The following is a 144,179-nucleotide window of genomic DNA, read 5'->3' as shown; positions in this document are numbered from 1 at the left end:
AGAGTGAAAATATATGTATGTAAAAGGAGAATGTATGTATGTAAGAATGAAAATATATGTATGTAAAAGGAGAATGTATGTATGTAAGAGTGAAAATGTATGTATGTAAAAGGAGAATGTATGTATGTAAGAGTGAAAATATATGTATGTAAAAGGAGAATATATGTGCGTGAGAGGACCAGTATGAATTACGGCCTGTACGGCCCCTCATAGTATTCAGAGAGTTGAACGTATTGCTTTGATAAAGTAATTCTAATTCACTAATTGATCCTAAGCGAATGAGAAAGACTAAGTTAACAGACGTCACGTTCACCCTCTCTACTCTCGAGGTTGTAAAAGGCCCAACAAAGGCTGAAACCACAGAGCGAACTCTCCTGGCGAGTAATTGCGACACATTATCTGATCAGTGGGATGCAGAATATATTTTGTCGGTTCTGCCTCATCACTCTCATCTCTCTCATTGTTGTGGCTGCAGAACCAGATTAGATTGTCCTCTGATGAATTCTTAGGAGATACCACCTCACCTGGTAGTGCTTTACACAGAATTACAAATATGGCGAGGCAGCTTGTGACAGGGCACCAGTGTGGCTAGCGATGTGCACCCAAGTGATACAAAATACAGTGAGATAGTAAATCACTGGCCCTGGCTGCAGGGCTGAGAGCACCGGTGGCAGTCACACCGTCGGGATGAGGCACTGTATTGGCAGTGAGCTGGGGATATGTTTGAAGTGATGAATAGTGGAAGCCTAACACACAACATATCTGGGCACATTCTGTCTCGCTTACTATACAGCCAGGGTTTGTTTTGCTGCATACAATTGATTCATCTTCTCAGCGCAGACACAAAGCCCTTGTGTTTTCTTCCCGTCCCGTGTTTCTGCTCACAGTCTGCACCTTTTCAGATTCGAAAATATTGCGTATAGAAATTGCAGTCCTTTTTAGATGTGACACTTGGAATGATTCTTAAGTGATGCCTTGAACACATATTGGCATACCTTACCATTCGTGGCACAATCCATGTTTGTAATGTACCATTTACTAAAACATAAAACAATCAAGAGGCACAACAAGAAGGTGCTTATAGTCGTACGCTGCCAAACCATGTTTCACTGTAACATTGCAGAAGAATCACCTAACTTTTGTGATTGAATTATGCCAAAACAAGTAAGGAAGTTTACTGTAGGTAACTATGTTTTTGTTGGGGTAGAGCTGAGACAGTAACAGCGTGCATGCCTGAAGCCACAAAGTGAAAGTTATACAGGCTTTTTAAAGTTATCCACTTATTCCTGTCTTTTTTACAAAGGTAAAGGAGCCAAATTGTTAAAGTTGCCCAACACAGTCCAGAACTAAAGACAACAACTTTCCCGAAGCTTTCCCTAAAATAAGAAAACCATCCTCAAAGTTTGTTTTGAGTTTTTTAGTATCGTGGCTTCACCACAGGGAGAGGAATATCGAAGCTATACATGAAAAAAGCCCACATCTAATATCAATATGTGAGAGTCAGCGTTTGTCTTCCTTGCTCTCTCTGTGTGCGTCTTTGAAGAAATAAGAGGGAATATAAAAAAGTACATTTTGCACACCTTGTCACAAGGGATTAAAGAGTATTGGAACATGATACACAAATATGACAAACTTGCGATAACAGTGACAGAATGGAATTGGAAATGTTGTACTGAGTTTAGAAAATTCCTTTTAATATCACATCCAATATCCACGCTGCTGTCAATGTGATATGTTCAGTTGTTGGCTCTGCTCGGGAATATTAGAACAGACCTAATTCCTTTTTGGAAATGAGGTATTGTTGTAATTTCCTGCTTTCCATTCGTATACCTCTGTCTCCATCTCATCACCACGCCATATCTGATGACATGCAGCTAGTATCAGGTCATCTTCTGTATATCAGACACAATCACACAAAACAATGAGGATGTGTTTTGTTCTTTCTTCATCCCCGACTTTCATTACATTTATATTTGATCTGATTCAGTGAATTATTATTTTAATTAATATTATTGTTCAGTTTATTCTTAATGATGGTAAAAGTGTATCATATGCATAAGGAAAGAAAACATGCTGACCTAGTTATTTACTAAATAGGGTTTCATGAAATAAATCCACGGTGATTAACATAATATAAAATATATATATATAAATATTCTGCTTATTTTTAATGGGATGATGGATTGTTTTCCTGGTTATTATTTTACCTGCCATATGGCTGTCACTTAGGAATTAATTAAGTTCATTTATATCTAAGGTAAGATCAAATTTAAATTGACATCAATCCTCCCGCTGTTCTCATTTCACTACGCTTTACCATACTTCCTGGTCTACCCTAGGTTCTGTCTGTGTAAACACATTTACATTTTTTGTTTTGTTAAGGTTACACACACAAGCAGCATTCCATTCTTAGTGATGGTTTCATTCACTCTGCTGCACAATGCCCTGGGGGTGATGGAGAAAACATGTTTTCCACATATTCATCCTTTTTACTCAACTATGTGGAGATGTGCAAGTGCATTAGTGTATGATCTGATCTATTTCAGGGATATGAATGTCAGCAATCAGATACTACAAATATTAAATGCGGTTTCTCTCTTTATTCCTTTCTGATTTGAAAAATAACACTGCCCACATAGGGCATGTGTGAAGGGTGCACATTATCTTTCGACTCTGCAGTCTGCTCTCTTGGCTGCCTCATCAAACAATGCCATTATCCCAGATCAGCATGTGCTACATGGGTAGATAAGAACTTGTAAATTATACAGCAGTTATAGTTCTGCAAGAGGCAGACAGTCAATTCTCCCCAGCAGCTACATTAAATCAGCCCCTCTCAACAGAAAGGTGTCTCCTTTGGTTTGAACTCATCTGTGCAGTGTGGTGCCTCATCTCCCTTTTAAAATACCTCTCACTTGTCCTCTGTGGAGGTTTGCGATGTCCTGCAGCACACATTACTAAACAGTGGAGTGCATGGATGGACTCCTTTGGAGATCCAAATTATAATTATGTAAATGAACTCAACTTTATTTTAAGATTGAATGCTGATAGTGAACTTTCAATTTTTTGGTAAAACTTGATTCAGCTCGCCTCGAAGGTCAGCCTCTTTTTTCATTAAATGTCCAGCCTTGAGGTATTGCCGACAAAGTATAATCACTGTTCTGCATTAATATTCTGATCAAATCCTGGGTTCCAGGCACAGACGCGGCTTTTCATCCTTGCCATCCTGCCCCCACATTTCCCATCAAATATTCAACATCAAATATGCACGAGCATCATCATCAATGCAGTTTGGGCACACTGTACCTGCTACAGGGTTACTTCCCGACATCACACGGAGGATCGTGCATCCTGTCTGCCCATTTAAGCATGAAGGGACGGCTCTCGTGGCTACGCCTGACTGCAGACATCATCTACAATCTGTTTGTTATGCATTCTAAATGCAAGGAAACACATCCCCCTTTTTTGCTGAAAATTCCGTATAATGTCCTTCTATTTGAAATAAGGAAGCGAAAAGCTCTCTGCAGCTGGAACTACCGGCATTTAGGATAGTATAGCTGTAGTTAATGACATAATTGCCCTGGTATAGTGGTAACCAGATCAGGCATGTATTTAAACCTAAAGTAATTTGTGTACATCCGACCTCCAGTATCCATTAGCAAGTATTCTAAGTAATTGTGATCCAGGTTAAGTAAAGAGTGACAAAGTTGCATAGTGCAGGAGTTCAGGGTGGATTGGTTGACACCGAAATGACTGGATTTTTACCAAGGAGGGTGCTGCTCTCATCCTGTGTGGAACCAGATTTTATTTTTTGTTACGTAACTCCTAAAGTAATGCCACTAGTAATTTCATCCAAACATTAGTTACTGTGGTGCATCAATTTCAACCCAAACCACAATCTTTTCCTATATTTTAGTTCTTAAACTGACTCTTTCCTGTTAAGCCAAAGAACAATTGTCTAAATGGGACAAGCGGAAATTGACATGTGAGAGCGCACACAATTAGGAGTCTTTTTTTGTAAGATATCAAACAAACATTGACCTGTAAGGTTTCTGTTGTCCTAAAAACGTTGCAACTTGTAACAATGCATTGCATTAAGTTTGCATGAAAACTCTCTGTGGACATCCTGCAGTGATGCTGATGCAGACAGAACGAGTGCATCACACCTCGCAGCATCACTGTCAGTCCCATAATCACAGTAAAGAATGTCCTCTCTGCTATCATTGCTTGGAAAAACTGTGTGAAGACACGTCAACACAAAGAGCACTTACTGGTCATCTGCTTGAACATTTGAAAAACATATTTTACATGCAGCAAAAAAACATGTATTTTTCCCTTTTTTTAAATGGGCAAAATGTGAATAGTATGATAAATAAAGCCCTCAGATGATGCCCTTTTCATATTATAATATTTATATTATAATATTTAGCCAAATCACCAGTTTGAAGTTGAATAATGCTGGACACAGTTATAGGCTTCAGTAAACCCTGAGATCCGTCCTTCACAAACTCAGAGCAGTGATAACTGTCATTTTGAAGGTCAAGATTCTCAATAGCCTGTCTTCAGAATGTGAGATAGCCAAGGTGGAGATGGAAGAGATGGAGATAGAATGAGAAAGAATGATTATAGTGGAATCTGGCATTTTCTGGATAAATGCACTTTGGCACTCAGAGACTGATTGTGAGTGACACTCTATGACCAGTCTGATCCTTTCTGAGCATCTGTGCCGTCAGAGGCAGCGAGGGGATGTGGTTGATCTCGGTGTGTTATCATGTGGATGTTATTCTGTTGCTGAATAACTTACAGCTAGAAGATTATATTCGACAACATTGTACAGAGAGAATAAGTGATGTTGGCGTTTCCTCCTTTTGCAGCGGAGGTCTGTCAGGTGATTTCACGCACCCATGGAAGCCATATTTGAGGTTCTTAGCTCTCAGCTTCAGTGGTTTTTAACAGCTGATTGTGTACCCAAACAAAGCAACTGTTGTCTAAATGAAATTAATCCATTAGACATGGGGAAATTGATTTGCCACTAATACAATTGATTGATTTTATGTTAGTTGATGACTGCTTGTTTGCTTGCCAGTCATATTGCAAAATCCATGACTCAGTCTTAACCCATCTGACTTTTACATCAGATTATAAAGGCTGCTAACACTCCAGGTAAGGTCAAAGCCTTTGCTGTGGAAGGAAAAGTAACAATATAGAGATCAATTTTCTTTTTTTTTCAAAATTGTCAAGAAATTGGTTGTCTCAAGAATCATAGTCGGTGTGAAAGGAGCACATTTCAATGTTGATATTTTGTAATGTCATGTCATTGGTCAAGTGTGCTGTTGACCCCTTTGGCAATGAAGAAGTGAAAACTCCAGCAACACTGAAGTACACAGAACAGCACTTCTATATGGGACAACTTTATTTTAAAACTGACTTGTTTTGGCTTGTGGCCTTCATCGGGGTCATGACTTTTGCCGAAACAAGAACTTTTGGAAGCTCTACGGACTGATTTACTGATGGAAAACATACTGAGCATAACAAGTTTATTTTCCTCATTATTCTGTGTGTTTCTCTGTGAAAGAGAAAGAAATTGGCTCAAGGGAGGAAAACTAGTTAGCAGGGATAGTGTCTTATTTATTTTCCCTCATTTGTTGTCAAATTGAAATATCAACCTAGCGCTGGAGACTATAACACATTAAAATGGTAATGTTAGCGTGAGCATAAATGGATATATGAATGCTTACATTAGCATGTGCTAAATAGCTTGTCAGCCAGCTTGCAGAAACACATGTTTTTGAACTTCATTTGTCATGTTCTTTAATGAAAACACTCCTTTTGGGTCCTGGTTGAATAAAAGAGTATGTCCGCAAGTGGTTTAATTATTTTAGCTTAATTATAGTGGAACCACACACACACACACGCACACACACACACACACACACACACACGCACACACACACACACACACACACACACACACACACACACACACACACACACAACACACACACACACACACACACACGCTCGGATATATACATAATACTTTATAAAGTACATTTAAACTTTCTTTAAAATTCTAAAAGCATAAGTGCATAGCTTCCAGAAAAGATAATAAATGGCACTACGGTGCACATACAGGTTGAATATAAAAAACCATGTCACCATGGCACTAGCTGTCTTTCATCTTTCAGCAGCAAATAAAAAGATGACGGCACTTTTTCTCACTGTCTGTTTTCTTTTATTGGACAGTTTTCTGGTGGACCTCCATGATGTTGTCAGTTAAGGCTGCTTGGAGATTTATAATGCAGTAACGCAACCTCCATATATAAAACACACATGAGCATGGTAAACCGAGGACATCATTTAGTTTAACTATCTGCAACAGATAGTTTGAGAAATAAAAAGTAATTGTGAAATGTCTGATTAAATGACCCATCTTGCTCATCAGAGAAACATAAATGCGGCTTCATTGTGGTCTGGGGAGATGACATGTTTGATACTGTGATCTGATTGGCGTGCACATGATCTGCGAGCATTGTCTGCTGCAAGAAACAAAGGTTGTCTGTGGCTGAGGGAAGCAGTTAGGCTGCTTTTGTTCTCTGTGCGGAGCTCCTGTTGACCTAAGTCAGGATGACATGTTCACCTACAGTATATCTTCAGTACCTATTTCTGGATGACTGTAACTTACTCTGACATTGCTAGGGGCAGCACTTCCTCTATATAACTCACAATACAACGTCTCACTGATATATTTTGGCTGTTATTTATCACATTTAAGATGGGTAAAATGGGACCAAATGTGTTTTGGACCAATAGCTCAAATTTATAATAGGTTTAAACATCGTACCTGGATTTTTTAATACTTTAAACTGCTTAGAAATTAGTTCATTTTGTTCACATTCAGCTGCAGTTGAACTGTATTAAATTAAATCAGTCAGAACCTTTTTTTTTCAGGTCACATTGAGCTATAATGAATAAATAGAGCACAAATGAAAAATGAAAATAGATGTTCTCCTACTCTCTTAGCAACAATAGAATACAGCACACATTTTAGCATGAAAAGCACTTAAACAGGAACAACCTTCATATTTGTTTCACATACTCAGGGATTGTTTTGCTTTGTGAAGCCTTGTTTGTAGATATGTACAAGTGCTCTTAAAGAATATGAATAGTACAGGTCGAAGTGAAGGAGTACTAGCTCTACACATCTCAGCCTATAATGTTTTCTTATTTTGAGACTAGAAAATCATCATCATCATTCAGTCCTAGAGAAAGCTTTACTTCTGCATTTTAAGTAGGAATACATTGTCCGAAATGTTGAAACCAATCTGCAAATCAATAAACATCAAACATACCAAAAGCCGTAGTGAAGAGTGGATTGTTGGAGCTGTACATACTTCAATCATTGTGCTGTTTAGTGAATCATCTGGAAATATGAAGTGTGTCTTTGCTACTCTAAGAAGGCCTTGGGGCAATCTGTGGTCAGGCAAAGCGAGGAAACTTGAAACTCATTTTAATCAACCTTTTCTCCCCACACACAATAGGCTACATTTTGCTATCTAGTCCATCAGGATAATCACCTCTTGGTTTTCTCGTGCTGGAATCAGTTTGACTCTGTATACAAAATTGAAATCGCCTAACGCAGCACAAATAAGTCTCTCATAAGTGTGATAGAGAAGGAGGGTTCTGGCAGCAAGCCCATTTTGAATAAAATATGCTTGAAAATGAAAACCAGTTTTTGCCATTTAAAGGGGAAACAGGGGAGAATTGCAATCATCAAAGGTGCTCTTCTGAATAGCAGTGGTTAGCTTTGGATTGGAGGTTTTATTTTTTCAGCCGCTGAGGCAAATTAGAGAGATGCAGATGACATGCATCAAAGGCAGTCACTTATACTCAAGACTGTGTTGCAGTGTTGCCTGCCACACCGCCAGCAGCATCCAGAACTATTTTATTTCTTCATGTTCTCCATCTCATCACTGTGAGAAAAGCTTGAAAATATTGCCAATCAAGGTACTTCAAACATATCTCAGTCAATACACCAGCCTTTAACGGTGAGCAAAGCAAACACAATTTCAGGGTTGTGAATCTCCCAGCCTGTTGTCTAATATTGACTCAATTGTGGGAATAAAGGGATAGAAGCAAATTGTCAAATCAGGTTTCTTACCCCTGTGATGGAGACTAACAGTAAACAAAACACATTATCTCGTTAGTATTTAGCTGCGCTTCTGTGTTCAGAGTATTGGCTGTTTTTCCGAGCTCAAACCTGTAGCGACTGGCTGGATGCAGTCGGAGCCTGAGCACAGCTGAGAGCTCTGTTCTATTTATAATGCACAGGGCACTCGCCTGTCCTCATGAATAAACCTTACTGGGATGAATGCTTCCCACTGGGACTACAAAATTGAAGCGAATGGGAGGGTAATATCCGTACTTTCATCACACCGAGGCAGAATACATCAACAACCTCAGCAAATAGGAAATACATTAATAGATCCACTCACAAGTGGTGGATATTGTCAGGTTTTATACCTTAGTGATAATATATTCTTGCTTAATGTTTAGGGTGTTTTTAAAAAAAAAACAGAATAATCCAAAAGTAAAATGTAGTAGTGATAGCCAAGAAAAATACTAGCTGCTGTAAAGTGGGTTAGGAGTCATTGCTAGTTTTGTAATGCTTCTTAGCTGAACAGTGTTGTGTGTAATAATGGCTTGTCAACCAAAGATACATGGATTGTATCGTTCCGATCAATGCCTCTCAACAAATTAATAACTATTTATCTAGCCTACTTGTAGAGCTTAGAATAGTTAGCTAAAACAAATGAATACAAGTTTTTAATAGTTAGCTAAAATAATAAAATATTGGTTTGAAATAGTTTGCTAAAAACTATGGATAGCCAGTTTGAAATGGTTAACTTAATGGAGACATATCCTTATTTTCAGGTTCACACTATTATTCTTATTGATGTATTTTTTTGTTTTTAGAATATTTCAAAAACACATTGAGTGCCTGTCACTTTAAGCCCCTCCTCCAGAAAACCTGTCGGCTTTGATTGGCTCCCATGATAAAGATGGTTCACCTTTGTAAAGGTAGCTCTCAGATCAGGGGATATAGTCTATAAGCCTGCCTAAACGTTGAGCCAAAACTGAATAGTTTATTGGAGACCCAAATGTACGTGCACTGAAAAAGCTTTCTTACCGTTTTTGTATTATGCCCCCTTTAAAGTAGTTGGTTAAATAGTTGAAATGTAAAGTTTCAGAATGAAAACAAACCTGACCAACCTTAACATGGACATTCAGATATATAAAAAGACAGAAGAAAAGACAGATTCAACAGTATTCACTTTTGCATAAAAGGGTTAAAGGGCCCCTATCATACTTTCCCTTTTCTTTAATGTGTTGTAGGTTTGTGTGCCTGTGGTCTGTACAGTTCAAATACAATAATGAAACATATGCATCATTTGGCCCCCTTTTACATCTACTTCATTATTATTTTACAGAACATTTGGTGAAGAACAACTTGAACTTACCCGACAGGGCTATGAGGAACACCAGACAAAAAAGTTTGGAACCACAGATTTTAAAATATGAATAATTTAAAGCATTGCACTCAGTGTGGAGGCATTTTGTGTGTGAGAGTTCTTGGCTTTTTGACCTTAAGAGTGACTCTTTGCTGTATACTTTGTTATATACAATTGTACTCCTGAAGATTGAGTACAAGCAACAAGACACTGTTATGTGTTGTTTGTGATGAGGAACAAGCTCAGTGACCTCTAGATAGCAGCGTAGCAGAAAAGCATGCTCGCAGCATGATTCAGGAGGAAATTGTGACTTTAGCGATGGACTGAATATCCTGTTTTTGAATTGTAGGATATGTGTGTTTCTTAGACACAGAAAGTGTTCACCCTCACATGCACTCAGCATCCTGCTTAAATTACCCCTTATCTTTGAAAGATACTCTACAATAAATTACCAGGCTGGCTTCAAAATGTACTTTGAAAACAACAGAAAATTGCAGAATGATTGGTTGATACAATGCTGCTAGTTGTTTGGACAAAGGAAATGTCATATTTCAAACACACATTATCTCTTTTTCATATTTAAAACCACAACGGCAGCCCCAATTTACTTTTTAATTCCCATCTCCGGCAAAGAACAAAACAGGAGGCTGACTTTGTAAACAACTGTCTCAATTTTTTCCATCTCGGTGCTTTGATGTGACCCTAAGGTGATGCAGATAGGATTGACAACACGCTCCTGCAGGGCTTTCGGATTTGGAATAAATCACAGAGACAGGCCCTACCCTCTCGCTGAGGTGCTCCTGGACATTTATATATCTTCCATATAGCTCACTGCCCCAGTCACTCCGTTCAGATGAGAAAAACGACAAGGTGCGTTGGGGGAAATAAATTGCATGCATGCAATTTACTAATACATGGGAGAAATAACACCTCATAAATGTCGGTAGGTAAGCCGGAGAAAGTGTAGATTTGACAGTGATTAATTTATTCACAGCAACTCGCTGCTTTTAAATACAGAATGAAGGCGCGAGACATCACAAACCTAAATCAAGGTTTACCGTGTCAAAACTGTAACAAATGAGAGATACATCAAATGGAGAGAGGAGGTGTTTGATATCATAATTTTACATCAGAGAGATCACAAATTGTAAAAGCACATAATAAGGTCAATGATAGGTGAAGCTCACACTGCGTTTCTCACATTGTCTGAAAGGAAGATAACCAGCAGTTATTATTTGATATCATTTTTTAATGTGGTTCTACTGACTTAAAACAGCTGAACAAATTCAAACATAAGCACCTCAAGCTCCTAATGTGATGTGGTTCTTCAGAAATAACCCTGAAATCTGTTGTCGATTTAGTTGTCATGCATAGGGAAAATGAACCTTTAATTTTTTTGTGTGTTATGTTTGATTAGGTTTAGCCAGAAACGGTCGCAGCAGGGGATTGAATATTGGTTTACACCCACATTAATGCAAAATCGGTTGGCAGATTATCCTATGGCTGCATCGCATCTTATTTCACGGGTAAATAAAGGATCAAGAACACATTAGAGACTACTCTGGTATTTAATCAAGTTACAGCTGAACACTATTTGCCTGACATGACATAATAAAGCGTTTCATTTCAAGTCGTTGTTAAGCATTTATGCCATAAATCACATGACCTCTCAAAATATCTCTGCCTTTTACATATTTTATGCCTCCTGCCTAATTTAAAAGAAGGAATTAGAGCATAAAATTACTTAGCTGAGTATGGGGGAGGAGCAGTGGACACACACATGACGTTACCCCGTTTCCTCACCCCGAGCTGATGCCTACAACCAAGATGTTTCTTTTATTGCTGTGGAAAATGTTTCATTTAAAGCCTCCTTGACATTGTTGAAGTCCGGTTTTCTTGAGGCAGATGTGGCAGTTGCCTTTCCTGTGTTAACTTATTCAGCAGCAACAGATTCAAACGTTGGGGGACGAAGGATTACATGTTGCAGAATTACAATAACGTGATTAATTTAGATGTAATCTGTTGCCAAAAAAGGATGGATCACAGTCATTGTGGAATATAACATTCATTTGGAGATCATTTTAAATGCAGAAATTGAATTTTTAATTATACGTCTGTGAACACAAACAACGTTGTTCATGCTATACTTGTCATAAATTGTATTACGTTGTCCATCATATCTCAAATTTAAACTGACCCGGAAGTGACAGAAATCAAATGATATGCTGATTTGAGTTGTCCTCTTGGATTGAAATAGACTGCACAGCCTCAAGTCAGATTAACTGCATCTGTGAGACATTTTGAACAAAGAAATATGAAACCAACCTTTAAAAACCAGGCTGCCTTTGAAAAATAGATTTGATAAATAGATCAAATGAGTTGCACCAATGTTTCTTTGGCTGAAATAATGTGTTTACCGGCATCCACAAATCAGATTGTTACTACACAAATTTCGTGGCCAAAATCATTTGCGATAACATTTGTCAAGATATTTAGAATATTTAAAATCTAATAAAAGAGCTATACAGTATGTCAAAATAACTTAAAACTTTGTACGTGGAGAGATATTTGGTCAAATGTAGGAACCCACAAAAACAAGTCAAAATCTTTATTTAAAGGTCCCATGGCCATTTCTACTGATCATATTTCCATTGTTGAGGTCTACTAAAATAGATTTACATTGAGCAATTTTCCGCTGCTGCGAGGAGCGGACAGTGTGAGCTGGGTTCATTTCCTGCTTGCTGCGTGGGGTCTGCAAGACAGCGAGACATCGCGAATGGACACGGGAAGGGGGGGCCATCTGCGAGGCTCCACTAGCATCCGCACCCTGCGAGTATGTGGTGTGTGTGAGGAGCTCCACGGATTGGTCCATTTGGGTATGGTCACGTCACTGTACCCCGGAAGAAAAAGAGAAATCTCCAACGAGGCGTTCTGGGGCAGCATAGACAGGTATTTTCTGTGTTAGAGTTTGTAGAGTTATATTTGTATTTATTCATGTTAGCAAACTATGGATAAGCTTAAAATGGGAATAATTTGGGTAAAACTGTGAGCTGGATATGGGGCCTGTTGACATGTGTTTTTGAGGACAAAGGAAGATGGGGGAAGGTGAGAGCATGTCCTGATTTGCATTCAACTTAGAACGAGCTACAGTGGTTGTGATACTGTTCAAACAATACCTGTGTTTGTGTTTTATATTGATTTCTCTGTTTTATCCTTTCATAAATGTAAGGACTACAAATGGCTATAAACATTCTGGGCTGGTTGGAGTAAACAGGGTTTTATTGCTCTGTGGGGGAGGTGTAGGTATGCAGGCCTTGAGACCTTTTGTTGGAAAGTGAGCCTGTTTGGTTTCCTGCTGGCCAGCGTTGCGTCTCCCAATGAGATGACCTGAAGAGATGACCAGCTGACCTAACACCAAACCCCTCCTTCTTACTCTGGTATATATCCGGTGGATCCCTGGCGTTCGGCCTCTTCTTCACATGCTGCCCTCGGGTGAAAGTAGCTCTGCAGTATGCGAACCAGGGCAGGAGTAAGCCGGCATTACTCCTTAAGCATTACAATATAACTGTAATATATCATGTTGTATTGTAATGATTGTATTGCATTGTCATATTGCCATTAAAGTAGAACGGTTACTTTGTAGATATGGATTCCTTCCTGTATTAACCAGCTTCATAGGAACGCGCGGAGATTTGAAAAGCGGACCAGTTATCCCTCCAAATCTCTAACAAAATGGTGACCCGACGTCTAGATATAACGAAGCTGAGGAAGAATTCAGACGCTTTCAAACATCTCAGACAATCAGCAGGACTCTGCAACTTTGCAAATAAGGTAAGCAGACGATGAAAGTCGCCTGTCTGTAATTGGATACGCTAAAACTTTAGGATTGTCTGTAGGCGTTTCACAGTGTTTTTATAGTTTAAATGGAATATACAATGCATATTTTACTATGTTAGGAAAGTTATATACAAAACGTAAACGTTGATCGACAGGTAGACGAAAGTCCTGCGTGACGTAAAATAGAGCAGTTTGGCGTGGATCTGCAGGTGTTTATTCCTGAGTGGCGTGGAGATGGTGCAGTTTGTGTGAATGCGAGGTTTGATTCCTGCACGACAAAACCTGGAAACTCGATATATCAGATCGAGTCGCCGTTTAAAACTGGGGTTTAAATAACAGACCAATGCTAAAAGCTTAAAGCCAGAGGTCTGTTATATATTAAACCAAGGGAGAGCGTTTCCCTTTGTCTGGAAACTTCTGCTGCTGCCATCTAGTGGCTGAAAGGGGGTATCACACCCTTGAAACTTCTGCTGCTGCCATCTAGTGGCTGAAAGGGGGTATCACACCCTTGAAACTTCTGCGAGCTAAAACTGGTACAAAAACAATAAGGGATTGAACATTTTTTACAACGACAGCACCAGGAGATGAGTAAACTCAAGAATCTGTAGAGTGTAAATACATTGTGCAAAACACATTTTACACTCGAACTGTTTGCAAATTTAGACAATATAAATAAATGTTCAGAAAGAAGACATAGGCCTACACTTGATTCAAATTTCATTACTGTGATCCGATTGGTGTGCTCTGCAGGTTTACTATTGTTCGAAGTAACAGTGGGATTTAAAATGAGAGAAGATATGGAGATGTTCTTTCATAGTGTGTGGAATATGTGATGCTGGAAACATGTAAGTATTTCAGAGTTGTGTGGGGTAAATATGTAACAATGGATGAAACAATTTTTGGAGTGAGTTTTTGTAATATCATAAGTAGACATTAATTATGTTGTTTAGATGGCATTTAACAACTAAGACAGATAGTATGATTAGAAAGAGACAGAGTGGAAAGGGTTGGATTTATTTAACATCAGTGGGCTAGACTTCTTATAGGTAATGTGTACCGGGACCTGGACTCCCCCTCTGAGTTAGAAAGGCTTTGATCCCGACCCTCCAAGCAGACAAAAAGACCTAACCCAACAGGAGACTCCTCCTTCTCCATCGTACAGACAGAGAACCAGAGCTGAACCAACAACAACAACAAGACTACATCAAGACTGCAGCCAGAACTATCTCCACCTGTGGCATCCAGAACCAAACCAGCATGCTGACAAAGAGGCAAACTCTCATCGGTCCCTCAAACAGGACATGAAGTTCCAAACTGCGCCGCGAGATTTGGCACAATAGACATGAGAGCAGAATCCGCCCTCCATAAAAACAGCAGACAGACTGTAAAGGAGGAGTGCAACAACAGTGGCATGATGGGGCTGCAGATGTGACTGGGCCAATGGCTGCCTACAAAAGTTACAGTGGATGGATTCAACAGCTGATGGACTGAAGAGAAGACAGAATCAGAGGAGTTGGCATGGTCGATTAGAAGTGAGGAGGCCGGGGTCACGGCTTGAGAAAACCAGGGGAGGAGGAAAGGAGAACGGGAATGAGTGAGTTACACATAAACACACTTATTCACGAAACGCACATTTAAATAACTTGAATTAACTTCATAAATACGTAAAGACAGAAAGATGTATTAATCATTTGGTAAATTAAAAATAGCAGTAAAGAGGAAACTATTAAAGTAAAATGATAATCATCCTAAAACACACTGACAGAGTAGAACCATATTCTTCAATATTTTCATCAGGTTAACAAATCATTCTTTAAGACATTTTTATTCACGTGTGAATAAAGTAGTGATCTCATTGGTTACAATATTGATCACCATTAAAAGGATAGTTTTAGGAACCACTCTATAAGACAAATCTTTATTTGTATTAATAATGTTAAAGAGGGAGCTGGTGCCAAGCCACATATTAAATTCCAATCTAAAGTGTTGATTTCACCATTGTGGCATAGTTATTACCATAGGACTTCGGTTTTAGATCCTTGATAAAGGAGGGAGTAATTGTTGCATGTTCGGACACCCAAGGTTCCACACACTGCTAAAGAGTTTAACATTGTTTTTTAAGTAGACCAGAATTATAAATAAGTATAATGAGCTATGAAATGCAGAGCGACACAGATCCTAGTAATGTTTTGACTCAAGATAATAGTTATTGTACACAAGTTTCTGAAATAGATCATTAGACATTTTAATACTAATTAGGTGTAATTGGATTGCAGTAGTAGTGGTACTCGAAGGAAGTGAGTTTTGTACCAAGTTTCAGGAAAGGTGGGAGGCAGAAGTCCCAATGACAAGTGAGAATCATCTTGAAAATTATAGTTGAAATCGTGACATATTTTTGTAGACAAAGGATACTGGCCTATGCTGAAATGTCAAAGTCTCTGCAGAGCACGACACATGGCCAAAAAAGACGGAGACCAACTGACCTTTGACCCTGACCGACAGTGTAACTTGACCAGGCACTGTGGATGACTGACTCTGGGGTGAACCTGACCAAACTTGACATGACAACCAGACAGTGTGAGTGTGAATGAATGCCGGCATGTGATCAGTGTAACTGCATGATTCTAAAACAATAACTAACCAAGCATGTTTTTGGACTAACATATTATTTTGGAGCTCCAAGGGAAACGAGAGGTTTCCTAAAAATTCCACAAAAAGGGGAAACCGCACATGTGATATTTTCCTCTCACATGAGTTGGCGGTTTGCAAATGTCAAACTAAAAGCTGAAGATTCTGTTTCTTTTAGGCCTGAAGGACGGAGAGGAACACTTCTTTTCACTGAAGTGTTCACTGTGGAAATAATGATAATGATGTCAAATTTAAAATAATGTTCGTTATGTCCCTAACCAATTACCTGACAGTTTTTGTTCCCCTCCCATTACAGGCTTTTGTTACACATGATTTCATGTGTAAAAAGGGGGAGTGAGTATAAGGTATAAATGTCAACATGGCTGTAAAATTCACAATTTAAATTTTTCTTTTAAGGATTGAGCATTGAATGTAATTAACCTGCTCCATATCTGGGGATAAGATACTGTTTGATGAATGTTGAGATGTTTCTAAATATTGATTTGAATTATAGCAGGTAACAAAGAAGCAGTGGCCAAGGGGCTACTGTGAAACCGAAGAAGTTGACCTGTGATAATGAAACAATTTTTTAATATTTTAACAGACATTAGAGTAACTGAGGTTTGAAATGTAGAAAGAACATATTACAGTTAAAGCTAAAACATAGTAGTGTATTGAGACAGAATTTAATTTAGACAACATCATGTAACTAGCCTGGTAAAGAAGTAAAAGTCATAGACTTTATTGTTTAGGTCATTATGGGGATATACATTTCATCTACATTTAGAATAGAAAGACATTTGATGACAGTTTGTTGGAATTCTGTATTCATTTTTTCAGCGTGATAATATCTAAGCACTGACAGGTAGAAGCAGTATCACCAGGAAATCATTCACTTTGTTAGCATCGTGATTTTGGTTGTTTTTGAATCCATAACATTAGTGGGTTTCTTTACCAGAAACATTAGCAGTTCATATTATATTTGGATTTTAAATAGGATTTCATTTAAAAATAAACACGGATGCTGGTCAGAAATTCAGAGCTATTGAAATATGTTATTTAGTTTACCTAAAGATGTTGAGGTTCTTATTTAGTTGGCACAGTCCAAGTATTAAGATTCTGAAGCTGCACTGGCAGATAGGAGGTCTACAATTAATTTGGAAAACCTGTTCACAGACGTCTGTTGTTTCAAGACACCCCACCAACAGGCTCCAAGTGGGTCAAAACAGCTGAGCGTAGGCTTGAGGGAGTTGTATCAGATTTCTCCACACAGGTCGCTGGCGCCAAAAGGGGGACCCGAGAAGCACGAGGCCGACAGCAGAGTTCGTCTGGCTGAAAGTCATCAGGACAAAGTGGCTCAACCCCAGGCTCTCCGACCCCGACCGAGTGACCCAGCGGACCTCTTATGCCGTCTGCCTGGGAGAAAAGGGGGACAGCTCGTACCACGGGAGCCAGTGTGCGGCGGGGAAACCACCTACTAGGACCAGGGGACGACATCAGGACGGACGTGGCCCTGGCAGACGTGGACTACTCGGAAATAGCGGACTGGAGGAGCAGGACCCTGGAGACATCTCTACAGCATCGACCCGGAAGCCGCCATCAGCGGGCCGGAGGACGAGGAGGAGGAAGACATCTCTCTAGCAGGCAGCCCAGAAGCTGCTGTCAGCGGATTTGGGGGGACAAAGACACGGCAAGCCAGGACGGCACAGGGGACTTTTCGAGGCAGCAGAGGAGTCTACTTCGCTCTGATCAGTTCTACCCGTGAAGGGAAAGCTGCATCTCCCCCTCCCTATTAGCTGTCCTTGTGGGCTATTCCTCCGAGGGGGGGGGGGGGGCTGATGATTCTAGCACTCAGCTACCCCCTCATGGTTCCTTCACTGCCATGGAAAGTGGTGTTCTGTCTCCATGAAGGTTTCAAGTACTCTAAATACCAGCTTCGGATGGATTTACGGACACAGTAGAAAAGAATGACAGTGGGTATATTTCAAAATGCCTTGTCTAAGTTTATCTCTGGAGAAGGAGATAAAAAGGGGGATTTGTAGAGTTATATTTGTATTTATTCATGTTAGCAAACTATGGATAAGCTTAAAATGGGAATAATTTGGGTAAAACTGTGAGCTGGATATGGGGCCTGTTGACATGTGTTTTTGAGGACAAAGGAAGATGGGGGAAGGTGAGAGCATGTCCTGATTTGCATTCAACTTAGAACGAGCTACAGTGGTTGTGATACTGTTCAAACAATACCTGTGTTTGTGTTTTATATTGATTTCTCTGTTTTATCCTTTCATAAATGTAAGGACTACAAATGGCTATAAACATTCTGGGCTGGTTGGAGTAAACAGGGTTTTATTGCTCTGTGGGGGAGGTGTAGGTATGCAGGCCTTGAGACCTTTTGTTGGAAAGTGAGCCTGTTTGGTTTCCTGCTGGCCAGCGATGCGTCTCCCAATGAGATGACCTGAAGAGATGACCAGCTGACCTAACACCAAACCCCTCCTTCTTACTCTGGTATATATCCGGTGGATCCCTGGCGTTCGGCCTCTTCTTCACATGCTGCCCTCGGGTGAAAGTAGCTCTGCAGTATGCGAACCAGGGCAGGAGTAAGCCGGCATTACTCCTTAAGCATTACAATATAACTGTAATATATCATGTTGTATTGTAATGATTGTATTGCATTGTCATATTGCCATTAAAGTAGAACGGTTACTTTGTAGATATGGATTCCTTCCTGTATTAACCAGCTTCATAGGAACGCGCGGAGATTTGAAAAGCGGACCAGTTATCCCTCCAAATCTCTAACAAGTTTTACTCACTACAGGGTGTACTTTGAGGGTTTGTGACTCTGCAGACCGTTTACATGCAGAACAAGCAACATAACACACAAGGGGACGGGTAACAACCAGAAAAGCATGACATGGGACCTTTAAAGACTAACTTTTCACCAGCAGATGCATACTCCTCTGAGTCACAGTGCAGCGAACGACTCGTGTTTAATTTTGTTTATTGTGCCCTTTGTTTCATTTCAAGTAAATTAATAACACTCGTTTGTGTGTGGTGCGTGGGGGAGGATGACAAACCAAGAACAGAAATAAATATACATTATTTAAGAGAGGCTGAATAATTTACAGGACAAAATTATCAACTGTGAAATATTTTATTTCACAGTATTATTTAACATTACGGTTACTACTCTACACTGCACTAATATAACATGCTGGGTCTCAGTTGAAACTAAGAGAAAATACATATTCGGCTTGAGAGAAATTATTATCTAACGGTTGACCAAGGATGAGTAGCCTGGAGTATCCTGAGAGCATTGCTTGTATACAAATATATATCTATGATGCAGCCCACATTTAGATCAGGACTCAACTCCTGATAACAAGCAGCATTGTGTCTGTATCATTACATTCAGAGTATAAATAGCGATCTCAATGGGAGCAACATGTGTGTCGATGTGTTAAAAATACCACACAGGTGATAAAGGTAACAAAGGGAAGAGTGTTTCCCCAAGCTGTACCAGTGACAAAACAGCCAACCTAATTATTTTTGCTCTAAATAAAGGATTGTGATTTGATGTGGCTTGTCAGTTCATTGCAAATTAAATATTGTTGTGTTTTTTAACCCTTATTCAACCAGACAAGTTAAATGAGGACGCTTCCCTTTTCAGTGCAAGGCCTGCTGGGGGAAAAGCAGAAGGGAATGCATTTGCACAGAAAGACCCACCGAGAAACACATATATATTTAACCACACGCACATACAGTCTACACACAGTTTACAATAAAAGCCTCATATTCCCAATGACAGGTTACTCTTTGCTCCGTGATTTGCTGTAGCCCTGTAATCTTAATCTCTCTCCTTCAGATATATATAATGTCAGGACACGAGACGCGACTGCAGCTGTGTACACGAGGAAACCCACCTGTTTTCTACCTTTTGTAAAGAAAGCACAGGTTCAGTTCACTTCATATAGAGCTATATTTGCATCCACCGACACACACATGCTCCCAAGCAGGGTATATGTACGTTGAACCATTTATATGTTAAAAAGTAGAGCAAATGACATCGACCTCCGCAAGAGGAGTCACTTCTCAGCCTCCAGAGGTTCCAAAGACCAATCTCACAGCAGCATAACAGGATGTAAAACATGCATGAGTAGCTCGTAGCATCATGGGGAGTGCTAAGCCAGCCTTGACATCTCTTATACAATGCTTATGAAACGGTGGGATATAACCGGGCTTTTGCTGCGTCGTGGCGACTCCACCGCAGCTTTTTTCACAGGAAATATTCCATTCCCATGTTATTCCACCTCATCTGGAATTATTATTTTACTATCCTTCTTTTTTTCTCGCATAAATAAAATGAACGACCTGTGTGCCATAAATAGACTTAAATGCACTGCCTTGCTCCCAAAAGATTCATATGGTGCTCATTGCTCAGCCAGTCATTTCAAATGTGGAAAATTCATTACACACGCATCATTGATTTTAAGCTGCATTTGCATTGTGTGGAGCCTAAGGTGTTGACTGTGTTGGAGAAAAAACTGTTTCTATTAGCAAAGAAAACTCAAGCTAAAGCAGACAATGAGCAATTTGTTTTGTAGCTTTTATGATAATATCTTTCTTGAGTTAATACAAGCAGGAGGCTTTGATTTTCTCAGGCCAGCTTGTTGAAGATTGATTGGTTTAATTCCAGATCTGGAGCACGACTGGCACAACAATTATAATGTTAAGACTTTTGAAGAACCGTCACACAATGTGTCAGTTTCACTAATCAGGTTTTATTTGGTCTTTTTTCGAGCACTGCAGTGTTTGTTTTGGTGCATGCACTGCTGGATCAACACTGTCAGGTTGTGGGATTTAATGCAGTCGTTAAGAAGTCAAATATGGCACAGCCTACAGCTGCACCCCTCAACCTGTCTGGCAACAAACCTCCAAACTTAAAGTGACACACAGCTCTTTGGTGCAATGGAATGAATAAAGCCTTTACCTTGAAAAACACAATTGCATCACAACCAGATGCAACACCAAATCTGGGCTATAGTGGAGGGGCTCCCTCCCAACACAGACTATAAAACCCCTTGTTGTTAAATACCAACTATGTGCAATATGTGCAATATATATATATGTGTGTGTATATATATATATATATATGCCGTAATAACTGTGCAATATATACCTGGCTGTTATATCTTCAGAACTGTTACAGGATGTGTATTTTGTAAATTGTGTAATCTTTTTACAAATTTTTATATATTTTTTTATCTTTAATATTTTGTGTATGCATGTTTCTTAGTTAACATTAAGCTGTCATTGACTATTTTCTGCTGTAACAAATATACATTTCCCCTCTGTAGGACAAATAAAGTTATTCTGATTCTGATTCTGAACTTCGTACTACTTTCTGGGCCCTTTCTTGTATCACAACCATCTGCCGTAATTTAATCTCATCAACACATCTGTGAAGTTTCCTTCCCATGGTGTAATCTTTACCAGCGTTGTTGTCGCGGGTCCTAAAGTTTCCGTGTATTTAACAAGAAAAAAACGTTCATTACCAAGATTAAAAGTGCGTATTTGACCAGGCTTCCCACTTTTGAAACTGCCTGTTTGTAACATCACATTAATCAACGCCTGGTAGTTAGATTAAAAGTTGGTGTTTTTAAACTTTAAATCGCAATTTGCAAAAACATCTGCTCTCTGATCAGCTGCTCAATACAGAACAGGAAGGAGGCTTAAATCATGGCGGTTAAAGTGTTATTACTGTCATGATTGACCCTCTGTTAGTGCTCTCCATTCTTGCATCAATTTAAGTCTCATTTCCTGATTGCATCCACATAAGATTTATTTGCAATTTGTTTACAGCAGGCATGGACAATTTGACTCCAGTGACCATGACATGGTCATGCCTCTCTGCAGGTTGGTGTAGTAGTGAGTTGGGAGACTATCCAAAAAATTGGCTAAAGTAACCCGGCAACCTCCTAAAGTGCCCTTGAGCAAGACACTAACAGCTCCAGGCTCACTGCATGAACAACACTGTGACCTCTATGGAAAAACTATTCCTCAGTCTCTCATGCATCTAGGAAAAAAAATAAACATAAAATGATTGGAACTGAGCTCAACTCATGGGAAATAATGTTCCTTACGTAAGAGAAAGGTTTTCAGTTAAAATGAGGAAATTGCCCTTGGTGGTTGCAATGATTAGTCTAAGTGCTAATCAATGTCAGCCATAATTACTGAATGTTGCAATGTCTTTTGCTTTGTGGCTTGATAAACTGTTGTCCTATCTTGCCCCACTCCCATCACATTTTATTTTGTGTATTGCTGGAGGACATAAAAACTGGGCTGTTCCTTCCCACAGGGAGAGGCCGGTCTCCAGGGAGGGTTAGCAACAGGCAGACGTGATTATCCTCCATCTGTTCAATTAACTGTCAGCTTTCTCAGAAATGAATGAAAAGACTGCAAATATAAAGTACATTGATAAAGTCAGAAGACAAATTGAAATAGTGGCCTCATGCATTTAAAAGTGTGAAAAATGAAAATGGACAGACAAAATGCAAAAGGGGAAAGGAAAAGAAAGAAAGGATTTAGCTAATTTCCCGAGAAGAGCCTCACAAAATATGCATAATATCGATATCTCGCCTCTCTGACAAGCGATAAGGATAATGAGCTTTTCTTCCTCCTCTGAAAATCACATTCTCTATGTTACAGATGTAAGTCTCATTATCTGATCTGAGTTTCTTCACTTCAATTCCCACAGTCTTTGCTCACTAAGCGCATCAGGCTGATTAAAGAACTTTTCCAGGAGACTAAGCCCGTTTTATGCGTGGGTCCAGCGTTATCACACCACAGCCCTGTGCTCTGGCAGTCAAACAGATAGTGTATCCTAAAGCTGGCTTTAAGTCAGACAGCAGCTCATCACCTTCCTCCACTCCTCAGGTTTCCTCTTCTTCAAACAGAAATACACACACACACACACACAGATATACACCCATCAAAGCATACATGCAGTGAAATGCACAACACGTTTGCAAAGCTATACCAAACTGAATCACACAGTAGCTCTCGGATGTCTGGTTTGCTTGTATTTTCACTCATATGTTTAAATATTTTCTCAAGAGGAGCAATACATGGGTTTGTGCTGAAACCATAATACATGTATCTCCATTCTGCAGACAGATAATACATTTTCATAAGAAATTTGAATCAAATAATAACAACGCATTTGTCAAACTAAATTGCAAAATATTCGTTGGTTCAAGTTTTTCAAATATGAGCAATTTCTGCTTTTATCCCTTGAATATTAAAGAAAAAGGGAATCTTTGTACGACCATTTTAATTTGTATCCAAGCCAATGAAAATAATCATGAATTAAAAAACAATGAATACAAAGATGATTCCATTTATAATGTTTGGAACGTTTTTCCTCAGACAAACATTTTGAGGATGTTAATTTTCTTGCAGTCAAAAAATTATATGTATTAGGATATTTCTGACGCAATTATCCAATTACAAGTGATTTTCAAAAGAAAATTACTTTCAAAGGCTCTGGCATTTTGATGAAGACAACTCTCTGCACTACTGGGCTTGAACTCAATGCAACAATTACACTTTGCAGGCAGTACACAAAGGGACTGTAGTTATGTAGCTGAACGATGACACATACAAATTACTACAAAGCAAGCACCCTTAAGGAAACTTTAAATATATATTGTATGTTTGTTGTCATAGAAACATAGCCAAATAGCCAGTCACACAAGGCTGCCAGACGCTGATGGTCTGAGGCTCTTTTTGACGTTAAGCCGACCTGACAGTTTTTTCACTGTCCCCATGGAAGTAGGAAGAAGCCATCACACAGGCTCGATCAAACCGGATCTCCAACACTATTTCATCCAGGAACACTGTCCTCTTTGGAAGTCAGAGACACATTTGCATAATGACCTTTCCAACGACAGAGGCCGCTGCAAGAGGATGGGTGTGATGTTTTGGATAACGACATTAAAGTATTAACCTCACTTTGGTGTTAAAAAACATTTGTTAAAATACACATTCTTATGAAACGAAATAGTTTTGCTAAGTGTTCATAACTTCACAAGAAATCTATAGATTTTTTTAGCAAAAATACTCAAAAAAACGCTAATTTTGCACTGGTTTGTCTAAAAATGTTGTGTATAACAAACGTTAAAAGACATACATACTTAAGAGATTGATCCTCATTGTACTAGTGTGTATAAATAAAGGATGAAATTAATACATCACAGACACATAAACTACAACACTAAAAGAGGTGCCTTGGGAGTAGGTCTATTTAAGGCTTGACTATGTTTTGTATTTGATGAATAAATGCTGGAAAGATGATACATGCAGCTATTGTTCATCTTCCCCACAAGGACTTCATTCCATCAATAGACAGAGTGATGTTTGTTTTAAGCAAAATAACCAAGTGCCCTATTATCATTCCAACTAGAGCAGTGCCCATGCAAAGCAGTTCAAGACAGGCTGAATTATTGGTCTGTGTTATTGCTGCTCTTCTCGAGAACAGCTCATACAAATATCTTCATATTCGACCATGGGCTTCCTCCAGTCCTGTGCAATTCCCCTGCCATGACATAGTTGCATCACACTAGTCTTGGTTACTCACAGTCAGAAACAGAAATGAAATGCACTCTGGTTCAGGGGAAAAACACACACACGAGTCACAGTTACTTACTTTACAGTCAGAAACAGCAGTGAAACACACCCAGTGAAAGTAGTGATCAGGGCAAAACGTACACAATTTGAGTTGCATTGGCAGAGTGGTATTGTCCCTTAGGTTAACCGCTCCATGCTCGTTAATTTCAGGACGGCAAAGAAGAGTTCAGTTAGTGAATCGAACATCCATGTAGCGTTAGTGTTCCAACATCCATTTAACAAGAAGGTCCTGCATCAAGGTTAAAAGTTGATACAGGTTGAATATTGAGCTTGATGTGGGTATACCCTTTTGGCCTGACCAAGCACCGCTGTTGTTAATCACATTGACGATGGTGCCATTCGATTAAGAGTAGCAACCCATGTCAATGAGTGAGCATGCATAGTAATAGAGCCCTGGTACTGGCTAAAATAGAATGCAGCCATCGTTAATGTTATTAATTTCACTATTACACTGAACACAAATATAAACACTTTTGTTTTTGCTCCCATTTTTCATGAGATGAACTCAAAGATCTAAAACATTTTCTATATACACAAAATAACCATTTCTCTCAAATATTGTTCACAAATCTGAACAAATCTGTGATAGTGAGCACTTCTCCTTTGCCGAGATAATCCATCCCACCTCACAGGTGTGGCATATCAAGATGCTGATTAGACAGTATGATTATTGCACAGGTGTGCCTTAGGCTGGCCACAATAAAAGGCCACTCTGAAACGTGCATTTTTGCTTTATTGGGGGGGTATGGGGGGGTCCGAAAACCAGTCAGTATCTGGTGTGAGGGGTAGGGGTAGGGTTAGGGGTAGGGTTAGGGTTAGGGTAATGTTGTGAATCGAGTGGCCCATGGTGGTGGTGGGGTTATGGTATGGGCAGGCGTATGTTATGGACGACGAACACAGGCCACTCGATTCACAACATTACCCTAACCCTAACCCTAACCCTACCCCTCACACCAGATACTGACTGGTTTTCGGACCCCCCCAATAAAGCAAAAATGCACGTTTCAGAGTGGCCTTTTATTGTGGCCAGCCTAAGGCACACCTGTGCAATAATCATGCTGTCTAATCAGCATCTTGATATGCCACACCTGTGAGGTGGGATGGATTATCTCGGCAAAGGAGAAGTGCTCACTATCACAGATTCTTTCAGATTTGTGAACAATATTTGAGAGAAATGGTTATTTTGTGTATATAGAAAATGTTTTAGATCTTTGAGTTCACCTCATGAAAAATGGGAGCAAAAACAAAAGTGTTGCGTTTATATTTTTGTTCAGTGTACATTGAATTCAACAAAACGGTAACCTATACCCATAAAGTTTGTCGTGGATCTGATGAAGGTTTTCCGATATATCAAAGCACGGACGAACGAACAGACAGGCAGTTAGTAAGGTTTTTAGACACCCATCTCTGCATCTGTGTAGGCTACATTTTAAATATTGCAGTTGCATATTCTGTTTATCAGGAATATCAAAACGTCGTTTTATTTCTTGGCTGGTTGGAAGGAGACATGGTGAATTAATCATTTGTGTGCAGATTGGTGGGACAGGCTTGGCTTCAGCTGGAGCTGTCTGGGCTATGTAAGGGGAGAAGTGGACAGAAGTGTAACAACATTGGTACTTTTTGTAATGTATTATCTCTTCGATTTACACATGGCATCTATTGCACGTCTGTCCGTCCTGGGAGAGGGATCCCTCCTCTGTTGCTCTCCCTGAGGTTTCTCCCATGTTTCCCTTTAAACTGTGGGTTTTCTCCGGAAGTTTTTCCTTGTACGATGTGAGGGTCTAAGGACAGATGGTGTCGTATTGTCATACTGATATTCTGTACAAACTGTGAAGTCCACTGAGACAAATGTAACATTTGTGATATTGGGCTATATAAATAAACATTGATTGATTGATTTGTAAGGAATTCATCACAACAACGAAGTTCTAAATCGATATTGTGATAAAAGTCTAGATTTTATCTTCCTGGTTTTAAAGGCTGCAATATGGTGATATTATTTTCTGACCTTACCAGACTGCTCTAGCTGTTCTAAAAATGTTCTTTACCCACTAAAGGTTTGCTGTAGCCACCTTATTGATCATTATTCAACATAACATTATTGTTATAAATATTGTGATATTTGATTTTTTCCATATGCCAGGGTGCTAACTTTGAACTCTGATAATACAATTATACCAAATACTTCCATTAATCATTTTTAGCGCTTCTCTCTAAATGCAAATGAATGTTTACATAGAGATAAGCCATCTGAAATAGCAATTATAGCTAACTATGAATTGATCCCTGCTGTTAATTCACATTGTACATTCTGTGTGAGGTTGACTTTCCCTGTAGTTATGCTGTCTTCTAAGAGACTGACAAATGTAATGCGATGGCTGGTTATCCCATGGACAATTATGAGCACTATTGTGAGTCTGTTCAATTGTTTCAACGGTGGGATGCAAGCCCTAACCTGTAGAAGCTGTATTTGTAATGGCTGCCAGATTGAGTCAGCCTCGGGGTTGAAGACTGAGCACCAGCGTCCCGATCATCACTAGCTTGTACGCCATTTCTAGGTGGTTGGAAGCCCGGGGGAACGTGCAGGGAGCAGCAGGGGGTCTTGCCTCACTTCCCCTCTCCATACATGTCAGACACATGCAGAGAAATATGCCTCCAGTGCTGGATCAGTCAGGGGAAGCCCCAGCATTCTCCTCATCTGGCTTTGGGGATCATAGAACATGAGTTAAAACGTGTAAGCACCACTTTTTTTGCAGCCATGATAAATATTTAGAGTGAACATTGAAAGGATTGCAGTGATAGCTGAGTTTTGTCAACTGGCCCTCAGCGCCCATCACGTCCCAAAAGTGGCCCTTGAACCACACTTTTGATTATCATAGATACAGGATGTTACAAGTCAACATCCATTCCTTTCTACTGTGTTGTTCAGTAGATTTTCATTAGATCAGCAACATTCACATGCTGAGAAAAATTGGTTGTAATCAGTTTCAGAATCCTGAGGTCTTATCAGCTCTGGCAGGTCCCCTTTTTTATTTTTTACTCTAGCTATCTCCGTATTCTTAAATGGTGCTACCTCTGCTAAAAAAAACTACTTTTTCCCAACAACTTCATACTGGTTGTTACCGGGAGGTGAATGCTGATAACCCCATGGCATGCTCAGAGGGTATTATTCAAACTCACGCAGGCACACAGGCTTTAGAGATTGGCTGGCGGACTGTTGGTGTTTCAAACAGAAACCAACATGACAGGATCACGTTTTTCTGATTGAGGCTGTGGATTTATTCATCTGTGGCTGTTGACTGGGTTTTATTTTCTGTCAGATGACTTATATTCCTGCAGCACGCCTGCTCCCTTTGAATCAGATTGCACCTTATCAGAAGGAACAGACTGCGCCGTGCTATCTTAAGATACTGCGGCAGGCTGAGCTCTCGATCCAACACGCCGCTCGATAGGCACATTAGCCACATCATTATTGCAGGCCCAGTGACACTGCTGCTACTTTGAGGTAACCCCCTGTTGTCGGGCTTGCTAAATATCTAATTGAAAACCAGATGTTTCTCTCACATAAGCATTAAAGAGGATTGATCTGGAGCTGATGCCTTGCCCCCACTGTGATAATACCAACATAAACAAGTCCTCCAGATACAAACAGATTTCCATCTCTATCTCTCTCAAACAGAATGTTTCTCTTCATCTTGTACGAAACAAAATGTTACACCTACTTGTATTACATCCTTCTGAGGTTTTACAGCAGCAGAGAAATGATAATCCTATAAGTTCCATGACTTATTTTACTAATGCTTCAGCCATGATTAAATATTATATTGAAAATTGCTGCTGCCCACAGCTAGAATGTATTCAGACAGAGTGATTTTATCCTGTGTGCACCTTCAAAATGGTCCCTTGTGATGAGCCCTGTGTCACTGCCCACCCATTTGCTGATAGCCCACTGGTCACTCACCAACTCTCTCATTTTCTCTCTGCAGGCTTTTGAAGCCCAAGACTGAAATTAAAGATCTCCAGATATACTCCTTTCTTGCAGCTCTGGGTTCTTCTTTCCTCTTCTTGCTCAGCAATTTAGCTCCTCAGTGACTTTTTTTGAAAAGGTAGGTAACTTAAATGCTATTATTTAATCTATGAATATATGAATAATACATTCATTTATTTTAGTCTTTCACAAGACAATAAAAGCAGATAAATTAAGCTAAAGTAGAAACAAAAAGAACATCAAACAACATATCAATCACAGTAAAATGGTAAAGTGATGAGAACAAATGTATACACACAAATGTGTATAAGCATACTGTAGCATACACATAATACATGAATGTACTGATACATCACCACACAAACCGTGTATAAATCAACATATAGAAAGATGGATAACCTTGGGAACATGTACAAATGCTATCGAAAAGCTTTTGTAAAATAATCTGCATTACTTGATGCTAGTTTTTGTTTGTTTTTTGCTTGAATTCCCATTCAGTAAACCTTTTCTCCCTATTTTCAATAAAAAGAACGCAATTGCAATCATATTTATTTTGCTCTTTATAACAAATAACTATATAATGTGGCAATGTGTAATTAAGTGCAGTTTATATTGCATTTCAATGGTTTAAATGGTGATATGTTCTTTTTGGTCAAATATCCATTTTTTAAATATAATAATTATAAGGCAGGCAAAACTTCATTTCAAAATTAAGTTAATATGATAATGTTCAGGTTTCATATTTATATTGCTTAGCTGGCCGGCTCTGTTGTGATTGATCAGGTACAATGTAGTCCAATCGAGGCGTTTCCCGCATGGGGGGTTTGTGTTGGAGAGAATTGTTGCTTTTGCAGACCATTTACATGCACACAAAGCTATAAAACAAACTACTGGAAAGGGAAAACCCCCAAAAGCATAACATAGCCTCTTTAACTTATCATAGCTAAAACTAGGAGATCATTAACAGAAGCTAACAAGTCCAGGAAGGAGCAGTCAGGGTCAGAGCGGGCGAATCAGATAAACAGACCAACACATTAATGAATGACTAAAAATGTGTCGAGCTGACAGTAACACACAAGAGGATCTGGCAGGGACTAAGTGAAAGTGAACTGCTGAGGGGCTAATGAGAAAAAATATGAGTAGCAGGTGAGGGGTATGAGCAGATTGCAAGTGTCGAAAGGAAGCCTGATCTTAAATGACCGGATAGTAAAGATAAGGCAAACGCAGATGATAGCCAACTAAAGTGGGTAGAATCCATGACAAGCAGAGAGAAAAAAAGTCACATATATTCCTAAAACTTTTTTCATGTGGTGAGATTGTAGCCGCCAACTACAGATAATAATCCCACTCAAATGACAGAATAAAAATATATCTCCTGCCTGCAGTGCATTTCCTGAGAGCTTAACATAACAGCTATTGATTGCATTGGGTGCACAATCTGATGGCTTTTTATAATTGTTAATATTGATGGCACTGCAGAATAATACAATGAAATGTGCAAGAACACAAGCAGGGAAATTACTTTCTGTCTGCAGCCATGCTGTTAAAAGCATTAAAGTGTATCCATGGAGTGCAGACATATTACGAGAATAAATCAGCAGACCATAAAACAGTCAAATCATGTCTTTCCCTTACATCCAGCACCGATTGATTCACCTTTTCCTACTCTGATAATATTATCTTAGTAAAATGAGACAAATGAAAGGAAATTGTATTTTTGCTTTGATGAGCAGTTATGGGAAATGCATCTTATGTAAAGTGCAATCCGTAACAGTCAGGAAGAGTCCTCTCATGTAATTCATTTATAAATTGGAAGCTTTTAAATGACTGCACATCTCTTCATCTCGTTTAAATCGGTAAATACATTACACAATCCTGCACCAAAGTATGGTATTCCATTCAACTTGAAGATTCGTAATAACTATTTGTAATTCCTTATTTATTTTGTAGTTGTGTTTCTGTTTTGATGATTGTGTTCTTGTGCATGTGTCTTGCTCTTTAAAATCGTTACACTGGTTTACTGCTGCTGAACACATTTGATGTTCTTCTTCATTATGGACCCTCCAGAACCTTCAGGTGTTCTGGGTCAGGCCTGCTTTCTGTCCTTAGTCAGAACTAAAGAAGTAGCCATCAGCTCAATATACAGTATCTGGAACAAAGTACCGGAAAACTGCTGGTCCTTTTATAATGTGTTTTTGCTGCACTATATCTGAATGCTCTTAACGTTTTTCATTTTTTGTTTTGCACTTTGAAAAATGCCTTGTGTTGAAAGATTATTTTTAAATAAAAATATGCCTTGCCTCTGAGGTCTTTACGAAAAACAGATCTTAATCTGAAATAGAATGCCTGAATAAATAATCATCAAATAAAATAAATCATATGAGCAGACTTTGAACACATAGTTAGTGCGCAATGTGTTATCTGATCTCTACTACATTTTGGAGCATTGTGTTTGTTGACCAGCTTACAAATAAAGTCTCATACTTTGTTCTTACTTTGAACCGCCAGCCTATTTAATACTTTGTGTTTGTTTGTTTTTGCAGTCTGGCCTTTTGTGTCACCCCTTCCACATAAATATATGCTAATAAGCCGTGTGGTAAATAAATCATGAAATAAGCAAAAAGCATGTGTCTCTCTGAAAACACTTTTAATGATGTATTCCTTTGAAATAAAGAAATAAAATCACCCGCCTCGGGCCATAGTCTGGAGTAGCCTGAGCATGATTGCAGAAAGCTTTTCAAAATGTCCAATCTAGGTTTTTGTACATTTACTTTGCATTAATTTACATTGTCCAAAGAGGAACAAGATTTTCTTTTAATCCATTTATTTTTCTGTCATCACCCAATTTCTGTTTGTTTGTCTGTTTGGATTATTTGCAGTCAAAAGCACATACATGGCAATCTGTAATAGGTATGGAGTAAACAAACCCCCTTATTGCAATAACTGATATGTGTTGCTTACAAACAGCACATTGGGGGTGCAGCAATCTGGAAACATTCACTCAACAAGGGGTTTGATTGAATGATTGTGTCGTAGTTGACACAGCAGATGATAGACAATATTATTATAAACAAGCAATTTGGTTAATGCTGAGTCATCAAGCATCCCAACTGAAGGATTGAGACTTGTACAGTACCACAGTGGCAGAGCAGCTGTGTCACCTTCAGGTGTCCTACCCAGTCCGACAGAAGGATATTTTCTTCCCCGTTATTACTCTATGAAATCGCTGAATTATGTTAACAACATTGAGGAAGTTCTTTCCACATTGCTTTTTGACCTTGTAGATATTTGCATCAACTCTACCCACTAGAGGTATGGTTTGTGGGCGTAGTTGATTTTAAATATTCCTGTGGTGTCTGAAGCCAAGGTAATGGACAGTCTTTACTTTCTACAAGGCGTCCCTGGGTTGTTTTCCAGCATGCTGAATCCTTGTCTAGTCCTATATATGTCAATTATATTAGGCATTTTATCAGACTTTACAGGCTTGCCACATTTTCTGAAAAATGTGTGAAGCACATGTGCTTAAACCCTGACTTTGAATGCTGACACAAAGCTGGATTCAATCCATTCTCCATTCAGCAATCAATTCAGCAAAATGGATATTCTTTCAAATTCAAAACAGTGAAAAGCTTTTGGCATGACAACTATTATATGGAACCAGGAGATATCTGAGAGAGTACTGAACCATGAGCAAATGAGGCAGTTTCTATTTACAATTGAATTGATTGGATTGAAAGCAAATCAACCCCGGCTGGCACATGTGGACATCAGTGACAGTAACCTGCCTTCCACAGCTTAAGAAGGAACAGCTATTCTAAACTACGTCTATATTTAGCCCTGATGAGTGAAATAAATATGGCTTAATGCCATCACGAAGGTACTGTGATTATGAAACCTTGAGTGATTTAGGGGTGGCTGACAGGACCCTCTGAATAATAATTCATTTTTCATGTGGGGATATTTAGTTTAGTATGACAGTGGAGACATCCACATTTTTAACAAGGCAGCCAGTCAAAGTGGAGACTGCCTTGGTAGGCTATAGGATGTCAAAGTGGCTTGAAAATGAGCCCGTTGATAGATAGTTAAAACCATGTAACTTAGCAAGTGCTGCCATGCATGTAATCCATGTCATTATCCTCAGAGCAGAGATGTTATCCTGCTGTCGCTGCAAAAGCGCCTCCTTGCTGAGATGTAGCTGTTGGATTCACAGTTTGCAAAGATAGCAATCATAACACTTCGGGACACATTTAAACTAGAGCTGAGAGTCGCAAAAAGCCAAGGGTGAATGGATGAGTGTAGCTTTGAATATTGGAAAATATAGCAATCTGAAAAGAGTAAATGTGTGTCTAGAAATTGACACATTTTAATTAGGATTTTGATACTAGATGAAGCTCTAAATTCAGAAAATCATATAATAATAATAATACATTTTAATAAGGAGCATTTACAAGTATACAAGAAAAATAACAACATATACATGGAGACAAAAAATAAAACAAAAAGTGTGTGTGTGTGGCCTAGCATTACTATACTTGTGGGGAACTAAATCTGTGTACACAGTCACGTGTGGGGACTCGCCTCCCTTATGGGGACAAATTGGAGGTCCCCATAAGGGGAATCATTCATTCTAGGGTGAAGACTTGGTTAGGTTTAGGGTTAGGGTAAGGGTTAGGGTTTGGCAGGTGTTGGTTATGGTTAAAGTTAGGATAAGTCTCCAGGAAATGCATGTAAGTCACTGTAATGTCCCCTGTAGTGATGTATACATGGTATGTGTGTGTGTGTGTATGTGTACGTGTATGTGTATGTGTGTGTGTGTGTGTGTGTGTGTGTGTGTGTGTGTGTGTGTGTGTGTGTGTGTGTGTGTGTGTGTGTGTGTGTGTGTGTGTGTGTGGACAATAAGAGAGTAATAAATGACAAAAACAATTATAATAGTCATATATCATAGGAAGGGGGGGCATATAAATAGTAGCATGACCTTAAAGAAATAGAAAGGGGTGGTGGGTGAAATCGGACCGAGGATTATTAATTACATTTTTCAATAAATGGGTTCCAGATTGCATCAATATCATTGGTTTGTTTTTTTATGCCGGCAGATCATTTTTCCATTGAAATGTATTCTATAAGCAGGTTTTTCCAAATTGTGACATTGCTTTTGTGTAGTGATTTCCAATTCATGAGGATGTTTTTTTTGCAATGATTAGGGCTATGGACAGAATTCTACTTGATGTAATGTTGATGTTCACATTGGAAATGTCTCCTAGTAAACAAAGGGATGGAAGAAGAGGGATGTGGCAGTCCAGCAAAAGAGAGAGGTTGTCGGTGATGTTATGCCAGAATTGCTTAACTGGTGTGCATTCCCACGTGGCATGCATGTAGGTGGCTGTGGTGTTAAGTGAGCAATGAGGACAGATGTCAGAATCTACAAAACCCATTTTAAACATCCTTTCCCCTGTGTAGTGCACTATGTGAATAATCTTATATTGTATGAGGTGCATGTTGGTGTTGGTTGATATGGAGAAGATGTTTCTGCAGATTTGAGACCAGAAGTCGGCGTTCGGGGTGATATGTAGATATCTTTCCCATTTATTTGAGGGGATGGACATTGTTAAAGGGATAGTGGAAATCCGCGAATTTTGAGTTTAACTTATGTATTTTTATTAAAAATAAGCATAATAAACAATTTTTTTTTATTTCATGCGCCTAGTTTCATTTTATTTTCAATTTTACTGCGCCCTCTCAATGAAACGAAATACTTCGGGAATCGTCGGGAATCTTCGGGTGATGACGAGAGCATAGGAAGACGGGCACAAACAATGGCGGACATTCAATAGCATTTGCATGTGAATAGCCGAGTATATTGCCATAAATATGATGATTGATTATCAGTAAAAAAATCTACGTGACACAACGACATTGGATTAACCTTGAGATGCGTTTTTATTCCGTTGAACACAACTTTTGATCACAAATCAAAAAAGGTAAGACGTAATTATTGTAATATTTTTGGAACCGGATGTTGTTTACTTTCTCTTTTCTGGCTGATAGCTCCAGGAATTCGAGGTCTTACAGTGATGACATTAAATGTGTGGAATCTGTGGAGTCTCAGCTTTAAATCGTATATCTTGTTTGTGCAGTTAAGATAGTAATAAGGGCATTTCTACCGTGTGTTGTGTGTAAAAAAGCGTTAGCATTAGTTAGCATTGTTTCGCTCAATGCTAATTCAAAGGCTTGGTATTACGCTTGTGTTTTTTCTAGCTAACAATTGTTCTTATTGTCAGTTAGCGGAGTTTCTTACCTTTAAAAGGGTATGAAACATTAATAGTTTCATAAATGTTAAGAAGCCCTGAGACATGTGAGAGAAAAAAACCTGTGGGAGGGGTCCACTGGGGGGACCTTCGGGATTAACTGGTTAACAATGATTAATATTTGTAAAGGCTACAGATGATCTTAAAATGTGTGAGCTATGCTTAGGGACCTACCAGTCAAGATTATTTGTGCGTAGGGGTGCATCATCTGGCGCCTGGTCCTGGTCATCCTCGCCATTGCCCATGCCGTGAACCATCACCTCGGGCTCGGGCTCGAACAAATAAGGACGTAATGGTCCATCGTCTGGCTCAATATTGTCACCATCGTCGCTTACTGAACCGGATTCAGATTCAGTTCCTAAAACGACATTTTCGTAGGAAAGCCGAGAGGATGTTTCTGACTCGCTATCATCACTGGATACCTCGTACAATCCTTCTTCTTTGTCTGGTATATTTGCCCTTCCACGTTCATTCTGCATAGACGCCATGGTTTGTTATCGTATCGTCTTCCTAAGTTTTCGTCACTTCCGGTTTGGCTGAGTCGAACATTTTGTTTCTAAAAAACTTCGGGGAAGCTGCAATAAAGTGCTTCTAACATGCGTAAGGCATTTATTATATATATTTTTTAATCAGGTGTGATTGTTTTGGTACGTAATTATGCTTGTATATAAGTTAAAACGAAACTATTTGAGGTTCCATTTCCACTATCCCTTTAAGTCTGCAGAATAAATGAATTAATATATTTTTGAAAGCAGTTTTTTTCTTGATTTCATTTGGAATATTTCTGAGGGGGGATAAGAGTTCAAAGTATTGCTGTTGACTTTGGTTTGAATGGATGATTTTAAATTGTAAATATTCTAAATATTGATGTTCCCTGATGCCGTACTTCTGGACCAAATCAGAAAATTGTCCTCATGAAATATATGTTGAAGGTGTGTGATGCCTTTGGCGATCCATGATTTGAAATGTAAAAGTTTTCTATTTATTAGAAAGTCAGGATTGTTCCAGATGGGAGTGTGTTCGGTGGGTGAAATTGTGTTGTTAGTTAATTTGTTAAATGTCCTCCAGGCTGTCAGAGTTGTGGCTATTGCAGGGTTTTTGAAGCATGGATGACGTATGATGGAGCGGCTTGTGAACGGTAAGTCTGTAATATGAATATCTTTGCATAATGTTTGTTCAATGTTTAACCAGGAGGTGTCGGAATTATTAGGATTAGACCATTTGTAAATGTATTGTAGTTGCTGGGCAATGAAGTAATGCCGAACGTTTGGTGCTTCTAAGCAACCTTGACTCTTGCGTTTTTGAATAGTAGATCGTTTGATTCTAGGTGTTTTGTTTTTCCAGTAACATTTTGAGATGGCAGAATCTATATATTTGAACCAAGTGGGTGGGGGTTTAATAGGGATAATTGAGAATAGGTAATTTATCATTGGGAGTATGGTCATTTTGACTGTTGCACTTCTGCCTATAAGGGATATTGGGAAATTCATCCAACATTGAAGGTTGTCTTCTATTGTTTTGAGAAGTGGGGTGAAGTTCAGATTTACTAATTCTGTCAGCCTGGGGGAAATGTTGATTCCTAAATAAGTAAAATTACCAGTACGCCGAAAAGAAGGCGGTGTTTGGACCGCCATCACACAGCTATTAAATGAGAGTGGAAGAAGGGTTGATTTAGACCAGTTAATAGTATAATCGGATAATTCAGAAAAGGTGTTTATGAGGCGGATGGTTTCAGGTAGTGAGGTAGAGGGATTTTGTAAATATAGTATAATGTCATCTGCATAAAGGCTAATCTTGTGGTGTATATTATTTGTTTGTATTCCTGTGATGTTAATGTGTTGACGGATATGAGCAAGTGGTTCAATGAATATAGCAAATAGTGATGGAGAGAGTGGACAACCTTGCCTAGTACCCCTGTGTAAAGTGAAGCATTGTGATATCAGTCATTGGTGGTGATTGTGGCCATCGGTGAAGTGTACAAGATCTTGACCCATTGAATAAAAGACTCACCGAATCCGAATTGTGTTAGTGCTGCAAATAAAAATAAAACAGTTTACCTTGTCAAAGGCTTTTTCTGCATCTAATGATAAAATGGTGAGTTCGTATTAGATGTGTAATGGATTATGTTAAAAAGTCTACGTAGGTTATTGGAAGAGTGTCTTCCTTTAATAAAGCCTGTTTGGTCTGTGTAGTGTCCCGTCAATTATGTTAAGTTTTGTCATGTTTGTGTTCGTCATGTTCATGTTAGTTTAGTTTAGTTTATGTTCCACTTCCTGTTTTATTTTGTACTCACCTTGTCTCATTCCAGGTCCCTTTACTTCCTGCTGGTTCCTTTTCCCGCCATCGTCAGTTTATGCCCCGCCCCTGATTGTTTCCACCTGTGCCCACTTACCTCATGTATATATTGTCCTGTCTCCCCTTGTTAGTTGTCGGTTTGTCTTGTTCATTGTCCCAAGAAGCCAGATCCAAGCCATTGCTTAAAGAGATTCAGTGTTTTGCCTTTTTCCCTCCATGAGAGCGCTTTACTTTTGTCAGTTTGTTATTTCCTCTTAAAGAGTGATTTTGTTTTTTGAAAGTAAAGATTATTTTTCTTCAAACCTTTTTTGTCTCCGGGTTGTGCATTTGAGTCCTCCTCCAAGCTATTGAGTCAAGGTTCCTAACAGAACGAACCGACCAGTATGGACTCAGCCAACCCCAAGACGCTCCAGACTGCTCTGTCTGCACAGGGAAACATCATCTATCAGCACCAGGAGCAGCTAAAAACCATTAGCCATGGAGTGAAAGACCTTTCAGATCGCCAGGAGGATTTCCAAACCTCTGTCATGTCACAGGTGAACCATCTGGCAGAACAGCTCCACAGAGTCCTCACTCATCTAGAGGCAACTTCTACAGCTCCGATTTCTGCTACGCCACCTGATGCCAATCCTGCTGCTAATCAGGCCGAGGTCAGTTTCTCTCCTGTCCCACTGCGGTTGGCATCGCCATAGAAATATTCAGGTGAATCTGGCAACTGCAGAACCTTCCTAGTCCAGTGTGACCTGCATTACAAACTTAACCCAGCCGCGTTTGTGTCAGATGAGGCTAAAATAGCATTTATGGTCTCCCATTTAACTGGCAGAGCTGCCGCATGGGCCACTGCGGAGTGGTCAAGAGACTCCAGTATATGTGGATCTTTCACAGCATTCAAAGACACTATGAGCAGGATTTTTCATCTTACCTCACCTGCCGGTGAAGCCACCTGTGTACTCATGCAGCTCAAACAGCACCCACGGCCAGTATTAGATTATGCCATAGAGTTCCGTGCCATAGCCATAGACAGTGGCTGGAACACCCCAGCATTAATAGACGCCTTCCGGAATGGACTCTCTGAAACCATCAAAGACCACCTGGCTCCATTAGAACTACCACAAGACCTTGAATCTCTGATTTCCATGTCTATCCGAGTTGATAACCGCCTCAGAGAAAGAGAGAGAACGGCTCCGAACTGCAACAAGACATCCCAGCCACCAGGGGCGCTCTCTGGATAAGCAGCCTTCATGGGATCCCTTGTTTCACTCTTCATCAGACCCGGCAGGAACAGCATCATCACAGGCACCGGAGGAGCCAATGCAGCTCGGGAGAGCAAGGATTTCTCCAGAGGAAAGACGGCGCCGCCTGCAGGAGGGATGCTGCTTTTACTGTGGCCAATCGGGTCACCAGCAGGCGACATGCCCAGGAAAAGGGCATGCTCACCAACCATGAGGAGGGTGCTGGTGAGCAAGATTTCCTCTGACTATCCTCCTCGCACACTCACCCAGGTTAAAGTCACAGCTAACAGTCAGACACATACTCTGGGGGCACTAATTGACTCTGGGGCTGATGAAAGCCTCATAGACTGGGGTTTAGCTAAACGCCTTAATATTAAGACTGTCCCTCTCAAGCATCCCGTCAATGCCAGCGCCCTAGATGGCAGACTAATGTGTCAAGTAACTGATATTACGGAACCCATTCAAGTGACAATTGATAATAATCATGTAGAAATAATGCAGTTTCATCTATTCAATTCAGCACAACATCTGCTGATTTTGGGGTTTCCTTGATTAAAAACAGATAACCCACATATTTGATTGGTGTTCAGGACAAATTAAGGGATGGGGAGGGAATTGTGAACAGACCTGTAAGTCTGGCTATTTTCTCCACCATGCTGTCACCAAAGCCCCAGTAACCCAACTCAGCTCAGAGACCATGTCCTGTAGAGTCCCACAAACTGTTGCAGTTTCTGATGGAAGCTCAGATTTTCCTGACCTTTCCAAGGTTGCTATGCTACCATGACCTTAAAGAGGTTTTTAATAACCAAAGCTCTGTCACTGCCCCCTCATCGTCCTTTTGACTGTGCCATCGACCTGCTGCCTGGCGCACCCATCCCTAGGGGGCGCTTATACTCCATCTCGGGACCGGAGCGGGCGGCCATGGACGATTACATCTCCTCCTCGTTGAAAGCGGGAATAATCCGTCCCTCTTCGTCACCTGCTGGTGCAGGATTCTTCTTTGTGGGTAAGAAGGATGGGTCGCTCAGCCCATGCATTGACTACAGCCCATTGAACGAAATAACTGTTAAGAACCGCCACCCACTCCCGATGTCTTCAGCATTTGAACTGCTTCAAACAGCTAAAGTTTTTACCAAACTCGATCTTAGGAATGCTTACCACCTCGTCAGGATTAGAGAGGGAGACGAGTGGAAAATGGGGTTCAACACCCCAAGCGGACGTTATGAATATCGGGTCATGCCTTTTGGACTATGTAATGCTCCTGCTGTATTTCAGGCCATGGTAAATGACATTTTGAGAGAGTATTTGAATGTTTCTGTTTTCGTGTATCTGGACGATATTTAGATTTTCTCCCAAGATAGTCAGTCTCATGTCATGCATGTCCGCCAAGTTCTCCAGAAGCTTCTTGAGAATCAGTTGTATGTGAAAGCTGAAAAGTGCGACTTCCATGCAACCACTGTCTCCTTCCTGGGCTACATTGTCACCGCCAATCAGGTGCAGATGGATCCATCCAAGGTCAGTGCGGTGGCCAACTGGCCCACTCCTGATAGCAGCAAAAGAGTTCAGCAATTCCTAGGGTTTGCCAACTTTTACCGGAAGTTTATACGCAACTTCAGTTCTGTAGCCGTACCTTTGCATGCTCTCACCTCCTCTAAAGTCTCCTTTCAGTGGACCTCCCAGGCTGAGTCCGCCTTCCAATGCCTCAAGAAAAGATTCACCACGGCACCTGTACTCACTGTTCCGGATCCCCAGAGACAGTTTGTGGTTGAGGTTGACGCATCCAACGAGGGCATAGGGGCTGTGTTGTCCCAGAGATCCTCCGAGGATAACAGGATGCACCCCTGTGCCTATCTATCGCGTAAGTTGACCTCAGCTGAAAGAAATTATGATGTGGGGAACAAGGACTTACTAGTTGTCATTATCTCATTAAATATGCACATATTTTAACACATTTCAGGAATCGAAATCTGAACTTTGGATATAGCCAGATTCAAAATTCTTGTTTCATTTTGTAGTCATATTAGTATCTAAGGCTTTTACAGAAGCCTTACAGAAGCCTCTTTTTATCACTCCATAAATCAGAAAATACTGTCAACAGCCCTAAAATATCCATTTTCGCCATGTTTTTAGGTATACAATGTTGTATAATTCATGCTATGAATTATATATGAACAAACCCTTCTGTAAAAGCCTTCATAATATTGATAGGAATATAACTGGAAGGTTTGGTGTATGTACGTGCTACTGAAGTTGAAATTTCGAACTCAGAGTAGGAGAAAAAACTCATTTTGAGAAAAGGACCTTTAAAGATTGCAGTGAGGCGCTAGCTAAACCCTCCTGTTCTTTGGATGACAGCTTGCGCATCGACGCACTCCGTGAAGGTATTTCATGTTCAGGGTCATTTTTTTTTTTAGAACCTTGCTTCGTGCAAGTGACAATTGTTGTCGTCTTCTCTGTGAACGTTTTTTTCGCCGTTCTTTTGGCATTTTGAGATTTCAATTTCTAGCAGAAAGCTAACCAGGAAGTGTTTTAGCCATCACGGTGAGACGTGAACATGTGACGCTTTACCATTGCTGGGAGACATGAAGATGTCACGGTTTCGTCTTTTCAAAACGTGAAAAGCGTGACAGCTACACGGTATTGTTAACCCATGTTAACCAGTGGAGAAATAACCGGAAATACCAAGCAAATGCTACCCGACGTAATGATTTATTTTTTAATAGTCACACTCGATTACAGCAATTTTCTTGTTGCCCCAGCTGGTCGACACCTCTTTTAGCATAAACAAAGGCTACATTAATGTATTAAATCGATGTTAATCCATGCGTGTGGATGTGGAATTAACGGACGTGACGTTGTGCGATTGAGTTGCCAAGCAACAGCTTCGGTTCATGTTAATTTACAAACTATTCAACTACAACCGTAGTTATTTTTAAAAACATGTTAGAAGGCCTCACGAAATACTTTAATGCACATTAAAATGTAAATGTGAAGGAATGTGTGTGTATAACAAAATACATCGGTCATTAAACGAAACCGGAAACAGACGTAGGCAAGATCCTCAGCTCGATGATTGGATGGTTATCCGCAATGCATGCTGGGATTTGGTGTTTATGTGATGTGAAATCTGAAAACGTTTTAAAAAATACAATAATACTTTATTCTGAGTGTGCTTGCTTTACTGAAAACGTTTTTTGTTTTTTTTTCGTTTGATTTGGTTTGCTAGGTATTTTCCAGATTTGTTAATGTGTTCATTCCAATGAAAAAAAACCTGTCTGTTAATTCACCTTTCTGCAATAGCTCTATCTTTGTTTAACAGCACATACTCACTTATTAGTGGCAGCTAGCTAGCCAACAGAGATACATTGTATTCCTAATTACATAAATGTGGCAATGCAGTATGCTGTGAGTTGTTTTTTCACCCATTTGCCAGCTTCCTAGTTAACTTGTTTTTGTAGTAAGAGAGTAACAGGATGTGACTACTTTATTAGAGTTTGATTTCCTCTTTCAATTGAGAATTGGCATTCTAAATGTTCCCTGAAGGAAATAATTAGCCAAAGTATGTCTCTCACGTTCACACATACACACACACATTGCATACACTCACAACCACACGCACAACATCATCCTCCCCTGTCTTGTAAGTGAAACACAGGATTCATAATAAAAAAACAGAATACCTGTTCTGCTCTGTATACATAATTTGCAATGTTGTAAGTGGGGTGAACAGCATGTCATCTTTATTGCTTTGGTTAGCCATCATTTTTGGGTTTAAAAAACAAAAAAACAACCGCACTGAACTATGGAAGCATATTACATTAGGCTTGACAGAGAAAAATCACTAGGCTTTCTTGCAGTAACAAGGTATTTTGTTATGATTAGGAAATATTTTCTCTACATGACTAAATCTGTTTCCATTCTTAAAGAAAAGGATCTATGTTTTTTCAAATAATTTGTTCTCAGTCTTAAGCTCCTATTTGGACCCTTGTCTTACCCTATGAAACATCAGTGCTTATCTTTAACTCCATTATACAGTTCAATCTACTGAATATCAATAACTTTGACATGCCTTAAGTTAAACAAAAGTAAAACATTATTTTTGTTTAAAAACTAAATGCAGGGAAATTACACGTTTTTGTATGGTTTTTAAGTATTTCTATAAATTGATTTGTTTTGTGGAGAAGGATAACCTATGGGAGACCACAGATGCCATGTAAAGTGGACCTATCATGCTATATTTGAATAATATATTGAAGGGCCATACCTATACCAAACAGATCATGCATTTTAGCTATGCCTCATTTCGCTCTCACTCTAAAAACAAATTCAGGCGACCTTTCACCTCCACTTAATTAAATGCATGGTTTCTATTAGCTTTGTTTGTTATTCTCACGTCCAGGAGAGAAGCTTAGGATAAATGAGACCAATGGAGTCTCTGGCATAAGGTTCAAATGGGTACTTTAATTAAAATGGCGCGGTAATGTTACAAGCAGAATATGGTTCAGAGAGAAAACAGCTGTGTTCTCGGGGTCTCGAGAGCCAAGGAGAGAGACCCAAATACGCACATCAAGCTCCTTAAGTATCCTCCGATGGCCCCTCCTCGTGTGCCGGTTGGCGCTGCTCGGGGTCCGCCGTCCACATGTCTTCAATGTCCGTTGTTGTGCATAACAGAGGACTCAGCCATTGTACACTCAATACATAACTAAACACGGCTTTTCTCCTCATATTCTCTTTCATGACTTTTAATTTATTGCATTTTAACGGCTGTAATTCATTACTTTAATAATGGAAATACTTCACGGCAGTTATCATTTACGGTAGTCCCGGAAGTTGTCATATGCTACCCACGACTGTAAACAAAACGTATTAAAATAAACTGTACCTTCATTTAATATTCAGCAATAATAATATCTCGACATCTATAGATGTAGTTAAAATCAGTAGGTTTCGGTGTGCAACACTCTGTGTCATTTCACTTCTATATTCACCTCTGTAGGAAAAGGAATATTAGCCACATGCTAAAAGCTAACCGGAGATGAAGGAATTTCAGAATAAAAGCTTGGCATTAAGATTGTGCGAGAACTTCTGGTTTTTCAGAATAAAACAGCATTTAAGCTGACGGTATATTTAAACAAAATTATGCCATAAAACATTGATTTTAATTTCTAACAGTCCCTCCTTACACACCTTCTAATGTGTGTAACTAATACTGAAAATCTACGGTGGCCCTGAAGTGCAAGACACCACAGCATTTCAGAAAACACCACAGCATTTCAGAAAACACCACAGCATTTCAGAAAACACAACAGCATTTCAGAAAACACTACAACATTTCAGAAAACGTCGCAGCATTTCACATTGGACGGAAAGGGTATTCCTTTAGGGAGAACACTTCTTGTTTGTGATTGACAGAGCCAGCCAGAGAAGTACTGCTGTGATTGGTTGTTTTTGCTGCCAGTCAAGAAATGACGCTTCGTGATTGGCCCAACACATCAGCCGTTAGCTGTTAGCACACACTCAGAGCTCACAGCTCCTCATATCTGTTCAGAGACTGGACAAAAGTTAAACATACAAAACACAGACTGTCTATGTCATGGCGAATACAGTCGCTGCTTTATTTATGTCTGTATGATGTTGTTGTGAGTGTGGACGGAGCAGCTATAGGTTAGTTTAGCTCAGAGCCCTATCTCTCTAGGGCTCTGGTTTAGCTGATCGATCCGATCCGATTCCGATAGGATTTACATGGAGATACGCCCCGCCCCCTCTCCAGCGTCTTGTTTGAATGACAGGAGTAAACACAGAATTAATGCTTTATTAATTCATGGTTTTTAAGGGGCTTATCTCCATGTAAATACTATGGTAGACTACCCAATATTCGCATCGCTCTAATCGCTCGAGTTTCACCGCGGCTGTCAGCTGTTTGCTCCTGTCATTCAAACCAGACGCGCTGGAGAGGGGGCGGCAAGTATCTCCATGTAAATCAAATGGGAGATACCAACTACAACAAAATGAACATATTTGACCGTGATTTAATTGTAATACATGTTTCAAAGTGATGCCGAAGCAACTACATACTGATAACGGTTAGTAAAAACCATGAATTAACGCTTTGACAAGTCTGCAGATAAGACGGCAGGCGGAAAGCTTTTAAAATGCGTGTTTTCTGAATGGAATCAGATCCATCAGGCTAAACTAACCTGTAGCTGCTCCGTCCACATTCACAACAACGTCGTCGTCATACAGACATAAATAAAGCAGCGACTGTATTCGCCATGACATAGACAGTCTGTGGTTTGTATGTTTAACTTTTGTCCAGTTTCTGAACAGATATGTGGAGCTGTGAGCTCTGAGTGTGTGCTAACAGCTGATGTGTTGGGACCGGTTGGGACATATTGCGCTGTCGGGCGTTGACCAATCACGAAGCGTCATTTATTGACTGGCAGCAAAAACAACCAATCAAAGCAGTGCTTCTCTGGCTGGCTCTGTCCAATCACAAACAAGAAGTGTTCTCCCTAAAGGAATACCCTTTCCGTCCAATGTGAAATGCTGTTGTGTTTTGTGAAATGCTGTAGTGTTTTCTGAAATGCTGTAGTGTTTTCTGAAATGCTGTGGTGTTTTCTGAAATGCTGTTGTGTTTTCTGAAATGCTGAAGTGTTTTCTGAAATGCTGTGGTGTTTTCTGAAATGCTGTTGTGTTTTCTGAAATGCTGTGGTGTTTTCTGAAATGCTGCGGCGTTTTGTGAAATGCTGATGTGTTTTGTGAAATGCTGTTGTGTTTTGTGAAATGCTGTTGTGTTTTCTGAAATGCTGTAGTGTTTTCTGAAATGCTGTAGTGTTTTGTGAAATGCTGTTGTGTTTTGTGAAATGCTGTTGTGTTTTCTGAAATGCTGTGGCATTTTCTGAAATGCTGTAGCGTTTTATGAAATGCTGTTGTGTTTTGTGAAATGCTGTGGTGTCTTGCACTTCAGGGCCACCGTATAAATCAATGAGTTCTTCATCTGAACTTTGCATAGTAAATAACTCATATCAAAAACTAGTGGCGAACCGTGTCTATGACAACTGGACCTTCTGTAGACACACACACCCCCCGCCGCCGCCGGGGGGTGTTTGTTGTATCTGAGTGTTGCTGGGTATTCTCTGAATACCTTGAAGGCCCTGATGGTTCGCCACTGTCAAAAACATACAATCAAAATGGAATGGTTCAATAGCCTTAACTTTACAAAAATACAAAAAATGCTTTGTCTGGTCTTCAAACATAAAAGTGTTCCCTTGTGCATAACTTTTAGTGTTTACATTCAATATCATTCTTCAAAATAGCAGCAATGGCTTGGTATCAGAAGAACATTTATTTCTCCCTCCTTTCACAGAAACCGTTCTCATACCACGCTCAGTGTTAAGAATAGACAACCCAGTCTAACCAGGAATTTGTGTCCTTGTATCCTGTTTCTACTGCTATAACTTTCTGTATAGAGGTCGTACTCAGATAGGTGACCAGTGGATTGTTCACAGATTTAGCAGGGGGTATTTCTGGTTCTGGCTGAAGGAGGGATTCAGTATATTTGGGGGCGAGATCAGGGATTACATCAGCTGGGGGGGTCAGTTATTTTCACCAAAATTGATCTCATTGGGTCTTTTCCAGGAACTTCTATCCACATCAGTAAATGAAATGCAGTGACATCTCCATTTTTCTTAAAATGGGGAGTGAGTGCGCTTTTAAAAGCAATTATTATTGGATTGTGTTTGCTCATATCTCCACTATGGACTTTGGAAAAGGATAGCTAAGACCTACAGTAAACGCCAAACCAGGGGGATTGTTATTTCCTTCTGCCCTAGCACTCCAATATACCTTCTCTGAACCGGGACACCATGAATTATCCAACACACTCTCACTCCCTAAGCGTCCAATAACGACGTTTGGTCAGTGTCCGTGGCGTCCAGTTGTGACGCTCCTAGGCTCCTTCAGCGTCATAAAGTGACGCAAATAGCTTTCAACTGATTGCAATGTATTCCCATCTGCGGCGGTATTTGACGCTCATGGAAGCACGGCATTCGTTTGTGTCCGCTGCCCTTAAAGGCAATGTGAGCGTCCATTCCCATTGGATAACGGAGAATTGTACACCCGGAAGTAAGTATTCCCCTTACTGTCGATTGATTTTACAGTGATATCTGCACTACTCATCGACTAAAAAACACCAGATTATCCTTGTTAATTACACAACATTGATTGGTTTAAATTGTGTGCAATGCTTTTGTATTTTTCCTCTTCGATTCGGAGAAACAAATATTTTTTCGGAGTAAAGGATGGCAGAAGACACTACACTACCCAGAATCCCCAGCTATCGTTTGGACTACACCATGTGATCTGTTTGACAAACCCGTTTTTTTTCACCATTCATTCCAATGGCTGGCGTCTATGTCACGTGATCTTCAAATTTCTCCCTGCAGAAAAATAAAACATGGCCGAACTTCGTTTTATTCTCGGTGGAAAATGCCTATTTTAAAGTTAGTTTGGCCATTAAAATGCGTTTTGATGTCATTTGATGCGAGAAATATGAGTTGTTATTTCAGATTATGTGTGCAGTGGATGTAAATGATCTTTAGTTTGCTAATTATTACGAAGATTACTTCAGGAAATCGCGACGTTTTCATTGTTACCAAGGTGGTTGCTAGGGACGCTGCTATCGATATTATTTCTGTTATGTTGTGTAACTGTTTAATGGTGTTATCTTTATTGCTACCCCCTTCCCCGTCAATGTATAGTGTTGATCCACAGCGCAAACATATTAGTTTAACAAAATCCGCATCTAAAGATACGTTATTTTCCCCTGTGCAATTCCAGTCTCACATCTCACAGCACATCGTCATTAACAAATACCGGAAACAGACCGAAAACATTTAAAAAAATAAAAAAATACTTTATTCCGAGTGTGCTTGATTTTCTCTTTGAAAGTCATCACATAACGGCATTGTAATACACGGTTCGGCTGCATTAAATATTACATATCTGCCGTAGTTCTCTATTTATAGAGCCCTGATGAGAAGACTTCTAGACAAACATGAGGAACTGAAAACGTGACGTGGGTCATAAATATATCAGCAATTAAACAACATCTTACATTTCTTTTCACACAATACGTCTCCTTGCAGTATCAACACTAATTCGTCTGACTTTTATATTTGATCCAATTGGTAGATAGGCTGTATTTACACCATAAAGGTGCACAGCTGATATAAAGGGACACCTAGTGGTTAAAGCATGTTATTGAATTTCATTATTTTTATTATTAGATATTAATAGGATCCCTATAAAGTATATTCATTACTCGTTATTCTCTACTAATAGTTCACTAAAGACTGTATATAATTACTATTTTGCACATCCCTTTCAAGATTTCAAGATTTTCTAAGGTTTATTGACATATCATATAGGCCAGGGGTTGGCAAGTAAGTTTGGCCGTGGGGCAATTTTTTGCTGAGCCGCAAGATGGCGGGCCAGAACATAATCAAAGCCTAATTCAAGGAATTGATTTTGGTAAGAGGGCGCAGCGCCCCTGTTCCCCGGTTCAGAACAAACTCTATCGCTGATAACCCTCCCCATCAACACTCTGATGCGCAGTCAGATCCGCTGATTGGTTCACTGATGATATAGGCGCCCAATCCAGAGCCTCTGGCTAGACCCGCCCAAAGGGAGGCTCGTCCTCTCTAGCCCCATTTCAGTCCCAAAGCCAGGGCTATTATCTGTATTTTAACAGACTTATCTTTTAAATTGAGGTGTATTTATTGTTCTCTTCAAAGTTTATTTTTCTCTGAAATTGTAGGGAGGATGGTCCTCCCTTTCCTCAATTGACGAGCCTCCACTGAGTAAAGTAGAGTTATTAACTAGGTAGCAGTGTTATTTAACATACTTTTATTCTGATAAGTATTGTCAAGTTCTCTGGGTTTTTGGCATTTATTTGAGTGTTTGCCCATTTGAGAGGCTTGAGGGACAACTGGAATCCTTTTTCCTTTTCTTTATTTCAACTTTTCAAGGACACATTAGGATTATTTCAGGTTGAAAACCTTTAAAAAATACCAAAGGACAAAATAAATCAATTACAGCAGTTTTGCTTTGCAATTTCATATATTATAACCTAAATTAATCAGTAACCAAGTATTTTACTCAAACTCAATGTATTTAATAGTTAAATAACTTATAAGTACTTTAATTGACCTGGTTCCCCCCAACCACAAATTTGCCATATGTGACCCGCTCTATCGAAATCAGTCGAAAGTCGCAACGGCTCATTTCAAAATAAACGTGGATTTGCGTAAAAAAATAGTTTTTCGGGGATCGGGTGTTTTGTTTGATTTTAAATAAACAAAGTCTTGGCTTTCAGAATATGACATTTTTATTTCCAAAATCACACGATAAATACATGTTTGAAGCTTGTAAAGGGAAGATGACAGCTCTCCCTCGTCACTCTGCTCTTCCACAGCGCCGCTTCCCCTGCTGACATTATGAATGTAAGCGGATATGTCGGGACAGAATGTATTTTACCGGACAAATTTGAAACTTACCGGTCATGTTTCAATAATAATAATAATGGTGTAGCAGAGTTTCCGTTAGCAGGTAATCACCGGACTAGGACCGGATGCTGATGTTTGAAACTCAGTTAATGGGGCTCATTTTTATATTGCTTCAGTTTATAATCGTTACAGATCAAAACATTCAGATTCATTTTTCAATAAATGATTCCACAAACAACAAACAACATAATTATTACATTCAAACAAACTACTTGTAGTAGATGAAGTACATTATTCAAAAGTTTACATTAACTTTGAATAATAACACGGGAGAAACGGATGCTCTCTTTTCCCCTCTCCCTCTCTCTCTCTCCTGACAGCCTGTCAGTTTCTCATGCAGCTCGCTAAACAGTGGGCGGGGCTTCAGGTGATCATGCAGAGCTGCGTGTCTCCATCAGACTCAGCAGCTGATCTGATCTCTCTCTCGGGTCCGGTTACACTTCACTCGCGTTTATGTCCATATCGATCAGATCCAGCTCTCCTGATCGGCCTTTATAGAGAGCACCGATCAAACTATTAAGAGTGAATTTCGGCCGATAATGACCGGCGGCCGATCGATCGGCGGCTAACGGAAACCCTGATGTGTCGGTCCAATGTTGTAAAAAAAAAAAAAAAAGTTAAAAATTTATTTTTAATTCTCAAAATTACGGGCCAAATATTATTGCTGGCGGGCCAACAATGGCCCGCGGGCCGCCTGTTGCCGACCTATGATATAGGCCTACACAACTATGGTGTAGTTCTGCATTGAATGAAAAACTTGGGTCGCAGGTTCCTCAATAGTGCATTACAAGACATCTATCAATATTTGTGCATACCTCCAGAAATGTTAACTATGTTGAAGCACTTATTTTAACTGATATTACATCATGTATTATACTCTTATAAGATGTATGTAGATATTTAATCTCCGGCCTTGTCAGGTATTGAACAATCAATACATAAAGAACACAGAATTGTTAAATATAAAACACAGAATTTGTGTGATTATACTAAATGATTTACAAATAAACACCACTGCATAATGTACAACTGTAACACATGCTGATGTAACGCAAATGTTTCCAACCTGGGATCAATAAATTATATCTTATCTTAAGCTGATCGATGGCTACTGCCATATTTGCAAAATGTGCCTCTGAACCTTGACAAGTGCATGTTTCAGGCTTATCAATTAATGTAATGTAATGTAATGTTATCTATTAACAACAGGAGGGGTCAAAAACATAAGACCAGCTGTTAAATAAAGCTCTTCTGACCTTAGCTGGCATGTGTGTATATATATATATTAATGCTGCCCATTATGGGCACAAGCAATTTTCACCCATTTATTAATTATATGTTTTACATTTGAGTGTTTCCTATCCCCTAAACCTCCAGGGATGTACACAGTTTAATACTGGCAACTTCTTATTATGGGAAATACGAAAACGTCTTTTAAAACTACAACTCCCAGTAGAGACGTGCCATAGATAGAGAGCATGTTGCGAAACAGAATAGCCAGCATGTGTAGTTCTGGGGATGGGGTGGGGGAGGGGGGGGCGCGGTGGACCCGTTCAAATCCAGTTTTGGACAGTCTGACGTGGTTCCATTCCATTTCAAGTGCTGTTCGAGAATCGGCGTAACCCTCGGAGCACACTCACCAATCACAGAGCTTGAGGACTATCACGGGGTTTGTCAAACAGAGCACATGGTTTAGTCCAAACGATAGCTGGGGATTCTGGGTAGTGTAGTGCTTTCTGCCATCCTTTACTCAGAAAAAATATTTTTTTCTCCGAATCGAAGGGGAAAAATACAAAAGCATTGCACACAATTTAAACCAATCAATGTTGTGTAATTAACAAGGATAATCTGGTGTTTTTTAGTCGATGAGTAGTGCACACATCACTGTAAAATCAATCGACAGTAAGAGGAATATTTACTTCCGGGTGTACAATTCTCCGTTATCCAATGGGAATGGACGCTCACATTGCCTTTAAGGGCAGCCGACACAAACGAATGCCGTGCTTCCCTGAGCGTAAAATACCGCCGCAGATGGGAATACATTGCAATCAGTTGAACGCTATTTGCGTCCCTTTATGACGCTGAAGGAGCCTAGGAGCGTCACAACTGGACGCCACGGACACTGACCAAACGTCGTTATTGGACGCTTAGGGAGTGAGAGTGTGTTGAATTATCATCTGGCCGTCCCCAAGCATGAATGCACCCATAAACGTCATGGCCTGTTTTGTCTTGCAGCTCTCCACAGACAACCACATCACACACATCAAGACTGACCGTAACCGCTTCACCTCTGGGAATGAGTATTTCTAACCCCTCCTTCTGTCTCTTAGCTGATCTTTTGGCTCTGGGGATAAATGGAAGTCTCTGAAACACAGCTGAAGTTTTGTTAGTGATATTGGCATTTTCCACGAGTGCACGAATGGATTTGGGTTCTTCACGATGATGTACCCCCCACCCAACCAGGAAAATGCCAATTGTGATGAACACAGCTAACAATGATATTACGATTCTTATCCCTAGGGGGCCCCATAATTGTTCTGACTTTTTCAATGGTACTTCATCAATTTTATCCATGGTTATATCAGTTTCAGAGTTTAAAATAATGAGTGCAATATCAGTTGCAGAGTTTAGAATGATGAGTACAAAGATAAAGTATATAGAAAATAATAGAACAAAAATATTGGACTCTTTTTGAATGGACAACAAAAATAGGTTTCAGATGTAAAACAAGAATGGATATTCCGTTTTAGTATTCAATCTATAAAACCTAAAGACAATTCGTCTTTTGAGCTGTTTCTATCTTAATATCTCTTGATTTGATTTCTATTCCTCGTTTTGTTCCAGCTCTGCCAAATCAGTCCCAACTTCCGAGAGCTTTCTGGAAGGTGCCGGTGCAGGGCGACAATGTGTCAGGTGGTGCCAATTTGATCCTTTTTTACCTTTTTATCCGGAGAGCGTGTGAAGTTCTTTCAACAACTTCCCACGGTCCCGTCCACCTGGGTTCAGCCCACTTTCTTTTGTGAACTTTCAACCTCACCCAATCATCTGGCCGTACAGGAGTCTCTTCTGGTGTCTCTGCAGTTCTCTGAACCTGTGCAGACTAGACTTGGATAATAAGAGAGCCCTGACATATTCATCCACTTCAATTTGGCTGATGTCTAAAACTGGGCCACTCCCTCCTTCTCTAGGAGGCCCAGGAATTGGCCTACCAGTTAGCAATGGGGTGAAATATGTGTTTTAGCACCCTCAGAAGATCTCATTGACATGAGTGCCAGAGGCAAAGCATCGACCCATTTCATGTTTGTGCCAAAAATGACTTTTGCAATTTTCCCTTTTAATGTTCGATTTGCTCTTTCTACTATACCCTGAGATTGTGGGTGATATGCTGACCCAAACTTATGAATTATACCTAAATATAACTCTACTTCCTCCAAGTGTTTGCTTGTAAAATGTGAACCATTGTCTGATCTTACTATCCTTGGCACTCCATAGCGGGATACGAGTTCTGTTTTGAGCCATTTAATGACTGTTTTTGCATCTTCTTTCTTACAGGAAATGGCTTCAATCCATCTGGTATAACGATCAATCATTACCAACATAAATCTAAACCCTCTGACTATGTTGTCTGCTCCCATGTCTGTATAATCAATACACATGTCTTTGAATGGGGCTTCTGGGACTGGATATCTTCCCATTGGGCACTTGTATGGCTTTTTTACATTGAATGCATTGCACGTGTCACAGTTCATCTGATTCTGTGCAAAAACTAATAATCAACCAAAATCAATGTTGTTGCTAATCTTTGACATATCCAAGACTGTGTTAAAAAAAAAAAAGCCGACCCCCCCAACATTTATCATATGGAAAATAACTGCCTTTTTGTGCATGTTTTTCATAGAAAACGCAAATTCATGTTTTCAAACTGGCAGTTCAAGGGTTAAAATCCTGAACATAAGTTAACATTTGGTATTTTTGATCAGAACTGAAGTTGATTGAAAGATTTAACCCCAAAAAGTTAAAAAAAATATTAATCTGTTGTCATCTTAGAGCAGTTTTTGGAAGTGGACATTTTGGTACCGAATGACTAATTTGTAACTTTTTTGTTCAATCTGATTTTGTGCAAAAACTAATAATCAACCAAAATCAATGTTGTTGATAATCTTTGACATATCCAAGACTGTGATAAAAAAAAAAAGCCGACCCCCCCCAACATTTATTATATGGAAAATAACTACCTTTTGTGCATGTTTTTCATAGAAAACGCAAATTCATGTTTTCAAACTGGCAGTTCAAGGATTAAAATCCTGAACATAATTTAACATTTGGTATTTTTGATCAGGACTGAAGTTGATTGAAAGATTTAACCCCAAAAAGTTTTAAAAAATATTAATCTGTTGTCATTTTAGAGCAGTTTTTGGAAGTGGACATTTTTGTCCCGAATGACTAATTTGTAACTTTTTTGTTCAATCTGATTTTGTGCAAAAACTAATAATGCAAAAAAATCAATTTTGTTGCTAATCTTTGACATATCCAAGACTGTTATACAAAAAAAGAGCCAGTCCCCAGATATGTATTTTTTGGAAAATAACACATTTTCTCTGTTTTCATCATGAAAAAAAACAGCGGTTTCATGTATTCAAAATGGCATTTAAAGGGTTAAAATCCTGAAAATGATTACATTTTTGATATGTTCTATTAGGGTGGAAGTTGCTTTAAAGATTGAACCCAAAAAAGTTGTGAAAAAAACCTTTTAATACAATGTTTTTATCAAAGCATTTTGCAGTGGACATTTTTGTCTCGAATGACTAATTTGCGTAGTCGATTTGTTACACAGTGAATTAAAGACCGATTTAAAAAATTGAAATTGGAATTCCAAAATAGATCGAGAAAATAGCCTTGTTACAAAGAATCAGGCCATTTGCACCAACACAACCAAAGTTATTGCAAAATGAAAAATGACCCATATGGACAAAAACGTCCACAGTGATACTGGAGGGTTAAGCATACCTTATTTATTTTGTTGTGTATCACTGTCTCTACCTACATTGTTTGAGTGTGCTTTTAAGCTTAGTGTTCTCATTTTGTACAGTGCTTCATGCCTAATTTCATTGTTTGTGCTTTTGTACATGATGTTTTTCGTTTTTTATATCCTGTCTGGTGCTGGGGCCTAAAAACTAGATTTTTGAACAAAACGTATGAATATTAATTATTGTTAATTTTCTGATATTGGACAGGTCAAAGAATTCCGTTAAATATGCTACATTTAACATAACACATAGAATATGATACATTTCATGTGTCGGAGAGCCCAGTCCAGATGTTTTCATTTGCATTTTCCTCCTTTTGAAGTGCAGAATGTGGGCAGAGGTCAGGTATCAAATGTATGTATATTTAAAATACCGTTGTCCGCACTAGATACCTCATAAACCATTTATCTTTGGCCACAGAGGTATTTTACCTCCAATTTGTCCAACACTGAAGCACCAGAGGTGAGAGGGGTACCAATGACTTGTCATATAATCTTTTCTGGGATTTTCTTAGGACCCCCTGACAGTTAATCTCTTTATACTTCCTCCTTTTTTATTTCGGTGATTTTAGAGCACTTGGTGCTACACTTGGTGCTACACTTGGTGCCAATGCCAGAAAACCAACATATTTGATTGGTCTCTGGAGAAAGAAATAATGCTTTGAAGAAATCAGCTGCCTCAACCATTGCAGTATTGGATTTTTTAAAGTTTTTACCACCCTGCCACACATTTTCACAGCGGCGGATGTCGCGGAACACTGTACATCCCGTTTCAAGAATTCCCCTCTACTCTAAAGTCGCATCTAAAAAGAACGCGATCTGATCTAGCTGTGTATATTTTATAATTGTTTCAAGTTGAGGGGATGATAAGACAATCTCATTAGCTACAGGCAGCGACAGAGGCTCATATATTGCATTAGGTAAAATAAAGCAGGCACACATAACAGGAAGAATTACATTTTAATCCAATCAAAGAGGACATTGTCACACCATTCAAATGTATCTATGTACATTACAACCAATAAAAAAGCTTAGATTTGTTTCTTTGTTACGTTGTTCTGTGTCAGCCTTGATATCGCAAACATGTCAGAAGAACCAGCGCATAATTAAATAAAATACAGTCAAGCAAAACTGAACTTCAACAACTTCAATGTCACATCCCTGACATCCACAACTCCGGAGCCTGGCCCTTCAACCCTAGATCCAGCGCAGCCAGATGAACCCCAAAGCAGCAGCTCTGCGGCCGCTGAGACTGTCAAAACCGCCGGCATCGTTGAACCGAAACAGGCTGCTTCAGTGAAATATGCAGATTTGCTGCTGTCAAACGGCTTGTAACTTTCTCCAAATGTGGAGATGACAGCTTTGTAAATTCCGGACTTAATACCTGGAAAAAGTGCCCAAGCCTCCTGGACAGCCACGAAAAGTCTCATTTTCAAAGAGTGTGTTAAAAAAAGTGCATAAGTGCATACATTAATGTCGTCTTCTTCTGTTTGCTTTAATACAGGCTACGTAGTTATGCAGCGCCCCCACTGCCAGTAAATGGAACTACTACAAGGAACCTTGTTAATTATGTGCAGTTATTTGACAACTTTTTGGCCCCCCCAATTCTGAAATGAATCCGGCGCCGCTGACGGATGGCAGTATCACTCATAGGGCTTTCACACCAACGCGATTCCCGTTCTAGCTCCGTGCAAGAGCTTTTCTGGTTCGGAACCAGTTTTTCTTTTCAGCCCCCGTTTTGTTCACACCGCCCAGAGCCCGACTGGTGCTGCCGCTGCGTCATGACGTCACCGTTTACGTCGCTGATTTTCTCCCCAACGGCGTTACAGCGCTCACTACAACAACAACAACGGGGGACTGCGTCGGGTCGATGATCATGTTGCTTTTAATCATACGAAGCCAGATTAAATTAAATAACAACGTTTATTAATGTGTTTCAGCGGCATTTACCGACCGCTGCAGTGCTGCTCTTCCACCGAAGTTTATTCTCCTGTTAGCTCCGGATTAGCTCACACGGCAGCGGCCGCTGTAAAGTAGGCCTATTCACTGTCTGACTGTCACACAAGCAGCTGATATATATCCCCAGTTCCCCATAAGTGAATGTGTTTCAGTATGAATTGACGCTGTTTGGCATCACAACGCTGTTATTAAAGTTTCTCTGGTATAAAATGGGTGATGTTAGCATTAGCAACCGAAGCTAAACTGACTATCTTGACTACTTGCTGTTGCTATCCTATTGTGGCATAAGCCGTTTTCTACCGGCATATTTTTCATTATGATTCTACTTGTGATAGTCGGACATGACAACCTGTGCAGCCCATGTATTGATTCCATCCGATAGCTGCTATAATCAGGGGCGCCGCCAGGGATTTTGGGCCCCATGAAAATATATCACATTGGGCCCCACCACCAGGCCCAGGCCACGCCAACCAAGCACAATTGCTGTAACCACACCTCCAGAACCCAACCCACTCATTTATGCTTTAAATAACTACCTGTACAGGCTTGCATCTATCTTGTAGTCCAATACTAACTGCACAATATTTACTGACACTGAGCGGTGAACATATAACACTGCACAGACGTGCAACATTCTACTGCAGTCGAATTCACTATTTTATATAACACTAACATTCCTGACAATAGACCTCAATAGTCATCTTTTATGGTGTATGCCTTTTTAATAACATTTTTGAATGGAACATTCAAACATCAAAATAAATGTAACTTAAATATACATGACCTCTTAAATTAAAATAAAGTGAACATTAACACCAATATTATCATTTATAAAATGCAATAACAAAAAAAAAAAACATAAGCAGCAGATTTTTTTATTAAATATAGGCCTACATACCAACTCCTACAAAATAAGCTGGTATTAAAGTGTAAACGGACAACAAAACGGAAATGGAAGTGAAAAGGCCTGATGGTGGTGCTAAATCAGAGCCTATTACCTGTTCTCAGTCTTTTTCTCATCATGCACCTGATCAAGTCCTTGAAGTCGAGTTTTCTAGCCAACGGGCTTTCAATGGACAGCATGGCAAGACTGCAAAGCCTTATGGGGGAACAGAGCTGCGGAGCCTAAAGATGGATCTGTTGGTCCTGGCATCAGGGCGAGGGACAACTGATGTAGTATGATTAGCTGCTAAAAATGTACCTGCATTTATTAAATGTCAGCTAAAAGAGGAGTGAAATGAAAAATCTCTGAATTTTATGTGAAGATATTAACAGTACTTAAAGGTGGGGTAGGTAATTTTGGAGAAACCAGCTCGAGTGCTCTAGAATTTGAAAATACACAGCCGGAAAAAATCTGCCACTTCCTTACAGAGCACCTCCTCCAACACACACGAACGCGCACATGACCAATGAGGGCAAGAGATAAGTTTGTGCACAGATGGAAGACTGACAGGCAGGTAGGCCATCCAGTTATTTTATCCGGGCCGGCTCAGATGATTGGTCGTGCTTTTTACAGCGCTACGGCTTCCACAGATGATATTTTTTGATGGATTTTTTGTCAAAGCACTTCAGATATTCATTGCTATCGGAATGTTAAGAGCATTCCATGGAATATAACAAAAAGTGTATCTCGAGCCGGTTTCTCAAACTTACCTACCCCACCTTTAATGTCAGCAAAACATTACAATTATTATTTACAATGGACTACGCTTAGCTAACAGACTAATTTCCACCACTCATGGACCACACCCACCTTTTCTTTTGAAAAACTGGGTGACATACTGTCGCCCTTTAGTCCCTCTTTCTTGTCTTTCTCTCCTTTCTTTTCTTTCTTGAAAGCCTGACTTTGTTAGTCGTTGAGAAATCGTACACACGTAAGTACTAGCATCCCTCCTCACATGCTCGCACTAGAGCATGCTCTGCTCTGCTAGAAAGGGCCGGTGCTGCACAGCGTTTGGAGGGAGGACCAAACCATTACATGTAAATAGAGGGGGTGTTCGATGCTTTGGATAATTAACTTTTGGAAGAAAATAAGTTAAATGAATCATAAGTTTAGTGAGTACATCATCAATATGACATTATATTAATGTTAATTATTGATGATTGATGAAAGGTTACTTAAACATTTTTTCTTAATGTTCTAAAATGTTTTGGGGCCCCTGTCAGTCACGGGCCCTTAGAATCATCCTAACTTTTCACCCCCTTACGGCGCCGTCGCGCCCCTGGCTATAATACAAAACAAAACGTCTGCCTGCTCTCCACAATGATCAACAGCGAACACGATGGTCAAAGTAAGGTACAAATAAACAGAATCACACAAAGCCTGGTTAGTGTTACCTGACTTTATAAAGTGTGTTTTTTTTGTGTGGTTGCGTTCTAGTCACTTTGCTCAGTGCTACTGCTTGCTACAACTTTTATTTGCTGTACTCACCTTTAACTGTTAGCTCAGGTTAATCTCGCCCCCTCGACGTAAGCGTGACGTATGCAGTTCTTGCTTCTAGACCGACAATTTTGTGGTGCTTGAAACAAACCGGATTCCGGAGCTTAGAGGCGGCTCCGCTGCGGTGTGAACAGGAAAACCCGGTGCTTTTCAGGCTCTAGCGCCGAACCGGCCCTGGAAACGCGTTGGTGTGAAAGCCCCATCAGTTAGAATCATGGTCTGGTTTGGGTTGGAGCTACTGGCCTTAACATTGTTATTCCTGTAATAGTACTTCAATCTACAAATCATATGATAACGTCTTTAAAATGTGACTTTAAAATTAACCATTTGCTAATCCTCTAAGTGTTTGCCTTTCAGAAAAGAAGACATTACCAGTCTATGTTTTGTGGATGAAACAATTACCATCCATTGCATCAAGTCAATACATTTGAGTGGTTTGCAACCATATAATTGCAATGTAACAAATTATTAGGCGAATGAGGTAAATCAGCCTAGCAGGGATGTACTGTATGTTAATTCAAGATGTGAATATGAGCATTATGCTTTATAAAATATGTACAATGTGAAGTAAGAATATAATTTGTTCCAACATTATCAGATATTATATACAGTAACAATGATGATCTATTTCAGTTCAAAACAAACACAGTTTCTGAGGACACAGATTTCTCTGTCACTGTTCATTCATGCCAGGGGAAGTAACAATAATTTGGATCAAAAGAGTTGTCTGCTCTCCAGGGAGGAAGACTTGGGTCTGGCCCAATGCAGATGTCATGCTACTCTGGACTGCCAAATCCTGGATTGCGTTTTGCTCATCAGCACTTTGCCAAACTACTGCCATTCTTTTTCTGCTCAATATTGACAGCTCATATTAGGTCACCAAAACCACAGATGCCATGTTTTATATTTAAGTCAGTTTTTGCATCACTGACAGAGGTGATGACAGAATGTGCGACTTAAGCAAATTAGGCTCACACCCTGTGCAACAGCAGTTATTGATATACGTTATGATGTAAATTAATTTAGTCGTTTTTCTACATGGTTTGTGTTTATAAAATGTGCCTTTTGAGTTTCATGAGATCGATATTAATTCAATTGTAATTGTGTTCCTATGTATCAAGTGTGAATCGGATTGGAGAACATTGTGTATATCCAAAAAATACCACATGCTATCTGTGATCATTTTAACAGGTGTCTGATTTAACTGAATAGTCTATTTGTCTATTTGCTGTGGAAACTAAAAGTGACAACATATAAGTGCTTCTATATTTCTTAATTAATGCACTAGTAATCATCAGCAACTATCATCAGCAAAATATCAGTAACTTTTCTCTCTGCAGTAAAATAAATGCAGCATCACCGTTTATTCGTAAGTGATGTGTTAATCAGTGAAACCCCTCATCTGTTACTTTCATTTATTTAGCCATCGGTACTTTTTTTTATGCATCTACAAAATGACTATGCAGAACAGTTCCTACATCTCCACAGTGGCTCTGTCCCGGCCTTGAGCACTGGCAAAAGCTAGGAGTATATCAAATGTTATCAGCTAGCCTGTAAATCAATCATAACCCCAGACACTCAATAAAGAGGGCATCAGAGATAATGCGCCAAAGGCACGGGGCAAATATGGAGTTGTTTTAGCCATTATGTGTCACAGGAAGGGGATGGAAGCTTTTTGTGACAATATTTGGTGTCAAAAAACTTCAAACCCTTGGTGTGTGAAACCACTGCTGATCAATGGGCTCCTGCAACTGGATTGCTACTTGTTAAGTGCCTTGCTCAAGGGTACATTTAAGGCAGTTGTCTTTAAAGGAGTGAATTTCCCTTCCTCCCAAATTGCCCAAATCTCAAATCAGATTGAGACTACTACCTAATTTCTGCTGCGCTGACTTTTAAAGCTTATTGGAGTGATTATCTTCTCTAAGGTAAATACGTAGTATAACATCAAAATTGTAGATTCATACTGTGTATTTTATTCATAATCCTAGAAACTCATGCTAACTTATGGGATACCATGAATGTCTCTTTTTCCATGTTTGCCTGTTTCAGCTGCACACTCCATAGCACATTCAGTTAACACGATTCCATTTGGCTAAAACCACCACTTTGGGATAAGCATGCAGAATTTCAAGTAGCAGTGGTTTCATTTTTCTTCGCAGTTTTTTATCTGGCAAAAATGTGAAGTCTTACAGCTTATCTTTATGCTCCCAGTTCGGCTGCTCTACTCTGGTTTTTATTGTGTTTAACAGGATTGTAGGCATGTTTATTAACCACACATCCTTCACTTAGATAGAGTATGTCTCATGTGGTATTCCACTTTACACAGCATGATTTATGTTGCAGTGCCCCAATCACTATACTGACCCTAATAACCAATTGGCCCAGCCAGCGCAGTGCTCATTTTGTCATGCCAGGTAATTTCTCTTGTTGTTCAGCAGATAATTCCGTGGTCCTGATAGTGAATTACAGCCAAAGACAGGATTTTGACCACGTGGGAGCAAGCAAGATGGTCTTGGCATGCTGTAATTATCTGAACTATTGTCCACAAGAGGGAAGTGTTATCACATTCATCCTCCCATTCATTGCAGGCAGTACCTGCAAAGGACTGATGTTGTTTCTGGAGAAATGGATGAACTAGCTTGGGAGTGAGGAGGAAGGAAGGAAGGAAATAGGGGAGTTAGTACTGTTTGTCATCTCCATCTTCCATGCACATGCATACACACATAAATAATAAAAAAAGTAAGAACATTCCCTCCAAAAGCACCATCCAGTTATTCCTCCCCTATTTTTAATTGACAACGTTACTTCACTATGAGAACATGTAAGGATGGATCATATTTTAGCTTTCAGTGCCCCATCCTGACATGCTTGTCAGACTTGTGGTTCACATGAGGTATTGGGTGCTGCAGGGGTCATACAGGGTATCCCTGATGTTTCGTTGCATATGAAAAATACAACACTTTCTTACTTGATGAAATAATGTAAAGGTTATGGCATAATAATTGTCCCATGTAGGTGTTTTATTTCGAGTATAGCTTCTCTTTGTCTCTGTTTGCCGATGACATTTAAATTTAATAATTTAATATGTTGCATATGTTTACCACTTGGGATAACATGAGGGAAACTCACATAATAAACAAACAAGTTCATTCTTTCTTTGATACTTTTAACTTCAAAATCAGTCAGTAAGGGGATTTAGGCTTATTCCTTAACATATGAGGGAGGATATTTTTTTCTCCTTTAAGGAATTTGCTTCAGTCTCGACTCTCCTCTATGTCAGTTTTGGTTTTGATTCTCGTTTCCCTTCAGTCTCACTGAATTTCAGGATTTAGTCATATGAACCGTATTTCACTTCTGCATGACTGTACACGCTGCTGTTGTCCTGTTCCCACATTTCCACTCCGTACCTTCGATGGATCTATTTGAATCCTCCTATAATTGTTTTTCCATTTGCGCACAATGTTATCACCTTCTGTTACAGATGGAGTCATTTTGACCTGCTAGAAAAGTTTGAGATTCACTTATTTAGGGGGGCTACCAAGGCTGATGTGTTTCTTTCAGACGGTGCATTTGCTTTTTTCGCAGTACAATCCAGGCTCCTCCCTTGCACAACGTCACCCGATCCCGATCTCTCCGAAAGCGTCAGCGATAGTCAGGAACACACTGTAGTGGCACATCAGCGGGGCGGTGCGCATAGCAGGATAAAGCTACACTGTATTTCATCCACATTAAAAAAACGACTGAGGAAAGGGGGGTACATCCCACCATTTTCCAGAGTTACAACAACTTCACCGGCCTGCTGTGTCTGATCACTCCGACTGTCCGTGTCTGCAGACAACCGCGAACGTAAGGAACTAAAACAGGGACGGTGCCAGCAGAATTTCTGTGAGGTGCTCTGTCAATATCAAACAGGGAAGATCGAGGCGACATTTCCTCAGAGGAACTCTTCCAAGTGTTGGAAACTTCCCAGCGCAGCATCGATCGAGGACCTCCCGCCCACTTTACCTCTGATCCACAATCCTGGAAGGAGAGAGAGAGTCCTGCAGCCGCTGCAGTGGATGGAGCAACAAAGGCTAGAGCTAGATGGTTAAACTGCTTTGATAAGAACACTCAACACAAGACTCCATCACCTTATCGCCAAATCTGCAGCTGTAATTGGATCTCATTTTCTGGCAGATCCGACCAGGTTCCACTTAGTGCAAACTCTGCTTCAGCCAACCACAAAAAAAAAGGAAGTCGCCGCAGACGTGAAATTGATGCTTTGGTACGGAGAAGCGCAATACCGATCCTCTAGTTTTGCGAAAGTCTCATACTGATCAGTGAGGGACTAGTTCGAGCCGTAGTGGGATTTGCAGAAGTTGCATGCTTGGTCTTTGTCGTCTCGAGTGAGCCTCGTTCACCCACTCTCGGCTTATCAGACCGGATCCGGATAGTTGAGGTGCCATGGCGATGTGTGTGGGGATGTGGATACTCCTGCTAGCCCTGCACGTCCAAGGTAAGCCGCAGAATTTAAACAAGGAATCATTCGAGACATATGTGCATTATTATACCATCCCTCCCTGCTTCTCGGTGTGTGTCTGTGTGTGTGTGCGCGCGCGCGTGCATGTGCAGCCCTGCATGAATTGGTGGATCGATGTAATGTGGTCTAGTTTGCAACAACAGTGGGAAAATAAATGAGAAAATTGGAAAGTGTGCAGAAAGCCACTCAAAAAAGCACTGCAGAATACTTATTTGGCTGCAATACAATGAAGTAACCCCGGCAGCAGGCAGATGGCGATATGCGAACCGTGTACTCTCCAAGTTTTCCAATATCTTATTGTGATGGCAAGTCAGAGTGCTTATGGATGATAATTGAAACTTGTGGCCTGTTATCATCTGTTCTTCTCTCTCAGATTTATACTCCAAACTATTATAATTTAAGTTGATGATGTCCAATTCATTCATGTGAGAAACTGAGAATCAAATCCTAAGGCCTTTGCTGTTTGTTTTTAAATTCAATCTTGGTATTGTCTGTGACTCATAATGTGGTGACATTTGTCTTTTCATTTCTCTACTTTGCCCTGAATACATAATAGATTATAGCAGACGGAGAGAGATGGAGTGTGTGTCTTTTGGGGGCGCAGGATGAGGTGTTGAGGGAAACACTGGTGGTTGATAAATGGAGTGATAATTTGACATTGATCATCCTGACATTAAAGCTTCCTCAAGTGGGCCTAATCATTTAAACACATGCTCAGGAGGAGTATTTGACTATTATCAGAAGAATAGCCATTATTCTTGTTAAATTTGACACCCTTCAAATTGGAAAACACAACAAGCCAACAGTAAAACATCATGTATACGCCCAACTGTGTTTGTGTGTGGGTGTGTGTTGTTTGTCATCCATTATCCAGAGGCGTTTACAGGCTTACTCTAAAGTTTACTCGTTTGTTTACATCATGGACAAGTATACTCGGTCTGGTGCCTCTATTTTAAGAAAGGAATGAAGAGGGTCAAGTGTGGTCAATAAATGTTTTGTATGTCACTGATGTCCTCATTTTCTCTGACAGGCTGCAGCTTGTACATGTTAACGCAATCTTACATTTTGGTGATTTTTTCAGTCGAAAAACTGTTTTCTAGGGCAAATGTTTTTCGCCACATCTCGGTTGTTTTGTTCCCCAACTCTTATGAGCCGGAGAACAAACCAAGATGTTAACCTTGTTCGCAGCGAGGCTCCTTGTGGCGTCATGTGTTTTAAGACCGATTGATCAAAAGCCATGTCTGATTTACATTGAGATGATCCCTTTGCTTGTGGAGAAGATCAGGATTAACTGGTTCCCTTGAGATTCATAGTGGAAATCTTTTGAAGCTGTTCAATCAAGGGAGTGGAAAAATATTTCGAAAATGGCTCTTAAAGCGTCCTGGAAATGTCTTATTTGAGCAAAGCAGGAGGTGTTTTTTAAGCCTAATTAGACATTGCATGAATAACTTTGCTCTTCTTTTTTTATGGCTGAGGGTTATTTCAAACCAAAAGGACTGCACAATTCATGCTTTCAGACATCTTCTTTAAGGGAAGGGCTTGGGAAACGGTTTTATTGCAGCATTTGGTTTGGACCAATTTCTTTTGTGATGCAAAAACAAGAATCTGGTCTTTCACCCTGAGGTTAAAGGGCGTTGCCATAAATGCCCACCGTCTTTGATGGCCTAATTGATATACAGCATGTTCCAGACTCTTCCCTCATTACAAATGCACAAACAAGTGGTAAAATGGCACTAACAAATGGAAGTAGCAACACAACCCTGTTGCAGCTATCCATCAGGGAAATCCATTTGTGCTTGTCGTGGCAATAACCATTTGTAGAAAACACAAGAGTGCCAAATTCATAAACAGAAAATATTCCGAGCTTCTCGCCAAATAGATTATCAAATAAAGGGAACGTTGAGAATAATGGATCTGTGAATAGTAACAGCCGCTCTGCTTTCTTACATTAGCACTCGGCCTCCCCAGTTCTCCAGTCTGATATTTAATTGAGTGCGAATTGAGTTTGCAACCAGGTGGTTATTTATGGCATGGCTCCATCCTGGGGTCCTGGTGCTGTGCGAGCACATATATATATCACTCTCAGCGGTGGGATGAAGAGATTTTCCAGCTCTAATTCCTAATTTTAGTTGGATTAAACATTTGGGAAATTAATGCTGGAGAGCATTAACTTTGAATGTAGTCTGTTCTTCAGGAAGGGAAATTATGCAGTTGTTTATTATAATCTTTGTAATGACTTGGCAAGCGTAACTCATTCGCCTGGAGACCCCTATTGTTCAGTTCTGTCAGTCACTCAATGCAGTCTCTCATATGGTGCATTATCTTTTGTGTCTCTGCCCTTTTCTGTGTTTACTTGACTCTTTAGGGTTAATTGCGCAGCTAACTGCCTGATTTCTATGCACAAGCTTGTCACTGTAAGCCTGACGCACATGAGTTCATTTTGACTTATGACAACCGGCATTCACATGGTGTGCTGCCCCAGTGTGTATTTGTTGTTCAGACTCCTTTTAGCAGCACTGAAGTCTACCTTTGTGTATGAAATGTCACGTACTTCGCCAGCATTGATTGATTGAACAGTCAGGGGGTCTGAGCACAATGGTTGGCATGTTCATAAATAGTCCTGAAATAGATGTCTGATGTTGAACATTGAAACAGGCAGGAAAATGTTTCCTCCGATTGGGCATGGAGCGATGACCGCCAGACTATTGTAATTATCATTTGGACTTTCTCTCTTTTGAAGAAAAACTGTAATTGTCGGTCCATGGCATTTCACATTTCCTTTGGATGACAGTTGTGATATAATGAAATAGAAAGAGTCACTGTGGGATTATTGGGCCTTGATGGTTTGAGTGTGAATGCAAATTGCTCTGATCCTCGTGCCTTTAGGGAGTGTCCCTTTGGTCCCTGTTGAGGTGATGGATGGGAGAGAGAGCTCCCGAGTCCTGGGAGACTAGCTTGAGGGGAGCTGACAGGAGATTAAGCTTCGCTTTCACCGTAGAAACTAATGGAGCTACTTGGCCACTAAAACTTCATCTCTTTGAGCATTTAGCTCATTGTGGTTCTGCTGTCAGCTCTTTAGCAAATCCTCCCCCAAACACTGCATGAAATGTCTCTGCAAAGTGAAGTAGCTCTTTTTTTTGGAAATTGCCCTTCATTATTTTCACTGATTTCTTTGGCAACATTTTTAAATGAGCTACGTTTTGTTGCGGTTGATCCAAAAGACACATTTTCAGCTCTCTTCATATGTTCACAATCCTCATTTTAAGCCCCTTTGGTCTCTGCATAAAGGCTGCGTATTATACAAAAGATTAATAAAACATGAACATAAGCACTGAACCTAAATAATGGAAAGGTTATGACAAAATTGAGTGTTCTCTGCGTGAATAAGACTGCACAAATACTATTCAATGAGTGGCCTCGAGTGAGGTGCTTACGGTATGTCTCTGTGTTGATGAAATAGTTTGGATCTCTGAATAAAAACTATTTTAGGGGATATGAACAGATAGTCAAATATCAAAGTACTGTTTGTCCCAGACATTGGCTGTCTAGGGTTACATGATATCTTGTTTTGTCAGAACATGCAGTTCAGTATCATATGTTTCCATTGGGTTGTTATTTTGGCGTATAGTGTCTGTTAGGTGTCCTCTCCTTCTCCTCTGCTTTCCTCACACTACATTGTCACCATGTTGGATCAGGATGGAAAACACGTTTATCAGGAAGCGGCAGCTGCAATTTTCTGCTTTTAAATCCCTGAAATTTGTCTCTGTTTCAAGTCGAAACGCAGGATCAGCTAAGTAAGGAAAAAGGAAATCAATAACAGGGCTCATATCTCGCCATGAGCTTTTCTGATTTGGCATTCATCTGTCGGGTCGGTTTCTTTCTATTTAGCCGACCCTTGTTAAGGGATTCAATGGTTAAATTCTTGTTCTGCTCTTGAGAATGAGAATGTCATAGACTGAATACACCTTGTTCGGTATTTTCCTTGCAGTTTGTCAGATAGCTGTTCCAACATTGGAGGACAGGTTTATTATGGTTCCTGAGTCAATGTAAATCTTCCTTAAAGAAAAAGTAAATAATCTCACATGTCGGAGGGATTCTGACAGTCTGCACTGTTTCCATGTGACTGCGTCTTGGCTTGCCAATAGCTTTTTGAGTTTATTTGCACTATTCCTCCCCTGGAGCTCCGTTACTATAGTTTGTACTTGCATAAGTCATATCAGATAAAGGCATATCATAATTATTTCTTTAAAGGAACTGCATACGTATCTGTGTCTTCCTGAGCCGTTAAGCTGCTTTTTTAATGCATCATTTAGACGTTTTTATGCAGTCGTCTTGTATTTTCTGCTTCACCGGTTTAAAATAAGAAATATTTTGGGAATAGCATGCTTTGTGTCTGGGTTTACAACTGGGGCATTTAGTCACGGGTGGATCTGGGATTGAGAGAGTAATTCCTTGTCTCTTCACTAAGGGAGTTTGCCTTTAAAATAAAGCAGATCTGATCAGTGCAGCTCCCATCTGACTGCCTGAACAAGTCAATTTACAATAGGCAGCTGGGCTGATGGGCATCCATAAAACAGTAAAGGAGTGCTGAACTTTTCTGTGAACCACAAACTGAGGATGGTGGTGGAAAATGTATCCTATGATGTAGAAATAAAGTAGGTAGGTAGCCACATTTTGATCCAATACCAATGCTACAGAACCACCTTTAAGCAGGTTCAAACGTATATTGTATTCCTGTCACCTTATTGGCTTAATTCCTGTTACATTGGCTGCTCCTCTCTTGCGGCTCTACCTTGTGAACCAGTTGACATGGATTCGTTTTAAAAACTTGATGGACAAGTCCAAGCTGTTGCCATGTTTTCTGACTCAGTTGAATTTTGTGCTGACTTGTGCAGCCTTTGACAAGAGCTGGCCTGCAGCTGCCTCTTACTGTCCTGGGTCGGAATCATTTATCAGCTGCCAGAGGTATTGGGCCAATAAAGTCTTGAATTAAACATGTAATGGCGGTTTCTCCCTGACAGCTCTGTCGATCTGATGTTCTTTGCCACTTTTATATAGATAAATATTATCAAAGTCAAATACAGTTTCGAAAGGCAATAAAGTATTAAAAAAAAAATGTGTATTGTCCGTTTATCTTGACATTTCTGGAACTTTTGACACTCGACTGCTGAATAAACGGCTTTCCCATACTGTAAAATATACTTCTGCTGAAATTTCGGACTTTGTGACCGATCTAAGAAGGCATTCTAAACTGCCTCCAACCGAGAACTTCCGTGTTGCCTTCACAAAACATATCTGCCTGTCAATCCCATTACATGCTTTCCAGCTCACCCACATGCCATCCAACGATAGATATCCTCCAGGGTGAGGCTTAAATGGAATATTAGCTTGCAGACCACATTTCAATGAAAATATCGAGCATTTCTATAATGTAGCAGCGGTTTCAATCATGTGTTGCGGAAATGTTCAGAATCAAAGTCTTATCAGAATTTCCGTCACTGTTACAGAGCACCCAGGGTTTCGCGAGGCTCAGGGCTCAGAACTTTACATTTTTCCCCTTTTACTTTATACCAAATTGGGTGAATCCCCCAGCATCCCCCTCCCACTCTATCTCTCCTCTCCCCTTCCCTCCTTCTCCTGTCTCCTCGCTCTATCTTTGAGGACGCTGAGAGTCGGCTTGCTTAGCACTTGATACAAAGGGGGGTTTGTTTCATGAAATGTTTCCCTTTTTAATGAGTGATGGTGTTCACTCATTTAATATTCCGCACTGATATCTCTCCGGGAGCTGACTCTGCTTCAAAGCAACAGCGTGGTTGTAAATGGGAGTAGGAGAAGGGGGGGTTGGCTGCAACAGAGGTGGTGTGGGTGCTATAAAGGGGAGGGGGGGTGCTTGGAAAACACAAACACAGGTTTATTTATTCTCTCTGACATATAGCTAAGCTTCCCATGTGCTGCAGCTTGGTGCAAAGCTCCTTAGTGCCCTCATTCTGTGCAGACAGACGAGCAAAAGATGACTGATAGCAGGTCAGCTCGTTGTTTGTCATATTCTGCTCTGTGTGCGTCTTTCATTCATGCCTGCTCCTTTCGCCCGCTGCGATCGACTTTAAAGATAATTGCTCAATTCAAAGGGATCTCAATTGCTCAGGTGTAAACATTTCAGAGAATATTTCAGCCATTATATGTCACTCCACATGTGCCACAGCTGACACCATAGTTTCCTGGTGCTTGCATTATACTGAGATTGAGGTCAACCAACAGGAGTAGTAGACATTCTCAATTTTTCACAATGTTTGTTAGTGCACATGGTTGAACTCTGCTGTGAAAGGGATGCATATGAACAGAGATCGACTGAGGTTTGGCATTGATCCTATCCGTTTTGTTTGTGGCGTCTATTGCCAAAGCAACTAATGTAGTCTGCTATTGATTCCCCAGTTTCAAGCCTGGCTGAATTTGACTTCAATGTTGCATTGTTTTTAGAAAATTAGCTGTTCCAAATGGCCTTCTCCTCCTTCCTGTATGCCCAGTTTGTAAAAAAGTTGGACGAGTGAGTAATGAAACTACTAGTCCCACCTCCTTGCGGGGAAAGGGTTTCTGTTTATCCTATTTATCTCGAGCTGTAACACACTGAGTCTGCGTCAGCACTGCCCCTATTTGAACTATTGACTCATGCTACAAGCAGAGCTTTAGGGTATGGTTGTGCTGCCCTTAAACTACATTTACTCCTCTAAATGCAGTGCACTTATCACATATACACTATCCTATATGCCAGGAAAGAGAAAGAAACAAGGAGAACATGCATTAAGTTCACGTAGAGACTTAGAGAGTGCTCCTGCAGCATCCCTAATGCATTTGATAAGTGACAGGCAACGTCATGACCACCTGCTGCGGGACCAGTCTGACCTTTACAGTCCTTTTTGTATTCTAGACCCAGTCCAATGTACGGTCCAAATGTGTATTTATAATATGTAAAATAAATTAGTATAACTTCAGCTGAAATATCTTGTTTTCTTATGAACAACTGCAACGTTATGTCAAATTAGTTGCAATATTGATGTGACTAAGGCAGGATATGTTACAGTATATAAGGAGTTAGATTAACGTTGGCCATCCAATATGAGATAATAGTAGATTTTGGATTGCAAACCATAACACATTTATGTAAAATTACAAAGATTTGAAAATGACAAAATACAGGTCATGATTTTTGTTATATTATTGCAGTTTATGTTAATTTGCAACGGTTTTGCATGAACCCAATTTCCTAGTGTTCTTTAAAGTACCAGACAGAATGATCCAACTTTCCAGAATTACAAAATGTTCAGTATTAAACATTGTATTATGTCCCTGTCATTGCAGCTCAAATTGTAGGTGTAGGGTTAGTGTTACTTTATTACATTACATGTTACTTGTTAGACGCTTTTATTCAAAGCAACTTCCATACTCAATACTGAGGGCAATCCCCTAAGGAGCAATTTGGGGTGAAGTGTCTCAGGGACACAACGACATGCTGACTGCAGTGGGGTTTGAACCTGTGAACCCCTGATCCCAACACCAAGGCTCTATCCACTGCGCCACAGCCTCACAATTATAATAAAAATGTATGCTATATTAACATCATAAAAACAAAAAACCTTTGCTTAAGGTTATGGAATGACCTGACTTGGCATTGATGTTTTGTTGGTGTTACTTTTTCATATAAATACAAAAGTTGCCTATAAATGTCCAGAGTACCCCACCCATCTCTCTCCTCCTCGCTTCTTTGTGTTTCTTGCTGCTGAATAACTTTTGCCAGGGGTTTCCACATGGGAGCTCCCACTCTGGCAGCACACGTCCTGCTTGGGCTGCCGGCAGCGTTTCCGCCAGGGTGGCGTCTTGCTGTCATTTGAAATATTATCCAAAAATATTAACAATTCGAGAGAAGATCGAGAGTTTTTATCACTTGAAATAATGAAAAGGAAAAAGGACAAGGACATCCCTCTGTTGGAGGGGCAAAGGAGTCTGGTGGGATTATTTTCGGAGTATTGAAGATCGTTTCCCGACATCGGCGGTGCCTGCTACAGGACAACACGGAACGTGCACGATTTGGACGCGATGAGCGGTGCTAGCGGAGCACGCGTGTGATCTGCGAGCACCAGAGCCTCGCAGCGGCAAAACTGAGGCTCCGTGGTAAACTGTGGTAACATGAAGAGCCGTTTGGGAGCCGGAACAGCCGGCACTTTAAAGAGAGCCGAGCCAAATGATCCGGCTCACTAACGTAAAAAAGACAGTATCTATAAGGGACGGCTCAAGTCAAAATTCAAGCACCCCCCCCCCGCTCTCGGGGTGGACGCCCTCTCAGCCCTGGTCTGGCGGAAACACTGGCTGCCGGTCTGCAAGGGGAATTAATCAGTCAGGAATCTGGAAAGGGCTTTGATACCAGTAAAGGAATCACGCAGGGCCACTTTGTAGTTCACAGCATTTGTCAGGCCAGAGAAACAGAAGGTTGGAGGGTCAAGGGTCCCCCCCTCTCACGCCCACATGTCAAGCATGTGCGTTACACCATTTATACGATAATAAGTTATGCAGATATAAGTGGCAACAAGAACACCCACTCACTGACCCTGCACCCACGTACTGTATAGCTCAGACTCTCACCCACCGAGTGTGAAAAGTGCAGTTTCCTGCCTTTATTGATGTATCTGAGTAAAAGATCTCCTGCTTAAACCATATGTTCTCGGAGAATGGTAATATTTATCTGGGAACGGGAACTGGCATCTGTTCCCGGCACTGTGTATCTTCTTTGTCAGCATTAGAAAACTTAAAATAGAAGGTAAAGAGGTACAAATATTGGAAAGAGAAACTTGATATACAGTCTGTTTTAATACCGCAGCAAAACCCTTAAAATACTTTCCCTCTTCTGGCCAGCAGACTCGTATACCTCAGGATGCCAAGTTTCAAATGGTTCTGCAGAATGGATTTAAGGATCCTACTTTCCTTCCTAAGTCGTGGAAGAACATTTGCAAGGGAAAGTAACAGACTAAATGTAAGGAGGAAATGGATATTTACATGTAGACCATGAGGGGGGATGGGAGTTTGCAGAGGGTCATGATGAATGAGGCTATGTTTTTGGGGTGGGGGGGCTTGTAGTTTGCCTTCAACTAGTGTTCTTGGCACTGAAGTTCTCTTTAGGCACATTGGGTCTGGTTGCTAGAAGAAAAGACTTGTGCAAATAAGAGTTCATTCAATTCTTTCCAGCTCATTAGGCCTTTTTTCTTCTCCTATGCGGGAAGCCGGTGGACCCCCTACACCAATTTATATTCTCCATTAAAGCTATCTTCAAACAAGCGCGTTGCCGGTTGCATAATTGAAGAATATTATGACACATAAAACAGTAAATTAAATTAAAAGCTCAGTAATGTGGGAAAGATCATATTGTCCTCGGAATTAGTTTAAATAAAGCTTTTTAAATTTGAGTAATGAGTGATTCAGAAGCTCAATCAGATCTTTCAAAGCATTGGGGTTCAAGTCAACATTAAATTGAAGTTCCTTTTTCAATAGACTGCTCAGTATGGGATAATAGTAGTGGCAAATTCATCTAATTGGATTTGCCCTTCATCGCCAGGGATGTTTCAACCCTGCTGATGGTAAAATGTTGGTGAAGCTAAAAGAAAAAAGAAGAAGCAATTCCTTCCAGATTGAGTGGCACTCCAGTGGAAGTAATTCCAAATAACAGGGGGCTGTCGTTATATGGGATTTGAAGAGTTAATCCTATTGATTGGGTGGTGGGATTTGCCAATGTAATTCTGGGGGGAAGTTATTCTGACTTCTCACCATGGAAGAGATTCATTGTGTGAGTTTCGAGGGCAATCCCCTGTCGCCCTAACCCCTCTTTTCATTCCCACACGGCTGACACTTGGTTACTGGCGTGGGGTGGGTATTTGTTTTTGCTCCGAAGACTCTGGAAGGAGTTCACTGAGGCATGAACACACGTGTGTGTGTGTATGTGTGCGTGCATTGCAGAGTGCACACATGCATGTGTCCGTGCGCAGGCCCAAGGCAGAGGCAGCTTCACGTTGCCTGCCCTGCTCCCCCCTGATCCTGACCCACTTTCTTTCCCCCCGCTCCACGCTCCCTCTTTAATTGCCGCGCGGCACACTGAGGCCATCTGCTCAGCTGAGGCCCGTCGCCATGGAGATGCAGGGAGGCTTTTCGGATTTGCTCTGGACTGACCAACAGGGAAATAGAGGTCAGGGAATGGGGGTAGGGTGTGGGACAGTCATCGGGGCACCAGAACTGTCTGACAGAGACTCATCTGACAGTACAAAAGTACAACTGTATTATTAAAATGAAGCAGTCAAATTAAGATTTTCTTAAAAAAGCATATTGTTATCGGGCAAAATCAGCTTTTCAGGAAGTGTGATCCAATGTATTAAAGGTGGGGTAGGTAAGTTTGAGAAACCGGCTCGAGATGCACTTTTTGTTATATTCCATGGAATGCTCTTAACATCCCGATAGCAATGAATATCTTTCAAATGTCATCTGTGGAAGCCGTAGTACTGTAAAAAGCACGACCAATCATCTGAGCCGGCCCGGCTAAAGTAACTGGATGGCCTACCTGCCTGTTAGCCTTCCATCTGTGCACAAACTTATCTCGTGCCCTCATTGGTCATGTGCGCGTTCGTGTGTGTTGGAGGAGGGGCTCTGTAAGGAAGTAGATTTCTTCCGGCTGTATATTTTCAAATTCTAGCGCACTCGAGCTGGTTTCTCCAAAATTACCTACCCCACCTTTAAATGGCATGAGAAGTCTCCTAAAATGCAGGGGCTTGAAATATTAGATTTAAGCCTGACAACAATTTCAGTTATGTCCTAAACATAAAACATGAACTTCTTCACATACAATTGTATTACTAAGAGTCGAGAGTGGGAAACACAACATACTGAGTACTGCAAATTACATTTTCATTCAATTTTGCCGTGTTAAGATTACTGTGTTGTCTCAGTCAGATGTGTATTTAGCATCGTCTCATCTGCCTGATTCGATCATACTGAGCTGTGTTCCTTCATCCTTGTGAGTGTCTTTGTATATTTTGATGCCCGTGCTTATTTCCTTCCCAATGACACGCCTCAGTGATGAAGCTTTGTGCTGTGTTTCCAATTAACACTCAGGCGTTTTTCAGAGCCGTGGTCCGCACGGCTAGGCCGCCTCTTTCTCCTTCGACTGTCAGCTGCACTTGCATCAAGCCCGCTTCGCTGTGTGTTGTTTCAACATTCAGATATTCCATGCCTGTTCCACAGGATCATTTGGCCAAATAGCTAAATGTGGCCTTTTATTCCAGGAGAATGTTTTACTTAAATGGCTCTAATGGAGTCGTAGTATTGACCTCTGGCACATGCACAGTGTCGAGCTTTGGGAGAAACTCTTTATATTTACTCCTCTTTTAAAGGTCAATATTGGTAGCTGTCATTTCTGAAGTGCCATTTATAGGTCAATAGCTCATTAGTATTCGGCAGAGTCAAATGCAGCTTCTGTCTTGTCTAAAACCAATTCCACTTTCAAGTTCAGAGCAAAGCCACAGGATTCAGTTACACTGATCCAGGGCCCCGATATGATTAATATCACTTGGAAAATCTGGGCTTATAATACTCCAAAACTGTAACTAATGATTATTTCCCCAATGTTCCATTATAGCTAAATTGGCTGATCTTCCATTATATATTTATTTAGCTATAAAACTGAAAGAAATAATGAAAACTCCAAATTGGAAACACCATTTTTGGTATTCTTCATGATCACCCAATGTGTTAATTGTCAGTTCATTTTCAGTGCTTCATTTTAAATAAATTGACACATTGCTTCATCACTATAACATGAAGTACGCTACAGGAATTTCTGTTGCTGCAGGAATTTCTGTTGCTGCAGGAGAGCTTTAGTTAGTGCTAATCACACCATTTATGCGTGTTTGACTGTCGTGACAGACAAGCTATGGAGGCAAGTGTACGCCCCCTCCATGAAATTCTACATCATGGTGGTGTCTGAGTTACAGTGTGTTTCTACCAGATTGCTTAACAAGAGTCAGACCTCCTACGAAGGCTGTCAGAATCCACAGACTTTGAAGTCCTCACTATCTGCATAGATGCCTCACTCACACTTCTGACAGCTTATTTTGCTCCTCCATTACCTGCCAGTGACAGAGTAACACAGGAGGCTGTGACAGCGGGAAAGGTAGCTCTGTCAATTTAAACCCCAGCGAAGACTTGATCTCTGAGGTGCCCAAATGTACAGTCGAACAAGACAATGTGCCTGTAATTGGACCAGTTATTTTTCAGCAGTGTGAAAAGATAGAGACACCGTCAGTCAGCCTAATGCTCTCCAGCCAAGGTCACAATGTTGAGGGCTGAATGTGATGTATTTGCTTCCATGCCCTTCGTCCTATCACAGCTTATCCAGCTGCTGCTGTGCAGAGTTGGGGTGGGAACGTGTGCGCTCTGCACCGTAGATTATCTGCTTTGAGAGATTAATCAAATCGTATGATGGTATGCTATGAAAGAGTGATCGAGTAAAGTTTCATCCAACCAGTTTTGACTACATTTGCCCTTTAAGCTTCGTTTACTGTCGCTGTGTTTGTCTGCTCGAGGGAAATAGATTTATAGCATGACATGAACTCTTGCAATGATGAGAAATAAACTGTCTTTCCAAAGGATTATGACATGGCCGAGCACCTTGGATGGACCTAGTTAGTTGGAGTGTTTTTCATAGTCCTTGTTGTGCCAAACTCCTGATTGCAGCTTGAATGGAGGCCACGCTAAAGGAGGACTCTAATTACTCTCCTGAAGTGGACATACTGACTACGTAGTGGCATCTTTTTGATTTGATTAACAAGGGTCTGTTTCCTCCTCGGTCCTCATTTGAACTGAGTTTATGGTATCATCCAACAGCGGACTCTATACTCTGTAGCCAAGGCTGTTTATGCTCAGGATGCATATACTAAAAAGATTTGTATTCCCTCTTTATAGACAGCAAGGGGAAGAAAGGTTATTCACAATTCACCAGAATGTCATCCCCTCCACCACTCAGCAGAATATTTATCTATTTCCCCCCCTCGATGCCATTTTGGTCTGCAAAATCCCTGGAGAGAAAAAATGCATTAAGCCACTCACTGCATTTACTTGTGTTGGATTGATGCTGATGTGTGAGGGCAAGCCAGAGGATGGAGGATGGGAAATTGATCATCAGTGAAGGACTGTCAGGGGAATTTTGACATCCACAACTGCTTTTCCCGCTTTGAGCTTGGAGAACCCATCAAGCAGAACCTCCATGCCATCTGAGAATACATCTACTTACCAAACAGATTAAGATGTTGCTGTTTATTCAGTCATACACACTTCAGTGTTGATTGTATGGAATAATTAACTCCCTCCCGGTTGTTTTAGTAAACCCAAGAAATTATACCTGGTTACTGAGCAATGGTACACTTGTTAGTCGTGTCTCCTCTTGCTTGTGAGAAGTGCCAAAATTGTCATGCAGAGGGACAATCTTTTCTCAAAAAGTATTTATTTGTGAAATAATTGGATGGATTGCAAATGTATAGTACCTCTAGGAGTGGAGTGTATGGAATTGAGTTGGAAACACACAGAAAAAATAAACAAAGAAATCCCACAATTCAGCCGTATTGGCTCCAGTCATATACACATCCTAATGGTTTGCAGCAGTAGCATTTGCCGGCATGGAAGATTTTCATAATTCCACTGCAATATATCAACTCCAAATCAACAGAACATTGACGTTTAGATTGTTTCGTTCAAGGATAAAGATCTACATTTCTCGGTGAGTAGCACAATTACAATCACCACAAGATACAAATAATCACGACAATCATAGGAGGAGGAAATATATAGTTACAGCTGGCTCTATGGATGGCCACATTGGTATTATTGAAGGAAATTAGGCTGAAGACTAGTATTACCTTAGAAAAAGGACGTGTGAAAAGTAATGGGTGGATTAGTTTTTTACTCTTATCAAAGAGCGCTTTACAAGATACTCAATTGCTCATTGTGGAGTATGGGAATGGCGCATTTGCAAGGTAATCCCTGGAGCAGAGGTCTGGTTTATTTAACATTAACACAAAGAGCGTTTCAAAACTAAGCACAGCTAAGAGTCTGTGTTCTGCAAAATACAATTTGAATAATGAATGATATCCTTTTAAAATTCCCTGCGAGATAAACAAAAGCCAGGAATGAAAGGCTTATCTGTGTGCCTGTTGAGGTCTGCCTTCCCACACACCTTGAAGAGAGTTCTCATCCGACAAATCTTTTTTATTCTCATTTTTTAATTTGAAAAGGCCTGCATGCATTTAAGAGGAGCGCCAATGAAAACTACCATTTAAAGGCTGCGTTATATTTTGAATTAAGGCATTTCACAGTTGGGTAGGAGGATCTCCGAGGAATGAATAAGCTCTTTGTGCTGCATGTGTAGACTCATTTGTTTAGCTCATCTAGATGCAGACGGTACTGATTTTCACGCGGTAGATGATAAATTATACTTTACGGGGGGATTATAGGCATTACTGTTGCATGATGATACAAGTTTGTTTGAATGCACATAATTGTTGAATATTTGTCAATGTTTGCGGGAGTCCAAAACTTGCTCCCACAGGTTTGATGCCTGGATATTCAGGCTTCAATTTGGCAAGTCATTATTGTTGGTGAAATTGTGTTCTCAGATGAATTCCCCGGTTCAACAATCAAGAAATGCTGAGACTGAATTGGGTACACATTTTGATGCAGTCACTTTTTAAAGTTAGGATGTTAGGAGACGACATCCTGCACTAGTTAATTTACATTTTCCCAATTAATATTCTTGACTGGTTATGTCTTTCAGATTATTCACCACCATGACTTAAACCTTAGATGTATCATTAATATTTATAGGACATTGTCAGGAGCTGTCAGCTTCCTGTGAATCAACAAGGTTCCAAAACTCAGGAGCCGGTTGATGTGCAATAAATCAAAGAGTGATCTAGGAACGAAATCCCACCCAAAAAAAAACATCCATTTAGAAATGTGTAACCTTCCTGCAGAGATACTTACTCTGTGATTTATTAGCACAGGGAGGTTGGCTCCTCCTCTTTCTATTATATGTTTTAAGTATTGGGGGAAATGAATATGTCTAAAAGACTGAATGAGCTCAGGCAGCATGGCTACAACTCATGCATCACAATGGAGTGTGTGTGCAAGCTTTTTTTCTCATGCGTAGTCCCCCCCCCCCCCCCCCCCCCCCCACACATACAGAGCGCTGAGGTGCTACTATACAATCCAGTCCCCCAGAGCTTGCTTGCATGTGTGGAAGTATTTTTAGTAACATGCACATACAGCACTCCATGTTTCCAACGCGACGTGTCAGGACGGCATCATGTTAAGGATTCAGTCAGATGGTCCTTAACGTTTCGCCCAGAGCTCTGCAGAAGGGATGTGTTTGTACCCAGCGCTGGAGGCGGGTCACGTGCTGACCTCATTGTGTGCACGAGTAAGTGCACTCTGCAACATCAGTGCGCAGCTCCCTTCCACATAATGAGAAAAGCGATTTATTTCTTATAGCTAATAGATTGATTTGCCTGCCACGAATATCCTAGACGTTTTTTTAAGAAGTCGGTGAGAGGCAGGAGTGAAAAATGAAAATGGACCTCTTCTCTGTAATATATAATTTTTTCATCCCTAGAAAGGAACTGACACGCTGTATTACTCTTCGCCTCACCACTCCCAACCATCCCTCACAGAGAGCTACAGTAGTGCTGCCCGGCTATGGAAAAGCACTTTGCAATGGGAAAAACACATTGCTCCTTCGTAAACACAGAGGTTAATGTCTTATTTACAGGGTGCACTCCCCACGGTTGACATGTTGGCACAGATGTCTCCCCGCCTACTTTGAAAAACCACAGGCAAAGGTGATCCTAGACAGGCAGATCCATCTTCCGCCCTATCTCAGTGTTTTGGCCTAACGGAAGTCCCATATCCTCCTTCCTGGACCTTTTAAAGATTGCAGCTGGCCTGCTTTCTTCACCGGTACATTAACTCCTGCAGCCTGCGTTGCTTCACTGGAGCAGATGCAGCCAGAAGAAAACAAAGCTGGCAGGCCAGGGGGTTAATCACACTCATCTTGAGGTCTGGCACGTTTTTGCCAGGTGTGTCACACTCAAAGTACACTTGGCTTTTCCTTTTGTTGCTGCTCTTTGACCTCTGCCTTTGACACCAAGTGCAGTATGTTTTTGTGGGCATGTAAACAAAAAACAGGATCTATTCAAGATGGATTTTGTTACAGCCCGTATGTCAAATTGACATGCAAGTCCTACACAATGGACAGGAATTGAGTCAAGAGAAGTTGTTTTGGAAAAAAAGTGAACAATTATACTGTTGAAAAGTAAACACATACAGTGGTCACAAGACACTCGGATATTTCGTCTCTGGATTTGACTGAAGATCTTCAAATGGGCCCCTCTATAATTCTATACTCCGAGGGCCCAGTTGTGAAACAACAAAATACAGCAGTAACTGAATTGTATTGTAAGACGATTGACAAAACACCTTGAGTTTGTTTCAGATATGCTTCTTATTACTTTGTGGGAACAGTTGCAGTTCTTTTTTGGGATAATGTTACAACTTTATATGGCATTTGATTTCATATAGTGTACCAGCATGTATCCATCTTAGATTGTTATACAATACACCAGGGCTGCCTACATACACAAATATGTCTCCCTTCTCATTCACTGATTTGTGACATTCATATTGTATCTCAGAAAGTATTTCTTGTGACAGATTGTATTTGAGTAAGGCCTGAGTTATACATTAATATGCCAGTGAGATGTTCTACCCATATCCACTCCCGGCAGCGTATTTACTTTGTTTGCAAATGTAACCAGCAGGGAACAGACTTATTTCTTAAAAAAACGAATCGTAAACAACTACTTCTGGCATATTCAAGTAATTTGAGAATGAGATTGATACCTAGTAGGGAACATCGAGGTTGTCTTGTGGCCTTGTATTGTCACAACACAAAATGCGGAATGTTCCCGAGCGGGCGATGCCGCAGTTAAATTGTTGTTAAATCTGTTACACGCTTATCGTTCCTCTGTGATGCATGTGTGTGGTAAAATGCCAATTCGCTCATTTGAATGCCTGTCCTAAGACACAGCTGCCTACTTCGATAGCCAATGGCTGTGTTTTGTGCTGCAGCGTAGTGAGCCGAGTGTGGCGCCATGGCATTTGTTCTGACCGCCCAAGGCCTGGTCTGTCATGGTGTATCAGGCCAGCCAGTGGCCATGACTCACACATGAACCCCTGTGGGTGCTGACGCTCACAGAGAGAAGACACAGGAGTTTAATGTTCAGCGCCCGGAAATACATTTGTCGTATTTTGGGCAAGGGGAGGAGGGGGTGTCAGGGCAGTGCTGATGCGGAGGTGTTGGTGAATATTTTCTCATCACAACAGCCAGTCCTGCACAGGTTTTTTCCAGAGAGTTATAGGTGCTCTTGTTTTCTCCGCGCATCCCAATCTCCAGAACCATCATGATGTTCCTCTGCATTTGGCAGAATTCCCTCTCTGAGCAAACAGCATGTCCAGCTCTGCTCTCTTTGGCGTCTGCTTCTTTGGATTTTATGTTGATTTAGCTAATGTGTTTAGGCATTGGCCTTTTCTTTGTCTGCTCAGTCAGTGCTCTTCATAATAAACCGCCATCTCTCTTGATTGTTCTGCTATTGCTAATTCTACTGCGTCTCTTTTGTCCTTTTTCTGTGAAGTGGCGTTCAGCACAACAAGTATACACGTTTCACAACCTGCCTGGCTTTTGTATTTTACAATCTAAAGATAGAGAACTGCAGAGAAATATTTAAACACATTTCCTCGGATAATTACTTAAACCTGGGCCTCTGAGACGTTCGCTGATATTGTTCCTGTTTTCATTCCCTTTGCCTGCTTTTCTGCTTCCTCTGATGGCTTCATCTCACACACTTGACGTATTTTCAGAATCATATCCATCAATTGCGGCCCCCTGTTCACTGACAAAAACAGTCGCCGTTGTATAACATCATCTATCATCCCGGGGCCTTTGTTCAGCATCCTGTCTCATACGGGGGCTAGCAGCCAGTGTGAGGGTGGCATTCTATTTGACAGGCCAGTGCAGATGCTAAATGACAGTGACACAAAGAGGGGGCCCACCACGCAGGTCCTGACAGGGCTGTTTTCCATAGAGATGAGGCTTGACTTGACTTAAAGGCCCAACCCAAAATCAGATTACTCCACCGCTCTTGACACCTCTTTGGCCTGGTTTTGATGTTTGTAATTTCCCTCGATAGGAAACACTTTTCATGTGACTTCTGAATGTCAGATTAAATGTTTCTTTGAAGCTCACACTGATTTCTTCCTCTTTATGTTGCTTGACAAATTATATTCATCAAGAGCACTTATGATGGAAATGGGTTAATAGAAATGTCATATCAGCTAGTCACCTTTTGTTTTGAAAATTGGACACAAACCATTAACTTGACACCATTACACTGCAACGTATCCAACATGTAACATCAACTGTGTGTCCTGTTGAAGTGTCCTCGAGCTAGAAACTCAACCATTGTCTGTTTTCTTAGTCACCCTGGATTAGAGCATTTGCCTCAAGAGTAAATGTAATGGTAATATTCATTATGGTGTTTCGGGTTGACCTTGTATCCATTCTCTCTGACGCCCTGCAGGAGAACTGCTGCTCCGGAACATATTGTTTAACTGAGAATATAAAAGACATAAATATCTGCAGTGACATCTATTGTTAGGATTTGGATACATAGATTTGTTTTACCACTGTATTCAGATTACACAGTCTTGCCATTTTCAAAGTTGTCTTTCTTGCTTGGATCAGCTTTGTTTGTGCTTGTGCAGTTACTGTATCAGCCGCGGGCTGTAATCTTGCTGGATTAGTGCTTTTTAAAGCTTTGTTGTCTCCAAAAATGCCATTTCATGTGACATTGGCTTCTATTTCTCCAAAATCTAATGCAAAACGTTTACATTTGGATGTCTGTCGAATGCTAATGAAGAACAGGTTGTTTTGCACGATCAAAAATGTACAAATGTACCATCACAATGTGTTGCAAATATTGATCCAGCACCAGAAAGAGAATCATTACATTAATGGGCTCATTTCAAAGCACTTTCTTGGCAACTTTGATGTCCAGTCAGACTCATTGTGTGGCATCCATTAGAGAAAAGCAAAGCTTGCCTTGATTGGCCTCCTAGTGAAATATATGGAATATAAATGCAGGGTATTTAGGGGTCCCTGTGAGGATGTGCCGCTTTGAACCTGACAGTGATGAGAACACAGATAAAAGCAGAGGACACGCAGTGTTACACATGTGACTGGTTGTCCACCTGGAACAAACACGTTGATACTTGCGTAACACTCATTGACGGTTGTTACTCATGTTTGTGTTTCCTGTGGTGGTTCTTCAGGCTGAAGTCACGTTGTGTTGCATCTAGGTTCATCCAGGGATTATCTAAATATAAAAGATACTACACGGCAAGACGTTTTGGAAATGTTCTCAAGAACATCCACCCTTGTTGGAAAGATAGTATCAGTAAAGCCTTGATGAAGATATGAGCTGAGTTCTGGGAAGCATTACGTAATATACAACCTTTATTTACTTAAAGCGAGATCCAAATAGAGGAATAACAACATCACCAATACCTTGTTTTCTCTGGAACTTTCCCTCTTCACCTTTCCAGCAGCACACAACTCAAAACAAGAATTGAGACACCTGAAATGTTGGATCTTTAACTTAAATATCTTCAACAGAACCATGGTTAAAATACATTGGGAGAATGCTGTGTTTAAACTGCTTTGCCCTTTATTTTGTGGCCTTGCTTGCAGCTAAGGGATTGGTCTTGTTTTTTTTCAAGAGTTGAACTAGCCTTGAATGAAAGGGGGCTAAAATGGTTGAGGCAATTGTCCACCTGTTTAGTCCCTGAGTAACCACTTTTATGACCTAGAGCCAAAAAGCTTTTGTTAGGGAGTAGCACTGAGCTTTTGAAGCTGAATTTCCCAACAGACAATGCATAGACACTGATGGCTTATATAGCTGTCATTATCTAAATGGTTAAAGGGACACCGTGAAGGTGAGGGGTCTGCTTTCACAGAACATGTTGTTTTAGCTCAGCACAGAAATAACCTTTTACTTGGTTTTGAATGGTGGAATATCAGACTTCTTTGTCTTGTATTCTCTAAAGAGGAAATAAAAAGCTTTTTAACGGCAGTATTTCAGACTCTTTGGGTATGACACCACATTCTCCTTTTTAAAATGTACTCCACACTTGCCATTAAGAAAATATATGGATTTAGTGTGCAGCCTTGCGATTCGCCTTGAAAATAAAATTAAGCCTCAGTAGAACTGCCAACAATTCCTAATGTCTGCTTTAGCTTTTCGTAGCTTGAGCGCCTGACATTTGCTCCAGCATTAGCCATTTCTGTGTGGACTACAGGTCCTGCCTTGATGCGCACTTTCTATAGAAATGTTGCGAAACTAAACTAAACACGGTTCATATCCTGCTTACTACAGGGTAGGCTGACTCATCACAATGAGGGCTCAGTTTTCTCCCCCGGGTAGACGTTAACTATTCTTTGTACGTCCAGCCTTCTGTCGTTTATTTATAGTTATAACCCGAGGAGACTCTGTCAGAAGTCCAGCTTTGTGTCAGTCTGCATCACCCGATCCTTTAATGTAACAGCATCCATCACTACTCCGCGCCATTCTTTGCTGCAGAGCTGAAATTCCACCCCGATCACTTTTTTTTTTACATGCCACTGCACACTTGTGTTTTGAAGAACAAAACTATCAGCGATGACATACAAATCTTTTGATATAATACCATAGAGCTTGTTTTTTGGTTTTCAGGAAATAAGGATTTTGAAAATGTCAGTTGTAGCACTCTAATAGGCGACAGGTGAGAAGCGTCTGAAAAGCCTGCTGCAGAATGCAAGCTGTTTCCTGTGAAAGCTTCATCTGTGAAACCATATTCTCCAAGGGCTCAAAGCCTGCCCAGGGATCATTGGGACCGTTTAAGATTACATGTCTGCTGGCAGGGAGCAGCAGATCGGTGAAAATAATTGGCTTTGTCACCATCCGCCCCTACACCTCCCCTCCCCCTTTTACTCCGTGCCGTGACGGCAAACAGAGTGACACGGCGAGGCAAGAGGAGCCCAACCTCCCAACACCACCTGAGCTGCGAGTGCAGTCTGCACCAATGCTGCTGTGGCATATAATCAAGAGAGGGAACCCTTCTGCCCCTCTCTGATTGGTTGTAAAAGAGGTTGCAGACCTAGTTTCATGCAATTAGTGGAGGGATGCCAGACACTAATGAAACCCAGAAGTGTTGGCAAAGCATTATGATGAGATTGTTGGGGCACAGGAACTACAAAAAAAAGAAGACTTTCCCAAAGGAAGGGTAGCACTGTACAGTATTTGAAACAATAAACTGGAATGGACGTGGGGGAAATGATCCACACACAGCAGGCTTCTGGGTCCGGGGCTTATTAAGGAGGGGCATTGTGGGAAAGTGAGGCTGCTCAGTATAACATGATAACTATTATTGAAGTGTTGCAGATGGTTGGGCGCAGGGGAGCACTCTTGTGGGGAAACAATAGTGAATAGGAATTGCTGTAATAATTGAGCTCTAATTTGTGTTGACAGTGTTGATGCTTTAGCAAGACGCTGGGCCAAATCTGATTGGTGACAGCAGAGAGGAGGAGACCTTTTGTGTTGACACAAAGCCTCTCAGAGGGGGAGTGGGGCTGAACATCGCAACTTAGGGATTTATTACGGCTGATTTAAATGTCACATTTTAAATATGAAGACCGCACAAATGGCCATGCATAAGAAAGGCTGTATGCTAACGCTGTACTTCAGACAGGACTCTTAACAAGATCTGGCGGGTTTCCAAGTCGTGTAAAATTAGTGCTGGAAGAGTCATGTGCAAGTAATTTGGCTTGTTTATGTACTTTAGCATTAACAAGGCACCCTGTTGAGTCGGTAGAGCAGTCACGTTGGTATGTGTTTCAGTTCACTTTTAGTTGAATTTAGAATAATAAAACAAGAGCGGCAACTCATTCTCAATTCATTTATTGATTAATCCGTCAACAGTTTGTGTGGTAAGTGGATGAATAGTTTGTCCATAAAATGCCTTGCCTTTGATATGTTTTGTTTGGTTGAGTCAACAGTCAAATGATCAAATATATTCAGTTTCCAGTGATGACATTTAAAAAGGAAAGAGCTAGATCCACCAAATGTTTTCCATTTTTGCTTTGCTTCAAGGATACATTGATTTGCAATATTTGTTCAGCCCTAACCTAAACCTCGAAATAAGGACAGGGATTTCAGAGAGCTGACAGAAAGCCATGTTTCAGTGTGATTTTGAAAAGTGATATTCGTCCGTAAGGTTGATACATTCTCAAATCTCCGATGTTTTATTCATGTCATGTCTATTTACATGGAGTCGTGCAATGAGCAGGCGTTGCAGAAAAAAAGGTGCAGCATGGGGCAGAAGTGTAACTCTGCTAGTTCAGCAGTACTTGGATAGAGGTTTGAGCCTTGGTTGGCTCAGAGCAGGGGTCTCTCTGTTAGCGAACCAATTAGAAGACACAAACCATCACCGGTAAAGCCAGCAAACATAAATTAGGAAATGTCTGTAAGTGTAGCAGATGCTCCGAGTTACAGGGGACTTTAATGTCTCCCCCCCCCTCACTCTGCAGCGATAGGGAGATCTGAACAATATCTCCGGCAGTCTCTTGAGTATTCTTCTTCCATTTTTTGTCTTTGTTTGCACTTCCCCCTTAAGAATGCTGTGCTGCCAAAGTGTCACTGGGGGTTTTAAATAAATGATCACGATATGCACTTATCAGATGACAGCTCTGCATTCTCTGCACAAGCCACACTCCTCTCCTGGAAGTTCAGGTTTGAGCTGTGACAGGAAGGACAAGTCCCAGCCTGCACCAACAACGCCAAACCAACCGTCTCTGTCGAAACAATTACTCATAATACCAGGGGCTCAGCCCACTGAATAGGGCTCTTGTTTAGCTGTTGCCATGTAAATATCCCTCACATGAATCACTCTCGATACTCCTGGACCTGTACTCTACACAGACCGTAACGTCTGTTCACTGTCAGCGAATAGATAGTGAAGGTAATATCCAACTAAACTGTCACCTTGAAGGCCCTAAAAATAACGCATAGTAAATCCATTTGCTCTTGAAAAAAAGGAAATGGATGCAGGAGCAAGGAAGGCAAAGATCCCTTCATAGTAAAGCTCTATTCTTGAATGTGCTGTTCATTCCCCAGAGGCACAGTGTCCTTGTAAAGATTTGGGGACTTAATGTGTGGTTAGAGCTTTAGCTTTTCTGACACGCTGCTCGTAATGGACAGTGGCAGTGGATGGGCTGTCAAACCTTGAAGCTTGTTTGCACAAAGCAGAGACTGAGGCGTGTTCGCCTGGCAGCGGCGAGCACTGGGGTTTTCAAGCGTCTCATATTGGCCATGTTCCTGGTTAGTGAAATGTGTAGAAATGATACGTGACTCTGGCCAGAGAGTAAGCTGCGGCAGAGGCGGCCACACCCGGCTCACCCACACGTCTGCGACAAACAGGGAGAAAAAAAAGAAGGAAAAGAGAAGCATGGGTGACATCAGCTGTGTACCAAGCTGTTTAACCGGTCTGTGGATGGGAGTCGTAATCTAGAAAAGCCGTTAAACTCACCCTCAGGTGGTTTGGACTGGTGTGTGTAAATGTGTACATTTGTTAAAGAGGGAGTGTTTGTTTGAGTTTGGGAGCGTATTGACTGTGTTATTTAGACACTATGAACGCTGAGGATTAGTCTGGTCAAGTTTGCACAAGTGGACCTGGCCATTGCTAAATATGGGTCAAATTCTTAGTATTATGCAGGGTTAGTGATACATCTGTATTTCATGTCATGCTTGGAAGCAAGTGCTTTGAATAGAAAGCCTGAAGTATGTTCTTAGGATAATCCCAGGTGGATAAGAGAACAAAAAAGAGGATTTTGCGAAACAAAAATATCCTAATAAGTCAAGCCTTTTCTCTGTTTTTCTTAAAAATGTGATTGACATGTGCACATTTCAGTGACTTCATGTTTTTATGTGGGTTCAACCTGCTTCCACTTGCATACAGGCAGTGAGCCGCTGCAGAAGTGACAGTGAGTGTACCCTAGACTAGAGGAATAAAATGTGCTCACTTTCAACCAAATTTAGCAGAGTTTAAACCTAGACGTCGACACTTCTTTTGACCTGCCAATCATCACGGATTTCTGGGTTTCCTTTCATACTCCCATCTGAGTCGCCGGCTTCCAAAACTGCAACATGCAGCTTTGATTAAACAAGAAACATTACCCATTTACCCTATTTAAGAAGAGTTACAATTATTATTTGATATGTCCTACATGACACCAATAACAACAATGTTTTTTTCTCAAGCTTACAGGCCTCTGTCAATGCCAGGTTGACTGCTGTGAGTGTGAACAAACATGTCTAGGGGAGGAGGATCAGGGCCAACAGATGTGAATAGAACTGTTAAAGTAGAGCTAAAGACACATGAATTCACTCATTATACCTAGTTTCACTGCTGATATGTTTACCTAAAACAAACATTACGTAAATGTGAAAACACAATGCGTGTCCTTCCAGTTTAAAGGGCATTCGGGTCAGTAAACACTTTTATTTATCTAGTATTGTATTACGGTTATTAATTATTTGACTTCTGTCAGACAGAAATAATGAGTCATCCTCAAAGAAATGTTTAAAATAAACTATCTCAGAACTCCAACGCTTTCTGGCAATTTCACTTTCAAATAATGTGGCTTTTGAAAGCAGGATCAGTTCTGAGTTATATTACCTCAACATTCTGAAATATTATAATTTCACACTACAGACCATGAAACAGCCTTATCTCACCAACCAGCCCTCAGGATTGCTGAGGTGTTCACTGCTCTCTCCTGTCTCGTTCATAGTCCAATTATTATACAACACTTTACATTTACTGACCCTCATTTACATTTAATGTATCATATTTTCTATACTATGTGTCCTGGGTTCCTGCTCTATAGCCTTTTTCTCTGTCAACTAGCCAACAGTGTATTGCTTTATTGACCTAAACTAAACCAAAGGCTACCTCGCCTCTGAGTTATTGAACAAGGAGAAGATATAAAAAGAGTTCACATGCCTCCTTTGTTGTTGTCTTTTTGTTGTTCACACATTTTATCCAACAACGTTTCCAAACAGCCTGCCCACAATAAAATAAAATAGTTTTATGAATGTTGTTATCCTGTGGGCTGCTTACTCATCTTTTTACACCCACCTTAAACATCGCTATTTCTTCTCAATGGCACATCTGCTAACTGCATCTGTGAAGCGTGAGCCAAGGCTGGAAAACAGGTGTGCCACCAAACAAGACCAGAGATTACACTGAGACTCCTTAATTCATACTCATTTTGTATAGGATGTATGTTATGTTTTCCTTTCAAACTCCAGCAAAGACAGCCTTTTCAAATAGCGTGACAAAAGCTCGTCAGATGTCAGTTTTGTCTTTTTTTTTTGTTGCATTTTTTGTTTTTTAAAACGGGTGCATCCTTTTACTTTCTTATGTTATGCAAAAGCACTCTGCACCACATTTTTCTAGATGCAAGTAAAAGCAACAAAAAGAGACTTTTGAGATCCATATTAGCCACTATAAAAACACTTTGAAGCTTAGAGGTATGTTACAGTGAACGGTAAAGGGAATACATATTTGTTTTTGCATTACATAAGTGTTCCCTCGCCATATTTTTCTTTCACAAACATTGAAAACATCCTCAAAGACATACCCAGGGTCCCACATATATGGCTGTGACTACAGATTGTATTTACATTCAACAACACCTCCAGTCCTGACACGTTGCTAGTTCTTTCAACAATGATCTCCATAGAGAGCCCACATTTACTCAACATAGAAGTATAAACACAACAGCAAATATTGCTGGAATAAGGTTCTCACTTCATACTCTGCTTGGACATATTGAAGTGTCCGTCGCTTAGTAATTGTTAATATGTGCATAGAAATGAATGGATTTAAGTATATTTTGTAATATAATTTGGCACATTTCAGAATAATGAATGCACACTACAATATAAACGCACATTTTGCTTGATGGCCCTTCACTGTGCTTTGAATTAGCTTAATTCAATCATTCAGCTGTGTTCTCATCATGGTCTATAAATAAGCTACATTTTTATTCAGCTGTTCCTCAAGGATATTTTCTGCTGCTTTGGTTCCATAATGCAGTTCTAAGCTGTGCACTGATGCTCATATGAAAATGTGATGCACTACACGCTTGGTTCTCCCTCACCGCATCGCTGGGGCAAAACAATCCCATCCCTCTCTCACTGATCTGGCAACCCAGCTGTTTCCCTGCTCTCTGTCCTCTACATCCTGGTTCCACTCTCCCTTTTCTCCATGTTGCTTTAAATGTGGGGAAGAAAAAGCAATAATCTAGACTTAGTTGAGCCTCTTTGACATTGGTGGGGTATTTCCTTCTAGATTTCAAAAGAGGACAGTAAGAAGCTTTTGTGTCCTCTTCATGAACAATTCAGTAACCTTGACTGACCTTTGGTATGTCAGGAAGTGCAGGAGCAGAGCAACATGGATTCTGTGTGCTTTTAAGAACTACCCAGGGGAAACTGCAGCACTGTCCTAAAATGCACTTAGTGCGAAGCTTGGTCTTTTTTGTTTCATGTTAAGCATTGATTTCAAGAGGCAAAAAAAAATGGAATAAATGCATTTCTTCCTTATATGGTCTGAAACTATATTATATCCCTCTGAAACCAACAGTATGTTTCCGTTAAGGATCATCCAAAGATATTGTCGACTGATCAATACGTTTATTTAATTGAATAATTTGTCTCTATGGTCTGATTGACTAGGATTTATTTAATCAATTTGGCTTTTTTCATGCTGGTTAATTATTTCCAAGAAACATATGAGCACATCTCAGGTAAACACACACTTTAAAGTAGTGCTATTGCACAGTTATTTGTGGAGAAACACGGTTTTGTCAATGTCAATTAAACAGATGCATGGGTGTAAGTCGCCTCAGAATTTCCTTATTTAAGGACAGTCGATCTTACTATCCCTCTCATTCCACTCTGCCAAACACAGATTCTTTCATCAGGAACGTCTCTATTTACAGAGTGGGCGTCGCAAAAGTGCAGTATCTTGCTAAACACATAAAACGAGACAAAGGAGACACAGCGAATAGAAGCGCTGCCTGATGAAATGAATCTCTGAGGAATGAAAGTGCTCATCTCGGTCTTTCTTATCCTGCCGTTTGTCTATTTTTGTGTATCCCCTTGTCTTTCTTGAAAATCTCCTCTGACTTCTTTCTTTGTGCTAGTAATGTATGATACAGTCGAAGGATTCCTCGTACCCTTAGATGTGTGACATTGTTTTGGATGTGTGAATGAACAATTAAAACAAAGATTTTCTTCTCTGTCAGTTATTGGGTTTTTCAACTGTTGGAGAAGGCCTTTTATCTTCATTTCTCTGTTTCTGGATCTCCTGTCAGCGCTCCTCACAGGGTCTGCTACTTGACTCCGGCCATATAGTGTAAACATGTCAGAGTAAAAGCTCAGGGTGATAGCCTGAGCAAGGTCAAACAAGGACAGTGTGGCCTCAAGGAGAGGACACAAACCGCAATATTGCTGAACTGCTATTTTATTCATGCTCTGGGTTGAGCATATTGAATAATTTGCCAAGATGACATATAATGCATCCCCCGCCTGTTGTTTTTATTCATTAGAGGCCCCGTGTTTAGAAGCAGTCCATTTCGGGTCAATTCATTCTAAATAGAGTTGGACCTTATTTTCCCAACTTTAATCCATCCTGAAGTTGTTTGAATCTAAATGACTCTTTTACCGAATCATGAACTGCATGTAAAACATTCTACTAATTTCAGAATGATGTACTGGGAAGTATTTCCTGTAATCCATAATCTTGAAAAGTCTGCATTAATGTGGCGTTTTTTTTTCCATAAGCAGCTGGTTCAAGGGCATCTCTGCTAGATATTTGAAGACGAACTACAACAGCTCTCCAGGAAAGAATAGAAAGAATAATCAGTTATTGGCATACTGTTATGATAAGGAAGAAATATGGACAAATGTTAAAGGCATTAACCAAGTGACAGCAACATGTCTGATTACTTAAACCGTCAGCGTGGCCAAAATATAAATTTCAGCTCAGTCTGTGTCAAATTGTTGCCTCAGATGCGTCGTGAGTGCCAAGCGCTGCAGATTTATATAATTCATGGCACAGTTTCAGAACTTGTATTACTTATAGTGACAAGTACTGAGCTAAACAGAGCCCATTGCTGCAACTGCATGTCCTAAATTGTTAAACTGCTCGAGTCCTCCTCCTCGAAAAAGTCTCCCGACTTGGCTCACTAACTCAGGATCCCCATCACTTAGGGACACACCAAGGCCCAGTTGATTAAAAGGCCATCATTCTTTTTGACATTGTAATCATCAGTATAGCATTCCATATGAAACACTTTCATACTTTATGACCGGGGATATCATTATATTCCAGTTCATTTATCTCTCTTGGTATTTGGAGACTGTAGAAAATGTAGATGCAGGTTTAAGCTGCTTTTCAAAATTAAAGCAACCATTTTTTTTATTTTGCATAATTACTTTTTTATATTCAGTAGCCTTCAACAAAATATTACATTTCTATGTATATTTTATTTTCACTGTTTATTTCCATTGGCAGCTAAACATTTCGTATATATCCAACGCCAACAGTCAAGGAAAAATAAAATAGGACATTGTTGTGTTTTCCAGCAATGAGTAAAAATGCAACTCACAGCTGCTATGATTTACAATACTGCACAATAATTGTGATATTTATGGATATCAAATGAAAGTCATGTTTGCATCAATTTCCAGCCAGCTGGACCAGACCTGTGCAGACTTTTATTACACACTTATTGCACAAGTCCGGGAAAATACATTGACAATTTATGAACAGGAAGGTGCTACTCCAACTCCATGTTAAAGCCAGCCTATCTAATACTTCTGAATAATGGTCAGTAAAGCCACAAGTGACACTTATAATGGTAAAGGATTACATTTAGTGTTTCAGTAGTTCAAGAGTCATAAATCAGCAAATTGACTACAAAACATCACTTTAATTGCAATATCTGTCTAAAGTTGGCTACTATTGCTACCAGAAAGCACTGGTCTTACCAGAAAAAGTGAGTTTGTACCACTTTTGGAAAAGCAGCTTACCTAACCATTTTGTCATTTTTATTTCAGTCGAAACAAATCGCAATGTATTTATTTCAACATTAACATATTCATTTAATCTACAACCTCTCTACCATTATCACACAAATGAACAGGCTCCTCTTTTTGTACGCAGATAGCAGCCGTCCAGCTGTTATCCAATTATACCGCCATCTACCCTACGGCTAATAAAAGTTTTTAATTCTCTCATGGTGCCTCATTTTGTAATTGGTTTATGTAGTGAAACCAACAAACAGTGCACATCTAGACTAGTAATCCCCTGACAGCCACACATGCTGAGTTTGCTAAATTAGCTGTTAACAAATAAACAACAACAACTTCAGAAAAAGTTTTAGGTAACCTCTCTTTTTAGTTAGATGTAGGAAACCATTAGAGACCTGCCGAGTATTTGGAGAGGAGTGCGGTAACTCTGAGGGATGATTTGCTTCGCTTGAAGAACGATTATAGTGTAAAACAGTAGATTGCAACATAATTGTGTTACTTGGTGCTTTTTCTACAACAACCTACCATCACAGAGAAATTATTACTTATCTTTGTTTTGAAGTAAAAAAAGCGATAATGTTAGTTATTTGCATTTCTTTCATTTTACGACATAAATGCTTCCTTGCTTTCAGTCAGTTGAACTCCGAATGTGTGAAATGTTTGAAATTTGACTTCTTTGAGATTGGGAATGGATCGACTGTTTGGAGCTGATCCCAGTGGTTGGCTTTTTACAGTCTACCTGGCTTGTTAGATTGCAATAATAACACAGTGGTTGTCAAAAAGATATTGGATCTACTGTAACTACTACAGTAGGTGTGTTATCCCTATAAAAAGTTAAAAGCAAAAACAATAAAGTGAGAAGGTTGCGTACTGTTTACTTTTCAAGAAGCAGTGGTTCGAAATATGTTCTCCGTGCCATAACATGAACAAGAATTCATCTTGTGGGAATTCATCGCAGCACTTTAAGAGGCCTCTTTGTTTGAAAAGCATGCAGAGGTTTTGGCTATCCCATTATGGGGTTTTGTCGAGCTCCCTGCTAAAATGTACAACAGCCTCACTGATTGCTATTGTAGCAGCCGCTCCATGACCTAGGCAGGTCGAGCATTTACAGTGCTGCTGGATTCCTTTTCAGCAAAAGTTAAGGAGTTCTTGAAAGTATAGTGACTTGTTTCTCACTTGCTGAGAGCTGAAAAAGCGGCACAAAATAAGAACCTCTCTAGCACACAGGAACACCTTTTCAGTTGTGTAGAGAGAATAGCCACCAAAAAACCCAGTTTAAGGCTACTTTTGGTTTGAAAGTCAAGGTAAATTGGCTTATAAGTGATGGGAACGGTTTGAAGAGTATAGCAATCTCTTCACACAAATTCCCTCACAACCTTTGTTAGATTTGACCCGTGACGCAAGTTCCCAGGTAGTTCAAGCGGTCCGTTTTCCTGCAATCACACGACTGACTCAATCTGAGTTGTGTAAGGTAATGCATGTCGGGGCAGGTTTGTGACGTTGTTTACGCTCTTCTTCTTGTATCACCAGCAGCTGGCTGTACAACCGGCGACTCTTACATCCTGACAGTGTGGATCTTTCAGGTGTTCAGCGGAGTGTGTCACCCGAGCCAGCTGATACGAAGGTTGAGAGCCATCAGCAGAGTTTAACAATGTTTCACACTCCTGCTTTGACTGGCCTGCCTTCTGGTAAAAAAAAATAACGCAAACAACCTTGGAGTTGTGTTCCGTCACAGTTCATCAGCCAAGCAAAGGCAAGCCGGCTGAGCTGTGGGAAAGATAGGGAGCGTCACCTCGGCCTGTCGGGGCCTGCTCACCCTGCAGGGGAGTGGCAGCACATTAACAAAAGGAGCCTCCTGCAACGAAGAGCGAAGGGTCTGTCCTTCACGTAATAAGCCAAGGCTTAGGACACAGACCTGGCTGCCCTGCTAACAAACCGCATTCCCGTGCTAAATATTATATTATTCTCTTTCTGCTTGGCTAGTCTCAGGGAGAGCGGGCAAGCTTTGTCATGTGGCATTCTTCTAACTAGGTCACAACAAGTTTCATTTTAGTGCAGCCAAGCGAGATTTGCTCGTAGCTAGAAAATGGATACATACATATTAAACAGTTTTTTTTTGTCTCTTCCAACAATAACAGGATTAAAAAAAAAAGACATTTGTATTCATAAAGTAAAGTGCATTTCAAAACTATAGCAAAATTATGCCGTGCGTAATAATTGCTAACTGTTTGGGGAATAGGAATTCAACACACTGTTAATTGCTGCGCAGCATCCATGTTCCCACCTTTCAGGAAACAAATGTGTTTGATCATTGCTGGAATACATAAAGAAGTGCACTTAAATCTAAATGCATCTGCTATTAATGCTAGTTTGTTGGTTAATCCCCCTTTTGTTAGAAACAATAAGCTGTAATAATTTTAATAACCTACTATTGTTATGAAGTCTCACAGTATCTCCATTGTCAAAAAATGGTTTATAGATATGCATTTTTAAGTTAAGTTAAAGCCTTTTATTGTCATTATACACAGAGTATAACGAGATTCAGAGTGCAACTCTGTCCCGGTGTGCAAGAAATACAAACAAATACATAACACTAAAAACACGGCAATATGACAGACAACATACAATCATAAGGGGGAATAAATAGTTAAAAATATTGATATACAAATAGTATATAAAGTGCATTAAAGTGTGTGTGTATGTGTGAGAATGGTTACGGTTATTGCATTATGTGTGGTGGTTAAGCAGCGGCTCAGGGGTAGAGACTGTTTTTGAGTCTGTTTGTCCGTGACTTGAAGCTCCTGTATCTTCTCCCAGAAGGCAGGAGAGAGAACAGTCTGTGACCTGGGTGAGAACTGTCCTTTATTATTGTGTTAGCTCTGCAGGAAGCGGGAGGTGGAGGTGTGTTCCAGAGAGGGCAGGGGCAGCCGATGGTTTTCTCTGCCATCCTGATCACTCTCTGCAGGGCTTTCTTGTCCGCAGCTGAGCATCCTGCATACCACCCCGAGATGGAGTATGACAGCACGCTCTCGATTGTAATATATTTGTTCCAGTTTTTGTTGCTAGAAATGCAAGCCTCACCTCAGCAGCAACCATTTAGATACAACATTAGCCTTCATTCTGTTACATCCATTCACAACAATTGTATCATCCTAGCGACAACATTAGCATGATACATATGAACAGTGTCGCTGAGAGGCGACTGATTAGTATAAAGCATTCTAGCTTGATAAAACATTGGGATACAAAAAAAAAAAAGTATGTATTGTCTCTGCCCTGCACCAACACATAGCCTCTAGCCTCTGCATCTCCATGGACACCAACACATCTATTATGTATGAAGGGTCGGATGTGTCACTATAGCTTGTGAGGATGCGTTGCAGCAAGCAGGAACAGATGAAAGCAGCTTTAAGGGACACTATTGAAATCCTTCAGCCTTCATCATTCACCCATTTATTGGATTGTATTCCAAGGCAGTGACACAGTGTGTGATGGGTTTACTTATATTGTACTGCTGTGAAAGGTTTTTATTTTATCACCATCCGTTGTGTAAAATATTTCTTCATTTCTATTAACTTTCTTCCTTGTTGTTTTGGCTTGGAATAGCAAAGCGACACGTCTTTCAGTTGTTTTATTGTAGTAGCCTTTATAGCTATCCAAACTGTCATAATAGGCTCAAGTGGACCCAGAAATAATATGATTAATGTGAATATTTGTCTTGTTTTATTTTTTACTCTAAACCTATCCATCATTCTGAAATGAGTAGTAGCTGTAATTAGCACGCTGATATGCATGACAGATTAACGCACAACACAGTGTAACATTGTAAATAACTTTAAACAAGAACAAACCAAGGATGCCTACATGGAATACCTCTGTCACAGCTCACTGCCCTTTATTTTACCCTGGCCTGCTTTGTCAAGCCTCATTCCAGCATCCATTCACAACATTTATATGTATATTGCAGCAACTTGCACAAATGCAGTTTTGTCAATTGTCAAGACACTTTGTGTTCAAATGTTTTCTACCAGCTCGGTGAGGCTGGGATTGCAGGTGAGTGAGTTTGGGAGCACAGGGTACACTTGCAATCTGTGAAGGGCACAGAGAAGATGAGATATTTTCAGCCAAGATACTGTCATTTGTAGGCAACAGATATGTGCACTAGTGCTGAACACACATTTATAATCCTGGTGGCAGTAAGTGCTCCCTGGGTGGCTATAAACTTACCCTGGCTGCAGGGGAAAGGTGTGATCCTTAACTCATGACAAATTATTGTTGCTTCTATTCTTCCAATTGTCACTATAGGAGACAATAATTAAAGGTAATGCTACAAATAACAGTGTACAGGGTATTACAAGTAACACAAAAAACATAGTAGACACAACAATGATTTTACAGCATTATATTTTTGTAAACTTCACTTTTATTTCCTCATCATTTTGCAAAATGTCAAAACTGCAGAACTGGTAAAGACAGAATGATTCATGTTTATTCATTATATAACATGTTATTCAAAAAGCTTTATATTTGGCAAAAAATATGCAGAATTATTGTTTGAATCAGTATATATATGTAGAAAACCATTAACAATCTTACTTTACATTCAATGTAATGTTGACACTACCTATTTAAGTACTATTTCAGTACGTAAATAAGCCAAACTCGTCCTATAATGTCCTTAAAACAGATCCCACACCCTCAATTTGAGTATTGCCACGCTTCAGGACATTGCACCACATCTTCACTCCTGTCCTTTCTGACCTTGTTTGAAACCAACTCCTGTGAATAACAAGAAAAAATGCATACATGGGAAGGGACCAAGGAGGAGCTGCAAATGGAGATGAGATTTAGCACTTCTCCCTTTTCCTCCTGCAAACCCACCTTCACACTTACTTAAAACCACGGCTGGAGAAGTGTGAACTCGCTTCTTTCACCATACGCTTGTGCTACATCGGATTTAAATATCGACATTTGAAATAAGTGGAATATTGAAAAAAAAATAAATAATTGAAAAAGTATATAAATAACCCCAAACTGCTTTTGAAGTGTAAGAGTAATGATTTCCTTCTGTTGTTTTAATAATGCTTGATGTGCAAACCATGTTAGTCTGCTACTTGATTTTCAGAAACAAGATTACAAACCATGTTACGTGATAAAAGCTGCAACACAATGCACCTCTGTGTTTAGCCACCGAATTATATCAAGATAGACCTGCTAGGTGACTGTATGGAGGAGGGATCCAGAAACTGCCGAAACTGGAAACACTCTGGAGATGAGAGTATTGATGAGTGGTTTGTGGGACACGCTTCAAGATACCTTTTGTCGAAAGTCAACCATCCCTTAAAGTCCTAAACCATGGTATTAGGTATCATTTTATAGATTATTGTGGGATTCAATGTTAAAAGAATAAAATGTTCTCCTCTGTGAAGCTCTGAGTGGAAAGCCTACCATGGAGGATGACATTGGAAAGGTATCCATAGGAGCAGGTATCTTTATTCTCTATCATCCAAGCTCAGGCTGAAGTAAATTGAGATGTCCATTTCTGGATTATGACTCCAAAGAGCATGACCAGCTGTCGCGTTTTTTTTTTTAAAGATTACAGCAAGAGAGAGGGAGACAAAACGTGGCAGAGGCACAATAAACTCTGTGATTCGAGTAAGTTATTTGGAGAGACTTCAAGTGAACTTCAAATATCTCTTTAATGATCTGTAATCCTTTGGCAAATCTTCAGTGAGCAGCCGGGCTTTCAAAGTTATTTTTACCAGGATGTGGAAACCCATGATGAAATTAAGTCTGAAGCTGGATAAAGAATACATTCTGTGTGCTTGTCTCTCTACATTTTATTCCGCTATTTTCGACGCCCTTAGTAGTACAAACATATAGTCATCCCCTCCCGAGAACAACACTTTCCCTTTTTTGATATGGCGACAAGCAGAAGGAAGTAAAAAGGAAGAGCCAGGTGAAAGGTTCTTTGCAAGCCAAAGCAGCGCTGTCAGAAAAAAAGAAAAAGTAAACCTTGGGTCTTAATGGAGCCATTGATCGTGCGCCAATGGAGGACACACCCAGTGGGGGACTGGCTCACAGCGAGGAGACAGGTGTTCGCTCGATATCTGTCCCACTTGTTTGACCTTAAAGCTTTTAATCAGCTCTGCCAGGGAGCTTGTCAATCCTGTCAAACAATGAGCAGCCCACAGTATAGACACAGTAAGGGAGGACAACTTGAGGGTAAGAGCTCCGAATAATACTCCTGCAGCCCTGGGCAAAAAAAAGCCTTGCATGCAGTGTACGGCGATTTTGTTTGGGCTCCCAATGGACAGACCCCGGTGTCAGCTACAGCGGGAGTCTAACCCATGTCAGCAGATTTCAAAGGCTATTAATGTCAATGCGAGTGATTTTATGTGGGATATAAGTGTTTTGGGGGCTTCAAAAAGCTTTGGGTGGACTCCCAAATAAACACAAATACAGCGCAATTGAGTTGTTGAATCACCCTGTGTGACTGCCTAATTCACTTTCCCTGGTTCTGATCAATAGTAATACACTATTAGTATTTGTCAGCCATACTTTATTTCTTCGTTTTATCAAAGCCCTCCGTACTCCCATGCTCATTTCACTGCATCCTTCTGCATTACGAGGCCGAATTGGCACGTTGTGAAGTTTAACTACAGCATATCTTTTTTAACACGGAGGGTAATTACGGCTCTGGCGTGATTGCAGTTAATAGCGCAAGCTGTCAACAGAGCAGTCACAGAGTCACAATTTGACCACACTGAAATTACATTGAGCCGCGTTATTATTTGCAGTCACTGGCAGTTCTCTTAACTATTGTTCATTTGTACTGGATGCTTCTTAGTATTACGTTTCAAACTTAAATATTGAGATTAGAAGCAAGTGATTGTTGATCCCACTGCTTAGAATCTGGGTTCAGTTTTATTCAACGCTTAATACTGTATGTGGCTCAACGCATTCAATCCCAATCCTTGATTTTCAAGAGCAGCAGCAACACTTACAAAAAAAAAGAAAGCTGTGAGTTCATTTCCTGACATTTTTTTCATGCCACAAACCCACAGCCCACCCAGTGCTCCAGCGTTTTTTTTAGATGAAACTGAGAGATACCCACAGTGATTTTGTGATCACCACCCCCATTCTTTCTCTTTACAGGTGCATTTTGGATGGGCCTGTCTTATTTTTATAGGTACATCTTTGAAAAATACACCACATCTCTATGTCAATACACATTGTTAGGCATCCACCGACCAGAGGAGACTTGAGTAACTCACACCACCCGCCTCGGCTTCCAGGCTGTTCCTTTCTGCTTGCTGTGGCTTTGTGGTTCTTTACTTATGTCTCCATGCCAGTTGCTTCTCTCTTGAAAGGCCAGTTTCAAAATGTGCAGACTTTTAAGTGCTTGTATTCTTTTAAAGCTTTCAATCAAAAATAATGTCACATATGAAGAATGAAAGGCCCAGATGCCAGAAAGAAAAGGGTGCTGACAATTGGCTCCCCTGATGTTCTTGTTAAGTCTTTAAAAGGGGGGCGGTGGTGGCGAAGCCCATAGGGACTTGGCTTGGCAACTGGAAGGTCACCAGTTCAAGTCCCGGAAAGACCAAGTGCTACCGAGGTGTCCCTGAGCAAGGCACCGTTCCCTACACGGCTCCCCGGGCGCTGTACATAATGGCAGCCCACTGCTCCTAACACTAGGATGGGTCAAATGCAGAGAAACCGTTTTGTTACATAGTACCTGTACTACGTAATGACAATAATTTGAATCTTCTTCTTCTAAAAGGAGCTCCATTCACCAATATTGCTCATTCTTTCCATGCTGTATCATAGGCATACAAGATAAATGGGCAAGGTGTCAGAATGACATATAAGCTGGGGTTCAAGATATATCATAATATCCCGCATGCATGGAAGATGCCGTATGGAAACATACTGAGCTGTGAGAAAGTACTGTGTATATAGTGAGGCTAGGGGACGTGTGGGAAAGACAATACTGCATCACAGCTGGAAAGCACATGCAGCAGAAAATGAACATGGTCCTGAGATGTGGTGAGCATTCCAACGGTTATATGTATGTGGAACATGGAGCCTTACTCGCCTTGGAAAGATAGGCTGTGGTCGTGGTTTAGGAAATGCTTCAGTCCGGGTCTCGGAGTTCTGCCGAGAACCGCTGGATTTCATCGAGGTTTTTGATCAGAACACACATGAAATAGGGGAATTTGGAAAAGGCCAGAAGCCAGTTTCTGCTTAAACATTGCGTGTTCAGCCTTCCCTACCACATGTTGGCATCAATCAATGTTGTTTTGTTTACATTTCATACTTGCTGTTGATGCTTCTACTGTAACTGTTGTGTCACATTTTACACAGCTTTAGAGTCAAGGTTACAGAGAAACTCAGGGCAAAATGATCCTGAACAAAAAGCCTGGCGACCGTGCAGATGCCCCATTTTAACTGAAGCAAGGAATGACTGTTAAATATGCACATGCCAAGGTGAAACATGATTTACATAACAAGATAAGATAACATGTCCAGGGATAGAATAAATGTACCATATCTAACTTTATCAGTAACTGTGCACATTCGTCCTCCGGTGGTGAAACCAGGATGCTAATCCATGCCTAAATGATGTGACTGCAGGGCAAAAATCATAATCGTGTTTATTTGTACTTAATTCCTTCAACGCGTGTACATGACCGGTTTGTCACAGTATTAGGTAGATGCTACTGGTGAGTTGATTTTATAGCTTTCAGTTGCATGATATATTGTTGCATGTGATACCGGGGCTGGTAATCCGCTAAAGATCTGCTATTGTGACAACACTTGTTTGTAGGAAATGCATGGCATTTGTCAGAGTCCCATGGTGATCATGAGTCAGACACATACTAAGTGTGCTTGTTAATTGATAGCAGACTGGGGCTCCTGCCCACTGCCCACTCCAGCTGGAGTGTGAATTCCCTCTCCTATATGTTAATGGTCTCGCTGTATAAATGGCCTGCGCCGGCAATGCTCGGGAAGAATAGCTTGGTGCAACACGGAAACAAGCAGAGCCGTGTGCACATTGCCCCTGCTGTCCTGTTTAGGTCCCAACCACGATTAGAAATGCACTTTGATGACAGCCAGTTATTTTATTTTATTCCCTCGTGTCTTTAAAAATGTATGATATGCACAGCATTGGTTTAATCTTTGGAGCCCGCTCCAATCTAACGAGTGTAAATGTCACAAATCACAAGTGGCTGTAATAAAATATTGATTGTATGTTATCTTTTTCTTGGTTTAATAAACCTATGGTCATGCTACAATGCTTCTCGCTATACTTATACTGGACCTATTAACCCCCCCCCCCCCCTTCCCCCAGGCTTCCCTCTGCATGCCTGTATGATATTAGCTGGACTTTGTCAAAAGAGGCAGAAACACTCCAGTAAAGGTCGACACAGGTCGGATGCAAAAAACGATATTCTATGCTTTCACTGAGAGTTTCAAAAGGTCATCTTTATGGGGTGTATGGATTCCCACCAATTTCCACTGAGCATGCAGAATCTCTCCACCCCATTTCTCCTTATGATTGATCGTCCCATTTCAGCCTCGTCTGATTTCTGAAATCTCAATGTTTTATAATGTATCCAACACAGTGCTTGGCATGCTCACATGGAAGTATTCAGTGTTTGTACTCCATGCAAGACTTATCTTTACTTGTGGACAATGGAACAGATGGTGTGAGAGAAGGATTTGTCATGCATGGTTGTCCGGGGCCAGACTCTTTCTCAGCACTTTTTGGCAGCATTTTATATGCATTTCATGCTGTATTTGCTGAGTGCTTAACAGAGGTATAGGGTGCTTCTGTGGTGCTGGCTCAGACTGATCCAGCCCCGTCCTATACATCCCACTCCAAAAGCATTCTTATAGATAATCCTGTGTGCTGCATTGTCCAGTGCATATTCTGGAAGAATGTTTGTGGTTTGTAGTTCGATAAGCGGCATTAATAGTGACTCATGCATGCAAAGTGGGCAAACAGCAGGGGCTGCGACAAATTATTATTTTCATCAACAATTATTCTGTCACTTCCCTTTTCTGCAAATTCTTTAATCTGTGAAAAAAGTAGAAAACGTTCACAGGGACCAAGAGGATGGATTCAAACTGCATTTTTTCCCCAAATAAGAGTCCAAAACCAAAATACATCAAAGGGTTTAAAAAGCCATAAATCCTCTCACTGTGGTGGTGGGCCAAAACATTTCTGACATTTTTACTTCATATGTGTTTTAAACCAACGATAGACATTTAAAAATAGATGTTTGATTTATTTTATTTTTTGGCCATTGATTATCACAGCAGATTTGAGATCACGTAAACTTATCAGTTTAATTTGTTTAACATTTCAAACTCAAAGAGATCTTTTTCAGGTAGTCACAAAATAAAAAAAGGTGTGCATCTAAACTTAATATACATGGTTTGTTGGTCCTTTCAGGTGACATGTCAGATGAGCTTAGGGGAACCTTTATGTCAAACTAATGTAGATCAATATTCATTTTCATTGTACTAAACCATTAAGGAGACTTTCATTCAGATCCTCTCTGACCTTTCCCAAGAGAGTTGCATAACACACAAGCATCTTGAGGAGCTTGTGTTATTGTAGCCGACTGTTTAAAAGAAATGTGGACGTAGCCTCAGTGTCACCCTGCGTTAATACGGATATTTCCGAGGGAGGTGTGTCGCTCAGCATCGTCTCTCCTTCACTTTAATATGCTGAGTGCTATAATCTGCTCACAGCGTCCGACCCACTGCGTGTCACTCTCATTGCTTACCCTCCCACGTAACTCCCCAAAATCCTCTACATCACATTTATCCAACCCCACCCCAGCCCTCAACTCATCCGTGCTTTTCGAGCCAATACCTGCAGCCGCCGGGCTCTAGCTGTCTGAGACCATAATGCATCACTTGCAGCGTGCCTGCCCCTGCGGCCCCCTTTTTATTTATTGATCAGCTCTCTCCTATTAAGACGTCCAACAGCTGCCCTGGTTTGAAAGCCCAGGAACACTTTTGCATTATTGAAAAAATAACCAGGGCGCATCACGGTGCGCACTGAGCCCATTCTGTGGAGGAGATGCTCTGTTGACTAATTGTCTGGGCGCTGAAAGTGCTCCCCAGTGTCTTGGCTTCAGATCTGTCTCATAAAGCATGTTATTATCTAGCTGTTATTGCTCTCGCACCACAACATCTCATTTCTGATCCCACACTTTGACGTTCGCAGTACCCGGATTTGTTCCCTGTTTTGCCCCCTTTTAGTTTCGCTGCAAGGCTTACAGTTATTAATTTACCAGACAGGGGAGCTCCGCCCACTGTTAACTTGTACCCGGGGCCTTTTGTTTACTGACAGTTGCTTGCTATCTGGTATCAGGGGGTGATGTCATCTTGCCATTTGGTCAGGTAACGTCAGCGTTGTTTATTTTATGTCGTAGAACCGAAACTGTGGTGGCCTTGTTTGGTTAAGCTGCAGGAGGAGGGAGGAGGGTCAGAGCTCTCTGATTCTGTGTTTACACTCGATACGTGCCATACTCTCTCCCTCTCCCTTTCTCTCTCCCTCTCCCTTTCTCTCTCCCTCTCCCTTTCTCTCTCCCTCTCCTAGGGCAAAATCCTTTTTTTATTTTCGGCCCAGCTTTATTTGTCAAAGATAAATTAAAGTCCCAGATTACTTCTATCATATTTCCTAATAGACCAGAATAAAAAAGCTCTAATTACAGGAAATCCACAGGCAATGTTACCCACACTGTATGTGTTAAATAAAAAACATGATGGGAAGCTGATACTAAAAAAGAAGCCTCTGTGCCATCTTTGTTTGGTTTCTCTGAAATAATCTGATAACAAAATGGAGGTGCGTCGTTTCCCTTTGTTTCTTTCATGGATGAATCATGATTATGCTGATATAAGATGAGAAGCTCCGTTGTAGGCGAACTGATGGATCCCCTTGACATTTGAAATACCTTAGAGCTGCTGGAGGGGCTCACGTGTGGGCTTGTGCTTCTTAAACTCGCTCTGCCTCAGAAAAGTATGGATGCATCTACGTTAGGTGAGAATTGATGCGCACAGTTGACTGGCCCATGCTACGCACCGCTAACCTGGCAGTTGTAATTTTCCAACCCATGTGGAAAACTCACGACTACTGTGCTACTACTTCTACCCCAAAACAAACGGCCGATGGGAATAGTTCAAATGAAATGAACAGCGCCTTTCATAGAGCAATCCCCAGATTGGGAAGTTGCCTAGCATAATAAATATTCCCGATAATCATTAACATTTACAGCGCAGCAGATGTTACATTGTGCTCAATGAACGAGTGTGTTGTATAAAAGACTATTTCAAATTTGAACCAGATAGTGGAAAATTAGGAACAGGTCTACTAACCATCTGTTCCCGTTTCGCTTGCCTCTGCAGTCAAATGTTTGCTCGGGATGAAGAGGGTAAAGAGAGCTGGTTTGGCAGGTACACCATTGTTTATCCAAGAGACCCAGCTGATGCACCATCAAACAGTGTCTGAGTGTAGATTATAACAAATTGTCTGCCACATACTGCTCCATCTCAGAGAGCTGAATGGCCACGCTCAACAAAGAGCAGGACAGAACACGGCTGCTGCTGCTAAATGAAGTACCCTATCTGGATGTATTAAAGCCTCCATCAGAGGGAGATAGCTAGCAGTTATCCTGGATAGTAACACCATTGTGTATTGTATAAAGCATTTGAAAAGCACTCTGTTGATAACGACAACAAATTGCCACTGGTTGATCTCCAAAATACTGACATAAAAAAGTGTAAAAACGTTCCTCCCTGGGAATAAAGAAGCAGCTAATGGAGGTTTGTTGTGTGTATGAGACAGAAGATTTGGACTCCCCCCTTTGAACACCCCCATGTGTGGTCATGATTATGAATAGGGGAACACAGAGGCCTGTACCATCGCCGTGGGAACTAGGACTACGTTAAACAGTCATTATCAAGTAGCTCAAGCCAATGTAAGTAACAATAGTTAGGTAACAATGGATAACCAAAGCATATCAAGCTTGAGGGGATGATGTGTATTGTTGTGATGGGCTTTAAATATGCATTTGGTAAGATGTTTACACCAAAATACGCTTGATGTTCCAGCTTGAATCACAAAGTGGAGCTGCAGTAGCATCTATACAAACAGAGATGTCATAGATTTGACCTATTTGCCTGAGTTAAATAGAAGTGTTGGGGTCGAACAGAAGCAGAACATAGTCCCTTTCTTCCCAGTTTAATGACATCACAGTTCACCTTTTTCTGGATTTTGAAGTTTTCAAACTCCAAACGGGGACGACTCGCTGCCATTTGGGACTGACAGTGTTCCAAGTTGCTCGCTGCAGCTTTAAATAGACGACATTAATGAGTGCCTCTTCTAAAATATGCATTGAGTCCTATTTAATCTTTGCCTTCTCACATTGAAGTGGCTAGAGGTGATTATTCTGAACTTTACTTGACTGAGGCACAAATGGATTTCTCTTGGATGAGCTTTGCCCGAGTAATGCTAAATGAGCCAATCATTGTCTTTTGAAATATTGTTGGTCGCGGGCCAGTTCAGCTCAAGAAAAAACAGGAACAATAGTGTTACATATCCATTACGGGATGAGATGCCAAGTAGCAGTTGTTTTATGGGAAAGAAGCTTCCTAGGCTTTAGGGGAGGCACCCTGGTATTCAATTTAGGGCTTTAAAGTGATGTTATTGTTTTACATGTAAAGCAAGCCCTAGTTTAACATTGTACTGAAGAATATATGGGATTAAAGGGATGGATGAATGCAGTGTTTTCGGTGTTGAAACTTTAATTTGATATGTTTCTCTCTCTGCTGCAGACACGATAAGCAAATATAAAATGTCAATGTCATGTTCCTCATCCATTTTTGATATGTTACAGAATCATTTAATCTGTTATTCACTTACTGTGTTGTTTTCCCTTGCGGGTAATACAATCTATGATTGATTTATTCCGCCCTTAGCTCTTTTAATCATCAGAACTCTTTGCAGTGAAGTTTCCAATGCAGGTTTATATTTTCTGGTGCATTGTCCACACACCAAACGCAGCACATTTGACTGAAGGCTGTTATTTAGTGCATGACATTGTCCACAATGCCATATGCAAACAACACAAAGCACATTTTATTTCCTTTCTGCCACATCTTATTATAGTTGAATGTTGTGTGAACGGCTCTGTGCCACAGCCATGGGTGCCTCGTCCTATCAGAGGGCCAGACGCTGCAGCAGCTGTTTTAATAGAACACCTTATGTCTCTCTTCATCCAAGTCAGCTCACCTGGTGTGAATCAAGTCACTTGGCCATACTTTGTTTGTTTGTGTGTCCTATTGCCTTCCTTCCAGAAATAGGACTCCTCTTTCTCTCAACTCTCAAGGCAATGTCTAGCCCCAGGTGTATTAAAGCATGACTGCCCCCCCTCTTGTCAGGGTTAGAACAAAGCAGCAGCAGCACAAGCGACAAAACCCGCCAGCCCCACAGCACACCTACAAATCTCCCTAATGCTCCGCCTTCCTCTCTGGCTGTTTTGCATCTGACTATTTGTCCTTCTCTTCTCTCTGTTTTTGCATCACTGGCTCTCACAGCCCCTCACAGAATCTACCTTATTGCATGTGGCTCTGCCCTTCTATGGCTTTGCCGCTCTGTGGTGTAGTCTGTAATTACAGCTTTATTCTGTGAGCTCAGCCAAGGACTCCTTGGTTCTTCAGTGAAAGGGGTCCCTGTGGGCGCCTGGGGTCCTTCACGGAGGGGATTTAGGCTCTGTGGCTGTGTAATTATGCCTATTCCTCTGGTTTCCATTTGCCTGAGCTGCTGTTTATTTGGTTCAATCTGAGCGGGGAGCATCTGACTCAAAGGAGGAAGGGCAGAGGAAAGGAAGGAGGGAGGGAGAACGGGAGGGGCTGGAGCTTTTCACAAAGCCAGCCCTATTGTTTGAGCATTCAAGTGGGTGAGGTCTGGCCAGGTACATATTTGTGAGGGCTTTACGGTCCCCTCCCACCCCCACTTCTATCCAACTCAAGATTACACTTTAACTAGTGTCGCCGCACAGTAAATTGTGTTTGCTATTTCAACAAATATCACAGTACAGCTGCCACAACTGGTAATCTAAGCTGTGATAAAATAGAGGGAAGAATTGCCCTGCGGTGCACGAGGACACAGGTGTTCCTCAAGGTACACATGACAAGGTTGCCAGTCCTCCCTGTCAAACTGTATTAGTAAATCAATCTGTCATCGTCAAATGCCCCCCAAGTTTAAATCTCTATAGAGAGGGTCTCGCTGATGTGGTCCGAAGGAAATGAAAGATGATGTGAACTCAGTAACTTCAAAAGGTTGTCACTTTGTTTTTTTTATATCATTTGATGTAGGCAGTGAAGGCTGTGCTTGAGTGGAGGCTATAACTGTGTGTAGAAATGCCCTTTCTCTCGTGATGCTCTGCTTTTGAGAGTCGTGCACCTTGCTGTGAAAGATTGAAAGAAATACGTTCAACTATACTTAATAATAGGAAACCAAATATTTCCTCTCTTTTGTGCATGCAAGTGTCCTTCAGATGGCTATCTATGGTTTTTATTGGAAACATTTTCATTAGAATCGCTGCATCTGCTTAGAACGTTTGACAGCCTTCACGCACTCCCCCCCCCGTCTGCTTATGATTCATGTAAAGTTGAAGAAAGACTGCATCTGATACTGAATTCTGTGGGTGTACACATACATGTATTCTTACACATTTTAAAGCCCCCTGTGGAAAGTTTATCTCTGACCACAGCGATTATCCATCATTGTGATGCAGTTACTCAGCGTTAAAGAGCCTCTCTGTTTGTGAGCCATGTGTGTAGGTCCCAGTCCTCCACTTGAGGCCACAACATATTTTCTCCCTGTTTGTGACTTTATTCACTGTTGGCTTTATGAGTCCAGTGTGATGAACGGAGGAATTTCTGTCTTTCTTCCTGTGGGTCCTATTCTATCCATAGGAGATAATTATAGTGGTGACTGGTTGTAAATAAAAGCCTAGCCAAGGGTTGTCAGACCTGGGAATGAAACATCATCAGCCCTCACCTGGAAAGAAACATAAATCAGAGGCTGAGGTAAAAAAGATGTGAGGAAGACAACAGGATGCTGCAGTCCAATGACACATCAGATTGCTATCATTTAAGACCATGGGCCAGGTGTGAGTGGAAGTTGGTTTTCTGCAGACTCAGAATAAAGGAACAACAAAGGGAATGTTTTTTGTCAATATTAATTGTAATGGTCATACTGATCATTATTAAATGAAAAACATAGAAAACAACAGATCCTCAATTTTGAGAGGCTAAAAGTAGCAAATGTTTAGTATATTTGCTTAACAGATAACAAAGAATGATCATCATCATTTTATATTCTGTCAATTAGTGAATCACTAGATAAAGGCAGGCAGATTGAAAGGGACAGCTAATGCCAGCATGTAGACACACAATGCATCAAGACATAAAGCCAAAGGACATGAGAAACAGAGGTTTACTCTAGAATTTAGTTAAAGGTCAAGATATGCATAAAGATGAAACCACAAGCGGGATTAAAGAAGGTCCATCCTTGCTAATTGACCCTTTTTTCTACCAAACTCCCTACAGGCTCGGGTAGCTGGGGAGAGGGGCATAATTGCTAGTGTTTTTTATATGTATGTTTTGAGTGCTTACTCTTGCATTGTTTCTTTAATAGCAGCTCCAGGCACTCATTGAAGTATTTCTGAGTAAAAAGTAATTAAAATTACAATGGGCTAGCCAGAGTTTTGCGGGGTAGGTGGCAGGGCGTCGCAGCACACGATGACTTGGCTCCAACTCACTGCCCTTGTACTCATTCATTACGGATGCATTGGTTCTCGCTTGGTCCTTCCATCTCATCAGTTACAGTACCCCCATGGACAAAGACAGGGTTGTAAAGAAGTGCCCATTATGTTAATAACCCCCTGAGTTTTTACATGCAACCTCCATGTACCAACCCTTTACAATGATGCAAAGGGTGCAGACGTTGCTTTTGTAGCATACTGGGGATTGTGTGGCTCAATCCATGAGTTTGACTGTGCGTGCATGTGCTACCTAGGAGGCTGAATTGACTCCTTGACTTTCAGTGCATGTACTTGCTATTGACTAGAGTGCTCTGCTTGGTCTTGGACACTTGTTAATCGTAATTCAATGTTGTTTTTTTCTGTCTCTTTCTTTTACTTCTAGCTGGCGACGGGCAGATGGTGCAGATGGACTCCAGTAAGTCTGGCTTTGTGGGATCACAAGTTGAGCTGCGCTGCATCTTCATCAACAGTAACCCTCCCGTCAAGATCTCTCAAGTCACCTGGCAGAAGCTCCTCAACGGCACCAAACAGAACGTGGCCATAGCCAACCCGGCCCTCGGCGTGTCAGTCCTGCCGCCCTTTAAGGAGCGTGTTACCTTCAAGCAGGCGGCCGTTCGCCACCGCACGCCCTCGCTGGAGGACACCACCATCGTGTTCTCCAACCTGCAGCTGTCTGATGAAGCTGCCTACATCTGCGAGTACACCACGTTTCCAGCAGGAAACAGGGAGAACACGGTCAATCTCACTGTATTTGGTAAGACATTGTGTTGAATATGTTACAATAATAGCAGTTACCTGAAAGGCAAAACTGGCAGGAAAATGTATTTTAGAGAAGAACAATGCCTCCTTCAAGGGTGGACATGTTTACCCCGTTCGTGAGAAGAGACCGTGTTAATATTCCAATACCCTACCAGTGGTGTTCCCATGATTTAAACACTTTCGTATGGTTTGCTACAACTTCCCATTTCGTAGAAGCAAGTTGGCAAGTTTCGTTTTAACAAAATATATCAAAAGTCCCCCTGCATAGATTTGAAGTTTATTAATCTAATCTCAGTTCTTCTTTAGCTAGATTGTATTTGCCTTCATTGACACAATAGTTGCACATTCAGCACAGGTTTTTGAATGCGCGTTTGTGGGCGAATATAAATGCCTGCCTTATCAAACAAGTAAGTTACAAACTGTAACAGCCTTCTTATGATGATATTTTGTTAGTGTGCTTTTTTGTGTTATTTAGCTTGAAAAGTAGGAGAATTGTCTCAATGACTAACTTAATTAGGAATGTTTGCCACCAAACATCTTTAAAAATGATCAAAATGTGTAGGTGCACTGTTTTCAATAAAAAATCTAAAATGTAACCACATTCAATACCACAACCTTTTAATGTTGGTAACCAGGGTTTTTATGTGCCTTAGTCAGCAATTAGTCATTATAAAGCTTTCACATGAGGAAAACACATTTGGGAAGTGAAAGACAGATATCATCACATGTCAAGCCAAAAAAGAGAAGAAAAAACAGGTTGTGCACCCTAGCCAAGGAGTTATTTCCTTGAAATTCTTATTGTTGGCGTGATAAGAAGTCAAAGGGATATAAAAGCTGTCACCTAAATTTGGTTTATCTTCGACTTGAGGCACAAAAAGAAAAATGTTCCAAATCAGATAACACAGAGTCAAACTAACTTCTTCCCTTATAGTGAAAGCCAAAAAGAAAACACCTTCACAGCTCTGCTCTTCAGTGTGACATCGCCACAGGCAGTGTTGTAAAGTAGGTTGAGTTTCTTTGGAAAAACTAAAAACCAGATGCTGCTCTGGAGCTGCTGCTAAAATCAAGTTGTTTACAGTTAATACCATTGCCACCCAACACGTCTCTATCCGTTGAGGACCTTGTTGTGTATACATGTTCATTGTTGGGGTGTCATTTAACACCAGTCCCAGATTGGCTCATGTGGCTTTTATAAAATAGGATACCGCTGAAGAGAGCAGTCAATAAAAATGGCAGGTGAGACGGAAATCAATAAGGCCACTTCAGAGTGTGTCATTGGGCTTGAATAATCTCCTCTAGTGGGAAACAAAGGAGCATCTGGGACTTAGTTGACTTTGGCAAGAGGCAGCTTTGAAAAGGTTGTACACTGACTTTGATTAGGGATCTAATTAGAAATTAAGTGTTGCTGTGTTTTCCATTAAATCCCAGTAAAAAAAAAAAGCACTTAAGTAGTCCCTGTTGCCGGGGCTTCTTGTCAGCTCTGAGTCCCCGTTTTGTGTCACTGAGCCTCCCAGGTCTTTTTAGGCTTCTGTGGCTCAGTGAATGTGAGGAACCTGTGTGTTGATAACCAACCGGCAGCGTTCAAAGAGGCCTCTTCATGGCTTATCTTTTCAGTTGTGCATTCGCTCAAGCTCAAGCCTGCCTTTTGATGTACCAAGAGTAGATTCCTAATTGGCAACTCACAAAGGATTTCAAATTGGATGATTGTGCATTTTGGTAGGAAAGTGGGTTCTACATCTGTGAGAGCTTTGACAACTGCTTCGGCTTTGAGAAGGCAAGAGGCAAAACATTGCTGTTTTGATTTACAACACTGTTTTCATCTCTCATTCCCTTAGTTAGTTTTACTCTGAGTTCAAAAGGCTGATAGTAGACAAAATTAGACACTTTAATGAGATGTAAACTGAAGGAAAAAGCACAAAATATTTGTTTAATGAGCTTGACTTCAATTCATTTTGATTGTTTAATCCTTTTCTTCTCGATAGCCCGGCCTACGACACGTATGACCCTGACAAGCCCCACGATTGTGGCCAGGTCCACGAAGCGCAAGATGACTGTCGCCACTTGTATATCGGCCAATGGGAAACCCCCAAGTGTTATCAAATGGGACACCAGTTTGAAGGGTGAAGCCACTTTCCAGGAGACTCGCAACCAAAATGGCACTGTGACGGTGAGGAGCAACTACGTGGTGGTGCCGAGCCGCGAGACCCACAAACAGAAGCTGATTTGTATCGTGACGTACCGGAGTGAAAGGATCACAGAGAGCGTGGTGCTCAACGTGCAGTGTAAGAATCTGCTCTTTTAAAACTGCCCTATTGAGAATGTTTTAGTTTTGTTTTTTACAGATTTAAAAAAAAAAAAGTCCTTTAAATGAGCAGGCTGGTTATCTTCACCTGGATTTAATGTTCTTATGAAATTATGTTTTTGGTTTCCTGCTGTGTAAACCGCTCACCATTGTTTACAGTAAACAAGGCCCTCTTGCAAAACACAGCTCAGACCCTTTTCCAGTTAGACAAGTCAAGAAAACAAATAAACATGTGCTGCTAAGTATGCAGTACTAAGAACATGTTGGGATACTTTTTATATACGTTTTACAAAAAGATTTCCCCTTTTTTTCCCCTAATTATTCACACAATAAAATGTCAAAATGATTAAGAAAAATAATGGAACAATGGAGGACTTTTATATGAAATGTCATTCTCCTATGCACTACAGGTTAGAATATTCTGTTGTCCTTTTATAAGTATTTACCTCCAAGTACAGCAATGCAAAGTAAAACGTTTTTTTTGTGTGTGGGGAAATTGTTTAAAAGTGTAAACACTAGTTAAGTTGCTGTGACAGTGGTGCAATGATGCAACAGTGTTTTGGGATTATGTTGTGCTGACCTGACTGTGGTGTGCCTTCCTTGCAGATGAACCCGAGGTGACGATCGAGGGCTTTGATGCAAACTGGTACCTGAACCGTCAGAATGTTCAGCTGACCTGCAAGGCTGAGGCTAACCCCCCTGTCACCATCTACCAGTGGAAACTGTGAGTCTCACTAAACCCCTTAAGGCTTAGAAATCAAGACAGCATTGCTACGAGTTGTTTCACTCACAATAAAATAAAGTGTTTATGTGGAGTGCTTAGAAAGGCAATTTTATAGAATGGCCTAGTCGAATGTAGTCTGCTCTTTTCCGACATTTGTTTCAAGGCAAATATAGATATACATACAAGAAAGTAATCTCTAAAGATAAAAACACTCCAGAAATGTTTCCCCGTTTATTTATATGTTTTAAAATGTGTAATGAAGATAAGCCTTTCAACCTGAGGCAGAGCTCAGCGGTCCTATTACGTCTGCAACACACACGCCTATCTGCCCGATGGTCACAGATACTGGAAGATGAATGGGAGCAGAACTCGCTTTGCTTCGCTTTTGGGGTTTTGCTTTGAAGTGTGAGGACCAGCATGCAGGTAGAGGGCTAAGAAAGCGCAATTGTTAATGCATTTGTGCTCATGAGGGCAGCGGTTTGTCCCTGACACACAGAGAAGAGGGCTGAAACTGAAAACCGGAGTATGAGCCGTGGATTAGGCCGGCATTCCGCAGGGCTGACATCAGTGTTTTTGCCTGACTGTGAATACATGAGCAAGAAGAGATGCAAACATGTTTTGAAGGCCTCTGGTAATCTCCCAGAGGCCCCGGGTTTGATCTGTTTTTAGTAATTGCATGAAAGTCGGTCACGCAGAAATTATAGTTTACATATGAGCACCGACACGTGGAAGGAATACATCCAAAATGTAGATTTGTTACACCATCACTGGCCCTGATCAAACACCATGATTGGTTTTGGTTGTAGGGTGCCAAATTAAATGTTAAGTTAATGCAGCTTTTTGGATACAAAGCAACTATTGTGAGTGTATCACGGTTTAAAATGAATGTTTTATATGGTAACATTGAGAGATAAATGTAGCAATTTGTCGTGTCATTGCTCCGTGAACGCTGGGTTGATAAATATGTCACTGGACTTGAGTGGATGTGGATTAATAGACCATTGTGCCCTCATTGTATCTACTCTACAGCCCGCTGTTGGATTTTAATGAGACATGGGGAGTTTTTTTCCTCCCGTATGCATAGATTCAGCTCTCGGGGCAGACACACTGATACACACAGCAGCTAAAGAAGACGACAAGATAGGGAAGCTTTGACCTGCTCGGGGTATTTGTTCCCTTTATCAGAGGCAAAGGGAGATTTAAGGAGATAGGGGAGGCTAGCGAAGGAATAGGAGGAGGCTGAAGAGATGTGATCTAGAAAGACGAGGGCACTGTGCTGACAGATAGGAGGGGACGGCCATTGCTGCACTGAAAATGAGATGCCAAATCTGTTGTGAAGGTTCCCCTGGGCTCCTGTGTGGAGGTCAGCACAAGGCTGTGACGGAAGGATCCGGAAGCAGCCTGGCACGATTGCGTCACACTACACCACAAAAGCACACACACGAGAGGTGTAGCCAAATCTAGTAAATACTAATATATCTGTGAGGAGGCCCACATTATTTGTACTGCTAAATGAAATGTAAATATGATATATCTTATTGAATAGATAATAATAATGGTTAAAGGTTCATTTATTTTGTAATTCATTGGGTTCATATGGCAGCTATTTGTTTTTCTGTTTCCACACTTGCTTTGTTTCCCTGCATTGTGTGAAAAAAAAAAAAATCATCTGAGAATCTTTGATTTTCTTTGTTTTTGTAATAGAACAATGCCAGGGCTATTTCTCTAAATGGGTTAATTGGGAGCTGCACATAACTAATAATGGAGACTCTACAAAACAAAGGACAAACCCTATTTGAACTTTATTGTTTTTTAAAAAAAAAATGTTTGCTTGTAGGGCATTCTTCACTCACCACGCTCGTTTCCAGTGCGCCTAATGAATACTAAGTAGGGGTAGTGTTGTTTTTGTCATCAAAAATAACTATTACTTGTGTGCTAGGATTTCTTTTTTTCTTTCCTGAAAAGCCATATTCACACACACACACACACACACACACACACACACACACACACACACACACACACACACACACACACCACACACCCACACACCACACACACACACACACACACACACACACACACACACACACACACACACACACACACACACACACACACACACACACACACACACATGGGGCTCTATAAATAAGAAAGCAGTGTTATTCTTATCACTGCGTTTTGCGGTGTGATTACTTCTAACTCCACTCTAATTAGCTGGCTTACTTATCTCCATTGTAAAAATGTGATTATATTATTCATGTCGATTAAAGGCCACAGTAAGGGAACTGTTGGTGCGATTCACCAATGGCTGTGGATAAAACGCACAGATCACTTAATATCCCTTTAAGGCAAGTTTATTGCCCCTTTTATTTACCATAAGCAATTAGTAAGTATTGCTAATGCTTTCTTAGTCTCATCAAAGACAATGAAACCGCACGCTCGACACAAATACACAAACACATTTAGGCTAATTAAACGGATGTATGTTTGATTAAAGACGTCCTTTATCGCTACTTGTTTGTTTGTTCCATGTCCAGAAAGTATTAACTTTTTCTCTTTGAAGAAGATTTTAATTTCCTGCAATCAGGCCTCTGTTTCCAATGTAAACAATCTTATTTTGAGATCTATAAACTAGAATAACAAGAGCATTGTAATTGTAGGCATTTAAGCATACACAGACTGTTTTATTTTCAGTATTGAAGTTCAAAGCCACCTCCACACAATGTGGGTTGTAGTAGCATGGCGGGATGATGAATGGACTGTCCTTGATACTCACACACACACACACATTCAGATGTCTTCGTACAAATGATCAGGTCGCCGCAGAATCTGCGGTGAATAGCATTTAGCCACCTTTCCCATTCTGCAACAAATCAATTGGGCTTTGCAAGACTCAGCATTCGATAGAGGCTCACAGGGTAACTGATTATTGAATCGTGGCACACTGTACTGTTGGTTGTTTGCAACTCTCTTGTACAATGTCACCAAGGTGGCCAATGAAAAACAGCTCCACCACAGCTCTTTCTATTACCCTTTTGTTCCCAGCTATGGACACTTTATCATTGAAAAATGTAACACTTCATATGAAGGTCATACTGTATCTGTAAAGCAGTTTAGCAAGCCTCATTCACATTTTAATGCATATAGGGCTAATTCAAATGATGTATACATACTATAATCACTCATGAATATGTACAGTATTACACGATTTATATACTATAAAAAAAGTGGCTGACATATTGTATTGTAAGTTCAGCATTCATTGTGCTTTATATGCTTTTTTTGCGATTTAAATATTGTATACCCTCTCTTATGTCTACCACTTTAAATACTGATGAATATGCTTGCAATGCATACCTGAAGACATGACGTTTCTTATAATATATTTTTTTTTTAAATCTCCAAGCTTTTCATACTGACTTGCCTAGAAAATCTGCTCCATTGTCAGAATTGAACCACATATGGATAGGTCGTTTCTAAGTGACATTACCATGCCACTGTGTCTTTCCCCATGTCACTGAAGAGCCTTGTTGAAAGCCTGTTTAGTGCAGCTCAAGTGCTTGATGTGTGGCCTTTGTTAGCATGATACCTTATTTAGTTTCCTCTCTTATATTACATTTAATTATTTTTTCTCTGGCTGTACTCAATAGAGCTTTACATATACAAAGTGTAGGGTGTAACCTCTTTTGCAGAATCCTTAAAAAAACAGCGTCACCCACACCCAGCATCCCCACACAGTCACAGCTATGATACTATCACAGTCTGTAGCTCCACTTGAGTAGGATCCATTCACAGCAGCTGATGAAGCTCATCGAGGGGAAGCTAACAGGAAACGTCTTATTGTTGCACAATTTGATACCTTTTTTCAAGCCTCCGGGCGCCACAAAAAGGGTCCAGATAATAGAAAGGAGGTTTAGTGAGCTCGTGATCCCTGACCTCAGAGTGTGCTGACCTGATCAAAGGACATGAGCAAGCCTGAACGCGGGACATAAAGTGAACCATGAAGACAAACACCTCAGGCAGGGAGACGGGCTCCACTTCTCATTGACAGCCCAGCATTTGGTAGATTCTACATTTATCGCTTGATCAGCTGCCTCTCTTGACAGGCCCCCTGAGTCTTCAATCCAGCCATGTGAGCGGTGCCGTAGTTGAGCAAAGAAGCCCCCGTCCTCCACCCCCACCCTTCCTCCTACCACTGTCTGTTTTGTATTCCACCTGCCAAGAGAGCCTGTGTCCTCAGGCATCAACTATGTCTTGCCTGTTTGGACCTGCTGGGATTCCCTGTCCTCATAATTTTGTTTGGACTTGATGGATGATGGCTGAAATATAGCGCTGTCAAATATTTCTGGTATTTATCTTACCCTCGCACACACATCCAGGTTTGTTTTTGCACTAGAGACTGTATTTTTCATGCGCCTTGAAATGCTTTTGCTGCTCCTAGGGGAGGGCCTAGCTGGTGTAATTTTGCCTTTTTATAGTGTCTGTATTACCGCCTCTGTCTCTCCCCACAGCTTGAACGGCTCCCTGCCCAGTAATGTGGAGATCAAGAACAACACCCTGTTCTTCAATGGACCTGTGACCTACGATCTGGCCGGCACCTACGTCTGCGACGCGACCAACGGCATCGGGACTCGAACTGCCATTGTGGACGTCAACATCACAGGTAGTTTGATACAAGCGCTCGCTTCCGTTCTCTGTCTCTTAAGTAACTCCGGCATGGCTTGCGTCAATACAGTACCCTGCTAAAGAGAACCATCAAACCCCCTATTCAAGCAAACATTCACACACACATGATGGAAGATGATAGTCTGGGGTTTCTTGATGCTACTCCCACCTGGCCTGGCTGTGTGGCCCCCCCACTGCACTGTGAGTAAGGTGAGATGAGCTTAAAAAAAGCCTCTGTGTTTGTGTATCATCGCTACTCACACACATTGTGAGAACACAACAGCCGCCCCCTCTCACCCTGCCCTGTTACGCACCCAGGCGCATGTGTGGGAGCGATATAAAGCAGGTCTATTATCAGCGCCTAAAATAACATCAAGGAATATGGGGGTTTGAGGTGAAGGTACTGTATTGATCATAGTTTGCTCGCATCACGCTCCCATTTCTCCGAACAGCCCGTGCCTCTTTTGTAGTGGAGCTCTGCCTTCGTTCTTTTGTCTCTTCTGTCTTCTGGGGAAAACAAAATGCTGAACAAAACTGATTCAGTTCCCGTGCCTTCCACATAATCGCTGGCACACACGCACAGTGGTTCCTCTGGGTTTTCATCCATAGGAGACATATTTTGCACTAAAAGCCCTTGCTATACCAGATTTCACTATATGAACTGTTAATGTGGGAATCTTTTTCTATTGCTAGCAGCTGTGTGTGTGGTATTGGGAGACTGTGACAGTTTTGCTCTGGTCGGACTGGAAGGACTTTTTCCCTTCACTCTTTGTTCTACTTGTTTTCTGGGAAGCGGGGGTGTTCTAACTTGCATTGCTTTGCATGTTGACTCATGTTGTGTCTCTGGGAACGCTGGGCTTGGTGTGAAGTGAACAGCTGTGCCTTACAGTATCATTGGATACTTTTTGTTTTGTTTTCCTGTTTCCTTGTTTTCACTGTGTTATTCTCTACTGCTTAGGGGTAAAGCTAGGAGGAGAAAGCAGCTCTGTATGGTGTGATGTCATTACCTGCGTTGTGAGAAGTTGTCAGAGGAGAATGAATAGCCCCATACTTATCAAGCAGGAAAGTGAGGAAGTAATCTACAGTCTGGAAATCACCCAGCACCAGCTTGTGTTGAGTAATTGTGTTCCAAAGACATTGTACTCTTTGATACTGTATCCCTTTAGAGTAGGCAAAACAAAGGCACCAAAGTAATTTTCTATTTCTGCTTTTTCATTGATTGCTTAAATGAACAAACCACACTGGCTTTGTCCCTGTGGTCTTTCTGTTTATTCTCCTCATTTATGTGTTTAATTGTACTAAGTGACTGCGGTGAATAGCGCATGGGTGCATCATTTGAGCACATTCAATTTAAATTTGAATGTATACATATGTAAAGCCAAGCAAAGGTTTGCAGGGTGTTGAGCAGGTTAAAGGAAATGTAATGCTTGAATTTGAAGCTGTGAAAACACTCTTTGCTCTCAGCGGGAGCTAGCTTTTTCTCCCTGCTACTCTGCATGTTTACCATAATTAAAACACTTTAGTTATTACATGTCATCTAGAGACCTAGTATTATGTCAAAGAAAGGTTTTTAAATGTTTTCTTGAGCTAAAATAACTCAATCTTTGATATCTTGAGATTTACTAGATATGTAGGTGTTGTCATTTCCGGGTCTCCTGTGTGTCTTTGCTGCTGCATGTTTGTCTTGCTTATAGCTTAACTTAGTCGATCTTGTTTAAACTCTTGGTCACAGCAGTTACTTCACGTTGTACATCTAATCACAGGTGCAGTTCAATAACTCATAATCCTCCTTCTATTAACGACGCAGTCTTTTGGCTTTGCTAATGGTAGCTACCATAGCTTGATAGCTGACGATGATAGCTAACGATAGCTCTCCTCCCTCCCTATGATGCTATCGCCTGTTCTATGTGCCTCATGTTGGGTTATTTTGCCTGCCTCCTTTACTGGTAACGGTACATGTGTTCAATGTATTATAGTTGCAAGGTTGGAGGCGGGAATTGTAGCGATAGACAACCCAGTCTCACGGCATTTCGTGTTATAGTCACGACATTTAATCTATTGATTCGTGTTCAACACGATTTTCCCCTTTTTTTCGTGTCACACAGAACAATTTTAAAAGCAATGTATTTCTATTGGTAATATGTTTCGTGCCTGCACCACGTCTTTTTGTCCGGTCGGGTCTTGGAAGACCGGAAGCTGTATGGTTCATAAAAACATGTTCTTTATATTTACAGTCTAAGGTTCTTACGATTATTGTTTTTATTTTTAAATCGTATAATGTCGGACTTTTTCTCCTTCTAATTTATTTTCTAAATAACACACTGTTATTTACTCAACAATAACATACAATTATCCTTGTTTTTATTTATTTGTTTGATTCCATAATCTCGTGCTTTTTTGCCGCCCGTCAGGAACTGAATTTCAAAATAAAATACCCAGAAACAGATACACAGCCACTGAACTGATTACCCAAGGTCCTCAGCTATGGTTTAAGCTCGGTGATTGGATTGTTTAGCCGCAATGCACGTTGGGATATGATGTTTATGCGATATATGAAGTCCGAAAAACATTTAAAAAAAATTATATTTATTCCGAGTGTGCTTGCTTTTCTCTTTGAAAGTCATCACATAACGGCTTTGTAATACACGGTTCGGCTGCATTAAATATTACATATCTGCCGTAGTTATTTATTTATAGAGCCCTAATTAGAAGACTTCTAGACAAACTGGAAGAACTGCCATGGAAACTGAATATGTGACGTGGATCATAAATATATCAGCAATTAAACAACATCTTAAATTTCTCTTCACACAATACGTCTCCTTGCAGTATCAACATTAATTCGGCTGACTTTTAGATTTGATCCAATTAGTAGATAGGCTATATTTACACCATATCGGTTGCACAGCTGATAGAAAAGGACTTGTAGTTTTTAAAGATATTACTGATTTTCTTTGAATATAAGAATGTAAATACTGAGTTAAAAGAATAGTCAGGGGTTTTGGGTGATGGGAGAAACATCTATGGAATCAGAATTTCAATAGCTTGCCATTAAATGGATATGCCTTTATGTCTGTGATACAAATCAGATATTAATGTGTAGAAGTAAAGCATGAGCAATAGTATAGCAATATCCTGTAAAATGATGTGAAAACATGAATAAAACTACACATCTTTAGATGTTATACATACATAAGTGTCCTACACTAATAATAAAAAGTAATTATGGCTCTGTGTACCTTGTGTGCACCGCCTAGTGGTTAAAGCACGTTATTGAATTATTGTTTTTATGTGTTTTATTTGATGAAAAAAATATATAGATGATGGAAATATAGAATATAAAATATCAAGAAGATACTGTAAGTGATCTCTACAATAAAACAGTTCACAGTGCAGGATGTACACAAATATTAATAGGAGGATGTGCAAAACAGAAAAACTAATGAACCTTTATTCAAACATTAAATAATACTTTAGATTAAGGTCTTCTTTTAAATAGGAAGAAAGCTTTGGGGGTATCTACAGATGACAAAGTACCGTCTAATATATCGCTTTCCTGTAATGTTAACTATGTTGAAGCACTTATTTTAACTGATATTATACACATGAATTATACTCTTATGTATGTAGATAGTATAATAAATGTGCAGAATATGACAGTTTAATGGTGGAGGTATACACACATATTGATAGATGTCTTGTCATGCACTGTTGAGGAACCTGCGACCCAAGACTTTCATTCATTGCATAACTACACCATAGTTGTGTATATGATATGTCAATAAACCTTAGAATATCTTGAAATCTTGAAAGAGATGTGCAAAATAGCCATTATATACAGTCTTTAATGAACTATTAGTACAGAATAAAATAGAGAGAATTAATATCACATTAAATCTTTCCCACTCTAATTAACAGAGCACTGCAGAGCACTGACACTTACCATGCTGTGCTGAAATATTTCAAATGTAGCCTAAAAACCTTTGCTTTAAAATAAAACATCTCTCTGTATAACAAACTGGCTGGATGATAGCTGCAAGTAGGATTCTATGTTGTTAGATTGGCAAAAGTGCAGATTTTTTTTAGAGAACATCCCCTAAAGGTCCCACGCAAGCCTTAAAAAAAATATATTTTTGCCAGTTCCCATAGTAACAGTGACAAGTGAAAGGGAGAGGAGCCACCCTCGTAAAACACAGTTCAGAGCTCCAACATGGCACCCAGTCAAATCGCTGCATGGTCACAAACAGCTGGAGTAAACTGTCGAACATTAGTATGGTTAATGTTGCAGAGTGCAGAAGCAGCATGTTCAAACGGGCCGAGCTGTCCCTGCGTCTCATGCAGGTCCAACATGGATACATTACAGTGGGACGGCGCTTGTGATCTCTGCTGATATTGTGAAATGCTAGCCCGTCTTGAGCAAGCTTGTCAGCATAATCTCCCGCACTATCAAAGAACATCATTACGTTTCAAGGATGTAAGAAATGTTCCTTTTTAGAAGACATTTCTGTGAATGTAATGGCAGACACTGCATCCGTTATGAAGACATGAAAGAGTCTTAGAGGTGAACTTGAGGGTGGGCACGGCATTTCCTTCTAATTCTTTTTGAAGTCTTCTATGCAGTCTTGACATTGGCTGAGCTTAATGACCCGGTGGTGGAGTTAAAGAAGTATGCTGATGCTTCATTAACTTCAAAGAGCATCTTTGTGCCTCCCTATAGCCTGAGACAGGCCTGGCTGAGACGTGGCAGGTGAGAGAGCCCACTGCTGGCTGCTGTTCAAGGCTGCACCATGGGGGCCTCAGTAATGTTAGCTAAGTGTTCTCCCTTCGTAGAAAGGGAAGGTGACCAAGCCGTTAGTTGCAGGACATGCTCAGCAGAGCGACCAGAGCTGAACATTTCTAGACTAGTGCCATTTCATTTCCTTGTTATAGCACATTGCAATGTTTTTGGACTAAGAGGCCATCCAGAGTGTTTCTACCGTCAATAAATCTTCGCTAAACCGTATCTGAGCAATGAACATCAAGCACTTTATGCCACTATCACACAGTGTTGTCACTATAGAGACCTATATGTATCCAAATGCACTACTACTAGCTGTATAATGCATGGGATCGGCAGCAAAGCTTTTTGTTTTCATTTTGAAGTTGATTTTTAGATTGACACAGCGCTTCCAGTGTCACAAAGATAAAATATCCGTGACAACTTGTTTGTATCACAGAAAAGCTATTTCTTCACGGTTGGAAACAGCACTGATGGAGCACTTAAAGAAGGCACATTTTAATCAAGCTCCTCAGTTTTCACGGACAGATTTGTGGGAGCCGCATAACTGTCACCTCGGCAGATAGCGGGGCCACGGAGCACCTTGTTTCAATTAGTTTGGGGATAGTGTTTGCGGTGGAAATGGCATTGCCTACGGTGAGGCACATGGGCGAAGACGGCTTCTCCAAGGACATGTGTTCTGCAGATATGGTGTCGCTTGTCTGAATCTAATGAGCCACTCTCCTGTTTTAATCAATCCTCGCTCTCAGGTAAAAAAGAGGTGAAAGAGGAAATCTGAAGGAAAAAAGAAGAGCGGGAGGCGAGAGAGAAGAGCTTCATGGAAAGGGCCTGTTCTTAGCAAACACCTCTCTCATTCATATTCAGTTCAGAACTCTCCCGACGGATGGTTGACAAATCGTCAGGTCTGATTAATCAGCGAATTACTTACAGGCATCAGAGGCCATTTTGAAAAATTTAGATGATTAAACAGCCTCACAATGAAAGATATTTTTGAACCCGCCTGATAGGAAAACATTTAAATATTGCAGCTAACAAAGCCACAGGAAAAGAGCAGAATAATGCAGTTTAACCTCAAAGATCCTCCCCAACTTAAGAGACTCAAATCAGTCTTTCATTAAGATAATCAGCTTTCCCACCATCACACTCGAAACAATTCCAAGCTGCCATCCAGCTCATAATGATGAATGGCGGTTTTGTCAGGATGGCCTTGCAATTATGTAATTATCACCCCTGAGAAAGAGGATGTGTTTCTTTTCTCTCAACAGCAATGTGACTTGTGGGAACATTCCTCTCAGTGGAGCAGCACATTGACCGCAGAATTAATTAGTTTACTCACTTGAATAATCTTTTGAACTTGATAAGATATTTTTTAACCTTGACTATCCCACACAACAGCGCTAATCTTTGCGAGTTGGGGCCAGAGTGAGTCAAAGACAATGCATAATTCTCGCCACATTAGCAGGATCAGCTGTGAAGGATAATATCAAATCAGCTCGGGGTCAGCCAGTATGTGATCCTTTCAGCCATTCCACTTACCGCCTAGCAGCGCTAAGTTTCATCCCCTTTTGTCGAGGCTGTGGCGCAGAGTTGCTTTAGAGAGCAGAGGTGCAGTCAGCTTTGCTATAGGGCTTTACCACTCGGGTTAAGCTGGATGGAGTGAGAGCATTCTCATCAATTTAGCTGGAAAGTGTGAGGATGGATCCTCCTGTAAGCACCGGTGCCGAGATCTGTTCACGCTTGCATGAACCTGTGTTAGAAAATGAAGTTGAGAGGGACCACACAGTGAAAATGAAATGAATAAAGCATAGGCAGTCCAATGGATTTATAAATAAATAACTAGATCCATGTGACAGAAGGACATGCTTCAGTGGATCGGATTTTTGGGGGAGAATTTAGATTCCAGAAATGGACTCCAAAGCAAACAGGAACTAGAATTCTTGTAAAGGTGTGAGTATGTAAAGGTCAGTGTTTAAAACAGTGAGACACAGTAGTAGTGAAATGTTTTACACATTGTGGGGGAAACTTCTGAAGCAATTGTAAACAGGACTCAGAGAGACACGAGGAGAGCTGGAGCTTTGATGGCAAACACTGGCGGTTTATTTGGAGCTTCGGCCGGAGAAATCACAAGACATGTCACGGGCCACGATCTGGCCACACGGTTGAGATGCCAAATAAATTCTGAAGCACCCTCCTGTAGTTCGAGGTTTTAACTAGTTCAGAGTGTAATAATCAACATTCTTCAATAGATAGACTAAACAGCTGAGGACACTCTATCACAATTGTTGTCGCTTATGGCTCGGGGTAATCTACACCCCGAGAAGGATGTGTTCCAGGTGTCCCACAACAATAACTATCTCTGACCGAGAGTTGCCCGGTCACAAACTGGTAACATCAACAATATGCTAGGGCAGCCCCTCCTTATGGGAGATAGCGGCTGCCTGTTGGGGCATCTGTATCAGAGGGCAAAGGAGGACATGCAGGGCAAATTATTCCTTGACACACATAGTCTTTTTTTAAACGTATTTACCAATTTCACTTGAATTTATTTTTGGCTCCACATTACCCTATTGAATTATACCCTATACTTACAATTGATTCTTCACCAATCTTGGAACCCAGAGGCAAGGCGCTATATCTTGAGATTTTTAGCAGATATCCAGGTCAATAATTACTTTCCTTTGGGCTGCTGATTGTTTCAATTCCAATAGGAGCATAAGATGCAAGAACGGAGTTGGATTTGAGAGACAGTAAAGTATACAACTTGCTTGTTTGAGTAGCCAGTTGACAAGCTAACATTACGCTAGTCAGATAATATCCTATGGCTGCTGGGATTGCATTTTTGCCAATAATGTCTGCCCTTTTGTTCCCCAAACTGACTGTTAACCTGCCTTTAACAGAAGCCTGCCAAAATGCAATTGGTCAATAGTACTTGGACATCAACCAGAAACCAGAATGCTTAAAGTGCCGAAATGGTGTCCCCTTGCCTCAAATATATCAATTTTCTAAAGTTGAGTTCCTAACAAGAAATACACTTTGAGGATAAGGCGGTACATTTTCATGATTTTTGAAGAGAGACTCTGTGACAAGAAGTCTACCGTTGTAATACTCTAAGCTTCATCTGGTCCACCGGGGCTGCCAAATACCAAAAGCAATACAAAACTGCAGTTAGTGGCTTTAAAAATAAACTAGCAAACTGTAAATAACATTGGTTGTTGGTGGCATGGTTAACTTTTATCAGCTGCGAAACAGACTTTTAGCTCTGTCTGTCACCGTGACCAAGGTGATTGCTTCGCGTGATAAAACTCGTGAAACCGCGACGGGAACATCCTTGAATAAAACAAGTATCGCAGTAATCGCACCATATATTACTGACATCTAACAGCAGAGCTGCTCCACACAGCCATTTGTCTCCTTTCTTTCCTCTGACAGAGACAAGAGACATTATGATGTCAGCTCTGCACAGGCTCCTCCAGCAATGTGAAATTTGTTTGTCTCCGCCTGTCATGGTGGAGACTGTCTCAATTGCTGCTATAGCTGGAGAACATTGCAGTGTCGCTTTCGTGCATTATTCATAGATTCAAAGGCCACACGCGTATATCTTGTATATCATTGCACCCTCACTTCAAGTACATGCATGCTGGCAGTTGAGGAGCTCATCCAGTGTCTCGGTCCAATGCTCTTAATACTAACTTCTCATCACCCTTGAACCATCTGATCCAGCATCTACAAACCAAGATGGATTTCAGGTCTGCAGGCTGATAGAGGGACTGCGTAGCCCCCGCATCCTCTCTACAGGAGGGACTGCTTTCTGCTCAGATCCTGCCAAGAATACACCTCATTATCCAAATGAGACATTAGCAAGAGCCGCTCCCGTGCTTGCGCACTATAGGCCGCCCCATAAAGCCTCCGCTGTGTTTTGCTCTGCCAGTGAGAGCACTGAGGGGGAAGATATTGTGGCTGCAGCTCATTTTGCATAAAATGGAGGAGGGGGATGCTTACTGTGTAAAGGGGGCCACTTTTTATTTTTTTGTTGAGGAGAAGAGATAGCCCGGCTGTGAGAGTGAAATGGAAATGTCACAAGGGGAGAGCATGGGAGAGCAGAGAAGCTGAGATCGTAGTGATTTATCTTAACATTTGTTTCTGCATGGCTTGCTGTTTCTGCTCTCCGGAGGATATGCAGAGGAGAGGGATGTGGCAGACAGATGGAGCAGGGGGATTGGCTAGGACCCTTCGGCCCAGCTCTGCTTCTCTTCCTCCTCCCTTCTCCCTCCTCCTCCTCCGATTCCTCACCGTCCACCCATGTGGTGTTGGATCTGTCACGCCTCCCTGACAGCCTGATGAAGTAGGTCAGACGCTGTCCCAGGGTCTGACCACTGGCTCCAGAGCTGCTGTGTGGTGATTCACTCATTACACACACAGCTCCAAAATAACAACAAGGAGATTGAAAAAAAACGACAGAGGATGGTGCAGGGAACAAACATGGCCCCGACCTCAGCTGGCTTAACGCGTTCTAACATGCAGATTTGTTTACTGCATGTTTGATGACCCAATAAGGTGTCCTTACAATACTTAGCACTGAAGCCACATAAAGGCTAGCAGGGAAACATAGAGATGGATTCATAATGGTGCCTTTTCTGTAAACATGTGTCTTAAAAGAGCATAGGTGTTTAATTGTTTTAATATCCATTGCTCATTAAAAGCTCATTTGTGTTGAGTGTTTGTTAGGATAGAATGACAACATTAATGTGCACCAGAAAGGGCACAAACATACTTTCCTAAAGGAAACAAGTATGTTTCAGTATTTTCAGCCACAGTAGCGGTGTTGAATATATTTTTTTGTGATCTTAGTCATGCTTCTTCTAGATGACTTTTTAGTTTATTTCAACTATAAACTACCGAAAGGGTAACGCAAACATTGTCAAAGTTGGGAATCCGTAGTCACCAAATAAATAAAAAAGTCAGAGATTGCTGCTTCTGCTTAAAGGCCCTGTCACACTGTCCCGAAATTGACACCCGATGGACACACGAATATGGAATTGTGAATTTCGCACGAAGATGGCCCCGAACCACACACGAAGGCAACATTTACATTACATTTAAGACATACAACTGCAATGAAAGTACCAAAAACAATTATGTTACAGTACTATGATACTGTACTGATATCTTCAGACTTTGTTCTTTACTTTATCCGTCGTTATATGTAGAAAATATTACGTTTTCTCCGTAATGTTGTTTCCATAACAACAACAACTTCCTGTCAACTGTCCTTCAAAATAATATATTATATCCTTTTTAGTTTCACAGAACACAAATTGGGTTATTTACATAATATATTTACATGATTTTGTTGTGCAATAAAACAACCCGATGGACACACGATAAAGGAAATGTTCAAATTCGGCTGTGATCGTAGCAACATCGGGCCATTCGTGAGGGCATCTTAAGCCATCGTATGACCGCCGGTGGAGTTTCTCAGGCTCCGGCAGCAAAATCTTTGGCATGCCAAAAAATTGCCGAAGGACCTTGCGAAGGTTCATTTTCGTGTTGAATTCGTGTGTCAATTGTGCCCTTCGTAAGGCCATCGTGAGGGCATCTTGTTATCATCTGTGCCATCGGGCATTCGCCCCGATCAGAGTGAGGGCGAATGCACCGATGATAACACGAAGATGACACGATTTGACAAGATGCCCTCACGAGTGCCTTACGAAGTAGCCGCTCACGAAGTTGCTGCCATACGATGGCTTAAGATGCCCTCACGAATGGCCCGATGTTGCTACGATCACAGCCGAATTTGAACATTTCCTTTATCGTGTGTCCATCGGGTGTCAATTTCGGGACAGTGTGACAGGGCCTTTAAAGAGATGAAAACATGAAGCGTTTCCTGTTTCTCTGACTGGACTGTCCTGCAAGTCGTTGCATGTTCACAACCCACCAAAGATGATGTCACGAGCATTTTGATGCATGTTATCTCCTTCAGCACATCCCATGCCTGCCATCCTTTGACTGGTTTGTGGGGAATCACATTTGAATTACTAATCTGAAGTTGTTATGGCATTTACCTTCCTGTGAGGCAAGCTATCAGTGATAGCAAAAAGCAAAAATATATATGTACAAATGGGAATAAATGGCAGATATTGGAAGGCGGGTGTGTGATGGGGTGAAAAAGAGCTTTGCCTTGTCCTCTGCTTCCCGGCAGCATATTCAATTCTTGTCAGTGATGAGCTTTTATTCGTTGTGGCAGCATTACATTTTCATGACTTCACAACCACTGGCAAATTCAGACAGGGGAGTAATGAGCATCGTTGAAACCACTGAATAAATGCGTCTTCCCCGTTGTCCCCTTCCTTCCTCACTCATTACGCCGTTCTTTATTTGCCGTTGTCACTCCCCCGCTTCTCAGAGGCATCTTCCTTTTTCCTCTTTGTTGCCACTCGTCAAACTCTTAGAGTAGCCCTCTGTTTTCTTTTCACCTTCTGTTGTCTGCGGCGTGTTCCTCATTTAGTCGTATTTAAACACCACTCCCTGCGCCGCCCTTTGAAATCCTCTCCCATTCTCTCAGTCTCTCTGTCATAACACCATGTCCGAGTGATTACTCTAAGACTCAGGAATGTTTGTACCTGTCTAGTACTCCTTTTCTTCATGTGCAGACATGACTGGAGCACACCCAGGAACAGTACCTGCAGGACAGAGTTGGGATACCGTTTCTCTCCCTTTTAAAGCCCCCTATGAACAGTGTGCTGCTGGCTTGTGTTACTCAATCCTACATTAGAATTACAAAACCTTGCTCTGAATGTGTGTTGTTTTCTGAAGCCACAAATCTGGCAAGAACCAGAGTGTGCATCATTTGTTTACCATTTGTTTCTCTTAAAGACTCCCTCCTGTTTTACACAAATGAGCACAAAATGAGCACTTATCGGATTGCAAAGGAAACAGATTTTGTCAATGAAAATGGTCCTGGGTTGTAAATCATCCACTCGATCAAGTTAAATGTGAGTGTTCAAAATAGTATGATTAATGCAAGACTAAACAGCATGGTTGCAGCACCTAAACGGCCGCAGTATTTCATGTTGTTCCTTACCTGTATACATCTATCATGCTTTTGGATTGAATTATAGCCTTTCATAGCACATCCTGGCATCTATTAATCTCAATAGTACATTTTAGTCGTAGCAACTCAAGGTTACCCCCCTATCTGCGTTTTTTCTGCGCGGTTTTAATAGACACTGCCTTTTTGTTGCCTGGAACAGTATCAGGGCTGCTGTGGTGCTGCTTTGAGGTATTTGTTATCTACGTGTTGGCAGGTGTTGCGTGGAGCGATGGCGTGCTGGTGGAACGCCTCTTCCCTCCTACGTACCCCAACCATTTCAAAATGTGTTATATTATTAGAGTTTCTGTAACGTTCGCACCATAGCTACTTTTATTTCACATTCTCATAGTATGTACGTAGTAACAAAGGCACAGCGCTGGGGAAATTGATAAATACTTCCTTATCTTCTCTCATACAAGGCCAAGGAGGCTGAATGGGAGGTTGCTATGTGACCTTGCGGATGGATAATACATAGCAGAAGTGAGCTGGATAACGCCGTGAGAACAGGCACTCTTCTTCGCCAATGCACCTCTTTGAGTTGCAAAACTAAATCAGCGTTCCTTCACTGCACTGAAGTGGTCTGATGAGCGCTTCGTGGCGTTTGTTAGCTTCTTTCTTCTGCTTTTCTAGTACCTCCAATACAGAGGTAGAGCCACCTGAACATTCTATTCCTTCAGCAACACGTCTTAATGGCTCCATTTCTAAATTCCTGCATCTTCCGAGACCTCCTTAGAGGTGGGTGAGATGGCCAAAGAGTCATACAAATACCTGCATGTTTACATCTGCTTTCATGTCTGTATTTTGTATGGACTATAACCCATTCTTATTAGCTTTGACATTCTTTGAAATATGGGTGTCAGGAGGTGCTGTCACCTGATCCTTTATAGAAATGGAGGTGATGGGGAGCACCTTTGAAGGCTCACTGCATCTTCTTTTACTGCCTCTGTTCTGTAGTTTTTATGACCCCGCCTTGTGTTTCGCACCTCTAAGTAGTGCATTTCAAGGCAACTATAGAAATGTAAAGACAGGGAGCTGCCTAATGCTAATTACCGATGAGAGGGAAGACATAGCCTAGCATTAGAAGGCAGTTGCTGGTAGAGGAGAGGATTATGGGAGAATGATTTTTTCTCTCTGTCATCCTCTAGATTTTCACCCCGTCTTTGAGCTTGCTGGAAGGATGTGTTCTTGAGCAGGGGTGACCTGGCCCTGCTCTCTCATTCATGTGTGTAATGAAGGCCTCTGTCTGAATAATCCCATTAGGTAGTGAGATTAAAACCTGAGCTGATATTTGAGACTGTGCCCGGCACCGCTTTAGAAATTGGAGAGCTTTGCTGCCGGCCCTGGGAGAGAGGGGGCCGAGGAAGATCAACCGAGGAGAGTGTCTGTGTTCGGGAGGTCGTCGCTCCTTTGGACTGATAGGGTGCCATTGTAATTAAAGGAGAGGGGACGGCTCCAAAGCTTCTCTCATCTTCGCCCAAGTCCATCCCTTTCTTCCAGAGTTATGCAGAGATGAATCTTTTCCACTTAAAAGCAGTTCTAATTGAGTATAATGGTTTTGATCTAACCAATAAGGGCAGTCATTTAAAAAATCATTCTCTGCTTATAAGGGAATTTGTCTTTTTGGTTGTGCTTGATGAGTAGCATAGGTTTTCAGATCGGCTGGGTTTTTTTTTGCCGTAATGCTCTGATTCAACTATATATGACTTCCTGCAAGGCAGCAGAGAGAGTTGTATATCTCTATAAGGAACGTTTAAGATTGCTCAACACAAACCTTTCATTTTGCATCACTTATGATTAGTTTCCAATCCCCGAACCACAATTGACTATATTAAACAGTTTCTTGATTAGGGCCATACTGAGGAAACCGTGCTGTCTGATGTTTGTTGCCTTTACATATTGACATCTTCCTAAATCATTTGTGCAGTTTAGGAATGGGAAGATGATCGATGCGTTTTAAGAATCCATTATTCTTATCTTTAAGAAACTTAATTGATAAGTAACTATAATCCTGGATAATGCTACGGATGAAAATAAATCCTACACAAAATGGTCTCAAGTGGAACGCTGTATAGCTCAGTTGGTTGAGCTGGCGGTCCATGACCTGTGGCTTGGTCGCCAAGCAATGGACCCCGGTCTAAATCCGGCTCGGGGCCATTTGTTTCATCCCCTCAGTCTACCGGTTTTAAGCCTGTCTCTACAATGAAGGCACTGGTTGCCCAAAAAAAGGGAAAATGTGTGATTGGTAAAAAAAAAACACAATATACACTATTCCTTTTTGAATTGGCACATTTGTATACTAAAAAAGCTGCTTGCCTACCAACTGTAACAGGAATAATTAGGATATTTTTTGTATGAACTTGCTATTCTTTCAGAAATGCTGAACAAATGTTTTTGAAGTGTTTCTTTGTTCAGGTTACATTTTGTCTTAGATTTGCAGTTGTATGTTTATATTATTTCAATCGCTTTTTTAAATATAGAAACTCCATAATCTTAAACACACACTTATACTCACACATGAATACTTATACTTAGATTTAATGCCATACGTTTCCATATAGCGTACATCAAATTGTATAAGAACACAAATACAGTATACACATTTTCTTAGATGTGTTACATGTTAGGCTGTGACATGATGATGTTTATTAAAGTAAATGTAAGTCATAGTGGATCAAGAATGAACATGATGTCAGTCAAATCTTCCTCCTGAGAATTGCAGAACCTGTTTGATCTGATCCATCTTTTGTCATCTGATGAACAGAGATAATATATGCTTACTAGATTATGTGTCATAACAGGATGGTAATACATCGGTACAACAGAAGGCAAAAATAGCATCATGGCAGTACATCTCCTCTTTATCTCATCTGACTGTGTCATGCCTTGTTGCATACCAAGTCTGTAGTTTGCCCTGCGTGAGCTGGGCTCTCCCTCCTTTCTTCCTCGCTGTTTCCATCTCCTTTGTCTTCAGTCCTCTCCCACACCATTTCTTCAGTATCTTCTTTGTGTTGTCTTTTCCAGCTCACTGTTGAGGACTTGAAGTTAAATGTGCCTGTGCTCTGCAGGTTTAGACAAGCGCTACCTGTGCGCCTTGAGGCTTTGATCACGTTTCATAAAGACGTATTTTTTGTCTGTGCTTCAAAGAGCTATGCATTTTTATATTTTTTAAGTGAAGATGGTATGTAAGGAACATAGCTTTCAGCGATTTGATTCACTGTAAGCTACAGCTGTGCTTGTTGTGAGCGTTGTTCCCTTCCCGTGAGGAGGCTCTAAAATGGTGGAATGAATGTAATGTTTCAGTTTAGCTCCAGATATGGTATGACGCTGGCAGTTCTGAATTTAAAACAATGTCTCTTTTTGAATTGGCAAGGCTAAATCTTAGCTGTTACTCTATTGCATCTTGGGTATTGTTTGTCTCTTGCAGGCAATTATTCATAGTCACTCTGTTGTCTTTATAACTAAGAGCACGTCTTTGACTCATTTGATACTTTTCTCTTTACTGAATAATGTATATTTTTCTGTGCTGTCTGCTCTGCTGCCTGACTGCAGGAGCTTCATGTTTATCAGCTCTCTTGATGCATCATGGCTGTGTATGCTTGGCTACTAATAATCATCTCTGCAAGTGTTCTTCCATTTCATTACTGATGCAGTGATGATGAAGATGCTTATATGTCATGATGCACTCTTTCATGCTGGACTGTACTACAATATATCATTCTATGTACTACTAACCGACTAAGCTGAATGTATTAACTGAAAAGACTTGTGAATTAATCCTCAGTTTTTTTATTAAATGGTTTCATTTTCTTCCACCTTCAAAGAGAAGAGAAGAAGCTATGGTTGATGCATGTTGACAAACTTCATTCACTTTTATCTCTTCAGTTGTTTACTCTCTGTTTGAACTGGCTCTTTATTTCATCTCTAACACTGCATGTGCATGTTACTGACGGAGCCTTGCCACACTCGGTGAGGCCTCCTTTTGGGTTGGGGGGGTTGGGGGGTTGTCATGGCGCCGGGGGTCCTTCCTTTTCCCTTTGCTTTTCCGTCCTTGTCTCCCTTACTTCATAAAAAACAAAATCTGCACCTGCACAAATGCACCTCCTCCCACCAGAGCACTGACACACTCCCTTCCATCTGTCTTTTCCTACCCAGAATCCCCTAACAACCCGCCAACCAGGCTCCCTGAGGTCAAGACGAGCCAGAATACAGGCGCCGCCATCGGGTGCGCTGTGGCGGGAGTCGCCCTGTTGGGGCTGGCGGCCACACTGCTCTTCGTATTCCTGCGCCGCCGCCAGCGCACCTTCAAAGGAGACTACAGCACTAAGAAACACGTGTTCGGTAATGGGTACAGCAAGGCCGGCGGTCTGCCCGCACACCCTCCGATCCCCAAGAACCTCCAGTACCCGGACGACTCAGACGACGAGAAGAAACCCGCCCAGATCAGCGGCCCCGCTGGGTTTGAGGCGAGCGTGCCCGATTTTGACCCAGAGCAAGAGGACCTGAAGAGGCCCTATTTCACTGTGGACGAAGGGGAGAGCCGAGATTATGATGAGCGGACTCTGAATTTCCAGTATGATCGTGAACCTGAGATAGCCGATGATATGATCTCTCAAACCGACGGCTCTGTCATTTCTAAGAAAGAGTGGTATGTTTAGTGGCATGCTACAACCAAACCCTTTGGTCCCCCTCACCTGCATTCCACTGCACCCTTCACCTCCGTCACCACCCCACCCTCCCATTCGTCTAGCTGCCCCCTACACAGCCCACTATCCTCAACCTAGTACCCCCCCCCTCCCCCTTGACTCGACCCCCCCCCCCCCATATCAGACCCTATCCAAACTAATCTCAATTAGAAAATCAAGCGTCTATTTAAAGTGCTAGCAAAACATCAACTTCTCAATATGACAGCATTGGTATCAGTTCCATCAGGTGAATGGGCAAAGAGTACAAACTAAGGTATGTAAACGGACTTGAGTACGAGTCCAGACAGGTGATTGGTTGATTAATACTGGTGTAATATTCTTTTTGTGTATTTTTCCATGTTATAAATGTATTACATGTATAAAAAGAGACTGCAGGTTGAGGTTTTGCTGAGCACACTTGTGAAAGTCCTACACTGGATGTGCGGATTTATTTCTGTTTTTTTATTGCCATTGCCGTTTTTGTTATTTTTATAAAGTCTTTTTGTATGATTTTTAAGTAAGCAGAGATATGAGGGTTAAATGTTCGACATAATTACAGGTGGAGTTCTATGTGTTTGTAATTGTGTGGTCAAATGTTTCAGAGAAAAACAAAAAAAACGCCATAAAGCACTTGTGTCATTTCTGTTTCTCACTGGGGTTAGCGTCCATGAAACTCATTTTTGTACAGCATTTACAGCAGATGTGTTATGTGCTGTGTTCCAAAGACATGCTTAGTATTTCTTGCTCCCCCCTGTGTGTATAGGCTTGGTTTAGCTTAACTGAGAGGGAGTCGGCCTACTGAGCCATGTGGCAGATACAAATTGAGTATTTTCAATAATTTTCCCCTTAAATTTTAATAACGCTAAGAACGTTTCCACATCAGTGAATAAGAGTACAGCAGAGAGAAGGGCTGCAAAAATGTCTACTTTTCATTGGTGCATCACAACCACGTCCAAATAAGGTTTGGTGAGTCTCGGAGTCATAAAAACACCTTCAATAATGCTCTGAAATATCATGATTGTCACTTGACTTTAACAGGTTGACGAGCTCTTGATCTTACCACTATAATGAAATGTCTGTATTTTTTTTCTATGTTGAGTTGTCATAATTGTGTTGTTCTAACCCTTCTTTTATCAAATGGATGTCAGAGAAAAGTGTCTGAGGAATTTCCCAAATATGACTCTGCCTCTCCTTATAATATGTGACTGTGTGCTGAAAGAATTGGCTTGAGCCCTTACACCAACAGCATGAGGAGATGTCCATGGAGACAAAGGACACGGATAGGAGAGAAGTGTCAACAGATGCTTACATTTGTGACTTTGAGAGAACATTTATCATGTAAAGGGAATTGAAAAATGAATGGTGGCCATGCTGGAGTATAAAAAGTCACCTGCTGCTTTCATTGGGTTTATTTTCCATCTGTTTATTTTTTTTCTTTCTAAAATGAAATTCTGTATGGGGGATTTTAAAGGAATGAATGGTTGTCCTTTTCCTAATCATCTGAATCTGCCAATAGGGCTGTCAGAAGGCGTAATATAGGCTGTATCTGGCTTTTTTTAAATCCCTGTTAATAAGTGCCAGTGGATGGATGGAGTGCAAAATGCATTTCCTTGGAACAAAAAAAAAGTGAAATATCCGATAAAACCGATGCAAAGGAGTAAATCGGTGGATATGGGCATCACATCTGACTCGCTCTGAACAATATAAATACGTTATTAAGCCTTATGTTATGCATGTTTTGTGTTGGAGTGGATGTGCGTACGTTTGAAATTTCGTTTCGGTATAAAATCCAGTGTGTTTGTCCTCATTCGCAGCTTGAAAGACGACACTTTGTCAGTGCTGTCGTTAACAACAAAGGTAACAACAATATTGCAGTTAAACGCTAAAAAAAAGTATATAAATATATATATAAATAAAGATGAAAAAAGAACATCTCCCTGGGAGCAGATCGCTGGAGATGTGAATGTTTTACAGTCCATGCTTGTCTACTGTACGTTTTTAGATGAGCATGTTAATCATGAGCCTCAATTTCTATTGTATTTTCAACACAAGATTAACATTACAGAAGTGGGAGATAAAAGGGTCTTATCAAAAGCCTGTTGATTTCAGTTAAGATTCATTTTCTACTGCCTTATTTTTGTTTTTGTTCGGTGTATCCACTAGAGATTGAGAACATAAATGGTGGCTTACAGGTTTTAGCGAGAGAAAACTAAACAACAGCAGCGTCTGGGTTGCTACTTTCCAAGTGCAAAAGCAAATCCCAATTATATTGCCTTTATTTTATCATTCACTTGATAAAAGGTGAACGGCTTTGCTGAATGTTCTTCTTTTAAATTCTACAGACATATCACAGCATAATAGACACAAAACGTTTTATGTTTTTGTGCATTCAGTGCCTATCAAAGACAGGAGACAGATGCTGCTCCAGCGTTTTAAGTTATTCATGCAGAAGAATAACAAAGAGTAATATTGAAATATGACACAGACTGCAAACCTCTTAAAATCAGACAAATGATCGTTCTTAACTTGCAGTGAATTTTAGTTAGTATAGTGGGGATGTTATTCCCCCGAGCTCCAATTTGATACTAACAATGTGTCTTGATCTCAAAATCAATTCATCTCTTAGAAGCCCTTTTAACGTTTAATGATTGCTTCACGGTAACACAGCACTTTTTCTCTCTTATCAATAAAGACCCTAAAGAGATCAAACGTTGTCACATATCGCTGACCTTTCAAAGCACAACAATTGAAACATGAAATCTAGTGAAAAAAGATTGAAATCCAATTTGAAAAAAGCAACTTTGGCCCCAAGTAGAGATCAGACCGACTCCTTTTTAAAGCACAACTTTAGGGTTTAATCTCACCTTTTGTCTGCATCCATTAGAAAGCCACTGCCGCACTTGCTTCTAAAACGGTAGAGAAAGAAAAACAATTTGGAGTGGACATTCTGTATACTGGTAGATGTTAACATTGTCTTCATGTTGTCAGGGTGTTATGAGTTTCTATTTTGTAATACTGACTGTAACTTCATTCCATCCTAATCTACTTTTTGTATTCAGTATGTTCAACATTCCACTGTAAATATTGTACATATGGTTGAGATTATAGTTGGGATTTATTTAGGGACAACTGCGTAGGGACCCTGTCATGTAAAATATACCTATTTTGACTGCAAACATAGAGACTTGGTGATGGATAGATGAAGTCGATGGATAGCTTATTTCCAAAGTCCAACCCTAGAAACGCTCCTCCGGTACGTTTTTTTAAAAATGCCACTAGCAGCTTCACTGTCATACAAAAGGGTGACGCATACAGTTTGTCGATGTAATGTTATTGAAAGAAAATCAGCAGAGAGAAAGTGTCTGTATGCAGCCATGTGAATGTATATTTCTGAGGGTGTTACAAATATGAAAAAAAAATCTATTGTTCAATTGTGATGACCCAGTGAAGTAACTTGTATTTGTTTTAAGCATTAAATGAGTTCAATAGTCAACAATGTTCTGTCCAAGTTCGCTGATTGGATAGATGTACCGAATATGATTCATGTCTGCAACACATTTATTATCCCTGTGTATTGATTTTGGTAATTGCAGCTCTTGTATCCCTGTCGCCTCATGTTTGGATTTATTTGTCAGCGAAATCACCTTCTGTGAGCCTTAAGTGTAAAACATAAAAAGGTTTGTTCTTCAAATAAATGTTCTCTGGTTTGACAATTCAACACATTGTGAGGCCAACATATAAACCCATATGTCGCTCTGCTCCTATTCAGCTATGAGATGAGTCACAGTGGTGTATTCCACTTTCATTGCTGTTCCAGTTTTCAGAATCAAAATCAACTTGGGATACATCCATGGCCACGCTACCCTCCATTGTTTGCTCTACTTTTAAAGCCTGAGTGCGAGACTAATCAAATAATTTAAAAAAAAGCCAATACAATCAGTCATGGTTAGGAAATCCCCTTAATTCAGACACCATTTCTTAAAGGTGTTGACAAAACTGCTTTTGCCACAGAAAAAGTCAGTAGTATCCGGTATCCAATCTTTATTCCAGACTCAAGGTCCATATCACATACAAAAAGACAAAACACACATCAATAAATAAGATAAAAAGCTAAACAGATATAAACAAACAAATAAAAATATAAAATCAATCCAATCACAGCTAGCCACAAATGCTAGTATAGTATCATGATGATCATTTTAGTCAGGCTAATACATTAATATAAAAAGGATGCATATAATATAAAGCAAAATGTCTCCAGTGGTTATAACTGTACCTTTTAAGTGTTTGTCCCTTTTAATTGGAGAGCAAAAACCGCCAGGCAGATGTTGGTATTGATTTCAGCGCTTAATGAAGCTGCAATGATATGATGAGAGAGGCTCAGTGTAGAGCCAGACAGATCTGTCTCAGACTGTGGGACTCAAGTGCAGACATCTGCACCGTGCACATTAAGAACAGCCCAGAGTTTGCAGCTGCTGCCATCCATTTGCTAAAAGAGCCCTTTGTAGCCCAAGGGGCTTTGATGGCGCATAGGCTTTTAACATGCATGGCCATCAGTTTTCCCCCCCTCCTGACAGAGCTGCGAGTGGAATTTGACATGTCCTCTATCAAAGTACTCTTAAGATGAAATATGGCTGGATTTTTGTTTTAAAATATGTTTCTCATGGGCCGTAAATTCAAAAGCGAATGTGTAAGAGCACCTCATAGTGATGCTACTCCATTCAGCACAGCGCAACTTCACAGAATACTAACTACAGCTGTGCCGTATTAAAGGAAGTGGGGACAAGTGAGAAGTGATATGGCTGTGCCCGCCGTGATTTTGTGTGTAGCTCACATGTTTGGATTATACTTCTTAAACTTTATGGTGCTCATCATTTCAGACCAGCATTGAATTTGAAGCCGAACAGTAGTTCTGACAAAGCAGACCCAGTTCCTTCACACTTTTTGGTGAAAAACATTAGCATTACATTTTTGTTAAGCAGTCAGTTTGATTTATAAGCCACAATAACTCTCTAAACTTGGGAAAGAAAGATTGGTAGCTTACGTTGCAAGATACTATTGGCTTCTGTGAACCGTTGAGCTGCCGATAAGCTAAGAAGTGGAGAAAAATATATCAATATGAAAGACTTTAGGAAAGCCAGTACCACAAGTCGTTAAACTACAGTGATTAAATGGTTAATTAATATTTTGTATATGTGTTACTAATTTCTTCAGGCTGGATACAGGAGGGAAGTTTTACATATTGATCAGTAAGTTGGCTTTTTGCTGCACTTTGTTGCTTTGAGGCCAGTTTGTAGACATCTCTAAATACTGATATAAGACATCTGATCTCTTCACAGGACTGCTGTTTCAAGTCAAGACTCATATTCAGTGGACTCATCTGTGTAAGCAACATGAAATGTTCTCTCAGTTGTTGTCACAAGAGACACAGCCTGCAGAAACTTGCATATGTAATGTAAAAATACCCATGATGTGTTAATGCATAATTATTTCTTGGATCATCATTGTTCATGGCTTCTAGAAATATGTTGGGTTTTGCTCTTTCTATCTGTTTTCAATGTGTACAGTCACATGAAGTTGTCCATAATAAAGATGTATTACTGTAAATGACACTATTACTCTTGTGTTTACAATTCTCAAAGATCCAATGGCAGAAATGTCAAATGTACACTTCGCCATGGTAACATTACAGTAATACACAGCCTTCAGCCTTTGAAAGTATGAAGATTTCATCAGCTACACCCTTAGGAAAAGGTTTCAAAGGTTTCATAATGACATTTAAGTGAAAGGCTCATGTACTGAAGATATGTTGAAAGATAAAAATCTATACTTAAGGGATATGATAAACGCTAATGCGCTCTAAAGTGTCTTGTTAAATGACAAGATTGTATTGTATTTTGACACAACTGTCATGTGCCACAAGTTATAAGTCAAAACCTACTAAAAGTACTTTTATAGTTCGGTTTTCAGCCACTGATGGACATTGTATCTGTATGTCACTGAGGTCACCTGACACTTCATTTCTTAGCCGAGTGACTCGTCCTTTTTCTTGGAAAAGGTATTGTCAGCTATTCCATACTGCTACAGTACTTTGTTACTAATCTTGACGTTACTCCAGAAAAAACTGTAGCTCCGTGATAATGATCAGTGAAGAGTTTGCCCACTTAAGCTGCAGATATTGTTCCCCTCACTTGCGGTATTTTCTTCGGTTGTCTGATCAAAGATGTCCTGAAACTACATTTTCTACATTTCAACTCGTTTTTCTTTTTTATTCGTGCCTTCTCAGATGTTTTCTCTCAGGCAACAACTAGCGCGACTAAAGTTGACACATGTTTCACTTGGAGCGCCACCCAAAACCCAAGACATATAATTAGGGAAAATATTCCTGCCATGACCAAACCAGTAAAATATACAGACAAACTCACATTTACAATCATCCCTTTATTCTCATAACTGGGCTGTTTTTGCTCGGTTATGTTTTAGCTGACTGAATGTTCAAACACCAGTATGGATGAGTATCACAAGTGTTGTTGAAACACTGCGCTGACACCTGGCTGTGTTGTTGACATGATTATATCTCATTAGTTATTTGCCATCCATTTAGGCCTTTTTCAATGCCTGGGTTTATGCTTTACAACAGTCTGTGAGTACAGCTGTGTACACTTGATACTTTAGCCTGAGAAATGTAATGTATTAAATGTCACCTATTATGCAAAATCCACTTTTCCATGTCTTCCATACATCATCACGTGTCCCCTCTGTTTAAGAGATTCTGAAAGTTTCAGGAAAAAAGATTCGCTCACTTTTTGTCCTGATCCATTTTTATAAAAACCTGTTTAAAAATGAGCTGTTCAGATTTTGGCCACTTTATGATGTCATAACGGTTTGTTGGCTTGTGTAACCATTAGCCAATCACCAACCAAGCTAACCCCTGCCCACCTTATCACCTGAATCTCCTCCTAGAGCACCATTGTGTTCTTTGTAACCAAATGTCTCTCAGAGGGGCGTGGGGAGTGGCTCCTTATTTTCATCTAAAGTAACAGACAGAGAATCAGCACTTTAGAAACAGGGCTGAAACAGAGGGGTTTAAGGCATGCTACAATGATCTGTTTGGTATTTCAAGCCAAACACTTCAGTCATGTTTTGTATATATCTGAGACCTATAATATATTGATGAAAAACAGTATAATAGGGGACCTTTAAATTATACACACAATGCATTTGGCTTCTCTATCACACTTTTTATTTGGATTGTTTATCCATCAGCCTGTCCGTTTATCTGTCGGTTCCATTCTCGTGTCTGTGATATCTCAGAAATCATATGAATTTCTCCAGATGTTGAACACACATCATGGACTGAAGGATAAACTTTCAATGATTGCGAAAGGGATTCTTCAGGAAGCTCTTGCAGGAACTTAACTCAGGTCCAAGAAATGTTTCACCCCTAAAGTCTCCACAGTGATGCACCATCCTTGGGATCTTAAAATAAAGAGCACAGTCCGCTTTTATATCACTCCAGAGAAAAGAAGAACTGAATCAAAGGCGGTAAAAAAAAAAGATATTCAGTGTTTAGATGATAATCCGGTGGGCATTGTGGCTGCAGGCTACTTTGGAAAAACCAACAGGGGTAAAATAGATTTGAAAAGTATCCAAACAGAAAAAGTCCAGAGTTCTCCAGAGTCATTTCCCCGAAACATATGACTACTAGCTGACTACGGCTGGAGCATTGGAGAAGGAAAACAGCACATCTTAGTCATGGCCAGAAGTATTCAACTACCCTTATGTCCCCTTCAAGTGTGAAGAAAACAGATTATCCAAAATAACATGGCAATTGTTAGTACTAATTGCTGTTGACCTAGCATGGTAGTATTGGAAAATTGTATTGACCTAGCGTTGTGGAAGACTCGGGTCATGCGCAAAGATTGCCAAATTATACGGTTGGACAGGCTTATTATAGTCCTGACACAGCCTCAGTGTCCAGGATGTATTGATTGCTTTTGGGCGTAAAGGGATTTATCGACAAATGGTAAAAACAAAACAAAAAAATTCAACCCTAGCTTTAACCTTGACAATACATGACGCTCTCTCTTTTTGGGTTGTAGCCAGTAACCACCACCATGTTAATCAACCGTAGCTGATTTCAAAACCATATACAGCTATACATGTCAACAAAAACATCATGTCACAATGTTTTTTTCTTCAGTATACTTTACCTAAAATAAATAAATCAGACTGACATTTCATCACAAATCCTATGGAACATGTAAGTCGATTCATTTGAGTGAAACAGCATTTATATACATCACATATTGCTCATATTTTTGCATCATAGGATACAAGCAATATAAATAAAGAGTTTAGTAAGATAAACAAAGATCTATACACTGCTTTTCTCTTCTGTCAAAACTGAGCACGTACTAAATGATTTGCTACTTGCGTCATCAAAGAGTCATAAAGCACAAATCTAAAACCCACCAGACTCTATTGATCATCTACAAAATGAAAGTAAGTTGTTTGTAGAGAGAATCTCAGAATGATTTGTTCCCACACAAGGTTTTTATGTTGTGTATCGACTTGTCCTAGCACACTGTTATTTTTTTATTATTTTAAGACTTTAGAGGCCTCTCTCTGGATTTAAATGTGATACAATCCTGCAGTGTAGTAGTTATCCATTTAGTTTTCCATTCTGAAAAATAGTTTCTGACATTGTTTGCTCAGTTTCGCCTTTGTTTGAAAAAAACATGTTTTTCACATTACCTGATCGATTAGGCATGCAGTTTGCACCCCACTCATAGACAAAACAAGGCAATTCTATTTCCAGAGAATGTGAAATTATAATGAATTGGCAATTATTTGGATTAACCCAGGATCAATCCGCTGAAATTATTATTGGCTTATTATTTTGTAAATGAGACGGCTCATAAACAAAGGGCCCCGATCCCATGAATACATTTGGTGGCATCTTGAGGAATCCCTGCAGTATGGCATTGCTGTCGGGACACACACACACCAGCCCCTGCTTTCACGCCCTCCCATTTTCAGAGCCGGTCATGGCATGAGCAGCTCTGCTATCCAGCTGCGCATTAGCGTTCTCCAATTAAACTCAGCCATCCCAGAGCAGAACGAAAGCTCTAAACCCTCTGGTGAGAAAAGTGCTGACAACCCTCATCTACAAAGTCCTGCTGGGAATACTGTGTCCCTGCGACCATTTACCCAGCGTCAAATACGTTGTGTGTGTGAGTATGTCTGTGTGTGGGTGCAGGAGGGGCAGAGTTAGTGTGCATACCCTTCATCCGTTTGTTGACCGGTGCTTTTTCAGCACTGAGCCCGAGTGACCTTAGACACACAATCACTTTTAATGAAACTAAAACCACAAATTTATGATTCCAGTGAGAACAAGTGTGGAGGAATTTGAGATATTTGCCATGCATATTTGTGGTGAAAATCTGCTGAAAATTGTTTGTCGAAGGCAAAGTCCTGTCTTGTCACAAAATTAAAACCTCTTTGAATATGAATTCCCTCTGGGAGCGGGATGATGAAAGAGATTATAACTGACATTATCCCTGAGATCCTCAATTACACAGGCACTGGGCGTGGCCCCAAGAACAGAAAGATAGATTTCAAGGACATGATTTATAACGAGCACTTGATGGGAATGCATACAGTCACAATGTTCATCCTGTGTCCTCTTTAGAACAGCTACAGATTGTTGTTTCATAAAAAAATAGGATAACAGATTAATACAATTAATTATATCAAATATACTCTTCTTGTTTTGGTCGGGTTTACTGTTTACATGTTGTCTGCTTTCTCTGAGTTTTACTTCAAAACACTATTTATGAACATAAAGCTGTGCTAGAAATACAAAATCTTCCTACATTGAGATTTTAATTAAAGTATATGAATATTGTTCAATATTCATATACTTTATGACTAAACATTTTTACAGGCTGATACATCTTTAATGCAAGGCTCCACACTGCTTAATGAGGTTTCCACAGATTTA

At 40.6% G+C, this 144,179-nt stretch overlaps 1 protein-coding gene across 1 annotated transcript; it reads left to right on the top strand.

The window, feature by feature from the left end:
* The first annotated feature begins 62,091 nt into the window (after positions 1-62,091).
* On the top strand, positions 62,092-139,780 carry nectin1b (nectin cell adhesion molecule 1b). The gene is made up of 6 exons (XM_034239779.1): positions 62,092-62,964; positions 109,551-109,922; positions 111,910-112,209; positions 112,836-112,953; positions 117,471-117,622; positions 133,644-139,780. The coding sequence occupies exons 1-6, from the start codon at positions 62,913-62,915 to the stop codon at positions 134,144-134,146; spliced, it is 1,497 nt and encodes a 498-aa protein (XP_034095670.1). The 5' UTR covers positions 62,092-62,912; the 3' UTR covers positions 134,147-139,780.
* Positions 139,781-144,179: the final 4,399 nt, after the last annotated feature.

Source organism: Gymnodraco acuticeps, unplaced genomic scaffold (genome assembly GCF_902827175.1).
Source record: "Gymnodraco acuticeps unplaced genomic scaffold, fGymAcu1.1, whole genome shotgun sequence".
Taxonomy (NCBI): domain Eukaryota; kingdom Metazoa; phylum Chordata; class Actinopteri; order Perciformes; family Bathydraconidae; genus Gymnodraco; species Gymnodraco acuticeps.
The sequence above is the reverse complement of the archived record's forward strand: the minus strand, read 5'-3'. Positions and strand labels throughout refer to the sequence as shown.

Excerpts from the sequence above, each read along its gene's own strand:
- nectin1b (XM_034239779.1), top strand. The coding sequence starts at position 62,913 with ATGGCGATGTGTGTGGGGATGTGGATACTCCTGCTAGCCCTGCACGTC. Across the intron at positions 62,965-109,550 it reads GCTAGCCCTGCACGTCCAAG|CTGGCGACGGGCAGATGGTG; the intron begins GTAAGCCGCAGA and ends TTTTACTTCTAG. Across the intron at positions 112,954-117,470 it reads ACCATCTACCAGTGGAAACT|CTTGAACGGCTCCCTGCCCA; the intron begins GTGAGTCTCACT and ends CTCTCCCCACAG.